The sequence below is a fragment of the Arachis ipaensis genome, chromosome B4 (assembly GCF_059453495.1).
Source record: "Arachis ipaensis isolate K30076 ecotype BB chromosome B4, ASM5945349v1, whole genome shotgun sequence".
Taxonomy (NCBI): domain Eukaryota; kingdom Viridiplantae; phylum Streptophyta; class Magnoliopsida; order Fabales; family Fabaceae; genus Arachis; species Arachis ipaensis.
The window spans coordinates 23,653,570-23,797,748 of record NC_142439.1 but is presented as its reverse complement, the minus strand read 5'-3'; the positions used below and the strand labels follow the sequence as shown (position 1 = coordinate 23,797,748).

General features: G+C 37.0%; 2 protein-coding genes, 1 long non-coding RNA gene, 4 other non-coding genes and 2 pseudogenes across 7 annotated transcripts; 2 read left to right on the top strand and 7 right to left on the bottom strand.

Annotated features, from left to right (window-relative positions):
- Positions 1-13,218: 13,218 nt before the first annotated feature.
- Positions 13,219-13,326, bottom strand: LOC148566927 (small nucleolar RNA R71). The gene has a single exon (XR_015882566.1). It is a non-coding gene; the product is annotated as a small nucleolar RNA R71 (small nucleolar RNA).
- Positions 13,327-42,654: 29,328 nt separating this feature from the next.
- Positions 42,655-114,685, bottom strand: LOC148566923 (uncharacterized; annotated as a pseudogene).
- LOC148566926 (small nucleolar RNA R71) lies at positions 51,881-51,988 on the top strand. Its single transcript, XR_015882174.1, has one exon. It is a non-coding gene; the product is annotated as a small nucleolar RNA R71 (small nucleolar RNA).
- Positions 56,429-56,536, bottom strand: LOC148566925 (small nucleolar RNA R71). Its single transcript, XR_015882123.1, has one exon. It is a non-coding gene; the product is annotated as a small nucleolar RNA R71 (small nucleolar RNA).
- LOC148566924 (small nucleolar RNA R71) lies at positions 67,345-67,452 on the bottom strand. Its single transcript, XR_015882860.1, has one exon. It is a non-coding gene; the product is annotated as a small nucleolar RNA R71 (small nucleolar RNA).
- LOC110270599 (uncharacterized) lies at positions 110,086-111,481 on the bottom strand (annotated as a pseudogene).
- A 1,530-nt stretch (positions 114,686-116,215) lies between the features above and the next one.
- On the top strand, positions 116,216-117,297 carry LOC107639219 (26S proteasome non-ATPase regulatory subunit 11 homolog). Its single transcript, XM_016342694.3, has 2 exons — positions 116,216-116,626; positions 116,820-117,297. The coding sequence occupies exons 1-2, from the start codon at positions 116,541-116,543 to the stop codon at positions 117,277-117,279; spliced, it is 546 nt and encodes a 181-aa protein (XP_016198180.1). The 5' UTR covers positions 116,216-116,540; the 3' UTR covers positions 117,280-117,297.
- Positions 117,298-118,128: 831 nt separating this feature from the next.
- On the bottom strand, positions 118,129-120,400 carry LOC107639220 (uncharacterized). Its single transcript, XR_001620013.3, has 2 exons — positions 120,129-120,400; positions 118,129-118,761 (listed from the first exon to the last, which is right to left on the bottom strand). It is a non-coding gene; the product is annotated as an uncharacterized LOC107639220 (long non-coding RNA).
- Positions 120,401-126,784: 6,384 nt separating this feature from the next.
- Positions 126,785-137,450, bottom strand: LOC107636345 (uncharacterized). The gene is made up of 9 exons (XM_088484486.1): positions 137,255-137,450; positions 136,997-137,121; positions 134,262-134,360; positions 133,105-133,206; positions 132,070-132,163; positions 129,440-129,952; positions 128,646-128,798; positions 127,865-128,289; positions 126,785-127,417 (listed from the first exon to the last, which is right to left on the bottom strand). The coding sequence occupies exons 1-9, from the start codon at positions 137,448-137,450 to the stop codon at positions 126,785-126,787; spliced, it is 2,340 nt and encodes a 779-aa protein (XP_088340612.1).
- Between the last annotated feature and the right edge of the window lie 6,729 nt (positions 137,451-144,179).

Genomic DNA, 144,179 nt, shown 5'->3' with positions numbered 1-144,179 from the left:
TACTTTCATTCATTACATTTTAATTTTGTGCATATTTTTATTTTCTTTTCTAAATTTATTATTTTTCCATTGGTGTTAAATTTTCTTCTTCAACTGTTACATCTTTTCTTGAATTATTCTGGTGCTTCATGACTTGTTTTACTCTGACTGGGTATTATTCTTCATAAGTCAATGCTACTCCTTCATGATACTTATATTATCTTGCATTGACATGAACTTACACTATCTTGCATTACCCACACTCTCTCCCCTATTGCTGCAACTTTTGCACCACTGGTATGCCATGTGCTTCTATTAGTTTCTCACTTGCATGTTGTAGCTACCATGTAATTGAGACCCTCATTATTTGGCATTAACCCACCCAGACTTTATTTATTTTCTTATCTTTATTTCTAGGTTACTTTTTCTTCTTTTTCCTCTTCTTTCAGGCTGGCCACCAAGAAAGGGAAAGAGAAACTTCTATATGGGGCAACAGACAAGTCCATCTGCACAATCTCTAGAGAAAAGCATCAGTTGTAGCAGCCCGTCCACCTGCACATCTTAGCATGCACCGAGGACGGTGCAATCTTTAAGTGTGGGGAGGTCGATACCGACTTCCGTGTCTTAGTTATTTTCTTCTTAACACCAATGTTTTATTTTCTTTGTTAATTCATTGTTGCATTTACATGTTTGATTGCATGTTTGTTTGATTTTGTGCATATTTTACCACTTGGATAAAGTATATTTTCTTTTTCAAGAAACTTTTTATAATATTTCACTAATTTGAATTAAAATTTTTATTAAACTTGTTTGAAGAAATATTATACTGGAACATGGTTTAGAGCTCGAACACACAAAACCAGTGAGATTTTGAGCCTATTTGGATTGGTTGCATTTTATCAACCAATAGTTTATTTTTGGTGTGTGTTGTTCTCTCTAAAATTGTGATCTTTGTCTTGTTTAATTCTATATTTCCATGATTTGATGTATGCATGCACTTATATGATTAAGGCCTTTTGTTTCACTGAGCTTACATACCCATATGGCCTTAACCCTTCATTATCCCTTGTAAACCAATTTGAGCCTATTTTACCCCATTTGTTCTTTACTTTAGCACATCATTAACTCTAAGCGGAAAACAATAATGTCCTTAATTTGAATCCTTGGTTAGCTTAGACTAGTGAGAGTGCTTATGATTTAAGTGTTAGGGAAATTGGGTTTGAAAATATTTGGTTTGAGAATTGAGTATGTTAGAATTTTCTGAAAATGTGAAAGAAATGTTTAGGACATATTCATGCATTCAGTAAATTAATCATATGCATTGAGAAAAAATAAAAGAAAAAAAAGGCATAAATATAAACGAAAAAAAAGAGAAGAAAAAGAAAAAAAATAAAAGAGAAAAAGAAAAGAAAAAGAACAAATAATAAAAGGGGACAAAATGCCCCAAAGTAAATGGTGATAGCAATGCATATGTACTGTACTCAAATTCAAATGCATGAATATGTGGAAAACATGGTTAATGGATAGTTAGATGTGGTATTATGATTACATGGATTGTCTAAAGTTAGGTGGAAAGTTTAAGTTAATTAAGGATTCAGATTTTAGTCCACTTGGCCAAATACAATCCTACCTTGACCCTAACCCCATTACAACCCTTAAAAGACATCTTGATATGTGTATTTGTTCATTAAATTTTGGTTGATTGTTAGATGAAGAGCAAGCCTTAGAAAGCATGGTTAGTAGAGAATTGAGAGAATCAAACCTTAAACACTTGAGCGATTAGAGTGCATACACTTCCGGTGAGGGTTCGATGCTTGATTCTTTGTTCCCAGCTTTCATGAGCTATTTTCTTCTGAAAGTTTACTTGTACTTTTTTTATGATTTGAATTAGTGAAATCCAGTTCATATTTATTCTTAAAAGATTTGTTTACTTTTAACCAAGTAGGTAGAAACATTTTGCATATAGTTGCATTCATATAGATAGGTTGCATTTCATGCATTCTACCATTCCTCTTCACTCCTTTATAGCTTCTCTTGAGCTTAGCATGAGGACATGCTAATGTTTAAGTGTGGGGAGGTTAATAAACCACTATTTTATGGTTTATCTTGTGCCCAATTGAGTGGTTTTTATCAATTCTTTGCACACTTACTCATACAATTTGCATGGTTTTACTTTTTCCTTCCGGATTTTGTGCTATGATTGAAAACATGTTTCTTTGGTCTTAATTTAGCTAATCTTAATCCTCTCTTATTACCATTCGATACCGTGATATGTGTCTTAAGTGTTTTCAGAGATTATAGGACAGGAATAGCTTGGAGGATGGAAAGGAAGCATGCAAAAGTGGAAGGAATACAAGAAATTGAAGGAACTCCAAAGCTGTCAGCCTGACCCTCTCGCACTAAAATGATCATAACTTGAGCTACAGAGATCCAAATGATGCGGTTCTAGTTGCGTTGGAAAGCTAACGTCCGAGGCTTCACAACGATATATAATTTTTCATAGCTATCCCAAAGCCAGACAATGCGAATGCGTGGATCACGCGGACGCGTGACCTGGCAAAAACATAATCCACGCTAACGCGTGGACGACGCTTCCGCGTCACTTTGCAGCGACCTGTACGTAACAGAAATCGCTGAGGGAGATTTTTGGGCTATTTTTGACCCAGTTTTTGGTCCAGAAAACACAGATTAGAGGCTATAAAGTGGGAGAATGCATCCATTCATAAAAAAATCATCATACAACATTCACATTCACAATTATTAGGATTTAGATATAGTTTTAGAGAGAGAGAGGCTCTCTCCTCTCTCTTAGGATTTAGGATTTAGGATTTAGATTTTTAGAATTAGGATTCCTTTCAGTTTATGGTTATTTCTTCAATCACAGGTTCAATGTTCCTTTATATTACTTTCTAGTTTTATTTATTCTATTACTTTAATTGTTATTTATCTTTTCAATTTGGCTTATGAACCTTTCCATGTTAGGACTTGAATTTATGTTTAAATTCAATTTGAGGAATTTCAAATTAATGATTGTTTTACTCTATTTATGACGCTTTCAATTTAATTTAGATTTATTTTTCCCTTTTGGCTTTGGTTAACTGATGGGTAACACTTGAGTTATCAAACTCAACTATTGATTGAAATTGGAGTTGCTGATTGATTTGGATCGCTCTAAAGCTAGTCTCTCCACAGGAGTTGGCTAGGACTTGAGGATCAATTTAATTAGTCCGCTTGACTTTCTTTTATTTAGTAAGAGTTAACTAAGTGGGAGCAACAACAATTCTCATCACACCTGATAAGGATAACTAGGATAGAATTTCCGGTTCTTATACCTTGCCAAGAGATTCTTTATAATCATTAATTTAATTTTCTTGCCATTTAAATTATTTGTTCCCTATTTAAAAAACCCAAAAACATACCTTTTTCCATAACCAATAATAAATCACACCTCCTTGCAATTCCTTGAGAAGACGACCCGAGGTTTAAATACTTCGGTTATAAATTTTATTGGGTTTTGTTACTTGTGACAACCAAACTTTTGTAAGAAAGGAATTCTTGTCGGTCTAGAAGCTATACTTACAACGGGAATTTATTTGTGAAAATTCTAGATCGCGCGAGAGTTTCGTTCTTCAGTGATCGGCAAACTTTTGGGATAAGAACCTTCGGTAAGGAAAGGGGACTCCCATCAATTTTATATAATAATATCTCTTTGTTGAAATAACTCCCTTCTTGTGTATATTTAAATAACCTTGATTATAAATTGAATTAAGGGAATGATCCTTCGGTAAGGGAAGGTGATCGATCGAGATGATCCTTCGATAAGGGAAGGTGATCGCCAAAACGTTTGGGATAAGAACCTTCGGTAAGGGATGGGGACTCCCATCTTTTATACTGGTTTGAGGTCAATACCTTCCATAAAAGATACAAGAAAAAGTAATGAAAAGTACAAATTAAAGTTTGATTATGATTGTTCTTCTTTTTTCTTTCTGTTTGATTTATGATTCTGTTTATTATTCTCATTTTATTTAAAGATCCTTCTTTCAAAGGTCCCTTATGTTTGACTTATGATTATGTTTATTTTTTTTATTGAGTAAAGTATCGTTTTTGTCTCCAACATTTGGGATAAGTCCCAAAGTTGTCCCTAACATTTTAGTCGTCCTATTTAAGTCCCTAACATTTCAAAATTGACTCCATGTTGTCCTGCTGTTAGGGATTTGTTAATGGAATTGACGGCGGGACAAAATTGTGACGATTTTTAAATGATAGGGACCTAAATAGAACGAAAACGTTGGGAACAAAAATGATACATAAAAATACATTTTAATTTTATCCTTCACTAATATTAATCTTTTACAGTACATAGTTATTCAATTATTTTTTAATCACACCTAAGTAAATTACACTTAATCACATTACTTTGATTCTAAATAATTTTTTTTATAATTTTACTTTTAAAGATTTTTACTCATCATGAAATATTTGTAGAATGACTAGAATCACATTACTTTATTGTATATGTATCATTTTTTCTCCATAAATTTATGTACTAGTCATTCTACAAACATTTTATGATGAGTAAAATTATTAAAAAAATAAATTTATTTAGAGTAAAAGTAATGTGATTAAGTATAATTTACTTAGATGTAATTAAAATATAATTGAATAACTATGTACCGTAAAAGATTGATATTATTGAAGGATAAAATTAAAATTTGTTTCTATGTATTATTTTTTCCCCCAACGTTTTCGTTCTATTTAAGTCCCTAACGTTTCAAAATCATCTCAATTTTGTCCCGCCGTCAATTCTGTCAACAGATCTCTAACGACTGGACAACATTGAGTCAATTTTGAAACGTTAGAGACTTAAATAGGATGATTTAAACGTTAGAGACAACTTTGAGATTTACCCTAAACGTTGGGGACAAAAATGATACTTTACTCTTTTTTATTTCATTCAAAGACCCTTCTTTTATCCAAAGATCCTTTCTGTTTGATTTTTCTATGATTATATTTATCATCATTATTTTATTCAAAGATCCATTCTGTTTGATTTATCTATGACAATGTTACTATTCTTCTCTTGTTGTGTTTGGAAAACTGAAATGATGAGCAAATATTATTAAAATATAAATTAGGAAATTATTAAAATATTATTAATTGTTTAAATTGCTTCCAATAGTTTGTTTGATGTTTTTGTTAAAATGCAGGAAAGAAATTAGTTTTCTATTGGACCATTCAATACAAGCCCAATTTGATCATTCAACCTTGTGTAAAAATTAATTAATTCAAGTGGTTGAAATCCAAAATTGAGCCAAGTGATGAAAGCCCAGTTTAGGCCAATAAGAATTACTTCAAGTGGCTAAAAGGCAATGAAACTAAAAATTGGCCCAAGGACTTCACGCATGCTTCGGTCATATGGAATCCAAATCTCAACTCAATTGACTACATTCCTCAAGTAACCAAAAGCCTAACACGTGACTTCATGTCTTGGTAACTGAAAGTAAAAATTCAATTTGATTTAATTGCATTCAAAGCCTTACACGTTACTTTTGGTCTTGGGAAATGGAAGTAAGATTTCAATTGAGTTTAATGTGCTTTGAATGCTTCCTTTGAAAGCTTTGTCTGTTCTCTCTCCTCTCTCTTTGCATTCGGTCATATCATTTGTCAAAGAAGAACATAAAAGCAAGAAGAAGTTATCAGAAGCCTATAAAGAAAAAGGCTATCAAGTAGAAGGGCTACTGAAGATCTCTCTTCAGAGGTGAAAATCTAAAGAAAACAAAAGCAAGATTTTTGCCATTGAAGGCATGATTTGAAAAAGGGTCTCAAGATTTTATTTGTCAAAAATAGATGCAATCTTCCTCTGTCAGAGAGGAAGATCTCAGTTACAAAAGTTCAATTCCATTTTTTTTCATCAAAGAAAAAAGATAGCCTCTGAGTCTCAAATAGATAGAAGCAAAAATTGAATGCTTGAAGCTGCCCAAGGCCAGAAGCTCAACAATGGTCAGAATCAATTCTTGGGGGCCAAAGTCAAGATCAATGGCTAAGATTAAAGAAAATGGATGAAAGAGGTTGAGAGAGGTACATGCATGTAGTTTTGGTTTTCCCTCTCTCTTCCTTTTGTTCAAACTGTGACTTAGTCTATGTTGGAGAAAAAGTTGCTGGGTTGGTTGAACCAGTTTCAACCTTGGAAGCTTCTCCTTTTATAATAAGGGAGAACGGCCAAGGATTGAGGCAAGGAGTGAGAGCACGCGTTTGGGTTTACATAGCTCTTTGAGCTGTTTATTCTTCTCCTTCATGGCTTTCATTGAATATTTCTTTTTCTCAGTTTAGTCTGTCTGTGTTTCATTGGTAAAAGGCAAAATGTGAGGTCTTGTAAGAAAAATTCAATGAGTGGAAAAAGGCAGAGAGTTAAAGAAAAAGCCATAGTTATCATAAAAATTCTTTGTATGTATTTCTGTTTTGTTGTCATGATCCTGAGGGAATTTCCTTGCAAGTTGGGTTAGCACTTTGCGGTTGAAAGCTAGATTGAGGTCTAGTCAAGTTCATGTTGGGTTAGAATCTGGACTTGTTCCCTTGCAAGTTGGATGAGCACTTTGCTGTTGAAAGCTAGGGTGAATCCTAGTCAAGTTCAGGTTGGGTTAGAATCTGGACTTGTCCCAGATAGGATTAGGTAGATCCTAGGAAGAATTGGTGTTTGTAATCTTGAAAAAGAGATAGTGAAATTCCATCATTGTTGTGATGGAGACTAGATGTAGGCCACATTGTACCTAGTAGCTAAACCAGGATAAATCTGGTGTCAATTCTTCTTCTCTACTTCTTTCTCTGTTTCTGTTAATCAGGAGACAAAAACTAAAGTGTCTCTCATCTCGGCATGAGACAAAACAAATTGTCTCTCAACATAGCACGAGACAAAAGCAGAAAAATCTCCTAAAGTTCCTTTAAAAAATCAGAAATTAATATTCAACAAAAAGGGGCTAAGATTCAACCCCCCTTCTCTTAGCCACTGAATCCCATTAATTGGTATCAGAGCTTGGTCTCAAAGAGATCAAGCTTCACAGCTTGGAGAAAAGATCCTAATGGTGAACTTCATGGGTTCCAACAAAGTGGCTTATATTCTGATAGAAGGACAGTTCAACAACAGACCTACATTCTACAACCAAAAAAAAAAGGGAGGAACTACAACTACGAGAAAGAAAGAATGAAGATCTTTATCCAGTCAATTGATTACAACCTGTGGAAGATAATCATAAATGGTTCTCAAGTCCCTACAAAGGCTGGCGCTGGTGGTTTTGTCTCTTCCAAAGCCGAAGTAGAATGGAATGAAGATGACAAAAAAAAGGGAAACTAAATGCCAAGTGTGTCAACATGCTGAACTGTGCAATCAGCTTTGAGGAATACTGGAAGGTTTCAAGATACAAAACAGCAAAGAAAATCTGGGATAATCTTCAAACTACACATGAGGGCACCACACAAGTAAAAGAAACTAAAAGTGACATGCTGAGCAAAAGAGTATAAGATGTTCTCTATGAAGGAAGGAGAATCAATTGATGACATGTTCGAGAGATTCTTTATCATCATTAATAGCTTGGATGCTATAGGGATTACTCATTTTGAACAGATGCTAGTGAGAAAAATCTTGAGAAGCTTGACAAGAGAGTGAAAAGTGAAATAACCTGTAATGAGTTAAGAGAAAAGTTATTAGCATATGAAATCACTCACAAAAGAAAATATGATACGAAAAAAAAGGGAGTGGCTCTTAAATCTTGCACTGAATCATTGGATGATTTATCCAGTGACTGTTTACCAGATGACAAGTTTGTATTTTTTGCTAGAAAACTTAGAAGGATTATGAGACTCAAAGAAAAAAGCAAAGGTGGCAACTCAAAGGAACCAAAAAGGAAGGGACTTATGGCTTCTTAGGAGGATCTCAAGATTAACTCAGATGAGGAAGAAAACTCCAAAGATGAAGATCAACAAGAAGAGGTAAATTACTATGACTTATCTCTTGATGATTTGCATGTTATTATTGATGATCTCACTCACCTTTCTGAAAAATTGCTGAATAAATACAATATATACAAATCTGAGCTTGAAGTTTTAAAAACTGAAAATATTTTTGGAAGAAAAGGTGAAGCTGACCAAATGTGCTCTTGATCTCATGGAAGAATTTTTTTAAATCTGAAATTAAAATGTTCAATGGAAAGCACATTATTAATATCTCTCAAGAACTTGTTGCTGAAAATAAAATATTAAATGAAATGATCAAAAGTTTAAACCACGATTTAGAAAAATTTGAACATAGCTCAAGCATCTTAGACAAATTACTTGCTAATCAAAGAACTTTATTTGAAAAATAAGGTTTAAGGTATGTAATAAAAAATGATGCATTTTTTTTTTTTGAAAAATCACTTGCAAATTCACAGCATCATCTTCAAAAAAGAAATCATCATTTGATAAATCTGGTATTGAATATTCATCTAACATTGATGCTGATTTTGGAAAGCCATATTTTTTATAAAAATGCATCTTATTCAAAATCTGAACCAGCTTCAAATAACTCTGGTTTGGGTTACATCTCTAACAATGAGGTCGTCTTTAGAAAACTCTTCTTTCACAAAAGAGCCTCACGTTCTAGAAACCCATGTGTGTCAAGAAATTCTGGTTTAAGATTTCTAACAAAAGGAGGTACTAATGCTAGAGATGGTCTTTCAAAAGAAATACACCCTTTTCAAATACCAGAAAATTCAAATCTTTTTATCACCATCAGCATCATGTCTTAATCGTTTTCAGCAACATGCTCACACAAATCTGTGTTTTAATTGCAACAAATTTGGTCACTCTTCTTCTTAATGCTTTATTGATAAAAGAAGAGTAGGAAACAAAACATACAAGGTTGTTTGTGATTTTAATGCACTTGGAAAACTGATGAGCGGATAATTTATACGCTTTTTGACATTGTTTTTAGTATGTTTTTAGTAGGATTCAGCTACTTTTAGGGATGTTTTCATTAGTTTTTATGTTAAATTCATATTTCTGGACTTTACTATGAGATTGTGTGTTTTTCTGTGATTTCAGGTATTTTCTGGCTGAAATTGAGGGACTTGAGCAGAAATCAGATTCAGAGGTTGAAGAAGGACTGCTGATGCTGTTGGATTCTGACCTCCCTACACTCAAAGTGGATTTTCTGGAGCTACAGAACTCGAAATAGCGCGCTTCCAATTGCGTTGGAAAGTAGACATCCAGGGCTTTCCAGAAATATATAATTGTTTATACTTTGGCCAAGAATAGACGACGTAAACTGGCGTTCAACGCCAGCCTTCTGCCCAAATCTGGCGTCCAGCGCCAGAAAAGGATCCAAAACCAGAGTTGAACGCCAGAAATGGCACAGAAACTGGCGTTCAACTCCACAAATGGCCTCTGCACGTGCAACACTCAGGCTCAGCCCAAACACACACCAAGTGGGCCCAGGAAGTGGATTTATGCATCAATTACTTACTCATGTAAACCCTAGTAGCTAGTTTATTATAAATAGGACCTCTTACTATTGTATTAGGTATCTTTGGTCTCAGTTTTATTCCATTGTTCATCTTAGGAGACTATTGATCTCGTTTAGGGGGCTGGCCATCTCGGCCATGCCTGGACCTTTCACTTATGTATTTTCAACGGTAGAGTTTCTACACTCCATAGATTAAGGTGTGGAGCTCTGCTGTTCCTCAAAGATTAATGCAAAGTACTACTGTTTTCTATTCAATTCTTCTTATTTCGCTTCTAAGATATCCATTCGCACCCAAGAACGTGATGAAGGTGATGATTATGTGTGACGCTCATCATCCTTCTACCTTATGAACGCGTGCCTGACAAACACTTCTGTTCTACATGAATTAAGCTAGAATGAATATCTCTTAGATCTCCTAACCAGAATCTTCGTGGTGTAAGCTAGAATGATGGTGGCATTCAAGAGAATCCGGAAAGTCTAAACCTTGTCTGTGGTATTCCGAGTAGGATTCAATGATTGAATGACTGTGACGAGCTCCGAACTCGCGATTGCAGGGCGTTAGTGACAGACGCAAAAGGATAGTAAATCCTATTCCAGCATGATCGAGAACCGACAGATGAATAGCCGTGCCGTGACAGGGTGCGTGAGCATATTATTCACTGAGAGGATAAGATGAAGCCATTGGCAAGGGTGATGCCTCCAGACGATTAGCCGTGCCGTGACAGCGCATTGGATCATTTTCCCGTGAGATGACCGAAAGTAGCCATTGACAGTGGTGATGTATCACATAAAGCCAGCCATGGAAAGGAGCAAGACTGATTGGATGAAGATAGCAGGAAAGCAGAGGTTCAGAGGAACGAAAAGCATCTCCATTCGCTTATCTGAAATTCCTACCTATGATTTACATAAGTACCTCTATCCCTATTCTATCATATAATATTCGAAAACACCATTATCACTTTATATCTGCCTGACTGAGATTTACAAGGTGACCATAGCTTGCTTCATACCAACAATCTCCGTGGGATTCGACCCTTACTCACGTAAGGTATTACTTGGACGACCCAGTGCACTTGCTGGTTAGTTGTATCGAAGTTGTGACAATTATGAATTAAGATCAGAGCACCAAGCTTTGGAGCCATTACCAGGATTTGTTCGAGCCTGGAGATCACAATTTCGTGCACCAAGTTTTTGGCGCCGTTGCCGGGGATTGTTCTAATAGCAATTACGTGCAACTACAGCGCCAAGTTCTTTTTGATCCGGCAACAGCACCAAGTTTTTGGCGCCGTTGCCGGGGATTGTTTGAGTTTGGACAACTGACGGTTCATCTTGTTGCTCAGATTGGGTAACTTTCTTTTCGTTTTCTTTTCAAAAATCTTTCAAAAATATTTTCAAAAATTTCTCTTTTGTTTTCGAAAAAAAAATAAAAATGTTTTCAAAAATTTATTCAAAATTTTTAAGAATGAATTCTAGTGTTTCATGAAGCATGTGAAGCCTGGCTGGCTGTAAAGCCATGTCTAAATTCATTTGGACTGAGGCTTGTAATTTGTTATCAAGAGCAAATTAGTTGTTGCTCATCCACCTGCTGCTGATCCATGATCACCTGCTGAAGCTTGGCTGGCCATTGGCCATGTCTAGTGTTTTGGACCGGAGCTTTCATTGAAAGCTTGGCTGGCTAGTGAGCCATGTCTAATTCCTGGACTGAAGCTTTAGACTAACATGGCAAGATTCCTGGAATTCATATTAAAAATTTTGGAATCCTTAATTTTCCTTTTTTTTTATATAATTTTCGAAAAAAAAAATCCAAAAAAAAAAATTTAGAAAATCATAAAAATCAAAAATATTTTTGTGTTCTTGTTTGAGTCTTGAGTCATGTTATAAGTTTGGTGTCACTTGCATATGCATCTTGCATTTTTCGAAAATATCATACATTCATAGTGTTCTTCATGATCTTCAAGTTGTTCTTGGTAAGTCTTCTTGTTTGATCTTGATGATTTTTTGTTTTGTGTCTTTTCATGTTTATCATATGCATTCTTGAATTCTTAGTGCGTAAGCATTAAAGAATTCTAAGTTTGGTGTCTTGCATGTTTTCTTTGCATTAAAAAATTTTTCAAAATTATGTCTATGATGTTCATCTTGACATTCATAGTGTTCTTGGTGTTCATCTTGACATTCATAGCATTCTTGCACGCATTCATTGTTTTGATCTAAAAATTTCATGCATTGCATCTTTTTAGTGTTTTTCTCTTGCATCATAAAAATTCAAAAATCAAAAAAATATCTTTCCCTTTTTCTCTCATCAAATTCGAAAATTTGAGTTGACTTTTTCAAAAATTTTTAAAATCAAGTTGTTTCTTATGAGTCAAATCAAATTTTCAATTTGAAAATCTTATCTTTTTCAAAATCTTTTTCAAAAATCAAATCTTTTTCAAAATTATTAGTTATTTTCGAAAATTTCAAAAATATTTTTCAAAAATCTTTTTCTTATTTTTATACCAAATTTTCGAAAATAACATAATCAATTAATGTTTTGATTCAAAAATTTCAAGTTTGTTACTTACTTGTTAAGAAAGATTCAAACTTTAAGTTCTAGAATCATATCTTGTGATTTCTTATGAATCAAGTCATTAATTGTGATTTTAAAAATAAAATCTTTTTCAAAAACTTATTTCAATCATATCTTTTCAAAAATATCTTCTTATCTTATCTTTTTCAAAAATATCTTTTCAAAATATCTTTTCTAACTTCCTAACTTCTTATCTTTTCAAAATTTGTTTCAACTAACTAACTAACTTTTTGTTTGTTTCTTAACTTTTTCAAAACTACCTAACTAACTCTCTCTCTCTAATTTTCGAAAATATCTTCCCTCTTTTTCAAAAAATTTCTTTTTAATTAACTAATTATTTTTATTTTTTATTTTTTATTTCAAAAATTTTCGAAAAAAAATACTAACAATTTTCAAAAAAACCAATTTTCAAAAATCACTAACTCCTTTTCAAAAATAATTTTCGAAAATTCCCTCCTTCTCTCTAATCCTATTCTATTTATTCATTCATTAACTAATATCTCTTCCTCACATCATCACCAATTTCGAACCCCCTCTTCTATCTGTGTTCGAATTTCTTCTTCTTTTCTTCTACTAACAATAAGGATCCTCTTTACTGTGACATAGAGGATTCCTCTTCTTTTCTTTTTCTCTCCTCTTTCTTATGAGCAGCGACAGAGAAAAAGGCATTCTTGTTGAAGCTGATCCAGAACCTGAAAGGACTCTGAAGAGAAAATTAAGAGAAGCTAAATTACAACAACCCAGAGACAACTTGATTGAAAATTTCGAACAAGTAAAGGAGATGGCAGCCGAACCCAACAACAATGCAAGGAAGATGCTTGGTGACTTTACTGCACCAAATTCCAATTTACATGGAAGAAGCATCTCCATTCCTGCCATTGGAGCAAATAACTTTGAGCTGAAACCTCAGTTAGTTTCTCTGATGCAGCAGAACTGCAAGTTTCATGGACTTCCATCCGAAGATCCTTTTCAGTTCTTAACTGAATTCTTGCAGATATGTGATACTGTTAAGACTAATGGAGTAGATCCTGAAGTCTACAGGCTCATGCTTTTCCCTTTTGCTGTAAGAGACAGAGCTAGATTATGGTTGGATTCTCAACCCAAAGACAGCCTGAACTCTTGGGATAAGCTGGTCACGGCTTTCTTAGCCAAGTACTTTCCTCCTCAAAAGCTGTGCAAGCTTAGAGCTGATGTTCAAACCTTCAGACAGAAAGAAGGTGAATCTCTCTATGAAGCTTGGGAAAGATACAAACAGTTGACCAAAAAGTGTCCTTCTGACATGCTTTCAGAATGGACCATCCTGGATATATTCTATGATGGTCTGTCTGAGTTATCTAAGATGTCATTGGATACTTCTGCAGGTGGATCCATTCACCTAAAGAAAACGCCTGCAGAAGCTCAAGAACTCATTGACATGGTTGCTAATAACCAGTTCATGTACACTTCTGAAAGGAATCCTGTGAGTAATGGGACGCCTATGAAGAAGGGAGTTCTTGAAGTTGATACTCTGAATGCCATATTGGCTCAGAATAAAATATTGACTCAGCAAGTCAATATGATCTCTCAGAGTCTGCATGGAATGCAAGCTGCATCCAACAGTACTCAAGAGGCATCTTCTGAAGAAGAAGCTTATGATCCTGAGAATCCTGCAATAGCAGAGGTAAATTACTTAGGTGAACCTTATGGAAACACCTATAACTCAACATGGAGAAATCATCCAAATTTCTCATGGAAGGATCAAAAGCCCCAACAAGGCTTTAATAATGGTGGAAGAAACAGGTTTAGCAATAGCAAGCCTTTTCCATCATCAACTCAGCAACAGACAGAGAACTCTGAACAAAATGCTTCTAATTTAGCAAATCTAGTCTCTGATCTATCTAAGGCCACTGTAAGTTTCATGAATGAAACAAGGTCTTCCATTAGAAATCTGGAAGCACAAGTGGGCCAGCTGAGTAAAAGGATCACTGAAATCCCTCCTAGTACTCTCCCAAGCAATACAGAAGAGAACCCAAAAGGAGAGTGCAAGGCCATTGACATAAGCGCCATGGCTGAACCTGTGAGGAGAGGAGAGGACGTGAATCCCAAGGAGGAAGACCTCCTGGGACGTCCAGTGATCAATAAGGAGCTTCCCTCTGAGGAACCAAAGGAATCTGAGACTCATCTAGAGACCATAGAGATTCCATTAAACCTCCTTATGCCCTTCATGAGCTCTGATGAGTATTCCTCTTCTGAAGAGAATGAGGATGTTACTGAAGAGCAAACTGCCAAGTTTCTTGGTGCAATCATGAAGCTGAATGCCAAATTATTTGGCATTGATACTTGGGAAGTTGAACCTCCCTTGTTCATCAATGAACTAAGTGATCTGGATCAACTGACATTGCCTCAGAAGAGACAGGATCCTGGAAAGTTCATAATACCCTGCACCATAGGCACCATGATCTTTAAGGCTCTGTGTGACCTTGGTTCAGGAATAAACCTCATGCCCCTCTCTGTAATAGAAAAACTGGGAATCTATGGGGTGCAAGCTGCTAAAATCTCACTAGAGATGGCAGACAGCTCAAGAAAACAGGCTTATGGACAAGTAGAAGATGTATTAGTAAAGGTTGAGGGCCTTTACATACCTACTGATTTCATAGTCCTGGATACTGGAAAGGAAGAGGATGAATCCATCATCCTAGGAAGACCTTTCCTGGCCACAGCAAGAGCTGTGATTGATGTTGACAGAGGTGAAATAGTCCTTCAATGGAATAAGGACTCCCTTGTGTTTAAAACTCAAGGATCTCCCTCTGCAACCATGAAGAGGAAGCATGAAAAGCTTATCTCAAAGCAGAGTCAACCAGAGCCCCCACAGTCAAACTCTAAGTTTGGTGTTGGGAGGCCACAACCAAACTCTAAGTTTGGTGTTGAACTCCCATATCCAAACTTTAAGTTTGGTGTTGGAGAGTCTCAACAAAGCTCTGCACATCTGTGAGGCTCCATGAGAGCCCACTGTCAAGCTATTGACATTAAAGAAGCGCTTGTTGGGAGGAAACCCAATGTTTATTTATCTAACTCTATTATTTTTGTTTTTCATATTTTCTTAGGTTAATGATCATGTGGAGTCACAAAATAAATATAAAAATTGAAAACGGAATCAAAAATAGCAGAAGAAAAATCACACCCTGGAGGAGCATCTGTCTGGCGTTCAGCGCCAGAACAAAGCATGGTTCTGGCGCTGAACGCCCAAAATGGGCAGCTTCTGGGCGCTGAACGCCAGAACAGGCATGGTTCTGGTGTTCAACGCCAGAAATGGCACACAGATGGGCGTTGAACGCCCAAAATGGCCACCAACCTGGCGCTGAACGCCCAGAGTTGGGTACAAAGGCATTTTTACATGCCTAATGGGTGCAGGGATGTAAATCCTTGAACACCTCAGGATTTGTGGACCCCACAGGATCCACTCAGGATCTATGGACCCCACAGGATCCCCACCTACCTCCACTCACTTCTTCTCACCACTCTCTTTCACACAACCCCATAAACACTCTTCCCTAAAAACCCCTCACCAATCACCTCAATCTCTCTTCCCCACTAAACCTTCACCACTCACATCCACCCACTCTTCCCAATAAACCTACCTTATAAACTCCACCTACCTTCAAAATTCAAAACCAATTTCCCACCCAAACCCACCCTTATGGCCGAACCAATACCCCACCTCCCTACCCTATATAAAGCCCTCCATTCTTCTTCAAATTCACACAACACACCCCTCTACACTCCTCTTGGCCGAAACCACATTTCCCTCTCCCTCTCCATATTTCTTCTTCTTCTTCTTCTATTCTTTTGTTTATTGCTCGAGGGCGAGCAATATTCTAAGTTTGGTGTGGTAAAAGCATAACTTTTTTGTTTTTCCATTACCATTGATGGCACCTAAGACCGGAGAATCCTCTAGAAGAGGGAAAGGGAAGATAAAAGCTTCCACATCCGAGTCATGGGAGATGGAAAGGTTCATCTTCAAAGCCCATCAAGACCACTTCTATGATGTTGTGGCCAAGAAAAAGGTGATCCCTGAGGTCCCTTTCAAACTCAAAAGAAATGAGTATCCGGAGATCCGACATGAAATTCAAAGAAGAGGTTGGGAAGTTCTAACAAATCCCATCCAACAAGTCGGCATCCTAATGGTTCAAGAGTTCTATGCCAATGCATGGATTACCAAGAACCATGATCAAAGTAAGAACCCGGATCCAAAGAACTATGTTACAATGGTTCGGGGGAAATACTTAGATTTTAGTCCGGAGAATGTGAGGTTGGCGTTCAACTTGCCATACATGGAAGAGAACGCACGCCCCTACACAAGGAGAGTCAACTTTGATCAAAGGTTGGACCAAGTCCTTATGGACATATGTGTAGAAGGAGCTCAATGGAAGATTGACTCCAAAGGCAAGCCGGTTCAACTAAGAAGATTGGACCTCAAGCCTATAGCTAGAGGATGGTTGGAGTTTATTCAATGCTCAATCATTCCCACTAGCAACCGGTCTGAAGTTACTATAGACCGGGCCATCATGATCCATAGCATCATGATTGGAGAAGAGGTGGAAGTTCATGAGATTATACCTCAAGAACTCTACAAGGTGGCTGACAAGTCCTCCACTATGGCAAGGTTAGCCTTCCCTCACCTCATTTCCCATCTATGTTACTCAGCCGGAGCTTTCATAGAAGGAGACATTCCTATTAAGGAAGAGAAGCCCATCACTAAGAAAAAGATGGAGCAAGCAAGAGAGCCCATTCATGGAGCTCAAGAGGCGCAGGAAGCTCACCACCATGAGATCCCGGAGATGCCTCAAATGCACTTTCCTCCACAAAACTATTGGGAGCAAATCAATACCTCCCTAGAAGAATTGAGTTCCAATATGGGACAACTAAGGGTGGAACATCAAGAGCACTCCATCATCCTTCATGAAATCAGAGAAGATCTAAAAGCAATGAAGGAGGAGCAGCAAAGGCAAGGAAGAGACATAGAAGAGCTCAAGGACATTATTGGTTCCTCAAGAAGGAAACGCCACCATCACTAAGGTGGATTCATTCCTTGTTCTTGCTTTCTCTGTTTTTTCGTTTTCTATGTTATGTGCTTATCTATGTTTGTGTTTTCATTACATGATCATTAGTAGTTAGTAACTTTGTCTTAAAGATATGAATGTCCTATGAATCCATCACCTCTCTTAAAAGAAAAATGTTTTAATTCAAAAGAACAAGGAGTACATGAGTTTCGAATTTATCCTTGAACTTAGCTTAATTATATTGATGTGGTGACAATGCTTCTTGTTTTCTGAATGTATGCTTGAACAGTGCATATGTCTTTTGAAGTTGTTGTTTAAGAATGTTAAATATGTTGGCTCTTGAAAGAATGATGACTAGGAGACATGTTATTTGATAATCTGAAAAATCATAAAAATGATTCTTGAAGCAAGAAAAAGCAGCAAAGAACAAAGCTTGCAGAAAAAAAAAAGAAGAAAAAAAAAGGGTGAAAAAAAAAATAAAAAGAAAAAGAAAAAGCAAGCAGAAAAAGTCAATAACCCTTAAAACCAAAAGGCAAGGGCAAATAAAAAGGATCCCAAGGCTTTGAGCATCAGTGGATAAGAGGGCCTAAAGGAATAAAATCCTGGTCTAAGCGGCTAAACCAAGCTGTCCCTAACCATGTGCTTGTGGCGTGTAGGTGTCAAGTGAACACTTGAGACTGAGCGGTTAAAGTCAATGTCCAAAGCAAAAGAAGAGTGTGCTTAAGAACCCTGGACACCTCTAATTGGGGACTTTAGCAAAGCTGAGTCACAATCTGAAAAGGTTCACCCAATTATGTGTTTGTGGCATTTATGTATCCGGTGGTAATACTGGAAAACAAAGTGCTTAGGCCCACGGCCAAGACTCATAAAGAAGCTGTGTTCAAGAATCATCATACTGAACTAGGAGAGTCAATAACACTATTCAAACTCTGAGTTCCTATAGATGCCAATCATTCTGAACCTCAATGGATAAAGTGAGATGCCAAAACTATTCAAGAGGCAAAAAGCTATAAGTCTCGCTCATATGATTGAAGCTATGTTTCATTGATAGTTTGGAATTTATAGTATATTCTCTTCTTTTTATCCTATTTGATTTTCAGTTGCTTGGGGACAAGCAACAATTTAAGATTGGTGTTGTGATGAGCGGATAATTTATACGCTTTTTGACATTGTTTTTAGTAGGATTCAGCTACTTTTAGGGATGTTTTCATTAGTTTTTATGTTAAATTCACATTTCTGGACTTTACTATGAGATTGTGTGTTTTTCTGTGATTTCAGGTATTTTCTGGCTGAAATTGAGGGACTTGAGCAGAAATCAGATTCAGAGGTTGAAGAAGGACTGCTGATGCTGTTGGATTCTGACCTCCCTGCACTCAAAGTGGATTTTCTGGAGCTACATAACTCGAAATGGCGCGCTTCCAATTGCATTGGAAATTAGACATCCAGGGCTTTCCAGCAATATATAATAGTCCATACTTTGGCCAAGAATAGACGACGTAAACTGGCGTTCAACGCCAGCCTTCTGCCCAAATCTAGCGTCCAGCGCCAGAAAAGGATCCAAAACCAGAGTTGAACGCCATAAATGGCACAGAAACTGGCGTTCAACTCCACAAATAGCCTCTGCACGTGCAACACTCAGGCTCAGCCTAAACACACACCAAGTGGGCCCAGGAAGTGGATTTATGCATCAATTACTTACTCATGTAAACCCTAGTTGCTAGTTTATTATAAATAGGACCTCTTACTATTGTATTAGGTATCTTTGGTCTCAGTTTTATTCCATTGTTCATCTTAGGAGACTATTGATCTCGTTTAGGGGGCTGGCCATCTCGGCCATGCCTGGACCTTTCACTTATGTATTTTCAACGGTAGAGTTTCTACACTCCATAGATTAAGGTGTGGAGCTCTGCTGTTCCTCAAAGATTAATGCAAAGTACTACTGTTTTCTATTCAATTCTTCTTATTTTGCTTCTAAGATATCCATTCGCACCCAAGAACGTGATGAAGGTGATGATTATGTGTGACGCTCATCATCCTTCTACCTTATGAACGCGTGCCTGACAAACACTTCTGTTCTACATGAATTAAGCTAGAATGAATATCTCTTAGATCTCCTAACCAGAATCTTCGTGGTGTAAGCTAGAATGATGGCGGCATTCAAGAGAATCCGGAAAGTCTAAACCTTGTCTGTGGTATTCCGAGTAGGATTCAATGATTGAATGACTGTGACGAGCTCCGAACTCGCGATTGCAGGGCATTAGTGACAGACGCAAAAGGATAGTAAATCCTATTCCAGCATGATCGAGAACTGACAGATGAATAGCCATGCCGTGACAGGGTGCGTGAGCATATTATTCACTGAGAGGATAAGATGAAGCCATTGGCAAGGGTGATGCCTCCAGACGATTAGCCGTGCCGTGACAGGGCATTGGATCATTTTCCCGTGAGATGACCGAAAGTAGCCATTGACAGTGGTGATGTATCACATAAAGCCAGCCATGGAAAGGAGCAAGACTGATTGGATGAAGATAGCAGGAAAGCAGAGGTTCAGAGGAACGAAAAGCATCTCCATTCGCTTATCTGAAATTCCTACCTATGATTTACATAAGTACCTCTATCCCTATTCTATCATATAATATTCGAAAACACCATTATCACTTTATATCTGCCTGACTGAGATTTACAAGGTGACCATAGCTTGCTTCATACCAACAATCTCCGTGGGATTCGACCCTTACTCACGTAAGGTATTACTTGGACGACCCAGTGCACTTGCTGGTTAGTTGTATCGAAGTTGTGACAATTATGAATTAAGATCAGAGCACCAAGCTTTGGAGCCATTACCAGGATTTGTTCGAGCCTGGAGATCACAATTTCGTGCACCAAAAACCAAGAAGGACTAACTTCAAAGGATCCAAATTAGTTTGGATACCTAAAAGATTTGTGCATTGTTGCTTAGCATCCAAGAAGAAAGACATGTGATACTTGAATAAGGGATGCTCTAGACACATGACCGAAAAGTCCACATTCTTCATCAAACTTGATAAATTCGATGGAAGCTTTGTGACTTTCGGTGACAATGGTAAATGAAAAATTGTGGTCGTAGGTAACTGTTCATACCCTGGGTCAAGCTGTTCGACCCGGGATGATTAGCGAAAAAGCGACCGACCTCCTCAGGTCAGATCATCCGACCTCTTCTTAAAAAGCTTGGCCAAATTGCCAGGAAAGCCCAATAAAGGGCCCAAATAAGAGGAACACGATCCAAATCCAAAGACAGTCCAAGCCTACAGGGATAAGGGCGGTTCCCTTGAAGATAAGCTGACCTCAAGTCAAAAAGATAAGATAAGATAAGATAACTAACTTATCTTATCTAAAAAGGTCACTCTACAACTACTATAAATACACTGGAGCACCCAGGTATAACTCATACTCTGATTCTACTAAAAACCTATTTAATACCCATGCTAACTTAAGCATCGGAGTCTCTTGCAGGTACCCCCCACCCTCCGGTGACCTAGGATCAGCAGTGCAGCCAGTCCAACAAGTCAGACACGACAGCTCCAGCCGTCACTCACCAGCCGGACACGTCATCTCCGACCAGTGCAGAAGATCTCGTCCGAGATCGACCTACAATTTCAGGTAACCCTCGGAACATTGGCGCCGTTGCCGGGGACCTGGAAGTCATCCCATAACCATGGCGGACGACCATGACAACGACCATGATTCAGATCTAGAGGATAGAACACCGCACAAAAACGCAGACACTACGCCGAAAGATACCCTGGAATCTAACGGAGACAAAAACTCATCAAATCCAAGAGTAATATAAGCGCTTCAAGATCGTTTAAAGCAACTTGAAAAAGAAAGCCAGCATCAACGAGAAGTTGGCAAGGATCTACAAAGAGAGGTAAGGCGACGTTGAGAATTAGAAGATAAACTCCTACAACTCGAAGCCGATCTCAAAGCAAAGGCTACCCGGACCACCCCTGAGGACAAATCATGCAAAGATCAAGATCCATTCACTAGGAAAATCATGAAAACTAAAATTCCTAAGGACTTCAAACTCCCGGATATGACTTTGTATGATGGCACTACAGATCCCAACCATCACCTCAGCAACTTCAGAAGCAGAATGTACCTCACCGACGCCTCAGATGTTGTTCACTGCAAAGCTTTTCCAACGACTTTCACGAAGACAGCAATCAGATGGTTCGACAATTTACCTCCTAAGTCCATCTCAAGCTTTGATGACCTAGCCAAAAAATTCCTGGCCAGATTCTCCATCCAAAAAGACAAGGATAAGTACGCCCCCAGTCTACTAGGAATCAAGCAAGGAGATCGGGAAAGTCTTCGCAACAACATGGAAAGATTCAATAAAATATGCCTAGATATACAAAGCTTGCCAACAGAGGCCGCCATCATGGGCCTCATCCATGGCCTACGAGAGGGACCTTTTAGCCAATCTATATCAAAGAAATACCCCACATCTCTAGATGAAGTGCAAGAGCGAGCGGAGAAATACATCAACATGGAAGAAAACTCTCAGTTAGGAGAAACCTTAAAATCTGGATTCCCTTACTGAGACAAAGATAAAGAGTCCAAAAAGAAGGAAGATCGACAAGGGGAAAAAATTAAAAAATATCACAATTACACCCCCCTCCGGGTGTCCCTTGTGGATGTGTACAAAGAAGTCTGCCACACAGAAAAAATTCCCCTAGCTCGACCACTCAAAGGCAAAAGAGGAGGAGGAAACCGAAATGAGTATTGTCAATACCATCGTGTCCGTGGACATTCTACCAAAGAATGCTTCGATCTAAAAAATATCATAGAAAAGTTAGTGAGAGAAGGAAAACTAGATCAGTATTTGGCCACCCGAGACGATGAGCAAAGAAAAAGGAGAAGGGACGAGGAGGTCGGATGAACTGAGCGATCACCTCGTACGCCAGAAAGACATGTTCATATGATACACAGAGGATTTGCAGGAGGAGGAATCTCCAAATCATCCCGCAAAAGATATCTTAAAGAAGTATATCATGTCGAAGGAAAGGAGGAAGCGCCTGACACCCCTGCCATTACGTTCACCAAAGAAGACGCATCCGGTATCATCCCAGGACACGACGATCCCATGGTCATCACCATCATACTGGCAAACGCCAATCTCCACTGCACACTAATAGACCAAGGGAGCTCCGCCGACATCTTATTCAAAACTGCCTTCGACAAACTCGACTTAGAAGAAAAAGAGCTTAGAGCATACCCGAACAGCCTGTTCGGACTGGGAGATACCCCAGTACAACCACTGGGATATGTGTCACTGCATACAACCTTCGGAAAAGGGAACCAATCCAGAACACTCAAGATAGACTACATTGTGGTCGACGTGAGTCAGCCTACAATGCCTTAATAGGTCGGACAACACTAAATCAACTCGACGCAATAGTCTCGACTCCGCATCTATGCATAAAATTCTCAACTACAGAAGGGATAGCTACAATAAAAGCAGATCAAAAGATGGCACACCTCTGTTATAACGAAAGTCTAAACCTCAGAGGTAGAGGAGAAGAGTTCCATACAATTGAGCTTGGTGGAGCTCAGAGGCGAGAAGAACTCCGTCCACAGCCTGAAGGAGAAGTAGAGAAAATTTGGATCGGAGACACCTCGGACAAAACAACTAATATTGGTATGATCCTAAAAGGAGACACAAAAGAATTACTAGTACAGTTCTTACGAGATAATGTCGATCTCTTTGCATGGAAAGCTGCAGACATGCCCGGCATAGACCCCAAACTAATGTACCACAAGTTGGCGGTCTATCCAGGATCTCGGCCGGTACAGCAGAGACGAAGAAAACTTTGGTCAGAACGATCCCAAGCTGTGGAAGAACAGGTACAAACACTACTGGAGGCAGGATTCATAAGAGAAGTCAAGTACCCACTATGGCTAGCTAACGTCGTCTTGGTGAAAAAATCAAATGGAAAGTGGCGAATGTGCACCGACTACACTGATCTCAACAAAGCCTACCCAAAAGATCCTTATCCACTCCCAAGTATCGACGCTCTGGTGGATGCCTCATCCGGATATAGATACCTCTCGTTTATGGATGCATATTCCGGATACAATCAAATCCCCATGTATCCACCAGACCTCCTTTTTAACACCAAAAGCAAATTACTACTACATAGTGATGCCTTTTGGTCTCAAGAATGCGGGAGCTACTTATCAAAGGCTAATGATAAAGTCTTTTCAGATCATATCGAAAAAATCATGGAAGTCTACGTGGACGACATGTTAATAAAGACACAAAGTGAAGAGACATTATTGTCCGACCTGGCCCAAGTGTTTGACACTATAAGGAAGCATGACATGCGACTCAATCCTGCAAAATACACCTTTGCAGTAGAAGCAGGCAAATTCTTAGGTTTTATGCTCACACAAAGAGGAATTGAGGCAAATCCGGATAAATGCCAGGCCATACTCAACATGAAGAGCCCAACTTGTGTTAAAGAGGTGCAACAACTCAACGGGAGATTGGCAGCCTTATCCAGATTCTTAGCAGCATCAGCGATAAGATCTCTTCCCTTTTATGCTACTTTAAGGAAAGGAAAGAAGTTCGAATGGACAATGGAGTGCGAGCAAGCCTTCCAGGATTTCAAAAGTTTCTTGGGATGACCACCTGTCCTAACTCGACCATGAGAGGAAGAGCCACTCGTATTATACCTCGCGGTAGGAAGTCGGGCAGTAGCCTCAGCACTGGTTTGAGAGGGCGACGAAGGGCAACAACCTGTATACTTCATTAGTAAAGCGCTACAGGGATTTGAGCTGAACTACCAAAAAATAGAAAAGTTTGCCTACGCTCTCATACCATTAAGGTTCGGACCAACCAACCCATAAAAGGGATATTGCAGAAAACATATCTAGCAGGCAGAATTTTACAATGGGCGGTCGAGTTATCCGAGTTCGACCTCCAATATGAAGCTCGGACAGCCATCAAATCACAGTACTTAGCCGACTTCATTGCAGAATTCATAGACACCCTGGAAACCCCCACAGAATGGAATCTCTACGTGGACGGTTCCTCGAATAAGACTGGAAGCGGTGCGGGTGTGATAATAGAAAGCAACCAAGGAACCCAAGTGGAGCTTTCCCTCAAATTTGGGTTCCCGACCTCAAATAACCAGGCGGAATATGAAGCATTATAGCTGGTTTGAAGCTGGCTAAGGAGGTGGGAGCTCAAAAACTTAACATCTTCAGCGATTCATAAGTAGTCACCTCACAAATAACAGGAGCTACCAAGCCAAAGACCCCACCATGAGAAAATATTTGGATAAGACCAGGGAACAACTCGGACAACTCGGGGAATATAAGATCCACCACATACCCCACGAACAAAATGCCTGAGCTGACGCACTCTCAAAGCTAGCCAGCACCAAACCAGGGGGCAACAATAGAAACCTCATCCAGGAAATGCTACAGAACTCATCAGTCTCGGAAGAGGAAAAAGTCCTGGCCATAACAGGTCAGGATCAAGGATGGATGACCCCCATAATTAATCACCTCAAAACAGAAACACTCCCCACAGATGAAAAGGAGGCAAAGAGATTAAAACGGGAAGCACAGTACTACACTATCATAAACAACACCCTATACAAAAGATGGATTTCAATACCATTATTAAAATGTGTGCCGACCTCCAACACAAGGGAAATTTTGGAGGAAATACACAGTGCATTTGTGGCAATCATCTCGGAGCACAAGCTCTCACAAAAAAAGTACTTCGGAAGGGGTTTTATTGGCCAACTCTACAAAAGGAAGCTACAGAGTTTGTAAAGACATGTCCACCATGCCAGAAGCATGCCAACTTTCACATCGCCCCGCCGGAAGAACTCATCAGCGTAACCTCACCTTGGCCATTTGCAAAATGGGGACTCGATCTTGTCGGACTCTTTCCCCAGGGATCGAGACATGTTAAATTCCTCATAGTAGGGGTAGACTATTTCATAAAGTGGATCCAGGCAGAACCCCTAGCCAACGCCACTGCTCAAAGAAGCCGGAAATTCCTATATAGAAACATTGTCACAAGGTTCGAGGTTCCATACTCCATCACCACAGACAATGGCACCCAATTCACAGATGCAGGCTTCAGAAAATTAGTAGCCGACATAAACATAAAGCACCAGTTCACCTCCGTCGAACATCCCCAAGCCAATGGACAAGCCGAAGCTGCCAACAAAGTCATATTGGCTGGGCTAAAACAGAGATTACAAGACACAAAGGGAGCTTGGGCCGAAGAACTTCCACAAGTCCTATGGGCATATCGAACAATGCCACATTCCACTACAAAGGAGTCACCCTTCCGATTAGCATATGGAACGGAGGCAATGATCCTGGTAGAGCTCGAGGAAGGGTCACTTAGAGTAGTCCATTATAATGAAGAAGCCAACTTCCAACTTCGAAGGGAAGAGCTCGACCTACTTCCGGAAATCCAAGAAAGAGCTCGGATCAGGGAAGAAGCACTAAAACATCGAATGGCTTCCAGATATAATCAAAAGGTAGTGCCAAGAGGTTTCGCTGAGAATGATCTCATCCTAATCCGTAATGATATTGGAACAACTCAACCCGGAGAAGGAAAGCTGGCAGCAAACTGGAAAAGACCCTACCGAGTCATAGAAGTACTTGGGAAGGGCTACTACAGACTATCCGAACTCGACGGGTGAGAGCTTCCCAGATCATGGCACGCCTGCAACCTAAGAAGGTACTATAGCTAGAGAAGATAAAGGATCTCATCATAGGATGCACTCTTTTTCCTGAAAAGGTTTTTTAATGAGGCACCAAGTTGGGATCCAAAAATTATCCGACTCAAAAGGATAAAAACTCTATATGTACATATTTTTATTTTTATTTTAAATAAAATGTATTAGACGTTCTACAAGTGTTCAAGACGCATTAATCTAAAACATTCATCGTCCGATTATAAAGCGACAGATTGGCGGAAAGTGAAACAAATTCACTGCACAATCACGATAAAGACCAACAGAGATGAAAACCAAATTCATCTAAAAGGTCGACTAAACGAGGATATAATCCACCTTCTACAAATCGACAAAGATGAAAACAGAATAATGCAAGAAGTTATCGAAAGTGATCCGGAGAAAGGACCTGAGGTCCTAATGAATTGCTAAATAATAACTTAAAAGACTGGCTGACGTTAACAAGTCGGACCAAGTCAAATCAAGTTACAATTAAACCCTGGAAAGAGGTCTGGCCAATGCTATAAAAGAGGATTACTTTAACTTAGAAGGGCTCGACATGACAAAGTCGGCCCAAAACATAAAGTTATAAAAGTAATCCCTGAAAGAGACCTGAACAAGGTCCAAAAAAGAGGATTACAAAAATAACTTAGAAGGGCCCGAGATGATGAAGTCGGCCCAAAACATAAAGTTATAGAAGTAATCCCTGAAAGAGACCTGAATAAGGTCCAAAAAAGAGGATTACAAAAATAACTTAGAAGGGCCCGACATGATGAAGTCGGCCCAAAACATAAAGTTATAGAAGTAATCCCTGAAAGAGACCTGAACAAGGTCCAAAAAAGAGGATTACAAAAATAACTTAGAAGGGCCCGACATGATGAAGTCGGCCCAAAAACATAAAGTTATAAAAGTAATCCCTGAAAGAGACTTGAACAAAAGTCCAAGAAAGAGGATTACGAAATAACTTAATACAACATATCGAATTCGGACCCGACATGTCGAAATCGACCCACATAAAAGTGCGAATGCTACAAAAGGTAATATTTGGTAGAGACGTCACAAAAGGCCCAAACAAGAAAGGATTTTGGCCTCAAAGGAGTTAAAGCCACAAGCACAAAGGAGGTCGAACAGCAAGGCTCCAACATTCTTAAAACCCAGAAAGATACCAAGTCAAGTGCAAATAAGCATGATATAAAAATACAAAAGTGTTAACAAGCTTCAGAGGCCACCAAAGTCTACCCCAAAGGCTTGGAAACTACCTTTGTTTTTCAAAATAAAAGTTGCTAAACTAGCAACTAAAAAGTGTCAACAGTCAGCAAAATAAATTTACAAAATAAAGAGTTTAAAAGCCCACAAGTCGGGCTGTCTACACAATAAAGAGAAAAAAAAGCTAAACATCAGAAGCCTTCTCAGTAGCATCAGTACGGGGTAAGGGAGGGCGAGTCTGAATAGGCACAACATCCACGGTCCCATCATCTCAATTCAGGATTTGACAGTCTGGATCGGATGTGGGATGATCGACCTCAACTGGAGGAACTGTAGGAGTTGACACTTTGGCAGCAGGCGCAAGAGGAGGCTCCACATCATCATCATCCTGGTCGTCAGGGACAATCTTGCCATCCCTCACAACATTGTCCAGGATGAAGAGAGCAAGGTCGACTTCAAGAGCAAGAACCCGAACCTGCTCCTTCAGGTTCTCATAAGCAGTATTTACGCTGCCTACAAGGTGACCCTGGAATTCGGAATAGTCAACCCGGGCCGACGCTAACTCCTCCCTAAGATGCATAACTTCCCGATAAGTGGTGACGTAGCTGTCTTTATGCCTCAATGTCGTATCCTCGGCTAATTTCAAAGAAGCCGCCAAAGCAAGCGAGCTAGCTTTCTCATTCTTCAGCTCCTTCTCTAGTTTGGGTACTTTCACCTCAAGTTCCTCCTTCAAGCTCTTTATCCGATCAAACTCTTGTTTTGCCTCCTCCATGAAGGCTTTGGTGGCATGGAGAGGAAGATTTTGAGCAGTTTGATACAAGGCAGCTCCCATATGTGCCATTTTTACACTACTCCGAGTTATAAAGTCCAAATAGCGAAGGAGTGATACATCATCCATAGGGAGGGCACCGTAGGGACCGATTTGCTGATCTACGAACTTGACCGCATCGAAATCAGGGGCATCAAGGTTGAAAGGCTCAATTGTCTTCTGCTTCTTGTTGGGAGGAGCACCAGAAGTGGCAACAGAGGCTTGGGGAGGATCAACCAAACGAACCCGGGGAGTCGGGATTACCTTCCTCGTCCCAGGTGAGCTCGGCACGGCCGGCTTCGACTGAGCTTGGGATGATCCCTCCCCGGCCGCCCTGGCCGAGACGTTTTGGGCTGCGGTAGCTTTTCTCGCCCATTTGAAGGCCTTCATGGATTCATTATTCTTAATCATCTCTGCAAGCAAACACAACAGAAAGGAATCCAGTCACAAATTGGAAAAGAATTTGCATAGGAACAAAACAAATAGAGGAAAATAAAAAATATAAACTACACAGCTCAGTTTGGAGGAGAGAGGGATTGGTTAAAAATTTCTTTGTGTCGAGATGGGGAGGCTGACCCCAGTGCTCTTCCAAGACAGTCACAAAAGCTTGCTCAGCCTCATCCAACATTTCCCATGTATATCTAGATACTCTCACATCTTTTTTCCATTCTAAAGGAAAGGCGGGCTTGTCATTTTCATCTAGAAAAAAGGGCCGAGCTTCTTCAACAGCTCGGACCTTAAAAAAGTAATTTTTAAAATCACGAAAGGATTCATCAAACATGGAGAAGACCTTCTTTACTACCCCAGGTTTCGTCAAAACAAAGAGATAGAAGAAAAGAGATTGCGAAGCAGGAATACCGAATCCATCACACAACAATTGAAAGATTTTTATGAAACCCCAGGAATTGGGGTGAAGTTAGGAAGGAGCAACATTACAGGACCATAACAGGTTGGTTTCAAAATCAGTAAAAGGAAGGGTGATACTCATTTGACCAAAAAAGAAAGGGCGATCTCCAACAACCTGAGTAGAGAAACAAACTCTCTCTTCAGAAGTGGGAGGTACGAGTTTGTAATTCTTTTCCTCACCAACACTACTACAAACCCTATGAAACTGCCTAAGCTGCCGACAAAACTCAGAATCAACCAGAGAAACACACAAAAGAACCATTGAATCAACCCAATCAGCCATTCCCTCAGGGACTTGGGAGGACGTCTCAACAATGTTCTTGTGAGAAGACATGAGGTCAACTAGTCCTACAGCAAGAAGAAAAGAAAACAGATTACTAACCCAAAAAACATCTCGGATAAAAAACAGAACAGCTCGGACAGGCATGACACAGAGCAATGCAAGCAACAAAAGAAAACCTCAGGACACACACTAAAGATCCAGGGGCTTTCCTTGGGGGCAAGTTAGGGAGCAAGGACTCAAGGAAACCTACAAGTTACATCTCTACACGACCTAACAGGAAGACAACACTCCGAGAGGAAAACCATGAAGAAAAGCCATCAAAATAATTACCTCCCAAAATTCACAGTTTCGGACGAAACTACCAAAAAACAAAAGCGTCAAGAGGAAGTCAGGAGGGAGTCATCAAAAACACCTTTTCCAAAACACCCCAAACAAAGATGATTTACGAAGAAAATCAAAAAGGAACCAACTTTCTATGAAGGTTCATCAGCAAAGTCATCAAACATAACGAAAGTCATCAGAAGGAGCAATCTTTTGGGCGAAGCAAGTAGGTTCATAAAAGCCAGGAAAAACATACAGCATAGCGACGAGCAAGCACAATGAAGCATAAAGATTCAAGCTTTCAAACATGCATTTAAAGCAAAAGCAAAACTTCACAGGAACTAAAAGCAAAGAAGGAAAAAGTGGCAAGAGAAAGAAAAATCAAACCTGGAAGAACAGGAGAAAACCCTGAAGAGAAGTTGAGAGCAGAAGCGATAGGAAGAAAAGCCACCCCTCGAACAGAAAGCCTCACGGAAGTAAGAAACAGAAGGCAAAATCCAGAGTCACCCACAAAAGAAGCAACAACCCAAAAATATCACAGGGAGAAATTATAAACTCCAGGCAAAAAACAGAAAGAGAGAAAGAACAGGGAGGTTACGAAGAAGAGAAACCGTTTCCTGAGTATGAATTTCAAAAAATAAAGAAGTTAAGGGAAATGGGGCAATTAAAAACCAATTAATGAAGGTATTAAAAGCCCCGCATATTCCCAAAGCCAGGAGCGCTAATACAAAAGCACGCGCTTTTTAAAGAAGCAAAGGAAACGTTCCGTATTCAAAGGAAGAAAACCTCTACGAAATCGACAAAATGCTTGAGTTTGACTTTCAAGCAGAGAAGGATCGAAGTGCTAAAAACTAAGACTCGACCTCCGAAAAGAAAGACCGAGCTCAAGCAGGGGCACTGTTCATACCCTGGGTCAAGCTTTCCGACCCGGGATGATTAGCGGAAAAGCGACCGACCTCCTCAGGTCAGATCATCCGACCTCTTCTTAAAGAGCTCGGCCAAATTGCCAGGAAAGCCCAATAAAGGGCCTAAATAAGAGGAACACGACCCAAATCTAAAGACAGTCCAAGCCTACAGGGATAAGGGCGGTTCCCTTGAAGATAAGATGACCTCAACTCAAAAAGATAAGATAAGATAAGATAACTAACTTATCTTATCTAAAAAGGTCACTCTACAACTACTATAAATACACTGGAGCACCCAGGTATAACTCATACTCTAATTCTACTAAAAACATGTTTAATACCCATGCTAACTTAAGCATCGGAGTCTCTTGCAGGTACCCCCACCCTCCGGTGACCTAGGATCAGCAGTGCAGCCAGTCCAACAAGTCAGACACGACAGCTCCAGCCGTCACTCACCAGCCGGACACGTCATCTCTGACCGGTGCAGAAGATCTCGTCCGAGATCAACCTACAGTTTCAGGTAACCCTCGGAACAATAACATTCGTAAGAATTTCTCAACTTTCATTGATGTTGTATTTTGAGTTTATCAGTTGAAACACAATCTTCTAGGCATTAGCCAATTGTGTGATTTATATTGTTTGGCTATTTTTAAGAAATTGGAATGCTTGATTGTGTATGAAAAATATGGTGAAATTTTGTTTTTAAAAGATGCAATAATGTGTATAGACTAATCTTAGAGGAACTAAAAGAACAAAGTGTAGCTTGTTTTACTTCTATGGGATTTAAGAAATGGTTATGGCATAAGAAATTAGAACATGCAAGCATGCTTCGAGTTTCTAAGCTTGTGAAAAAGAATTTGGTTAGAGGTCTTCCTAAAATAAAATTTGACAAAGACATCACTTCTAATGATTGTCAATTGGGTAAAAAAGCTAAAAATTCTTTAAAACCCAAGGATGACATCTCAACCAAAAAAACAGGAAAATTCTACATATTGATCTTTTTGGTCCTATAAGGACTCAAAGTCTTGGTGATAAGCACTATAACTTAGTAGTGTTTGATGACTATACTAAGTTTGGATGGATTCTTTTCTTAACTCATAAGAATGATGTCTTTCTTGATTTTTCAACTCTATGCAAAAAGATCCAAAATGAATTTTTTTGAAATTTATTTCCTTAAGAAGTGATCATGGAAATGGGTTTGGAAATCAACACTTTGATGAATTTGGTATTTCATATAATTTTTCATGTCCTAGAATACCTCAATAAAATAGAGTTGTTGAAAGGAGAAATAGAGGCCTTCAAGAAAAGACTAGGGCTATGTTGTGGTGAAAATGAAATTCTAAATTTCTTTTAGACTGAAACTATATTTTAAACCAAATCATCATTAGAAAAGTTTTAAAGAAAACACCATATGAGCTTTGAAAAGGAGTACCACCCAATCTTAAGTACTTTGATACTTTTGGATGCAAATATTTTGTGTTAAACAATAAAGATAATCTTAGAAAATTTGATACAAAATCTTATGAAGGTGTCTTTATTGGATATTCAACCACTAGTAAAGCTTATAGAGTTTACATCAAGGAACACAGAATAATTGAGGAGTCCATACATATCATTTTTTTTGGTGATTCTAACTCCATCTCAAGTGTTGTTGAGAAAATTGATGCAGGAACTAAGATTGCACAAATTCAGATAGAATTCAAGGAAAAGACAAATCTGACCCACAATGAAATATGTTGTTCATAATTCTACAGACCAGAATCTAGGAGACTATTCTGTTTTGTCTCCTCCTGACACAGAGATTTCTGAAAATCTCAATGGAACTGATCATGTTCATACTCAACCTGAGATCACCTCACGAAAATCAAGAGTGGAAGTTCTTAAAGAACCAACCACATGAATTCATCATTGAAGATCCCTCTTGGATAAAGGGAATGGAGGAAGAGCTGATCCAATTTGAGAAAAATGAGCTGGGTATTGTGATGCAGATTTTGCAAAAATCGTGTGAATAGAAACAATATTTCAGGGAGTTGTTACTTTCTTGGACAATCCTTGAATGTGTGGTCAAGTCATAAGCAAGCTGTTGTTGCTATGTTAACGGCTGAGGCCGAATATATCTTAACTTCTTCTTGTTCTCAATTGACTTGGTTCAAAGCACAACTTGCACATTACAAATCGCAAGTCAATAGTATCCCTATGTTTTGTGACAACTTGAGTGCAATAAATCTTTTAAAAAAATCCTATTTTACACTCAAGAATTAAGCACATTGAAGTAAGATTTCATTCCATAAAAGAACATGTGCAAAAGGGAACAATTGACATTCAATTTGTGAAATTGAGAATTACTCTAGGGACTATTGTTGAGTTTTTTTTTTTAATTAAATATGCTTAAAGATTTTTCTGGTTGTTTTTGTCGCTCAGGTTACAGGGAGACAAAACTGGGCAAATAATGACTCCCTCTAGGTTCCATGAAGTTTAGACTATGTGTTGATAATTTTAAATGAATTTGGATATGAACTAAAACCATGGTGGTCAAATGTGTTTTCCTTAAAACCAATACTAAGCCTAAGAGAAAGTTGTTTTGTTTTATGAAGTGGGTCTCATTGCTTGTTTTGATCATATATACCAAAAAGTGGAGTATTTGCATTCATCATTTTTCAAGTCAAATAAGTTTCAAATTCTTTTCAATTTTTATTTGACTTGTCATTTTAAAACTGCCTGTATTGTTTTTAAAATTCAAAATTCTTTGAATCTCATTTTATTAAATTGGTTTGTGTTTTCAAAGGATTTTTGAATATTTAAAACAGTTATTATGATAAATTCTCATCTTCATTACAACTCCCATTTTTTCTTACATATAGAATGTTTTTAACTTGCATTTTTGAGTATTTTGGTGTTGATCTGAGTAATGAAACCCAAGACAGAATTTAATATCTTAAATGTAGTGGTGCTGTAAAGAAATCTAAGAAAAAGGGCACAAAGGCAGCCAAGGATACGGTTTTGAAAGAAGAAAAAGATTGTTCATACCCTGGGTCGAGCTGTCCGACCTGGGTTGTTCAACGACAAGTCGACTGACCTCTTCAGGTTAGAATTATCCAACCTCTTCTCAAAGAGCTCAGCCAAATCACCAGGAAAACCCAAATAAGGGCCCAAACAGAGAAACACAACCCAAATCCAAAGGCAGCCCAAGCCTAGAGAGATAAGGGCGGTTCTCTTAAAGATAAGATGACTTCCCTCAAAGATAATATAAGATAACTATCTTATCTCCAGAAAGATCACTCTACAAACATTATAAATACATTGGAGCACCCAGGTATAACTTATACTCTGATTCTACTAAAAACCTGCTTAATATTCTTGCTAACTTAAGCATCAGAGTCCCTAGCAGGTACCACCACCCTCCGGTAACGAAGGATTAGCATCACCACAAGTCCAACAAATCGGACGCGATAGCTCCGGCCACCACTTACAAGTCGGACACGTCAGTGCCGATCAGCACAAAAGATCTCGTCCGAGATCGACCTACAGTTTCAGGTAACCCTCGAAACATTGGCGCCGTTGTCGGAGAATTTGGAAGTCATCCCATCATCATGGTGGATAACTTTGACAACAACCACAATTCTGATTTAGAAAACAGAACGCCATATAAGAATGCAGAGGTCACAATAGACGATACTTCTCAACCTAACAAAGACAAGAATTCACCAAACACGGGAGCCATGGAGGCACTTCAGGATCACCTGAAACAACTCGAAAAAGAGGTCGAGTATCAACGGGAAGCCGAAAGAGACCTACGAAGGGAAGCTAGGTGACGCCGTGAGTTAGAAGACAAGCTCCTAAAGCTCGAAGCCGATCTCAAGGCCAAAACTACTCGATCCAGCCACGAAGATAGCTCCCGTAAGGACCAAGACCCATTCACGAAAGAGATCATGAAGACCAAAATTTCAAAGGACTTCAAACCTCCCGACATGACTCTATACGATGGCATAGCAGATCCCAGCCATCATCTCAATAATTTCAGAAGTAGAATGTACCTCACTGACACCTCAGATGCAGTCCGCTGCAAAGCCTTCCCGACTACCTTAACAAAGACAGCAATTAGATGGTTCAACAACCTGCCCTCTAGGTCCATCTCAAGCTTTGACGATTTGGCCAAGAAGTTTCTAGCCAGATTCTCCATCCAGAAAGACAAAACTAAGCACACCCCAAGCCTATTAGGGATCAAGCAAGGAGATCGGGAAAGTCTCCGCAGCTACATGGAAAGATTCAACAAAGCATGTCTGGACATACAAAATCTGCCAACAGAAGCAGCCATAATGGGTCTCATCAGTGGCTTACGAGAGGGACTTTTTAGTCACTCAATATCGAAAAAACATCCCACATCCCTGAATGAAGTGTAAGAATGAGCAGAGAAATACATCAACATGGAGGAAAACTCTCGATTAGGAGAGACCTCAAAGTCCGAATTCTCCTACTCCTCCCGGGACAAGGACAAAGAGTCCAAGAAAAAAGAAGATTAGCATGGAGAAAAGATCAAGAAATACCACGATTACACCCATCTTCGGGTGTCTCTTGTAGATGTCTATTGAGAAGTATGCCATACTGAAAAGATACCCCCAGCTCACCCACTCAAAAGCAAGAAAGGAGGAGAAAATTGGACTGAATAGTGAATACTATGAATACCAACGAACGCTTCGACTTGAAAAATGTCATAGAAAAACTGGTGAGAGAGGGGAAACTAGATCGGTACTTAGCCAGCAGAGTAGATAAACCAAGAAAAAGAAGAAGGTACGAAGATGTCGGACGAACTGAACGACCACCTCGTACACCGGAAAGACATGTCCACATGATACACCGGAAAGACCAGAGAAGCTCGGCTGACATCTTGTTCAAAACCGCCTTCGACAAACTCGGCCTGTAGGAAAAAAAACTCAAAGCCTCGAGGAAAAAGAACTCAGAGCATATCCGAACAGCCTATTCGGGCTGGGAGACACTCCCATCCAACCACTTGGATACATCTCACTACACACAACCTTTGGAAAAGGAAACCGGTCAAGGACACTCAACATAGACTACATCGTGGTCAACGTGAGTTCAGCCTACAATGCCCTAATAGGACGGACAATGTTAAATCATCTCGCAAAAGACATCTTAAAGAAGTATATCATGTTGAGGGAGGAGAAGAAGCACCCGACATCCCCACTATCACTTTTACTAAAGAGGACGCAGCTGGCATCATCTCGGGACATGACGATCCCATGGTCATCACTATCATATTGGCCAACACCAATCTCTACCGCACACTGGTAGACCAGAGAAGCTCGGCTGACATCTTGTTCAAAACCGCCTTCGATAAACTCGGCCTGGAGGAAAAAAACTCAGAGCCTGGAGGAAAAAGAACTCAGAGCATATCCGAACAGCCTATTCGGGCTGGGAGACACTCCCATCCAACCATTTGGATACATCTCACTACACACAACCTTTGGAAAAGGAAACTGGTCAAGGACACTCAACATAGACTACATCGTGAGTTCAGCCTACAATGCCCTAATAGGACGGACAACGTTAAATCAGCTCGGCGCAGTAGTCTCGACTCTACATCTGTGCATGAAGTTCCCAACCACAGAAGGAATAGCTACGATAAAAGCAGACCAGAAGACGGCGCGCCGCTGTTACAATGAAAGTCTAAACCTTAGAGGCAGAGGAGAAGAATTCCACACCATCGAACTCGGGGGAGTTCAAGGGCGGGAAGAACTTCGACCATAACTCGAAGGCAAAATAGAAAAAGTCCAGATCGGAGATGTCCCAGATAAAAAAACCAATATCGGCACAATCCTAAAAGGAGATGTAAAGGAGTCACTCATACAGTTCTTATGAGATAATGTCGACCTCTTCGCATGGAAGGCCGCAGACATGCCAGGCATAGACCATAAGTTAATGTGCCACAAATTGGCAGTTTACCCAGGATCTCGGCCAATACAACAGAGATGCAGAAAGCTCGGACCAGAATGATCCTAAGCTGTGGAAGAGCAACTACAAGCTCTACTGGAGGCAGGATTCATAAGAGAAGTTAAGTACCCACTATGGCTAGCTAACATCGTCTTGGTGAAAAAATCAAACGGGAAGTGGCGGATGTGCACCGACTACACTAATCTCAACAAAGCCTGCCCAAAAGATCCTTATCCACTCCCAAGTATCGACGCTCTGGTGGATGCCTCCTCTGGATACAAATACCTCTCGTTTATGGACGCCTATTCGGGATACAATCAAATCCCGATGTACCCACCTGACCAAGAAAAAACCTCATTTTTAACCCCGAAAGCAAACTACTGCTATATCGTCATGCCATTCGGACTCAAAAACGCAGGAGCCACTTATCAAAGATTAATGAATAAGGTCTTCGCAGACTACATCGGGAAAGTCATGGAAGTCTACGTAGACGACATGTTAATAAAAATATAAAGTGAAGAGTCGTTACTGTCCGACCTCACCCAAGTATTCGACACTACAAGAAGACATGGTATGCGACTTAACCCGGCAAAATGCACCTTCGCAGTAGAAGCTGGCAAATTTTTGGGTTTTATGCTCACATAAAGAAGAATTGAGGCAAATCCGGATAAATGCTAGGCCATACTCAACATGAAGAGTCTGACCAACGTTAAAGAGGTACAGCAACTCAATAGAAGATTGGCAGCCTTGTCCAGATTTTTAGCTGGATCGGCAATAAGATCTCTCCCCTTCTACGCCACCCTAAGAAAGGAAAAGAGGTTTCAATGGACAACAGAGTGCGAGCAGGCCTTTCAGGATTTCAAAAGGTTCCTGGGACAACCACCTATTCTAACTCGGCCACGGGAAGGAGAACCACTTGTATTGTACCTCGCAGTAGGAAATCGGGCAATAGCCTCAACACTGGTCCGAGATGACGACAGTGGACAACAACCCATATACTTCATCAGCAAAGCATTACAAGGGTCCGAACTGAACTATCAAAAAATAGAAAAAATCACCTATGCTCTCATACTAACATCTCGACGACTTCGCCCATATTTCCAAGCCCACATCATCAGGATTCGGACCAACCAGCCCATAAAAGGCATTCTGCAGAAAACAGATTTTGCAGGAAGAATTTTGAAATGGGCAATTGAGTTGTCCGAATTTGACCTTCAATATGAAGCTCGGACAGCCATCAAATCACAGTATTTGGCCGACTTTATTGCAGAGTTTACGGGCACCCCGAAAATCCCTATAGAGTGGAATCTCTACCTAGACGGCTCCTCAAACAAAACTGGAAGTGGCGCAGGCGTGATAATAGAAAGCAACCAGGGAGCCCAAATAGAACTTTCCCTTAAATTCGGGTTCCTTGCCTCAAACAACCAAGCCGAGTATGAGGCATTACTAGCTGGTTTGAAGCTGGCTAAGGAGGTTGGAGCTCAAAAGCTTATCATCTTCAATGACTCACAAGTAGTCACCTCAAAAATAGCAGGGAGTTACCAAGCCAAGGACCCCACCATGAAGAAGTACTTAGACAAAACCAGGAAACAACTCGGACAACTTGGGGAATATGAGGTCCGCCACATGCCCTGGGAACAGAATGCTCGAGCTGATGCACTCTCAAAACTAGCCAGCACGAAACCAGGGGGCAACAATAGAAGCCTCATCCAAGAGATGCTGCAGAACCCGTCAATCTCAGAAGAAGAAAAGGTCCTAGCCATAACAGGTCTGGATCAAGGATGGATGACTCCCATAATTAATTATCTCAAAAACAGAAACACTCCCTACAGAGAAGAAAGAGGCAGAGAGGTTAAAATGGGGGGCACAATATTACCCCATCATAAATAATACCCTATACAAAAGAGGGATTTCAACACCATTGTTAAAGTGTGTGCCGACTTCCAACACAAAAGAAGTCTTAGAAGAAGTACACAGTGGCATCTGTGGCAACCATCTCGGAGCACAAGCTCTCACCAAAAAGGTACTCTGGGCCGGATTCTATCGGCCAACTTTACAAAAAGAAGCAATGGAATTCGTAAAGACATGTCCACCATGTCAGAAGCATGCTAATTTTCATATCGCCCCCACCAGAGGAGCTCATTAGCATAACCTCACCCTGGCCATTTGCAAAATGGGGACTCGACCTCATGGATTGAGGCAGAACCCCTAGCCAACGCTACTGCTCAAAGAAGTCGAAAATTCTTATATAGAAATATTATCACAAGGTTTGGGGTCCCATACTCCATCACCACAGATAATGGCACTCAATTCACAGACGCAGGCTTCAGAAAATTGATGGCCGACTTGAAAATAAAGCACCAATTCACATCCGTTGAACATCCCAGGCCAATGGACAGGCAGAAACTGCCAATAAAGTTATATTAGCCGGGCTAAAACAGAGATTATAGGATGCAAATGGATCCTGGGCTGAAGAGCTCCCACAAGTCCTATGGGCATATCAGACAACTCCACACTCCACCACAAAGGAATCACCTTTCTGATTAGCTTACGGAATTGAGGCAATGATCCCAGTGAAGATCGAAGAAGAATCACCCATAGTAATCCACTACAATGAAGAAGCCAATTCCCTACTTCAAAAGGAGGAACTCGACCTACTTCCAGAAATTCGAGAAAGAGCTCGCATCAAGGAAGAGGCGTTAAAATGTCGGATGGCCTCAAGATACAACCGAAAAGTAGTACAGCGAGGTTTTGCCGAGAATGATCTCATCTTAATCCAAAATGATATCGGAACAAGTCGACCTGGAGAAGGAAAGCTGGCAACAAATTGGAAAAGACCCTACCGAGTCATAAAAGTGCTCGAAAAGGGATACTACAGGCTGACCGAACTCAAAGGACGAGAGCTTCCAAGGTCATGGCATGCCTGCAATTTAAGAAGGTATTACAGTTAGGAGGTAATAAAAGATCTTAGGATGAGGTACACTCTTTTTCCTAAAAAAGGTTTTTTAACGAGGCACCGAGCCAAGATCCACGAACTGCCTAACTTAGAGGGATAAAATGCGCACATGTATATATTTGCATTTTCTTTGAATAAAGTTTTTAGATTTTCTACAAATCCTCTTATCAAGACGCATTAATCTGAAACGCAAAAAATTCATCACCCGATTATAAAGCTACAAATCGGCAGAAAGTGAAAATCAAATTCACTGCTCGATCACGATAAAGACCAACAAAGATGAAAACCAAATTCATCAAAAGGTCGACCAAACGAGATCAAAGCCAATTTCTAGAAAATCGGCAAAGATGAAAAGGCGACAAAAACAGAATAATGCAAGAAGTTATCGAAAGTGATCCATAGAAAGGACCTGACGAGGTCTTAATAAAAATGGGTTGCTAAAAATAACTTAAAGACAGGCCGACATAAAGAAGTCGGACCAGTCGACCACAATAACCAAAGTTATAAAAAGTAAATCCCTAGAAAGAGGACTGGCAAGCCCTAAAAAAGAGGATTACTAGAAATAACTTAGAAGGGGTCGACATGATGAAGTCGGCCCAAACCAAAAGTTATGAAAAAGTAATCCATAAAAGAGACATGACCAAGGTCCAAGAAAAATGGATTACCAGAAATAACTTAGAAGGGATCGACATGATGAAGTCGGCCCAAACCAAAAGTTATGAAAAAATAATCCATAAAAGAGACCTGACCAAGGTCCAAGAAAAATGGATTACTAGAAATAACTTATAAGGGACCGACATGATGAAGTCGGCCCAAACCAAAGGTTATGAAAAAGTAATCCATAAAAGAGACCTGACCAAGGTCCAAGAAAATGGATTACTAGAAATAATTTAGAAGGAACCGACATGATGAAGTCGGCCCAAACCAAAAGTTATAATCCATAGGAAGAGACCTGCCAAGGTCCAAGAAGAAGGTATTACTAGAAATAGCTTCAAAACATGACCAAGTTTAAGAATTCAGACAACAGAAGGTAGGCGCTATAAGGGACCCAAGTGGACCCAGAAAGCCATGACCTCAAGAAAATCAAATTACAGGCACCGTATCAGAGAATGCAAAGAAGACTAGTTGCACAAAGCTAGCCTCAACTAAAATAAAAAATAAAACGCAAAAGGCAATCAAAAAAGATTGGACAACAAGGTTCCAACACTCCCAAGATTCCAGAAGGTGTCAAAAAGGTGCAAACAAGCATATCACAAAAGAAACAAGGTTGTTATAATAACAAAACTCAAGAGGCCACCTGAAGTCGACCCCAAGATCCTGAGAAACTACTTTGTTTTTTCCAAAAAATAAAGTTGCTAACAGAAAGCAACCAAAGTATCCAGAAGTCAAGACTACAAATTACAAAAAAGAGTTCAAAGCCCACAGGTCGGGCTATACACAAATGCATCAGAAATAATTAGAGAGAATCCAAAGACTTCCCAGTAGCAGCATCCCGAGGTGAAGGAGGACGAGTCTGAAGAGGTACCGCATCTACCGTCCCATCATCCGGTTCAGGATCCGAACATTGGGATCAGACTCAGGCTGACCGACCTCAACTGCCAAAGTTGAAGAATGCGGGGCAATGGAGACTTTGGCGGAAGGTACGGGAGGAGGGTCGACATCATCATCATCAGGGTCATCAGGGACAATCTTACCATCTTTTACAACGTTATCCAAGTGAAGAACGAAACTCTCGCGCGATCTAGAATTTTCACGAATAAATTCCCGTTGTAAGTATAGCTTCTAGACCGACAAGAATTCCTTTCTTACAAAAGTTTTGGTTGTCACAAGTAACAAAACCCAATAAAATTTATAACCGAAGTATTTAAACCTCGGGTCGTCTTCTCAAGGAATTGCAGGGAAGTATGATTTATTATTGGCTATGGAAAATTGTATATTTTTGGGTTTTTTGAAATAGAGAACAAGTAATTTAAATGGCAAGAAAAATAAATTAATAATTAAGAAAACTGTTGGCAAGGTATAAGAACTAGAAATCCTATCCTAATTATCCTTATCAGATGTGATGAGAATTGGATTCTGCTCCCACTTAGTTAACCCTCACTAAATAAAGGACAGTCAAGCGGACTAATTAATTTGACCATCAAGTCCTAGTCAAATCCTTACGGAAAGACTAGAGTTATTGGAATTCAAATCAATCAGCAATTTACAAATCTCAATCAAATGCTGAGTCTGATAACTCAAGTGTTACCAATTATTTAACCAAAACCAAAAGGAGAAAATAAATCTTAAATTAAATTGAAAGCAATCATAAATAGAGTAAAACAATCATTAATCTAAAATACCTCAAATTATATTAAATAGAATATTCAAATCTAACATGAAAAAGTTCATACGCCAATTTCGAAAGATAAATAACAATTAAAATAATAGAATAAATAAAACTAGAAAGTAATTTAAAAGAACATTGAACCTGTGATGAAGAAATAACCATAAAATAAGAGGAATCCTAATTCCTAAATCCTAAGAGAGAGGAGAGAGTCTCTCTCTCTAGAAAACTACATCTAAAAACCTAAAATTATTTATTATGAAAGTATATGAATGAATGGATGCATTCCCCCACTTTATAGCCTCTAATCTGTATTTTTTGGGCCGAAAACTGGGTCAAAAACAGTCCAGAAATCGCCCTCAGCGATTTCTGGTACGTACAGGTCGCGGCAAAGTGACGCGGAAGCGTTGTCCACGCGTTAGCGTGGATTGCGTTTTTGCCAGGTCACGCGTCCGCGTGATCCACGCGTTCGCATCGCCTGGCTTCGGGAAAGCTATGTCAAATTATATATTGTTGTGAAGCCTCAGACATTAGCTTTCCAACGCAATTAGAACCACATCATTTGGACCTCTGTAGCTCAAGTTATGATCGATTTAGTATCAGAAGGTCAGGCTGGACAGCTTTAGCAGTTCCTTGAGTTTCTTGTATTCCTTCCACTTTTGCATGCTTCATTTCCATCCTCTAAGCCATTCCTGTCCTGTAATCTCTGAAAACACTTAACACACATATCACAGCATCGAATGGTAATAAGAGAGGATTAAACATAGCTAAATTAAGACCAAAGAAGCATGTTTTCAATCATAGCACAAAATCAGGAAGGAAAACGTAAACTCATGCAAATCATATGAATAAGTGAAGAAAAGATTGATAAAATCCACTCCATTGAGCACAAGATAAACTGTAAAATAGTGGTTTATCACCAAGCTAAAAAGAGTAAGGTCAAGCTCGGGCGCAATAACTCAAACTTGATCCTTCAAATTCTCATAAGCAGCATTTACACTTCCTATAAGATGACCCTGAAGCTCGGCGTAGTCAGCTCGGGCAGACTTCAAATCCTCCCTAAGACCCATCATCTCCCTATAAGTCATGACATAGCTTTCCTTATGCTTCAACGCCATATCTTCAGACAACTTGGCAGAAGCCGCCAAGGCAATAGCCCGAGTCTTCTCACCCTCCAACTGGGACATATTCCAACCTGGCCTCCTCCATAAAAGCCTTCGTTGCGTGAACTGGGACATCCTGGGAAGTCCGAAGCAACGCTTCCCCCATGTGTGCCATTTTTATACCACTCCGAGTAATGAAGTCCAAATGACGAAGGATAGACACGTCATCAGTAGGAACAACACCATATGGAGCAATTTGTTGATCAACAAAACCAACAGCGTCAAAGTCAGGAGCATCCAGGTTAAAAGGTTCCACGGTCCTTGGCCTTTTCGGGAGAGGGCCGGCAGAAGGAGAAGAGGTAGCAGTAGAAGTATGAGGGGGATCAACCAAGTGAACTTGAGGAATAGGAATCATCTTCCTTGGCCTAGTAGTATTCAAGACAGGCTTCTTGGGAAGAATCTGGGAAGATCCTTCTCCAGCAACTTTGGCTGAGATGTGCTGAGCTGCTGTAGCCTTTCTTGCCTTCTTAAAGGCATTCATGGATTCATTATTTTTCACCATCTCTGAAAAAACACAGCAAAACAAGTTACAAATCCGAAAAAAGCAAACACAAAAAAGAAAGTACAAACAGTGCCAAAGAAGTTGGTCACTACCCAGCTCAGCTCGGATAAGAGAGGGGTCCCCCAAAAATCTCTTTGTATCAAGATGGGGAGGTTCCCCCCAAATATCTTCTAACACAGTTACAAAGGCCTGCTCAACCTCATCAAGCATCTCCCACGAGTATCGAGACACCACAACATTTCTTTGCCAACACAAGGGGAAGGCAAGTTCACCATTTGACTCAAGAAAAAACGGTCGAGCTCCCTCAACAGCTCGGACCTTAAAAAATAATTCTTAAAATCCCTAAAGGACTCATCATACATAGCAAAAACTTTATGTCCTTGGGCAGATCGAAAGGAAATCCAAGAAGCTTTCTTTTTTGAAGAAATCCCGGGCTTAGTCAAAACAAAAAGATACAAAAAGAGAGTCTGAGAAGGTTTAACATCCAGCTCTTGGCAAAGCAATTGAAAGATCTTGATAAAACCCCAGGAGTTCGGATGAAGCTGGGATGGAGCTACGTTACACGACCACAACAAGTCGGTCTAAAAGGAGGAAAAAGGAAGGGTGATGTTCATTTGGCTGAAAAAGTAATCGTAAGCATAAAAGAAGGGGCGTTCCTCCTGGGTCAGAGCCAGAAAGTAAACCCTTTCATCAGAATCAGGTGCTACCAATTTATAGTTGTTCTCCTGATCTCTACTACTACAGATTCGATGATGTTTTCTAAGCTCTTCACAGAATTCAGAATTAACTACAGAAACACACATCAGGACGAGGGAGTGATAAACCACTATTTTATGGTTTATATTGTGTTTAATTGTGTGGTTTTATCATGATCCTTACCCACTTATTCATTAAATTAGCATGCATTTAGATTTCCTTCCTGAATTTATTACATGTTTGAAAACTGCTTCCTAGAGACTTTAATTATTTATTTTTAATTCTCCTTTATTCCATTCGATGCCGTGATCTATGTGTTAAGTGTTTCAGACTTTATAGGGCATGAATGAGTTGGAGATTGGAAAGGAAGCTAGCAAAAATGGAAGGAACACAAGAATTTGAGGAGATAACCAGCGAGAAGTGGCGCGGTCGCATGGCTCACGCGACCGCGCGAAGGAGAGCAAATTGCAGCGACGCGGTAGCGTGGACGACGCGAACGCGTGGAGAGGAAAAAGTGCAAGCGACGCGTCCGCATGGATGATGCGATCGCGTGACATGTGCGATCTGCATAATCTGCAGAATTCGTTGGGGGCGATTTTGCACCCCATTTCGGCCCAGTTTTTGGCCCGGAACAGCAGACTAGAGTCAGAGAACATGCAGAAACAAAACAGATTCATTCAGTAGTTTTTAGATCTAGTTTCACTCTCTTAGGTTTTTCTCTCTAGTTTTTAGGATTTCAATTTTCAATTGGCCTTAGCATTGGAACATTGAGAAGAGTTATTTCCTCATCAAGACTTCATCATTCTAGTTTGTTCTCTTAACTTGGTTTTATTCTTCCATGTTCTTTGTTATGTTCAATTTTGTCATTCAGATACTTTTATGATTAATTAATGCAAGGATTATTTCTTTTTAATTCAATTTCAATTCCAATAATCATGTCTTCTTTTAATTCCCTTTCATGTGCTATGGATTCTTTATTTACAATGCGTGAGTAGTTTCCTTACTTGATGGGGAGTTGATTAAAAGGAACTCTTGAGTTGGAAGGATTGAAGGAAAGAATTTGTAGTTGGGTTAAATGTTGGATTGCTATCCTGTCACCAACGCCAATCCCTTTGAACTAAGTGGGTTGCAACTTGTGAACAGATCTGGCATTCCAACTTGTTTGACTTTCCCTTACCTAGTAAAGGATAACCAAACAGAGTAACCGTTAATTATAAATCAATCTTAAAAATCACTCCATCAATGATAGAGATTCTAACCAATCAATTCCCAATCAAGGCTTTTATTTATATTATTTAAAATTCCTCAATTTAAATTCCAATTTACTTAGCTCAACTTCTTGGAACATCTGATTAATAAAATAGCACACTTTTCTGCAACTCGTTGGGAGACGACTGGTACGCGGAATCGTGATTACACTTTAATTATGTAAAATTCATTGCTCTTTCTTTCCCTGGAAATGGCTCCAAAAACGTGGTGCCAGTACCATGGTTCACAACTCCGTGTAACTAACCAGCAAGTGCACTGGGTCGTCCAAGTAATACCTTACGTGAGTAAGGGTCGAATCCCACGGAGATTGTTGGTATGAAGCAAGCTATGGTCACCTTGCAAATCTCAGTTAGGCAGATATAAATTGATAATGGTGTTTTCGAATAATAATTAATAGAATAGGGATAGAAATACTTATGTAATTCATTGGTGAGAATTTCAGATAAGCGAATGGAGATGCTTTCGTTCCTCTGAACCTCTGCTTTCCTGCTATCTTCATCCAGTCAGTCTTACTCCTTTTCATGGCTGGCTTTATGTGATACATCACCATTGTCAACGGCTACTTTCGGTCATCTCTCGGGAAAATGATCCAATGCCCTGTCACGGCACGGCTAATCGTCTGGAGGCATCACCCTTGTCAATGGCTTCATCTTATCCTCTTAGTGAAAATGGTCAACGCACCCTGTCACGGCACGACTATTCATCTGTCGGTTCTCGATCATGCTGGAATAGGATTTACTATCCTTTTGCATCTGTCACTAACGCCCTGCAATCGCGAGTTTGGAGCTCGTCACAGTCATTCATTCATTGAATCCTACTCGGAATACCACAGACAAGGTTTAGACTTTCCGGATTCTCTTGAATGCCGCCATCATTCTAGCTTACGCCACGAAGATTCTGATTAGGAGATCTAAGAGATATTCATTCTAGCTTATTGCATGTAGAACAGAAGTGTTTGTCAGGCACGTGTTCATAGGGGAGAATGGTGATGAGCGTCACACATAATCATTACCTTCATCACGTTCTTGGGTGCGAATGGATATCTTAGAAGTGAAATAAGATGAATTGAATAGAAAACAGTAGTACTTTGCATTAATCTTTGAGGAACAGCAGAGCTCCACACCTTAATCTATGGAGTGTAGAAACTTTACCGTATGAAAATACATAAGTGAAGGTCCAGGCATGGCCGAGATGGCCAGCCCCCTAAAACGTGATCACAGGATCAGAATACAATCCAGGATCCAGGATGTCAAAAAGACTAGTAAAAGGTCCTATTTATAATAAACTAGCTACTAGGGTTTACATGAGTAAGTAATTGATGCATAAATCCACTTCCGGGGCCCACTTGGTGTGTGTTTGAGCTTGAGTGTTGCACGTGTAGAGGTCTTTCTTGGAGTTGAATGCCAGCTTTTGTGCCAGTTTGGGCGTTCAACTCTGGTTTTGGCTCCTTTTCTGGCGCTGGATGCCAGAGTTGGGTAGAAAGCTGGCGTTGAACGCCAGTTTACATCGTCTATTCTTGGCCAAAATATGGACTATTATACATTGCTGGAAAGCCCTGGATGTCTACTTTCTAACGCAATTCGAAGCGCGCTATTTTGAGTTCTGTAGCTGCAGAAAATCCATTTTGAGTGCAGGGAGGTCAGAATCCAACAGCATCAGCAGTCCTTCTTCAACCTCTGAATCTGATTTCTGCTCAAGTCCCTCAATTTCAGCCAGAAAATACCTGAAATCACAAAAAAATACACAAACTCATAGTAAAGTCCAGAAATGTGGATTTAACATAAAAACTAATGAAAACATCCCCAAAAGTAACTAGATCCTACTAAAAATATACTAAAAACAATGTCAAAAAGCGTATAAATTATCCGCTCATCACAACACCAAACTTAAATTGTTGCTTGTCCCCAAGCAACTGAAAATCAAATAGGATAAAAAGAAGAGAATATACTATAAATTCCAAACTATCAATGAAACATAGCTCCAATCAAATGAGCGGGACTTATAGCTTTTTGCCTCTTGAATAGTTTTGGCATCTCACTTTATCCATTGAGGTTCAGAATGATTGGCATCTATAGGAACTCAGAGTTCAGATAGTGTTATTGATTCTCCTAGTTCAGTATGATGATTCTTGAACACGGCTTCTTCATGAGTCTTGGCCGTGGCCCTAAGCACTTTGTTTTCCAGTATTACCACCGGATACATAAATGCCACAGACACATAATTGGGTGAACCTTTTCAGATTGTGACTCAGCTTTGCTAAAGTCCCCAATTAGAGGTGTCCAGGGTTCTTAAGCACACTCTTTTTTTTTTTGCTTTGGACCTTGACTTTAACCGCTCAGTCTCAAGTTTTCACTTGACACCTACACGCCACAAGCACATGGTTAGGGACAGCTTGGTTTAGCCGCTTAGACCAAGATTTTATTCCTTTAGGCCCTCCTATCCACTGATGCTCAAAGTCTGGGATCCTTTTTATTGCCCTTGCCTTTTGTTTTTAAGGGTTATTGGCTTTTTTCTCTTGCCTCTTGGTTTTAAGAGCTTTTGGCTTTTTTTGCTTGCTTTTTCTTTTTTTTTCTATTTTTTTTTGCCTATTTTTTTCTTTTTTTTCTGCAAGCTTTGTTCTTTGCTGCTTTTTCTTGCTTCAAGAATCATTTTTATGATTTTTCAGATTATCAAATAACATGTCTCCTAGTCATCATTCTTTCAAGAGCCAACATATTTAACATTCTTAAACAACAACTTCAAAAGACATATGCACTGTTCAAGCATTCATTCAGAAAACAAGAAGCATTGTCACCACATCAATATAATTAAGCAAAGTTCAAGGATAAATTTGAAACTCATGTACTTCTTGTTCTTTTGAATTAAAACATTTTTCATTTAAGAGAGGTGATGGATTCATAGGACATTCATAACTTGAAGACAAAGTTACTAACTACTAATGGTCATGTAATGAAGACACAAACATAGATAAGCACATAACATAGAAAACGAAAAACAGAGAAAGCAAGAACAAGGAATGAATCCACCTTAGTGATGGTGGCGTTTCCTTCTTGAGGAACCAATGATGTCCTTGAGCTCTTCTATGTCTCTTCCTTGTCTTTGTTGCTCCTCCCTCATTGCTTTTTGATCTTCTCTTATTTCATGAAGCATGATGGAGTGCTCTTGATGTTCCACCCTTAGTTGTCCCATATTGGAACTCAATTCTCCTAGGGAGGTGTTGATTTGCTCCCAATAATTTTGTGGAGGAAAGTGCATTTGAGGCATCTCCGGGATCTCATGGAAATGAGCTTCTTGCGCCTCTTGAGCTCCATGATTGGGCTCTCTTGCTTGCTCCATCTTTTTCTTAGTGATGGGCTTGTCCTCTTTAATGAGGATATCTCCCTCTATGTCAATCCCAGCCGAATTGCATAGGTGGCAAATGAGGTGAGGAAAGGCTAACCTTGCCATAGTGGAGGACTTGTCAGCCACCTTGTAGAGTTCTTGAGGTATAATCTCATGAACTTCCACCTCTTCTCCAATCATGATGCTATGGATCATGATGGCCCGGTCTATAGTAACTTCAGACCGGTTGCTAGTGGGAATGATTGAGCATTGAATGAACTCCAACCATCCTCTAGCTACAGGCTTGAGGTCCAATCTTCTTAGTTGAACCGACTTGCCTTTGGAGTCAACCTTCCATTGAGCTCCTTCTACACATATGTCCATAAGGACTTGGTCCAACCTTTGATCAAAGTTGACTCTCCTTGTGTAGGGGCGTGCGTTCTCTTCCATGTTTGGCAAGTTGAACGCCAACCTCACATTTTCCGGACTAAAATCTAAGTATTTCCCCCGAACCATTGTAACATAGTTCTTTGGATCCGGGTTCTTACTTTGATCATGGTTCTTGATGATCCATGCATTGGCATAGAACTCTTGAACCATTAGGATGCCGACTTGTTGGATGGGATTTGTTAGAACTTCCCAACCTCTTCTTTGAATTTCATGTCGGATCTCCGGATACTCATTTCTTTTGAGTTTGAAAGGGACCTCAGGGATCACCTTCTTCTTGGCCACAACATCATAGAAGTGGTCTTGATGGGCTTTGGAGATGAACCTTTCCATCTCCCATGACTCGGATGTGGAAGCTTTTGTCTTCCCTTTCCCCTTTCTAGAGGATTCTCCGGTCTTAGGTGCCATCAATGGTAATGGAAAAACAAAAAGCTTATGCTTTTACCACACCAAACTTAGAGTGTTGCTCGCCCTCGAGCAATAAAAGAAAGAATATATGAAGAAGAAGAAGAAATGGAGGAGAGGGAGAGTGGGAGGTGTTTTCGGCCAAGAAGGGTGTAGAGGGGTGTGTTGTGTGAATTTGATGAAGAATGGAAGGCTTTATATAGGGAAGGGAGGGGGGAAGGTTTCGGCCATAGGGGTGGGTTTGGGTGGGAAATTGGTTTTGAATTTTGAAGGTAGGTGGAGTTTATGAGGTAGGTTTATGGGGAAGAGTGGATGGATGTGAGTAGTGACGAGGTGATGGGGAAGAGAGTTTGAGGTGATTGGTGAAGAGTTTTTTGGGGAAGAGTGTTTATGGGATTGTGTGAAAGAAAGTGGTGAAAAGAAGTGAGTGGAGGTAGTGGGGATCCTGTGGGGTCCACAGATCCTGAGGTGTTCAAGGATTTACATCCCTGCACCCATTAGGCATGTAAAAATGCCTTTGCACACAACTCTGGGCGTTCAGCGCCAGGTTGGTGGCCATTTTGGGCGTTCAACGCCCATTTGTGTGCCATTTCTGGCATTGAACGCCAGAACCATGCCTGTTCTGGCGTTCAGCGCCCAGAAGCTGCCCATTTTGGGCGTTCAGCGCCAGAACCATGCTCTGTTCTGGCGCTGAATGCCAGACAGATGCTCCTTCAGGGTGTGATTTTTCTTCTGCTGTTTTTGATTCCGTTTTCAATTTTTATATTTATTTTGTGACTCCACATGATCATGAACCTAATAAAACATGAAAAACAAAAACAAAATTAGATAAATAAACATTGGGTTGCCTCCCAACAAGCACTTCTTTAATGTCAATAGCTTGACAGTGGGCTCTCATGGAGCCTCACAGATGTTCAGAGCATTGTTGAAACTCTCCAACACCAAACTTAGAGTTTGGATATGGAAGTTCAACACCAAACTTAGAGTTTGGTTGTGGCCTCCCAACACCAAACTTAGAGTTTGACTGTGGGGGCTTGGGTTGACTCTGCTTTGAGAGAAGCTTTTTTCGCTTCCTCTCCATGGTTGCAGAGGGAGATCCTTGAGTTTTAAACACAAGGGAGTCCTCATTCCATTGAAGGACTATTTCACCTCTGTCAACATCAATCACAGCTCTTGTTGTGACCAGGAAAGGTCTTCCTAGGATGATGGATTCATCCTCTTCCTTTCCAGTATCCAGGACTATGAAATCAGCAGGGATGTAAAGGCCTTCAACCTTTACTAGCACGTCCTCTACTTGTCCATAAGCCTATTTTCTTGAACTGTCTGCCATCTCTAATGAGATTTTGGCAGCTTGCACCCCATAGATTCCCAGTTTCTCTATTACAGAGAGGGGCATGAGGTTTATTCCTGAACCAAGGTCACATAGAGCCTTAAAGATCATGGTGCCTATGGTACAGGGTATTATGAACTTTCCAGGATCCTGTCTCTTCTGAGGCAATGTCAGTTGATCCAGATCACTTAGTTCATTGATGAACAAGGGAGGTTCAACTTCCCAAGTATCAATGCCAAATAATTTGGCATTTAGCTTCATGATTGCACGAAGAAACTTGGCAGTTTTCTCTTCAATAACATCCTCATTCTCTTTAGAAGAGGAATACGCATCAGAGCTCATGAAGGGCATAAGGAGGCTTAATGGAATCTCTATGGTCTCTAGATGAGCCTCAGAGTCCTTTGGTTCCTCAGAGGGAAGCTCCTTATTGATCAATGGACGTCCCAGGAGGTTTTCCTCTTTGGGAATCACGTCCTCTCCTCTCCTCATAGGTTCGGCCATGATGCTTATGTCAATGGCCTTGCACTCTCCCTTTAGATTCTCTTCTGTATTGCTTGGGAGAGTACTAGGAGGGATTTCAGTGATCCTTTTACTCAGCTGGCCCACTTGTGCTTCCAGATTTCTAATGGAAGACCTTGTTTCATTCATGAAACTTACAGTGGCCTTAGATAGATCAGAGACTAAGTTTGCTAAATTAGAAGTATTTTGTTCAGAGTTCTTTGTCTGTTGCTGAGTGGATGATGGAAAAGGTTTATTATTGTTAAACCTGTTTCTTCCACCATTATTAAAGCCTTGTTGAGGCTTTTGATCCTTCCATAAGAAATTTGGATGATTTCTCCATGATGAGTTATAGGTGTTTCCATAAGGTTCACCTAAGTAATTTACCTCTGCTATTGCAGGGTTTTCAGGATCATAAGCTTCTTCTGCATAAGAAGCCTCTTGAGTACTGTTGGATGCAGCTTGCATTCCATGCAGACTCTGAGAGATCATATTGACTTGCTGAGTCAATATTTTATTCTGAGCCAATATGGCATTCAGAGTATCAACTTCAAGAACTCCCTTCTTTATAGGCGTCCCATTGCTCACAGGATTCCTTTCAGAAGTGTACATGAACTGGTTATTAGCAACCATGTCAATGAGTTCTTGAGCTTCTGCAGGCATTTTCTTTAGGTGAATGGATCCACCTGCAGAAGTGTCCAGTGACATCTTTGATAGCTCAGATAAACCATCATAGAATATATCCAGGATGGTCCATTCTGAAAGCATGTCAGAAGGACACTTTTTGGTCAACTGTTTGTATCTTTCCCAAGCTTCATAGAGGGATTCACCTTCTTTCTATCTAAAGGTTTGAACATCAGCTCTAAGCTTGCTCAGCTTTTGAGGAGGAAAGTACTTGGCTAAGAAAGCCGTGACCAGCTTATCCCAAGAGTTCAGGCTGTCTTTGGGTTGAGAATCCAACCATAATCTAGCTCTGTCTCTTACAGCAAAGGGGAAAAGCATGAGCCTGTAGACTTCAGGATCTACTCCATTAGTCTTAACAGTATCACATATTTGCAAGAATTCAGTTAAGAACTGAAAAGGATCATCAGATGGAAGTCCATGAAACTTACAGTTCTGCTGCATCAGAGAAACTAATTGAGGTTTCAGATCAAAGTTGTTTGCTCCAATGGCAGGAATGGAGATGCTTCTTCCATGTAAATTGGAATTAGGTGCAGTAAAGTCACCAAGCATCTTCCTTACATTATTATTATTTTCGGCTGCCATCTCCTCTTCCTGTTCAAAAATTTCTGAAAGGTTATCTCTGGATTGTTGTATTTTAGCTTCTCTTAGTTTCCTTTTCAGAGTCCTTTCAGGTTCTGGATCTGCTTCCACAAGAATATTCTTATCCTTGCTCCTGCTCATATGACAAAGAAGAGGGCACAGAAAAATAATAATAATAATAATAATAATAGAGATCCTTTATACCACAGTATAGGGATCCCTTTGTGAGTGGAAGAAAAGAGGGGGAGATAAAGAATGTAATGTAATGGAAGAAACACAACTGTGAGGAGGGTTGAGATGTGAGATGTTAGTAAATGAATAAATAAATAGAATAAGATGGGAGAGGGAGAATTTTCGAAAAATATTTTTGAAAAAGAGTTAGTGATTTTCGAAAATGGTTTTTGAAAAATGTTAGTATTTTTCAAAAATTTTTAAAATCAAAAATAAAAATAAGAATAATTAGTTAATTAAAAAGAAATTTTTGAAAAAGAGGGAAGATATTTTCGAAAATTAGAGAGAGAGAGTTAGTTAGGTAGTTTTGAAAAAGTTGAGAAACAAACAAAAAGTTAGTTAGTTAGTTGAAACAAATTTTGGAAAGATAAGAAGTTAGGAAGTTAGAAAAGATATTTTGAAATTAGATTTTTGAAAAAGATAAGATGAGAAGATATTTTTGAAAAGATATGATAGAGATTAGTTTTTGAAAAAAAGATTTGATTTTTAAAATCACAATTAATGGCTTGATTCATAAGAAATCACAAGATATGATTCTAGAACTTAAAGTTTGAATCTTTCTTAACAAGCAAGTAACAAACTTGAAATTTTTGAATCAAAACATTAATTGTTATTGTTATTTTCGAAAATTTAATATAAAAATAAGAAAAAAGATTTTTGAAAAATATTTTTGGAATTTTCGAAAATAACTAAGAATTTTGAAAAAGATTTTGTCATTCAGATACTTTTATGATTAATTAATGCAAGGATTATTTCTTTTTAATTCAATTTCAATTCCAATAATCATGTCTTCTTTTAATTCCCTTTCATGTGCTATGGATTCTTTATTTACAATGCGTGAGTAGTTTCCTTACTTGATGGGGAGTTGATTAAAAGGAACTCTTGAGTTGGAAGGATTGAAGGAAAGAATTTGTAGTTGGGTTAAATGTTGGATTGCTATCCTGTCACCAACGCCAATCCCTTTGAACTAAGTGGGTTGCAACTTGTGAACAGATCTGGCATTCCAACTTGTTTGACTTTCCCTTACCTAGTAAAGGATAACCAAACAGAGTAACCGTTAATTATAAATCAATCTTAAAAATCACTCCATCAATGATAGAGATTCTAACCAATCAATTCCCAGTCAAGGCTTTTATTTATATTATTTAAAATTCCTCAATTTAAATTCCAATTTACTTAGCTCAACTTCTTGGAACATCTGATTAATAAAACAGCACACTTTTCTGCAACTCGTTGGGAGACGACTGGTACGCGGAATCGTGATTACACTTTAATTATGTAAAATTCATTGCTCTTTCTTTCCCTGGAAATGGCTCCAAAAACGTGGTGCCAGTACCATGGTTCACAACTCCGTGTAACTAACCAGCAAGTGCACTGGGTCGTCCAAGTAATACCTTACGTGAGTAAGGGTCGAATCCCACGGAGATTGTTGGTATGAAGCAAGCTATGGTCACCTTGCAAATCTCAGTTAGGCAGATATAAATTGATAATGGTGTTTTCGAATAATAATTAATAGAATAGGGATAGAAATACTTATGTAATTCATTGGTGAGAATTTCAGATAAGCGAATGGAGATGCTTTCGTTCCTCTGAACCTCTGCTTTCCTGCTATCTTTATCCAGTCAGTCTTACTCCTTTCCATGGCTGGCTTTATGTGATACATCACCATTGTCAACGGCTACTTTCAGTCATCTCTCGGGAAAATGATCCAATGCCCTGTCACGGCATGGCTAATCGTCTGGAGGCATCACCCTTGTCAATGGCTTCATCTTATCCTCTCAGTGAAAATGGTCAACGCACCCTGTCACGGCACGGCTATTCATCTGTCGGTTCTCGATCATGCTGGAATAGGATTTACTATCCTTTTGCGTCTGTCACTAACGCCCTGCAATCGCGAGTTTGGAGCTCGTCACAGTCATTCATTCATTGAATCCTACTCGGAATACCACAGACAAGGTTTAGACTTTCCGGATTCTCTTGAATGCCACCATCATTCTAGCTTACGCCACGAAGATTCTGATTAGGAGATCTAAGAGATATTCATTCTAGCTTATTGCATGTAGAACAGAAGTGTTTGTCAGGCACGTGTTCATAGGGGAGAATGGTGATGAGCGTCACACATAATCATTACCTTCATCACGTTCTTGGGTGCGAATGGATATCTTAGAAGTGAAATAAGATTAATTGAATAGAAAACAGTAGTACTTTGCATTAATCTTTGAGGAACAGCAAAGCTCCACACCTTAATCTATGGAGTGTAGAAACTCTACCGTATGAAAATACATAAGTGAAGGTCCAGGCATGGCCGAGATGGCCAGCCCCCTAAAACGTGATCACAGGATCAGAATACAATCCAGGATCCAGGATGTCAAAAAGACTAGTAAAAGGTCCTATTTATAATAAACTAGCTACTAGGGTTTACATGAGTAAGTAATTGATGCATAAATCCACTTCCGGGGCCCACTTGGTGTGTGTTTGGGCTGAGCTTGAGTGTTGCACGTGTAGAGGTCTTTCTTGGAGTTGAACGCCAGCTTTTGTGCCAGTTTGGGAGTTCAACTCTGGTTTTGGCTCCTTTTCTGGCGCTGGACGCCAGAGTTGGGTAGAAAGCTGGCGTTGAACGCCAGTTTACGTCGTCTATTCTTGGCCAAAGTATGGACTATTATATATTTCTGAAAAGCCCTGGATGTCTACTTTCCAACTCAATTGGAAGCGCGCCATTTTAAGTTCTGTAGCTCTAGAAAATCCATTTTGAGTGCAGGGAGGTCAGAATCCAACAGCATCAGCAGTCCTTCTTCAACCTCTGAATCTGATTTCTGCTCAAGTCCCTCAATTTCAGCCAGAAAATACCTAAAATCATAGAAAAACACACAAACTTATAGTAAAGTCCAGAAATGTGAATTTAACATAAAAACTAATGAAAACATCCCCAAAAGTAACTAGATCCTACTAAAAACATACTAAAAACAATGTCAAAAAGCGTATAAATTATCCGCTCATCAATGACCTGGGACTTAAAACTCCCAGTAATTTTAATTTAAACTCTCTGTGACATATTTCTAAATTGATAGGCAGATTTTTGGTGAGTTAAGAACTATACTTGCAAAGTAACCATTTTAATAAATTTTTAATTCACCAGCTTCTGCTTCCCATCAATTTTTGGTGCCGTTGCCGGGGAGTTGCAAGAGAGTGCTAATTTTATTAATTAGAATTTATTTATTTGCATTTTATTTAATTTTGCTACTATGAGCTGCATGTTTCTTCCGTCAAATGACACGTTCACTTCCTGATCCGCGCTTGCTAATATTCGATCCTGAAATTGAAAGAACAATTTCACGAATAAGGCGAGAATAGCGTAGGTTAGCCCGCTCTGAGGGCGGATCTGAAAGTGAATCTGAGGAAGAAACCAGCCCCCGTTCTACTGATTCGGTTGTTTTACGTGCAGAAAACATGGCAGCTAGAAGAGTTACCATTCAGGAGGAAGGAGCTCCTGATTTTACAATGCAACCGTTTCAAGTGCATCATCCAGCGATAGCTACAGATTTTGAAATAAAGACCGCACTGTTAAATTTGATGCCCAAGTTTCATGGCCTACCTGCTCAAGAGCCTATCAAGCACTTGAGAGATTTCCAGGCAGCCTGTTCTACTGTCAGGCGTGATGGCACTGATGAAACTTCAATTCTGCTGAAAGCTTTTCCGTTCTCCCTTGAGGGAAAAGCAAGAGAGTGGTACTACACTCAACCTATAGCAAATGTATCCAACTGGGATACACTCAGAAAGGAGTTTCTAGAGAAATTCTTTCCATCTAAAGTTACTGATAAACTGAGGAAGGATATCTCTACAATTGTTCAGGATGACAATGAGACTCTCTTTGAATACTGGGAGCGCTTCAATAATCTTCTGGAAGTATGCCCCCACCACATGATTGACAAGATCGTGCTACTCAGCTATATCACACAAGGTATGAGGCCCCAAGATAAGACCACATTGGAAAGTGCCAGCAATGGGTCTATGAAGAAGTGCAAGACCACTGATGAAGCTTGGCAATTGATCAGTGATTTAGCTGAATCTACTCGGAACCACAGACAGAAGCAAGGCCGTTCAAAAGCCATTGCAGAAGTATCTTCTGGCAGAGAGACTGCTGCTCTAACTCAAAGCATCTGTGAGATGACCAACCTGCTGAAGCAAATGCAGTTGAATCAACAAGCTCAGCAAACTCAACCGCAGTAAAACCAACAACTAGTCCCACAAAGAATTTGCGGAATTTGTGCTGATTATAGCCATTACACTGATGAATGCCCGCAGCTCCAACAAGAAGACAACATGGTGGCATCCACTCACAACTTTTATGACCGCCCCAACCAAGGGTACAATCAAAGTGGAAATAATAACCATGGATGGCAGGATAATTCAAACCAGAATTGGAGGGACAACAATAACAGGGGGGAAGAGATAATCAGGAAAATTAGAGGTGGAATAATAACAACAACAGGCAGCAAAATCAACCTTACCGAGCACCTCACCTGAGGCAAAACCAAGGACCACCGAACAATCAGCAGCAAACCTCTCAATTTACTCATTCTTCGGTATCTTCTAATGAAGATTTATTACAAGCTTTTGAGAAAAGACAACTGGCCATGAAAAGTACCATCGTGAACACTATTAACACCAGTCTGAATGGTCTCACCTCTACTCTGCAAGCTTTTATGACACAGCTTGGTTCAACGCAAAATTCCAGCAACCAACCTTCAAGCACCACTGGAATCCCCTCTCAACCGTTACCCAATCCAAAGGGAGGCATTAATGCCATCACCCTAAGGTCCGAAACCACACTGCAGGAGAGGAATCAGGAGAAACCAAGCTCACCAGAATATGCCTCAGCTGAAGGGGTGGTAGAAATCGAAGATGTTGAAGAGGAAGAGGATATACAGGACATAGCTGAAGAAGAGATAGCTCAACCACAGGAAGAAGCACAAAAAGGCGCAGGCACCACAGAAAACACTACTCCCATTCCATTTCCACAACTTGCAAGGAAGCCCAGGAAGCAGCTGAAACCTGATCCTAAAATGGTAGAAATATTCAAAAAGGTTGAGGTAACTGTTCCCCTTTTTGATGTTATTCAGCAGGTACCTAAATATGCAAAGTTTCTAAAAGACTTATGTATCCATAAAGACAAAATTAATGAATTAGAAACTATTCCTTTAGGTAGTTCTATATCTGCTTTAATGGGAGGATTATCTGAAAAATGTAGTGATCCAGGTCCTTGCATAGTTAGTTGTACTATTGGTGGTGTAGTAATTTATGATTGCATGTGTGATTTAGGAGCATGTGTCAGTATAATGCCTTTGTCCATATATGATGTTTTGAGGCTCCCTCCCTTAAAAAGGTCGGCAGCTCGTTTTGTGTTAGCAGATAAAAGCATTATTACAGTGGCTGGAGTTGCTGAAGATGTTTTGGTGAACATTAAAGGGCTCACATTTCCCACCGATTTTTATATCTTGGAGATGCCCCATAATGACTCAGATAAGCCATCATCAATCCTACTTGGAAGACCATTCCTGAAGACATCAAAATTCAAATTGGATGCTTTTTCAGGAACATACTCTTTGAAATAGATGGCCGCATAGTAATCTTCAATCTGAATGGAGTCATTGACAACCCCCAGAAGATCGTTCTATCTTCCAGTGTGATGTCATAGACGAAAGTGTAGCTGAAGTTCAAAAGGAAGAGTTTGAAGAGAGGCACGCTGGACAAGGTCCAAGTGTGGGGACCCTCTTAACTGACAATGAGGGCACTTCGCCATTTTCACAAGCCCCAGATAATCCAGAGCCTGCCCATGATCAAAAGTTAGAATTGAAACCTCTCCCTCCACATCTCAAATATGCTTATCTTGAGGATGAGCAGAAGCTTCCGGTTATTATTGCAAGGGAACTGACTCCTCAACAAGAAGAGCAGTTACTTGATGTACTGAGGAAGCATAAGAAGGCAATTGGGTGGAGTTTGGCAGACATAGTGGGAATTAACCCTCAAGTATGCGAGCACAGAATATTTTTAGAAGAGGGAGCAAGACCTGTCCATCAACCACAAAGAAGATTGAATCCCACCATCTTGGAAGTTGTCAAAAAGGAAGTGACCAGACTATTGGAAGCAGGTATCATATATCCCATTTCAGACAGTGAATGGGTAAGCCCAGTACAAGTGGTGCCCAAGAAGTCCGGAGTCACTACCGTGAAGAATGAGCATGGAGAGCTCATAGCAACTAGAGTTCAGAATGCTTGGAGAGTCTGCATTGATTACAGGCGTCTCAACCAAGCTACCCGTAAGGATCACTACCCACTTCCATTCATTGATCAAATGCTGGATCGCCTGTCAGGTAAATCACATTATTGCTTTTTAGATGGTTACACAGGTTATTTCCAGATTCATATAGCTCCTGAGGATCAGGAAAAGACTACTTTCACATGTCCTTTTGGGACTTATGCTTATAAGAAAATGCCCTTTGGCTTGTGCAATGCACCAGCCACCTTCCAAAGGTGCATGATGAGTCTTTTCTCTGATCTTATTGAGGACTGTATGAAAGTTTTTATGGACGATTTTAGCGTTTATGGTGATTCTTTTAACCTTTGCTTAGATGGATTATCTAGAGTATTAGATAGATGTGTTAATACAAACCTTGTATTGAATTTCGAAAAATGCCACTTTATGGTAAAGCAAGGGATTGTATTAGGACATGTGGTATCTAATAATGGCATTTCTGTAGACCCAGCAAAGGTGAATGTTATTTCTAGTTTACCTTACCCCTCTTCTGTGATGGAAGTCTGTTCGTTCCTTGGCCATGCAAGTTTCTACAGGAGATTTATTAAGGACTTTAGTAAGGTAGCACTTCCCTTATCCAGATTACTGCAGAAGGACATTGAGTTCGAGTTCAGTGAGGATTGCAAACAAGCGTTTGATAAGCTGAAAACCGCTCTAACTCAGGCCCCAATTGTGAGAGGACCAGACTGGAGCTAGCCGTTTGAAATCATGTGCGATGCTTCCAACCATGCAGTAGGAGCAGCGCTGGCTCAGCGTGAAGGTAAGGATCCTTTTGTTATTGCCTATGCGTCTAAGACTTTAGACACTGCCCAGTCCAATTATACTACTACTGAGAAAGAGCTACTTGCTATTGTTTTTGCTCTGGATAAATTCTGAGCTTATTTACTTGGTACTAGAGTAGTAGTGTATTCGGACCATGCAGCTCTAAAGTATCTATTAGCTAAAAAGGAATCCAAACCAAGACTTATACGTTGGATATTGCTGTTACAAGAATTTGATTTAGAAATAAAGGATAGGAGTGGTAATCAAAATTTAGTAGCAGACCACTTGAGTCGCCTTGAACATATTAAGGATGATTCTACTCCTATAGATGATAATTTTCCTTTTGACAACCTGCAATCAGTATCTGAGGTAGTCCCTTGGTATGCACCTGTTGCTAATTATTTAGTTAGCCGCACATTTCCTCCACATTTTTCTAAACATCAAAGAGACAAGCTGAAAAGTGAGTCTAAATATTATATATGGGACGACCCATATTTATGGAGATGTGGCGCTGACCAGATAATTAGACGTTGTGTGCCTCAATCAGAATTCCAGTCCATTTTAGAGGCCTGTCACTCATCTGAGAGTGGAGGACATTTTGGCCCTCAACGAACAGCTAGAAAGATCTTAGACTGCGGATTCTGGTGGCCTACTCTTTTTAGAGATGCTGCTGAGTTTTGTAAATCTTGTCACCCATGCCAGAAATTTGGTAACATATCCAAGAGGGATGAGATGCCTCAACAATATATGCTTTTCTGTGAAATTTTTTATGTTTGGGGCATTGACTTCATGGGTCCATTTCTAAATTCTAGTGGATATTTTTATATATTGTTAGCTGTGGATTATGTTTCCAAATGGGTGGAAGCAATTCCTACCCACACTGATGATGCTAACACTGTTGTTTCCTTTATGAGAAACCATATTATATGTCGCTTTGGGTCACCACGAGCAATCGTGAGCGATCAAGGCACCCATTTTTGTAACAAGAGACTAACAGGATTGATGAAGAAGCATGGGATAATCCATAAAGTTGCAATAGCTTACCATCCCCAAACTAATGGGCAAGCTGAGGTGTCGAACAGAAAAATTAAGCGTATCTTGCAAAAGATAGTAAAGCCTCATAGAAAAGACTGGAGCACCAGGCTACAAGATGCACTGTGGGCATACAGAACAGCATACAAGACACCTATTGGGATGAGTCCCTTCCGCTTGGTTTATGGAAAAGCTTGTCATCTCCCAGTTGAAATAGAACACAGAGCCTTCTGGGCAGTTAAGGAGTGCAACATGGGAATTGAGAATGCTGGAGCTGAAAGAAAGTTGCAACTGCAGGAACTGGAGAACCTTCGCCTGGAAGCTTATGAGAACTCCAGAATATACAAGGAAAAGATGAAAGCTGTGCATGATCAAAACATCAAGAAGAGAGAGTTCCAACTTGGAGATTTTGTTCTCCTTTACAAATCTCGACTGAGGCTCATGCCCGGTAAGTTGAGATTAAAATGGGAAGGTCCATACAGAATAGAGAAGGCTGAACCATATGGAGCTTATCACCTAAGCCATCCTTCAAGCTCTGAACTTATTAAGGTTAATGGACAACGCCTGAAGCTATACCATGGTGAGAAGGTGCAGAAAAATAAGGAGCTTGAGATCTTCCGCTAGGAAGGCCCCTACATCGCAGCAGATTGAGCTATTGGAGCGTCCAACTTACGGATGTAAAAGCAAAGTGCTTGGTGGGAGACAACCCACCGCGGTATGATCGTTCTTTTCTTCACTTTTAGTTTTTCTTCTTTAATAACTCTTCTCTTTATTAGTGCTTTCGTGCTCTTTCAATTACATGTCTTTATCTTTCCTTAAAAAAAAAAAATTTCGCTGTGCGACGCGATCGCACCAGCGACGCGTCCGCGTGGCAGGGGGAGTAAAGAAAAATAAAAATGAACAGAAAGTTACGCAGGAGCAGCGCTGGAGTCGTGCCAATGGCACAAATTACCCCACGCGACCGCGTGCCCCACGCGCCCGCGTGCCCTGAGTTTTCGACGTAAAAGGGTGCACAGTCGCATTCTGTGCGAGAGTGATGCTGGATTGGTGCTGGAAGCACAATCCTTGTCATGCGACCGCGTCGCTGACGCGGCCGCGTCACCCATTTTATAACGCACACTCATGCGATCGCGTGACCCACGCGATCGCGTCACCCAATTTTGGCTATTAAAATAAATTGAACAGAGAGTTGTGCTGGAGCGAGGCTGCACTCGCGCCAGCAGCGCAACATAGGTCACGCGACTGCGTGACCGACGCGATTGCGTCACCTTACCTGGAGCGCAACCACGCGAACGCGTGCCTTCCGCGGCCGCGTCGCATGCGTCGCACAGCTCAACCTCAGTTGCCAAATTATCTTATCTTTCTTTCCTCCAAATCCTAATTTCTCTTTTCCCTCCTTCTTTCTTCTTTCTCCCTTCTCCTTTCTATCTCACCTTTCTCTCTCTCTCTCTCCTCCATTAACAAGGTTTTACCTTCTTCTTCCTTCTTCTCTTTTCTATCATTCTTATTACATTATGTATATATATTATTATTTTCTTTTTCTTTTCTTTTTCTTTTCAAATTTTTATTTTTCTTCTTCTTTCTTTCTTTTCTTTACATGGTGTTAGAAACCTTTTGAGTCATCATCCCTCATTATATGCTTGTGGATTATTGCATATTATTTGACAATTATTTTTCTCCCATTTAAGGAATTGCTTGCATGTTCATCTTCATATTTTCTATACCCTATTCACCATGCATGCTATGTGTTTGTGAAAAAGCCCATGTGGCATTATGCACTTCTTTATGTTACTATACTATTCAATGCTTGCTTTTCACAACCTTCCCTTATTATTTTATTAATTGAATTCAATTGTCAATACAAACGTGATGGTTTGTTATAAAGTAATGCTTAGTCTATGCTACTCATGCCCTTTGCCAGCATGCCAATAAACACCTTGCATTCACTTGTCTTTTTATGCACTAGCTATTTCCCATTGATGGCTTTTCATATGTACTCGAGAGCATGTGTTAATGTCATCTACATTTTACTGTGCATCATTCACCCTCTTTTCCGTTTCCTTCCTTGCTGTATCTCTCTTTAAATTTAATTCTCTTTCTCTTCCCTTCTTTCAGGATGGCCACCAAGAAAAGAAAGGAAAAAGCAACTTCCAGACCACCAGCAAGAAGAGGAACTAAAAGAGCATTAGTGGCAGAGCCTTCTTCAACCGAAGTCAAGCCCTCAACAAAACGAGTCAAGAGGATAATAAAGGTTGACGAAAAGGAGAAAGCCTTTCCAACAAAGGACGTTGCGCGATTTTCCAATCGCTATTGTGAGCAGATGTTCCCTATCCTAGCAGAAAGGAACTACAACAATGAATACCTTCTTATCCTCCCGTCCAATATTGCTACCTTTGTTGAGCCGCAAATTGAACGAAGACAATGGGGTTTCCTATGAAAATAGCCAAGGCAGGTCAATCTTTCTTGGGTAGTTGAGTTCTACTCCAACTTCTACATGCTGTGATGAGCGGATAATTTATACGCTTTTTGACATTGTTTTTAGTATGTTTTTAGTAGGATCTAGTTACTTTTAGGGATGTTTTCATTAGTTTTTATGTTAAATTCACATTTCTGGACTTTACTATGAGTTTGTGTGTTTTTCTGTGATTTCAGGTATTTTCTGGCTGAAATTGAGGGACTTGAGCAAAAATCAGATTCAGAGGTTGAAGAAGGACTGCTGATGCTGTTGGATTCTGACCTCCCTGCACTCAAAGTGAATTTTCTGGAGCTACAGAACTTGAAATGGCGCGCTTCCAATTGCGTTGGAAAGTAGACATCCAGGGCTTTCCAGCAATATATAATAGTCCATACTTTGGCTAAGAATAGACGATGCAAACTGGCGTTCAACGCCAGCTCTCTGCCCAATTCTAGCGTCCAGCGCCAGAAAAGGATCCAAAACCAGAGTTGAACGCCCAAACTGGCACAAATACTGGCGTTCAACTCCAAGAAGGACCTCTACACGTGCAGCACTCAAGCTCAGCCCAAGCACACACCAAGTGGGCCCCAGAAGTGGATTTAAGCATCAATTACTTATTTCTGTAAACCCTAGTGACTAGTTTATTATAAATAGGACCTTTTACTATTGTATTAGACATCTTTGGATTATCTTTTGATCCTTTGATCATCTTTGGACGCCTGGTTCTTAGATCAGGGGGGCTGGCCATTCGGCCATGCTTGGACCTTTCACTTATGTATTTTTAACGGTAGAGTTTCTACACTCCATAGATTAAGGTGTAGAGCTCTGCTGTTCCTCAAAGATTAATGCAAAGTACTACTGCTTTCTATTCAATTCATCTTATTTCGCTTCTAAGATATTCATTCGATCTTCAACCTGAATGTGATGAACGTGACAATCATCATCACTCCCTATGAACGCGTGCCTGACAACCACTTCCGTTCTACCTTCGACTGAATGAGTATCTCTTAGATCTCTTAATCAGAATCTTCGTGGTGTAAGCTAGAATGATGGCGGCATTCAAGAGAATCCGGAAAGTCTAAACCTTGTCTGTGGTATTCCGAGTAGGATTCAATGATTGAATGATTGTGACGAGCTTCAAACTCGCGATTGCCGAGCGTAGTGACAGACGCAAAAGGATAGTAAATCCTATTCCAGCATGATCAAGAACCGACAGATGAATAGCCGTGCCGTGACAGGGTGCGTTGACCATTTTCACTGAGAGGATAGGATGTAAACCATTGACAAGGGTGATGCCTCCAGACGATTAGTCGTGCCGTGACAGGGCATTTGGATCATTTTCCCGAGAGAAGACCGAAAGTAGCCATTGACAATGGTGATGCATTACATAAAGCCAGCCATGGAAAGGAGTAAGACTGATTGGATGAAAATAGCAGGAAAGCAGAGGTTCAGAGGAAAGAAAGCATCTCTATTCGCTTATCTGAAATTCTCACCAGTGATTTACATAAGTATTTTTATCCCTATTTTATTAATTACTTTCAAAAACTCCATTATTATTTTATATCTGCCTGACTGAGATTTACAAGGTGACCATAGCTTGCTTCATACCAACAATCTCCGTGGGATTCGACCCTTACTCACGTAAGGTATTACTTGGACGACCCAGTGCACTTGCTGGTTAGTTGTGCGAAGTTGTGAACCATGGTATTGGCATCATGTTTTTGGCGCCATTACCAGGGAAAGAAAGAGCGATGAATTTTACATAATTAAAGTGTAATCACAATTTCTGCGCACCAAGTTTTTGGCGCCGTTGCCGGGGATTGTTCGAGTTTGGACAACTGACGGTTCATCTTGTTGCTCAGATTAGGTAATTTTCTTTTTGTTTTGTTTTCAAAAATTTTTCAAAAATCTTTCAAAAATTTCTCCTTTGTTTTCGAAAAAAAAAATTTTGTGTTTTCAAAAATGTAATTTTCTTCAGAATTTTTAAAGAATGAATTCTAGTGTTTCATGAAGTATGGCTGGCTGTAAAGCCATGTCTAATACGACTGTAGGGCATGTTAGACATGTCATGTCTGAGTTACATACTAAAGCTTGGCTGGCTATTAAGCCATGCCTGACCCTTTGATTGGAGCTTTAGAGCATAAGATTCCTGGAATTCATATTAAAAATTTTGAATCCTTATTTTTCTCTTTTCTAAATAATTTTCGAAAAATATAAAATAAAAATCCAAAAAATTAGAAAATCAAAAATATTTTTTGTGTTTCTTGTTTGAGTCATGTGTCATGTTATAAGTTTGGTGTCAATTGCATGTGCATCTTGCATTTTTCGAAAAAAAATCATGCATTCATAGTGTTCTTCATGATCTTCAAGTTGTTCTCGGTAAGTCTTCTTGTTTGATCTTTGCATTTGCATGTTTTGTGTCTTTTCTTGTTTTTCATATGCATTCTTGAATTCTTAGTGTCTAAGCATTAAAGAATTCTAAGTTTGGTGTCTTGCATGTTTTCTTTGCATTAAAAATTTTTCAAAATTGTGTTCCTGATGTTCATCATGATCTTCATAGTGTTCTTGGTGTTCATCTTGACATTCATAGCATTCTTGCATGCATTCATTGTTTTGATCCATAACTTTCATGCATTGCATCATTTTTCTTGTTTTTCTCTCTCATCATAAAAAATTCAAAAATCAAAAAAATATCTTTCCCTTTTTCTCTCTCATCAAATTCGAAAATTAGATTTGACTTTTTCAAAAATTTTTAAAATCTAGTTGTTTTCATGAGTCAAATCAAATTATCAATTTGAGAATCTTATCTTTTTCAAAATCTTTTTCAAAAATCAAATCTTTCTCATTTTTTTAGTTATTTTCGAAAATTCTAAAAAATATTTTTCAAAAATATTTTTCTTAATTTTACATCATATTTTTGAAAATAACAATAACAATTAATGTTTTGATTCAAAAATTTCAATTTTGTTACTTGCTTGTTAAGAAAGATTCAAACTTTAAGTTCTAGAATCATATCTTGTGATTTCTTGTGAATCAAGTCATTAATTGTGATTTTAAAAATTCAAATCTTTTTCAAAAACTAATTTCTATCATATCTTTTCAAAAATATCTTCTTATCTTATCTTTTTTTCAAAAATTTGATTTCAAAATATCTTCTCTAACTTCCCAACTCCTTATATTTTCCAAATTGATTTTTGTTTCAACTAACTAACTAACTTTTTGTTTGTTTCTTACCTTTTTCAAAACCACCTAACTAACTCTCTCTCTCTCTCTCTCTCTCTCTCTCTCTATTTTCGAAAATATCTTCCCCCTTTTTCAAAAATTTCTTTTTAATTAACTAATTATTTTATTTTTATTTTGAATTTTCGAAAAAAAACTACTAACCTTTTTCAAAAACTATTTTCAAAAATCACTAACTCTTTTTCAAAAATTATCTTCGAAATTTCCCCTCTCTCATCTTATTCTATTTATTTATTCATCTACCAACATCTCTCCCTCACCCACCAAAAATCCGAACCCTCTCTCTCTCTTTCTGAGTTCAGATTTTTCTCTTCTTCTCTTCTTCTACTAACAATAAGGAACCTCTTTACTGTGACATAGAGGATTCCTCTTCTTTTCTTTTTCTCTCCTCTTTCTTATGAGCAGGGACAGAGAAAAAGGCATTCTTGTTGAAGCTGATCCAGAACCTGAAAGGACTCTGAAGAGGAAATTAAGAGAAGCTAAATTACAACAATCCAGAGACAACTTGATTGAAAATTTCGAACAAGTAAAGGAGATGGCAGCCGAACCCAACAACAATGCAAGGAGAATGCTTGGTGACTTTACTGCACCAAATTCCAATTTACATGGAAGAAGCATCTCCATTCCTGCCATTGGAGCAAACAACTTTGAGCTGAAACCTCAATTAGTTTCTCTGATGCAGCAGAACTGCAAGTTTCATGGACTTCCATCTGAAGATCCTTTTCAGTTCTTAACTGAATTCTTGCAGATATGTGATACTGCTAAGACTAATAGAGTAGATTCTGAAGTCTACAGGCTCATACTTTTCCCTTTTGCTGTAAGAGACAGAGCTAGAGTATGGTTGGACTCTCAACCTAAGGATAGCCTGAACTCTTGGGATAAGCTGGTCAAGGCTTTCCTAGCCAAGTTCTTTCCTCCTCAAAAGCTAAGCAAGCTTAGAGTGGATGTTCAAACCTTCAGACAGAAAGAAGGTGAATCCCTCTATGAAGCTTGGGAGAGATACAAAGGACTGACCAAAAAGTGTCCTTCTGACATGCTTTCAGAATGGACCATCCTGGATATATTCTATGATGGTCTGTCTGAGTTATCTAAGATGTCATTGGATACCTCTGCAGGTGGATCCATTCACCTGAAGAAAACGCCTGCAGAAGCTCAATAACTCATTGACATGGTTGCAAATAACCAGTTCATGTACACTTCTGAAAGGAATCCTGTGAATAATGGGACGCCTATGAAGAAGGGAGTTCTTGAGATTGATACTCTGAATGCCATATTGGCTCAGAACAAAATATTGACTCAGTAAGTCAATATGATTTCTCAGAGTCTAAATGGAATGCAAGCTGCATCCAACAGTACTCAAGAGGCATCTTCTGAAGAAGAAGCTTATGATCCTGAGAACCCTGCAATAGTAGAGGTGAATTACTTAGGTGAACCTTATGGAAACACCTATAACTCATCATGGAGAAATCATCCAAATTTCTCATGGAAGGATCAAAAGCCTCAACAAGGCTTTAATAATGGTGGAAGAAACAGGTTTAGCAATAGCAAGCCTTTTCCATCATCCACTCAGCAACAGACAGAGAATTCTGAGCAGAACCCATCTAGCTTAGCAAACTTAGTCTCTGATCTATCTAAGGCCACTGTGAGTTTCATGAATGAAAAAAGGTCTTCTATTAGAAACTTGGAAGCACAAGTGGGCCAGCTGAGTAAAAGGATCACTGAAATCCCTCCTAGCACTCTCCCAAGCAATACAGAAGAAAATCCAAAAGGAGAGTGCAAGGCCATTGACATAACCAAAATGGTCGAACTCAATGAGGGAGAGGAGGACGTGAATCCCAAGGAGGAAGACCTCCTGGGACGTCCAGTGATCAATAAGGAGCTTCCCTCTGAGGAACCAAAGGACTCTGAGGCTCATCTAGAGACCATAGAGATCCCATTAAACCTCCTTATGCCATTCATGAGCTCTGATGAGTATTCTTCTTCTGAAGAGAATGAGGATGTTACTGAAGAGCAAACTGCCAAGTTTCTTGGTGCAATCATGAAGCTAAATGCCAAATTATTTGGCATTGATACTTGGGAAGTTGAACCTCCCTTGTTCATCAATGAACTAAGTGATCTGGATCAACTGACATTGCCTCAGAAGAGACAGGATCCTGGAAAGTTCATAATACCTTGTACCATAGGCACCATGATCTTTAAGGCTCTGTGTGACCTTGGTTCAGGGATAAACCTCATGCCCCTCTCTGTAATAGAGAAACTGGGAATCTATGGGGTGCAAGCTGCTAAAATCTTATTAGAGATGGCAGACAATTCAAGAAAACAGGCTTATGGACAAGTAGAGGACGTGTTAGTAAAGGTTGAAGGCCTTTACATCCCTGCTGATTTCATAGTCTTGGATACTGGAAAGGAAGAGGATGAATCCATCATCCTAGGAAGACCTTTCCTGGCCACAGCAAGAGCTGTGATTGATGTGGACAGAGGAGAATTGATCCTTCAATTAAATGAGGACAACCTTGTGTTTACAACTCAAGGATCTCTCTCTGCATCCATGGAGAGGAAGCAAAAAAAGCTTCTCTCAAAGCAAAGTCAAACAGAGCCCCCACAGTTAAACTCTAAGTTTGGTGTTGAACTCCCATATCCAAACTCTAAGTTTGGTGTTGGGGAGTCTCAACAATGCTCTAAACATCTGTGAGGCTCCAAGAGAGCCCACTGTCAAGCTATTGACATTAAAGAAGCGCTTGTTGGGAGGCAACCTAATTTTTATTTATCTAACTATATTTTTCTTAGTTATATGTCTTTATAGGTTCATGATCATGTGGAGTCAAAAAATAAACAAAAAAAATTAAAAACGGAATCAAAAATAGCAGAAGAAAAATCACACCCTGGAGGAGCATCTGCCTGGCGTTCAACGCCAGAACAGAGCATGGTTCTGGCGCTGAACGCCCAAAATGGGCAGCATCTGGGCGCTGAACGCCCAGAAATGGCAACAAATAGGCGTTGAACGCCCAAAATGGGCACCAACCTGGCGCTGAACGCCCAGAGTTGTGTGCAAAGGCATTTTACATGCCTAATTTGGTGCAAGGGTGTAAATCCTTGAACACCTCAGGATCTGTGGACCCCATAGGATCCCCACCTGCCTCCACTCACTTCTTCTCACCCCTCTTTCACACAATCCCATAAACACTCTTCCCCAAAACTCTTCACCAATCACCTCAATCTCTCTTCCCCATCACCTCTTCTCCACTCACATCCATCCACTCTTCCTCATAAACCTACCTCATAAACCCCACCTACCTTCAAAATTCAAAACCAATTTCCCACCCAAACCCACCCATATGGCCGAAACCTTTCCCCCCTCCCTTCCCTATATAAAGCCCTCCATTCTTCTTCAAATTCACACAACACAACCCCCCTATACCCTTCTTGGCCGAAATACAACACCTTCCCCCTTTCCTCCATATCTTCTTCTTCTCCTTCTATTCTTTCTTTTATTGCTCGAGGACGAGCAATATTCTAAGTTTGGTGTGGTAAAAGCATAAGCTTTTTTGTTTTTCCATTACCATTGATGGCACCTAAGACCGGAGAATCCTCTAGAAAGGGGAAAGGGAAGACAAAAGCTTCCACCTTCGAGTCATGGGAGATGGAAAGATTCATCTCTAAAGCCCATCAAGACCACTTCTATGATGTTGTGGCCAAGAAGAAGGTGATCCCCGAGGTCCCTTTCAAACTCAAAAGAAATGAGTATCCGGAGATCCGACATGAAATTCAAAGAAGAGGTTGGGAAGTTCTAACAAATCCCATCCAACAAGTCGGCATCCTAATGGTTCAAGAGTTCTATGCCAATGCATGGATCACCAAGAACCATGATCAAAGTAAGAACCCGGATCCAAAGAACTATGTTACAATGGTTCGGGGGAAATACTTAGATTTTAGTCCGAAAAATGTGAGGTTAGCGTTTAACTTGCCTATGATGCAAGGAGATGAGCGCCCCTACACTAGAAGGGTCAACTTTAATCAAAGGTTGGACCAAGTCCTTATGGACATATGTGTGGAAGGAGCTCAATGGAAGATTGACTCCAAAGGCAAGCCGGTTCAACTAAGAAGATTGGACCTCAAGCCTGTGGCTAGAGGATGGTTGGAATTCATCCAATGCTCCATCATCCCCACTAGCAACCGATCTGAAGTTACTGTGGATCGGGCCATCATGATTCATAGCATCATGATTGGAGAGGAAATAGAAGTTCATGAAGTCATCTCTAATGAACTCTACGAAATAGCCGAAAAGTCATCCCCCATGGCAAGGCTAGCTTTTCCTCATCTTATTTGCCATCTATGTTACTCAGCTGGAGCTTTCATAGAAGGAGACATTCCTATTAAGGAAGAGAAGCCCATCACTAAGAAAAAGATGGAGCAAGCAAGAGAGCCCATTCATGGAGCTCAAGAGGCGCAAGAAGCTCATCACCATGAGATCCCCGAGATGCCTCAAATGCAATTTCCTCCACAAAACTATTGGGAGCAAATCAACACCTCCCTAGGAGAATTAAGTGCCAACATGGGACAATTAAGGGTGGAACATCAAGAGTACTCCATCATGCTTCATGAAATAAGAGAAGATCAAAAAGCAATGAGGGAGGAGCAACAAAGACAAGGAAGAGACATAGAAGAGCTCAAGGACATCATTGGTTCCTCAAGAAGGAAACACCACCATCACTAAGGTGGATTCATTCCTTGTTCTTATTTCTTCTATTTTTCGTTTTCTATGTTAAGTGCTTATCTATGTTTGTGTCTTCATTGCATGATCATTAGTAGTTAGTAACTTTGTCTTAAAGTTATGAATGTCCTATGAATCCATCACCTCTCTTAAATGAAAAATTTTTTAATTCAAAAGAACAAGAAGTACATGAGTTTCGAATTTATCCTTGAACTTAGTTTAATTATATTGATGTGGTGACAATGCTTCTTGTTTTCTGAATGTATGCTTGAACAGTGCATATGTCTTTTGAAGTTGTTGTTTAAGAATGTTAAATATGTTGGCTCTTGAAAGAATGATGACTAGGAGACATGTTATTTGATAATCTGAAAAATCATAAAAATGATTCTTGAAGCAAGAAAAAGCAACAAAGAACAAAGCTTGCAGAAAAAAAAAGGCGAAAAAAAAAAGAGAAAAAGCAAGCAGAAAAAGCCAAAAGCTCTTAAAACCAAGAGGCAAGAGCAAAAAGCCAATAACCCTTAAAACCAAAAGGCAAGGGCAATTAAAAAGGATCCCAAGGCTTTGAGCATCAGTGGATAGGAGGGCCTAAAAGAATAAAATCCTGGTCTAAGCGGCTAAACCAAGCTGTCCCTAACCATGTGCTTGTGGCGTGTAGGTGTCAAGTGAAAACTTGAGACTGAGCGGTTAAAGTCAAGGTCCAAAGCAAAAAAAAAGAGTGTGCTTAAGAACCCTGGACACCTCTAATTGGGGACTTTAGCAAAGCTGAGTCACAATCTGAAAAGGTTCACCCAATTATGTGTCTGTGGCATTTATGTATCCGGTGGTAATACTAGAAAACAAAGTGCTTAGGGCCACGGCCAAGACTCACAAAATAGCTGTGTTCAAGAATCATCATACTGAACTAGGAGAATCAATAATACTATCTGAACTCTGAGTTCCTATAGATGCCAATTATTCTGAACTTCAATGGATAAAGTGAGATGCCAAAACTATTCAAGAGGAAAAAAGCTACAAGTCCCGCTCATCTGATTGAAGCTATGTTTCATTGATAGCTTGGAATTTATAGTATATTCTCTTCTTTTTATCCTATTTGATTTTCAGTTGCTTGGGGACAAGCAACAATTTAAGTTTGGTGTTGTGATGAGCGGATAATTTATACGCTTTTTGACATTGTTTTTAGTATGTTTTTAGTAGGATCTAGTTACTTTTAGGGATGTTTTCATTAGTTTTTATGTTAAATTCACATTTTTGGACTTTACTATGAGTTTGTGTGTTTTTCTGTGATTTCAGGTATTTTCTGGCTGAAATTGAGGGACTTGAGCAAAAATCAGATTCAGAGGTTGAAGAAGGACTGCTGATGCTGTTGGATTCTGACCTCCCTGTACTCAAAGTGGATTTTCTGGAGCTACAAAACTCGAAATGGCGCGCTTCCAATTGCGTTGGAAAGTAGACATCCAGAGCTTTCCAGCAATATATAATAGTCCATACTTTGGCCAAGAATAGATGATGCAAACAGGCATTCAACGCCAGCTCTCTGCCCAATTCTGGCGTCCAGCGCCAGAAAAGGATCCAAAACCAGAGTTGAACGCCCAAACTGGCACAAATACTGGCGTTCAACTCCAAGAAGGATCTCTACACGTGCAGCACTCAAGCTCAGCCCAAGCACACACCAAGTGGGCCCCGGAAGTGGATTTAAGCATCAATTACTTATTTCTGTAAACCCTAGTGACTAGTTTATTATAAATAGGACCTTTTACTATTGTATTAGACATCTTTGGATTATCTTTTGATCCTTTGATCATCTTTGGATGCCTGGTTCTTAGATCAAGGGGGCTGGCCATTCGGCCATGCCTGGACCTTTCACTTATGTATTTTTAACGGTAGAGTTTCTACACTCCATAGATTAAGGTGTGGAGCTCTACTGTTCCTCAAAGATTAATGCAAAGTACTACTATTTTCTATTCAATTCATCTTATTTTGCTTCTAAGATATTCATTCGCTCTTCAATCTGAATGTGATGAACGTGACAATCATCATCACTCCCTATGAACGCGTGCCTGACAACCACTTCCGTTCTACCTTCGACTGAATGAGTATCTCTTAGATCTCTTAATCAGAATCTTTGTGGTGTAAGCTAGAATGATGGCGGCATTCAAGAGAATCCGGAAAGTCTAAACCTTGTCTATGGTATTCCGAGTAGGATTCAATGATTGAATGATTGTGACGAGCTTCAAACTCGCGATTGCCGGGCGTAGTGACAGACGCAAAAGGATAGTAAATCCTATTCCAGCATGATCAAGAACCGACAGATGAATAGCCGTGCTGTGACAGAGTGCGTTGACCATTTTCACTGAGAGGATAGGATGTAAACCATTGACAAGGGTGATGCCTCCAGATGATTAGCCGTGCCGTGACAGGACATTTGGATCATTTTCCCGAGAGAAGACCGAAAGTAGCCATTGAAAATGGTGATGCATTACATAAAGCCAGCCATGGAAAGGAGTAAGACTGATTGGATGAAAATAGCAGGAAAGCAGAGGTTCAGAGGAACGAAAGCATCTCTATTCGCTTATCTGAAATTCTCACCAGTGATTTACATAAGTATTTCTATCCCTATTTTATTAATTACTTTCGAAAACTCCATTATTATTTTATATCCGCCTGACTGAGATTTACAAGGTGACCATAGCTTGCTTCATACCAACAATCTCCGTGGGATTCGACCCTTACTCACGTAAGGTATTACTTGGACGACCCAGTGCACTTGCTGGTTAGTTGTGCAAAGTTGTGAACCATGGTATTGGCATCATGTTTTTGGCGCCATTACCAGGGAAAGAAAGAGCGATGAATTTTACATAATTAAAGTGTAATCACAATTTCTACGCACCACCAACCCTGCAGTCTGTTTATGTCCGGCAGAAGCAAGTCCCCATCACAGAAGAGGCCATTCTGAAAGCTCTGAGTCTTCCCCATATTCCAGCAGGAATTGACGCTTTTCAAGAAGCCGCCCTTCAGCGCCAGAGATACCAATTCGACTGGGACTCCGTTCTCGGAGTCATCGCATTACCTGGCAGCCGTTGGATTTATGGATACCACCGTACCCGCCCTAAGGGAATCTTGGCTTCAGCACTTACCTTGGAGGCTCGCGTATGGGCACAGATCATGTCCCATTACGTCTTTCTGAGCACTCATGAGTCCTCTTTCACTGCAGACATGGCTGTTCTACTATGGTGCATCCTTACAGACCAACCTCTGAATCTATCAAGACATATCCGGAATGCTATGGAACACGTACAAATTACGGGCAACTTACCTTTCCCCGCCTTGGTCTCAGATCTTGTCTCAGCAGCCGGAATCTCCTATAGAGCTGGGGACACCAAAGCCATGCTTCCACGGAATGATCAATATGTCCCTAACGGGAAATACCTCAGACTCTCTGCAGCCACTACAAGCCTTCCTACTGCTCCAGTTGAAGATAATCCTTCTTCAACACCACAAGCATCTACAACTGAGAAATTGCTCTAGCAGATAATCGAACGGTTGGATCGGCAAGACAGAAAGCAAAGATGAGAGAGCGCCGTAACGAGCGCTGATTCAAACACCTCAAGGAGCTACTCAAGGGACGCTTCAGAGACTCAGACACCCCGGACTCCACTTCCTTTACTAGCACAGTGATCCATGACGGTCCCGATGATGGAGATACTGCTACCAGCCCACCCCTGTTTCTGACAAATGGCACCGAGAACGGTGCAAAGCCTTAAGTGTGGGGAGGTCGGTCAGTACCTGACTTCCGGAGGTAAATTCTCTTCTCTGGCACCAATAATTAGGATATTTTAGTTAGATTTTTCTTTCCTTTATAGAATAGAATAAATTGTATAGGTTAGGATAGTTGCATGCATGTTCTACTTGATTGAAAAGACAATAAGTTTCTTTTAAAATCTATCTTTGGAACAAAATTTCACTAATTTTTCAAAAATTCTTATGATAAATTTGCTTGAGTTGTATTTGGAACATGATATTTGAGTTAAAGAACACACAACCTGTGGAAGATTTGAGCCTTTATGAATGGTTACATTATTTAACCATAATTATTTCATTCTTGTGTGTTTACTTCTCTATGATTGTAATCTATATTTTGTTTTATCTTATATGTCCAATAGTTATTATATTTGCATGCTTGCACATGATTGAGGCCATTATTTGTTTAAACTCACTCATCTAAATTAAGCCTACCCTTTTCAATTACCTTTATTAACCACTTTGAGCCTTTAATTCCCATTTGTTCGATATTTTACCACATTACTAACCTTAAGCCGAAAAATAATTGTATATCCCAAATTGAATCTTTGGTTAGCTTAAGATAGAATTGTGTGTGCTAGTTAAGTATGGGAAATTGTGGGAACAAAAGTTGTTAAGGGGATGTGTCATGAAAATTTAAAGGGAATTTGGATACCTATTCATGTGAAACTATAAGAATAAAAAATCTATGTGCGTTGATAAGCTTTATTTATTTCATTTCAATTAAAAAAAATGATAAACAAATAAATAAGGGGACAAAATTACCCCAATGTTAATTTCAGAATTCAAAGATCAGTGCACATATGATAAAACCAAAATATAAGTTGATACATGAGTATGGATTGAAAAAGAGAACTCTGGGTAGCTAGGTATGAACTTTAAAGATTACATTAAGTGTATACAAGTTATGTTAGAGCTTATGTTAATTAAAGATTCAATTTATAAAGCTCACTTAGCCATATGTATACCCTTACCTGCACCTTGGTCCCATTACAACCCTGAAAAGACCTCATGATGTTTGCATTGGTATATTAACTGTTGTTGATTGGTTAGGAGAAAAACAAAAGTTAGAAAACATGACTAGAGAAGAATAGAGTGATTACCCTATACACTAGAGATTAGAGCGTACATACATTATCAGTGAGGGTTCAATGCTTGAATTTTCATGTTTCCTGCTTTCATAAGCTATCTTCTTGCACCTTTATCGGTTTTATTGTATAGTGATAGAATTAGTGGAATTTGATTTGTAACTGTTTTGAAGAGCTTATTTACTTTTGATCAAGTGGACAAGAATCATATAGTTGCATTTATTTATATGTATATAGGTTTGCATTGCATTTCATGAATTTCTACATGTTCATACTTATTTTCTTATCTCCTTCAATTAAGCATGAGGACATGCTAATGTTTAAGTGTGGGGAGGTTGATAAACCACTATTTTATGGTTTATATTGTGTTTAATTGTGTGGTTTTATCATGATCCTTACCCACTTATTCATTAAATTAGCATGCATTTAGATTTCCTTCCTAAATTTATTACATGTTTGAAAACTGCTTTCTAGAGACTTTAATTATTTATTTTTAATTCTCCTTTATTCCATTCGATGCCGTGATCTGTGTGTTAAGTGTTTCAGACTTTATAGGGCATGAATGAGTTGGAGATTGGAAAGGAAGCTAGCAAAAATGGAAGGAACACAAGAATTTGAGGAGATAACCAGCGAGAAGTGACGCGGTCGCATGGCTCACGCGACCGCGCGAAGGAGAGCAAATCGCAGCGACACGGCTGCATGGCTCACGCGGTCGCGTGGATTGGAAAGCGCAAGCGACGCGGTAGCGTGGACGACGCGAACGCGTGGAGAGGAAAAAGCGCAAGCGACGCGTCCGCATGGATGACGCGATCGCGTGACATGTGCGATCTGCATAATCTGTAGAATTCGTTGGGGGCGATTTTGGACCCCATTTTGGCCCAGTTTTCGGCCCGGAACAGCAGACTAGAGTCAGAGAACATGCAGAAACAAAACAGATTCATTCAGTAGTTTTTAGATCTAATTTCACTCTCTTAGGTTTTTCTCTCTAGTTTTTAGGATTTCAATTTTCAATTGGCCTTAGCATTGGAACATTGAGAAGAGTTATTTCCTCATCAAGACTTCATCATTCTAGTTTGTTCTCTTAACTTGGTTTTATTCTTCCATGTTCTTTGTTATGTTCAATTTTGTCATTCAGATACTTTTATGATTAATTAATGCAAGGATTATTTCTTTTTAATTCAATTTCAATTCCAATAATCATGTCTTCTTTTAATTCCCTTTCATGTGCTATGGATTCTTTATTTACAATGCGTGAGTAGTTTCCTTACTTGATGGGGAGTTGATTAAAAGGAACTCTTGAGTTGGAAGGATTGAAGGAAAGAATTTGTAGTTGGGTTAAATGTTGGATTGCTATCCTGTCACCAACGCCAATCCCTTTGAACTAAGTGGGTTGCAACTTGTGAACAGATCTGGCATTCCAACTTGTTTGACTTTCCCTTACCTAGTAAAGGATAACCAAACAGAGTAACCGTTAATTATAAATCAATCTTAAAAATCACTCCATCAATGATAGAGATTCTAACCAATCAATTCCCAGTCAAGGCTTTTATTTATATTATTTAAAATTCCTCAATTTAAATTCCAATTTACTTAGCTCAACTTCTTGGAACATCTGATTAATAAAACAGCACACTTTTCTGCAACTCGTTGGGAGACGACCTGGGACTTAAAACTCCCAGTAATTTTAATTTAAACTCTCTATGACATATTTCTAAATTGATAGGCAGATTTTCGGTGAGTTAAGAACTATACTTGTAACATAACCATTTTAATAAATTTTTAATTCACCATCTTCTGCTTCCCATCAATTTTTGGCGCCGTTGCCGGGGAGTTGCAATAGAGTGCTAATTTTATTAATTAGAATTTATTTATTTGCATTTTATTTAATTTTGCTACTATGAGCTGCATGTTTCTTCCGTCGAATGACACGTTCACTTCCTGATCCGCGCTTGCTAATATTCAATCCTGAAATTGAAAGAACAATTTCACGAATAAGGCGAGAACAGCGTAGAAAGATAAGGGCGGTTCCCTTAAAGATAAGATGACTTCACTCAAAGATAAGATAAGATAACTATCTTATCTCCAGAAAGATCACTCTAAAAACATTATAAATATATTGGAGCACCCAGGTATAACTTATACTCTGATTCTACTAAAAACCTGCTTAATACCTTTGCTAACTTAAGCATCGGAGTCCCTTGCAGGTACCACCATCCTCCGGTAACAAAGGATCAGCATCACCACCAGTCCAACAAATCGGACGCGATAGCTCCGGCCACCACTTACAAGTCGAACACGTCAGCGCCGATCAGCACAGAAGATCTCATCCGAGATCGACCTACAGTTTCAGGTAACCCTCGGAACAGAGATCCTCTTACAATCGAAGATGAGGGATCTGATGTCTAGCCCAATTTCATGCATCTATTTTCTTATAATCTATTTTTTTTATGATACATTTTACAACTTCTGTTGACACTAACACTCATACCTGTTTTGCACTTCTGGATTGCATATTGAACTATTTTTGTATGCAGTTTTACTATTCTTAATAACAACAAGGGGAGTAAGCATTGTATGAAAATAAATTGAAATAGTTTCAGTGAAACAGTTGAACTTATGATGCTTGAGACTGGCTACAATTTTTTTTACACTATTATTTCATGCAGCTCTGATCATGCATATTGCTCTGATTGTGAATATTGCTTTTATTTGGTTTTGGTAACTGAGCTTTTGATTAAGGCTGCTCACAATATTGCTGCTGAAAAAAACTGTTTCTAAAGCATTGGCTTATTATTAGTATTTGTTCTATCTCTGGATTTTAGTTGTTGAAATCTATTAGGTTACTGTAAATTAATCTTTACACTTTTACCTACTCTACATTTTTTTTTTGCATATATGGTGAACTATTTTTCCATGCAGGTGTCCCTCCTTAATGATAAAAGAGGGAGAAAGAAAAATGAATTGAGAGGTTGTTGTTTGTCTTTATTTTTTATCTATGATGATGATGTTTGAAGCTGCTGTTTAGTATTTGAATTTGTGTTTAAAAATCTGCAGTTTGATCCAATTGTGAATATTGTTTATAGCTTAGCATCTGCTTAAATAAATAGCTTTTAATTAATATTTAGTTTAGCTTTGATTCATGCATGTTTCAAGGCTGGCCGATGATTTTTGTAAATTGATAAGAGCCTTGCAAACTTTGACATATGATGTGTCCCTCCTTGATGACAAAAGAGGGAGAAAAATGAAAAAGGGAGAAAAGGTGCTAAATTGAAACTGTTTTATTCCATTGATTAGTGCTCTGTTTCATGCTCTAATTTAATCTATTTTTAGCACTCTGTTTTAATCCATTGATTGTTTCATGCTCTATCCTTTAGGAATCCTTTGGAGCTTGTATACAGTTCTTTGCTTTCTTGAATATCTTGTTGAATCAGGCACACATTAAGGGGAAGCACATTGAACAAAAGAAAGGGGGAGAAATTTGCAAATCTTCAAAGGGAAGTTTTCTACCCTAATTTTTTCGATTCAGTTTTAATAATGTTTTCCATCAAGGGGGAGATTGTTGAGTTTGGAAAACTGAAATGATGAGCAAATATTATTAAAATATAAATTAAAAAATTATTAAAATATTATTAATTGTTTAAATTTCTTCCAATAGTTTGTTTGATGTTTTTTTTTAAATGCAGGAAAGAAATTAGTTTCCTATTGGAACATTCAGCCTTGTGTAAAAATTAATTAATTCAAGTGGCTGAAATCCAAAATTGAGCCAAGTGATGAAAGCCCAGTTTAGCCCAATAAGAATTACTTCAAGTGGCTAAAAGGCAATGAAACTAAAAATTGGCCCAAGGACTTCATGCATGCTTCGGTCACATGGAATCCAAATCTCAACTCAATTTACTACATTCCTCAAGTAACCAAAAGCCTAACACGTGACTTCGTGTCTTGGTAACTGAAAGTAAAAATTCAATTTGATTTAATTGCATTGAAAGCCTTATACGTTACTTTTGGTCTTGGAAAATGGAAGTAAGATTTCAATTGAGTTTAATGTGCTTTGAATGCTTCCTTTGAAAGCTTTGTCTCTTCTCTCTCCTCTCTCTTTGCATTCGGTCATATCATTTGTCAGAGAAGAAGATAGAAGCAAGAAGAAGTTATTAGAAGCCTATGAAGAAAAAGGCTATAAAGTAGAAGGGCTACGGAAGATCTCTCTTCAAAGGTGAAGATCTGAAAAAACAAAAGCAAGATTTTTGCCATTGAAGGCATAATTTGAAGAAGGGACTCAAGATTTTATTTGTCAAAAATAGAAGTAATCCGCCTCTGTCAGAGAGAAAGATCTCAGTTGCAAAAGTTCACTTCCATTTTTGTTTATCAAAGAAAAAAGATAGCCTCTGAGTCTCAAATAGATAGAAGCAAAAATGGAATGCTTGAAGCTGTCCAAGGCCAGAAGGTCATCAATGGTCAGAATCAATTCTTGGGGCCAAAGTCAAGATCAATGGTCAAGATTGAAGAAAATGGATGAAAGAGGTTGAGAGAAGTACATGCATGTAGTTTCGGTTTTCCCTCTCTCTTCTTTTTGTTCAAATCGTGACTTAGTCTGTGTTGGAGAAGAAGTTACTAGGTTGGTTGAACCGGTTTCAACCTTGGAAGCTTCCCCTTCTATAATAAGGGAGAACGGCCAAGGATTGAGGCAAAGAGTGAAAGCACATGTTTGGGTTTCCGTAGCTCTTTGAGCTATTTATTCTTCTCCTTCATGGCTTTCATTAGATATTTCTTTTTCTCAGTTTAGTCTGTTTGTGTTTCATTGGTAAAAGGCAAAATGTGAGGTTTTGTAAGAAAAAACCAATGAGTGAAAAAAGGGAGAGAGTTAAAGAAAAAGCCATAGTTATGACGAAATTCTTTGTATGTATTTCTGTTTTATTGTCATGATCCTGAGGAGATCCCCTTGCAAGTTGGGTTAGCACTTTGCGGTTAAAAGCTAGATTGAGGTCTAGTCAAGTTCAGGTTAGGTTAGAATCTGGACTTGTTCCCTTGCAAGTTGGGTGAGCACTTTGCTGTTGAAAGCTAGGGTGAATCCTAGTCAAGTTCAGGTTGGGTTGGGTTAGAATCTGAACTTGTCTCAGATAGAATTGGGTAGATCCTAGGGAGAATTGGTGTTTGTAATCTTGAAAAAGAGATAGTGAAATTCCATAATTATTGTGATGGAGACTGGATGTAGGCCACATTGCACCTATTGGCTGAACCAGGATATATCTGGTGTCAATTCTTCTTCTCTACTCCTTTCTCTATTTCTATTAATCAAGAGAAGAAAACAAAAATATCTCTCAACTTGGCACGAGAAAAAACAAAAGTGTCTCTCAACACAGCATGAGACAAAAGCAGAAAAATCTCCTGAAGTTCCTTTGAAAATCAGAAATTAATATTCAGTTAAAAGGGGCTAAGATTCAACCCCCCTTCTCTTAGCCACTGATTACCATCATCTCTTATTTATTTTACCTTGCTTTATGACCTACAAGAAAATTAAATCAAGATTATTGATGATTTTGCATTCTATATGTTTTAACGCTATAGGCATTTAGTATGTGTCACATATGTTATAACATAAGTAAATGAGAAGCATCTAAAAGTCACACCACTCTGACTAACAAAGACTTTTGGAAATAATAATTGAATAATATTGCATCATCACTATTTTTATTTTAAAACTGGGAGTGGTTGGGATGAATACGATGATACCATTTAGATAAACTACTGAGAAACTTTTGTTTCTCACCCCTCACTTCGTACCATCTTCAGAAACGACGCAGTATAAAGCAATACATTGTTTGATTGAAGTGAAAAGACGAGTGCACTATTAGGAGTGAGATATCAAGAACGTAGATACAAAACGTTAAGAACTTACCCAAATTCATATTAAGGAGGAAGAATAGGCGATTGTTTTAGTCATAGATATAAAAATTAAGAGAATTAAGATTTTTTGCGTGTCTAATTTTATCTTTATTAAGTGATTACAATTGTGGCTTGATGAGTCCATATTTTTCGGTATATTTTGGTTTTATTTGAGTGGATTTCATCACTTAAACCCACATTTATTCATCCAAATAGCATGCTTTTGTGTTCTTTCCCTAAATTGAGCCTAATTGTGAAAACATGCTATTTTGTGCTTAAATTAATGATTTTTATCCCACTTTTATGCCATTCGATGCCACGACATGTTTGTTGAGTGATTTCAGGTCCTAGAGGCAATTTTGGCAAGGCAAAAGTGGTAGGAAGCATGTACAAAGGGAGAAAACATGGAGAAAACAAAGGAGAAGCACATATTGGAGTGTGCGTGCGCACAACCCCTCGTGCGTACGCACAAGAGGAAATCAGCATGTGTGCGTACGCACACGTCCCAGCACGTGACTCACTTAATGGAAATCGCTGGGGGCGATTTCTAAGCCTCCAGAGCCCAATTTTTGGACTTTCTGAAGCTGATTCTTCCTATATCAAGCAAAGCCTCACTCCATGTGAAAGGGGGGAGCAATTAGGGTTAGATTTTAGTCATGTAGTTCATTTTCTAGAGAGAGAGAAGCTCCTCCTTCTCTCTAGAACCTAGGATTTTTAGTTTAATTTCCTTGTAATTTCTGGTTTTAATTCTTGTTTTCATCTAGTTTCTTCTACATTTCTTTGTTCTATTGTCTTAATTTTCTTATGTTATCTTGTTAATTTCTCATTTTTGTCACTTTTATGTTTAAGCACACTCTTGTCATTTTAATTTATATTTAATGAAATTTATGCTTTCATGCCATTTATTGCTTTATTGAGTTGCTATCTTTACTTTCCTTGCTTGGTAGTTGTAGCATTTATTATTTCTTGTCATTTTACCATGCTTTATTTACATGCCCACCGAGTGTTTGACAAAATGCTTGGTTGGATTTTTGCTTAGTTTTTCACACTCTTGGTTTGGAAATTGGATAATTGGGTGAACTTGAGTGGTGGATGTCCATTCCACATTGTGTGAGGGTTGTTAATTAATTTGGTTTACCTTGACTCTAAGTGACCCCATAGTGTTGACTTAGGACTTAGGGATTGAGATTAATTATGCCTAGTTGACTTATCTCCGATGTAGGATTGACTAATTGGGATTAATCCATACACAATTACCATGTTTGTGGTCCACAACTAGGATAGGAATCCTTAATTACCCACTTCTTGCCAAGAGTTCTTTTTAGCATTTAATTTCCCTTTCTTGCTTTAATTGCTTTGACTTTTAATTTCTTGCATGCTAAGTTTCCTTCTTGCACTTTAAATTCTTGCCATTTATAGTACTTGCTCTTTCTTGCATTCCCAACGCCCAATTCCCTCATATCCAATAATAGACTATTTCATTGCAACTCCTAGGGAAGACGACCCAGGAGTCAAATACTCTCAGTTATAATTTGTTTTGTGCTGTGACTAACTTTAGGATTTAAATTTGATGTTGAGAGTTAGTTGTTGATTTGGCTATGCTTACAACGAAATGATCTTATTTTGAGAGAAATTCTAAATCAACACCAATTCTCAACTCATCAAATTTTTGGTGCCGTTGCCGAGGAGTTGCAATGGTGTATTATTTTTGGCTATTGTAGATATGTTAATATATAAATAGCTTATTTTGGTTGATTGCTTGTTTTTGCTAGTTTTAGGAGTTCATCTTATTTGTTCTTATTATCTTTGGTTTTTATTTTCTTTTTATCCTATGAATTCTCACCCATTGCATTGTTAGTTTTGTTGCTATTGTACTATAGGAATTAGGAATTCCAATTGCTTGTTACCTACATGGAATGAAAGGAATTGACAACAAAATGTGGGTGCAAAAGCTTTGGAGTCTCAAAAGCCTTGGAAAATACAAGCTTGGGTGGGAACTCAAAGAGGTTTGATGAGAGCTCTCCATAAGTCCAACTTAAAGACAATAAACCAAAGTCATAGGTGGGAGACATCCCACCATGGTAACATTGTTTCAATCCTCTCTTTGTTTTTAATTTAGCTTAATTGCATTTTTTGCTTATTTTGGTTTGCTTAAGATTAGTTTAATTTTGAGTTTAGTAGGTAAATTTGTATGTGATCATGAAATTTTGAATGTTTGAATGTTTGAAGGGCATCTGTGTATGCGCACACACTTGTGCGGGCGCACACAACTCTGATTTTATGAGTCCTATTTGTGCGCACCAACCTGTGCGCACGCACACTAAAGGTTATGCCCTCTGCTTGCAGCGCCAGCACGACTTGTGCGTGGGAGCTCCCCTGTTTTTTCTTGATCTGTGCGTATGCACACACCCCTTTTCCCGCGCTTTCTATGTGGCCACACAGGCTTGTGCGTCCGTACGCCAACTTGCATCCCCTCTATTGGGAGCGTTGGCATAGCCTGTGCGCGTGAATCCCTTCTCTTTTCGCGTTCTGTGCGTGCGCCCGGACCTATGTGCATACGCACACATGACCATTTCCTTAAAAAAAAAGTGTTCCATGCGTGCGCACAGCTTAGTACGTACGCACACTCTTAATCCCCTCTCTGTTCAGAGCGCTCGCACACACTTGTGCGTCCGCTCACCCTCCATTTCTTTACCTCCCGTGCATGCGCACACCCTTGTGTGTGCACACACTTCTTAATTCCTCTTCTTCTTGGAGCGTTCGCACACTTTGTGCGGACGCACACCTCCCCTGTTTCACCTAGTGTGCGTACGTACACATACCTGTACGTACGCACGCCCCTGTTTTCCTACCACTATACTTCTCTACTCCTCTTCTCTCTACTTCTCTTCTTCTTCCTTCCACCCATATCTTCTCTTGCTTTTGCCCTCTTCTCCACTTTCTTTACCTTGTTTTGTTTGCATTTTATTTCTCTTTTAGTAATTATGTTCATCTTTGCATTAGTTATTTTTAATTAAATAAGATACAAGTGTTTGGTTGATGCTTGATTGGGTTGCTTCTTGCTTGAAATTTTACACCAATGCACTTATACTTTGTCTTAATTTACTAGTACCTAGTAGGTTTGAATACTCATGTTTTGATTGTACAACTAGGACAAATTATATAAGTACATTTAATTAAGTGATTTGGGTTGAAATTACTTGTTCATCATGATTTTCATATCAAATTTATCACATGTCCGATACTTGTTCCTTGGTAATGCTTTGCATTTGTTTGAGTGACTTAACTTGATTTTTATCACGCTTATCACTTTTTGTAACAAGTACTTTTCCTGTGACTATTGCAGTGTGATGAATAAGTAGTTTTTCGTTCATTAATGGATTGGTTGTTGTTTATTATGCTATTTTATACCAATTTTGCACTTTCACATGCACAATTTCAATAACCAATATCAAATACTCAATTCACTTTTGTGTTACCTAGGGTTGCTTGTGCCTTAAGTTTTGATTATGCTTCACTTGCAACCTAGAATACTAAATTGAGGAACGCATGCTATTTCTTTTGAATAGGTGGTTGTTGTTTTTACCCCACCAATGTTTGTGTTCTAAATTGTGCGCGCATTTAGAATACACACATTGCCTTTTATGATACCACACACATCTTACTTTTCCTCAATTGTTGTTTATTTGTTTACAAAGCAACCGGAGCCCCCGGAGCCCAGCAGCTGAAGGTGGAGCCTCATAGTCCTTCATCCCCTGGATCATGTGCATGCACGGAGGACCGTGCACAATTTAACTGTGGGGGAGAATCGCCAACTTCGAGGGGGTAAAATCCTTCTCTTAGACACTTTGCAATATCCTTTTTGTTCTTTTTCTTCAATTTTTTTTTTTTTGCAATTTTGTTCTTATTTGCACTTTGTTTGGTTTGGTTTGTTTGTATATATTTCTTTAATGCTTATAGTATTATGGTAGTAAATACTTGCATGTGCATGTTAGATTGAATAAGTTTAGTAAAACAACAAGATATTTTCATGAAATCCCTTTTAGGGCATGCCATTGATTGAATTGAAAAATTATTTTTCAACTTGCTTGAAAAATCCTTTATCATAAAACATAGAAAAAGAGCTAGAACAATATACCTTGTGAGATTTGAGCCTTAATTGATGGTTGCATATTCTCAATCAACCATAGAAGTTGTTCTTGTGTGATAAACTCCTTTTATGATTGTAATCTTTGATATTTTTGATTCTATATGTCCATTATTTTGTGTATGAATGCATGTATATGATTGAGGCCATTGTTTCAAAAAGATCACTTACCTAAATAGCCTACTTTTTTTCTTCTATTGTTAGCCAACTTTGAGCATATGCTAAACACATATTTGTTCTTAATTTTAGCACATTACAAGCCTTAAAGCGAAAAACAATAAAATGTCCCTTGTTTGGATCTTTGATTAGCTTAGACTAGTGAGTGTATTTTTAATTCAAGTGTGAGAAGTTTGGGAACATTGGTTGGGATAAAATGGTGCTTTTATATTTTTGTCAAAATATTGGGAATTGGGTACATATTCATGTATGAATTATGTTAAACTATATGCATTGGTGCTCTTGTATATAGTTTAGTTTGAAAAAAAATAAAAAATAAATAAATAAATAAATAAATAATAAAATATAGAAAAGGAAAAAGAAAGAAAAAGAAAAGAACCAATAAAAGGGGACAAAATGTCCCAAAGTGAAGTTCAATAAGAATCAATGCATATGTGTGGTGATCAAAAACAGAATACATGAGTGTGTGAAAAAGTGAAGAATGGGTAGTTAGATTAGTTTTGAATTGTATAGGTTATCATAGGTTAGGTGGGAAGTTTAGGTTAATCAAAGATTCAAATTCTAGTCCACTTGACCATATGCACCCTTCCTTGACCCTAACCCCATTACAATCCATGGATGAGTCCTCTTGATATTTGTATGTATGCACTGAATAATTGTTGATTGTTAGATGACTTGCAAGTCTTTGAGAAACATGATTAAAAGAGAATTGAGTGATTAAGCCCTAAACACTGAACGAATTGAGTAACACATCCGAGGAGGTTCGATCGCTCAATTCTATGTTCATGTGCCTTATATTGTATCTTCTTGCAAGTTGCTTGTTGGTTAGTTTTAAAAATCTCAATTCAATTCTTTGGACTTTGATCATAGTGTATTGACTTTTTGCCTTGGCCCTAAGGCTTGTTTTGGATTAATTGGAATCTCTTGTTTGTTTTGTGCCAAACTAAATAAGAACCATAGTGTACATATATATAGATAGCATTTAGCATAGCTTCTTGCATGTAGTTAGTTGCATTGAATAAATTGCTTATCCTTTGATCATTCTCCGGTGATTGTGGTTAGCATGAGGACATGCTATTATTTAAGTGTGGGAAAATTGATGAGTCCATATTTTCCGGTATATTTTGGTTTGATTTGAGTAGATTTCATCACTTAAACCCACATTTATTCATCCAAATAGCATGCTTTTGTGTTCTCTCCCTAAATTGAGCCTAGATGTGAAAACATGCTATTTTGTGCTTAAATTAGTGACTTTTATCCCACTTTTATGCCATTCGATGCCATGACATATTTGTTGAGTGATTTCAGATCCTAGAGGCAAATTTGGCAAGGTAAAAGTGGAAGGAAGCATGTACAAAGGGAGAAAACATGGAGAAAACAAAGGAGAAGCACACATTGGAGTGTGCGTGCGCACAACCCCTCGTGCGTACGCACAAGAACCACACAGCTATGTGTGCGTACGCACATCCTATGCATACGCACACGTCCTAGCACGTGACTCACTTAATAGAAATCGCTGTGGGCGATTTTTGGGCCTCCAGAGCCCAGTTTTTGGACTTTCTGAAGTTGATTCTTCCTATATCAAGCAAAGCCTCACTCCATGTGAAAGGGGGGAGCAATTAGGGTTAGATTTTAGTCATGTAGTTCATTTTCTAGAGAGAGAGAAGCTCCTCCTTCTCTCTAGAACCTAGGGTTTTTAGTTTAATTTCCTTGTAATTTCTAGTTTTAATTCTTGTTTTCATCTAGTTTCTTCTACATTTCTTTGTTCTATTGTCTTAATTTTCTTAAGTTATCTTGTTAATTTCTCATTTTTGTCACTTTTATGTTTAAGAACACTCTTGTTATTTTAATTTACATTTAATGAAATTTATATTTTCATGCCTTTTATTGTTTTATTGAGTTGTTATCTTTACTTTCCTTCCTTGGTAGTTGTAGCATTTATTATTTCTTGTCATTTTACCATGTTTTATTTACAGCCCACCAAGTGTTTGACAAAATGCTTGGTTGGGTTTTTGCTTAGTTTTTCACACTCTTGGTTGAGAAATTGGATAATTGGGTAAACTTGAGTGGTGGATGTCCATTCCACATTGTGTGAGGGTTGTTAATTAATTTGGTTTCCCTTGACTCTAAGTGACCATATAGTGTTGACTTAGGACTTAGAAATTGAGATTAATTATGCCTAGTTGACTTATCCTTGATGTAGAGTTGACTAATTGGGATTAATCCACACACAATTACCATGTTTGTGGTCCACAACTAAGATAGGAATCCTTAATTACCCACTTCTTACCAAGAGTTCTTTTTTGCATTTAATTTCCCTTTCTTGCTTTAATTGCTTTGACTTTTAATTTCTTGCATGCTAAGTTACCTTCTTTCACTTTAAATTCTTGCCATTTATAGTACTTGCTCTTTTTTGCATTCCCAACCCTCAATTCTCTCCTAGCCAATAACAGAGCATTTCATAGCAACTCCTAGGGAAGACAACCCGGGAGTCAAATACTCTCGGTTATAATTTATTTTGTGTTGTGACTATCTTTAGGATTTAAATTTGATGTTGAGAGTTAGTTGTTGATTTGGCTATGCTTACAACGAAGTGATCTTATTTTGAGAGAAATTCCAAATCGACACCAATTCTCAACTCATCATGGCTATAATATTTCTCTTTTATGATTATTTGATATGAGTAAAGTTTGTCATTAATTGTGCTTTTATAGTTTAGCACGCCTGTTTTTCATGATAGTATCTCTAGATCCATTATATTTTGCAACTAGTAACAATTCTAATAAAAAATTAGTATTTTACTATTTATATATATATATATATATATTATTTTATATAAAGATTTTATATTTTTTTAAAATTTTCACAAATGTTTGAATATCAACGACCAATATAATCCAAATAAGGCTTAGGCCTAGTTTTAAAATACTAGGGTGTTACATTCTGCCTTGCTCCTTTAGTTGATTCTAGACTCTTGATCCTCTTCCTAGCTAAAGTTAGTTAGCTTCGTGGTTCCTAATTCTTCTATCTTATGCTTAATCTTCAGGTTGTATTTCGTTCCCATGCTCAAGATTTTCTCCCAAATTTTCAAGTTGTTATTCACTTGGTTGCTCGCCTCTGACTCAACATTCTACTTATCAGATGTCAATTCTACATAGTATGCTTCTTCCTATTAAGTTATGCCTATTTCTCTTTTTGATTTTTCTCTTTTGTCCACTGATACGTGAGCATCTTTCCTATCTTTTTCTAGTAATTTAGATGTGAATTTGATGAATTATTATGACATTTTGGTATTTTAGGCTATCATGAATGCTACTTTGAGTTGTACTTCTATTTTGTTGATTTCAGGTAAAATTTAGGCGAGTTTGACAGAGTTCGTGCAGAAGAAAAAGGAGAAAATTATTGCTGTCAAGCTAGCGCTAAACGCCACTACCTGGCGTTTAGCGCCACAAGCCTCGTACTTCATGCAAGCATTCTGTGAAGCTGTCGCTAAACACCACGACCCAGCGTCTAGTGCCAGGTGCCTCGTAACTTGTGCAATGGTGCTGTGAAGGTGGTGCTAAATGCCTCGTAACTTGTGAAGATGTCCTGAAGAGTTGGAGTTGCATTCTGTTCGGTGGCGCTAAACGCCACTGCTCAGCGTTTGGCACCTGGCCCGTGTCTCAAAATTCCATGGAAGACTTCTTTGGGTTTTAATTTAATTTTTAAATTTAGAAAATCTAATTTTTAGGGTTTTTAGAATTTTATTTTGCAATAATTAGAATTAGATATAAAAAGAAAAAAGATTCAGCCCTTCGGATTCTCTTCTTCCTCTTCTTCTTCCATATTTCGCAATTTACACTTTTTAGAATTCAAGATTTTTCTATGAGCCATGAACAACTAAACCTCCATTATTAAGGTTAGGAGCTCTGTTTATTTTAATGGATTAATACCATTGTCATTCTACTCTTAATCAATACACTGATTTAAGTTCAAGGATTGATTTCGTTCTTCATCCTAGGAATTAGAGTATATTGGAAGATAAATCTTTTTCTATTTGAATTCTTGTTGAATCATGGAAAAGTTATATCACTAGAATTACAACTTGAAATCAATTCCTCACAACTCTCTAATTATCTGAATTTAACGTGATATGTGATATATAATCGCCTCATTTTTCAGTACTTAGGGTTTGTGTGGCTCATAAACTAGAATTAAACTTAATCTTCTAATTTAAATTAACTGACCAAGGAATTGGCGGTTGTTTGAGTTAGATGAGATTAAATTACTAAGGAATTAGGGTTTAATCACTTAAAGTTTGCTATGAATTGAATCTTTGCATGATTAAAGTAGTTGATAAGAATTATTAATCCGGAAATTTAAACATGTCCAAAGCCTTAACTATTTTCTCATACTATTTTCTCCAACCATTCACCATTTGCTTTCTTGCATTCTCTGATTTACTGTTTTATGCTATATGAACTTGAAACCACTCTTTTTAGTTTGTCTAACTAGCCTAATCACTCAACTATTCCTCGTGGGATCGACACTCTCTTACCTGAGTTATTACTTGGTACGACCCGGTACACTTGCCTGTTAGTTTGTGGTATTCAAAATCTGCACCATCCACTTCCCTATTTCTTCTCTCATAACCCATCTCAGACTATCTTTATTATTGTCCTCTAAGTTTAGAACCTTGTCATTCTTCATTTTTCCTTTCTCATCTTGTCTCCACGACCTTGTTTGGTAATTCTGGAAAAGCTTAGTTTGGTTTTTGTTACCTTGTGGGGTCTTGTGCATTTTTTGATCACTGAGAAGAAGGGCTAGTAATGCTTCCAGTCCACTTGAGAGATTTTTATGTAGTGATGATTTAGTAGCCTCCTTATGCTTTTTTGTTTCTTGAAGGCCTTGTTCCTTTGGAGTGAGTGGGAATGGACCTTGCCTACTTGGCTGGCCCAGCATAGTTCCATTCCTCTGAAGGCATATTATCCTCATTATCCATCAGCTTCTTCTTTTGTGTCTCTTTTCTTCTTGTAACCCCTTTTCCTTTTATTTCCTGTAGGTTTCATGTAGATGTTTTCTGGAGATTAAGGAGGCTCAAGACCCAATCTTCTAAGCACCTTTCTTGTGGCAGTGGAATAGCTACTCTCACATCATCCTTCTTTTTGCCGCCATTTTCTTCTATCTCTTGAAACCTTATTTTTTTCTTATGTAACCTCTATCTCTAAGAGATTTATTACCCGCTAGTTTTCGGCATTTTCCTCCGAATTGTATATGTTCCCATCTTCAATTCCTCGTGCTTGTTGTTCATGCACATCATTGTTTTCACTGAGATTTCGCTCCTAACAATCTTCTTCCCTTCCTACATTTAGAGGTTTTGATCTTTCTGTTTCTAGCCTGGTACCATATCTTGGCTTTGAAGGGTCCCAACACGCCATGGCTATAAGTTTGTCACAATTCTTATTGTAATACCCTACCTTGCAGAGCTTTATGCTTAAGTCGTAAATCAAAGGTGGTGAAGTATTACAACCTCTAAAAATAAAATATATACAAAGTATTTGAAGAAATATTTGTTTATAGGAGCCTGTAAAGAAAGAATAATCAAAAGAAGCCTGTATCACTCGCAAAGCGTTGAGAGTAAAAGCGCATAACTGAGAAAATAAAAGAGATAAGGAAAAATATATATAATTTGAAATATAAATACATAAGTAGTACTAGTTTTGACCTACAAAGAAAAGGCCAACTAGACAAATATATACAAACCCAAAAGTATGATAAACAGTAAACATAAATCCTGGTTCTCTAAACTCGACCTCTAAGAGGGATATCCAAGTAAATATACAAAAGTGGAGAAAATATATATAATCTAAGTACATAATATAAATCCCAAAAGTATTCTTCGCTTTCCAAAAGTAGATCCTGCACGCTAAGCAAGGTGTGTCACGTCCTGTATCTATAAAGTAAAAATTTTCAAAATGGGTGAAAACATCATCCTTTACAGGGTTCTCAGCAGGGCAAAAGTTCCAAATAGAAATGATATGAAGACTACACGAACCCACTAGACAATCCTAAACTCCATCAGACAAGATCCAAGCCTAAGGTTCTCTCTTTTCCGAACCGGGTAGAAAGGCTAATCTCAGCTATACCAAATCCCTAATCTAATGTGTTTTAAGTAAGTCATTATCAAGCCCAAAACTCATCTTAATAGTATCTGTTTTATTTTCAAATTTATAGTCTCAGCATATACAGTGATTTCGAGTTCTCAACTCTTTCTAGTACAACTCCTCAATTCTCTCATTAACTCAATAGTTCATATTCAGCAAATTTAATAACCTAACCATCTGCTCAGTAGTGGTAACAATCTCCAAACAAAACAGCCCTCAACATCAACCGACACCAGCATAAAGGACCTCTCAGATATTCAAACACAAGCAAGACAAACAAGTAATACACAAGTAAATGCAAGTAAATAATTAGCATATAGTCATTTATATGTACAAGTAGATAAGCCACGATAAAAAGCAAACCTAAATAAATCAATCAAATGCATATGATGCATGTCTGTCCTACTGGGTATGAGCTCACCTGTCGGTTACTTTGCCAGAACCCAACACATCCGGTAGCTAACCTGGACATAAAACACCATCACAGAGCAAGTGGGACTAAGCCACAACCCTTGCATACTACCCAGGCAGGTGTTTACAAACTCAACCCAGAGCAAGTGAGACAAACCACAACCCTTATGTACTACTCAGGCATCTGAAATAGTAACCCAGAGCAAGTGGGGTGTACCACAACCCTTGCGTACTACCCAGGTGTCTCAATCATTAACTCGGAACAAGTGGGACAAACCACAACCCTTGTGTACTGCTCAGGTGTTTCAAATACTAATCTGGAGCAAGTGGGATGAACCACAACCCTTGCGTACTACCCAGGTGTCTCAATCATTAATCCGGAGCAAGTAAGACGAATCACAACCCTTGCGTACTACCCAGGTATTCCAAATACTAACCCGGAGCAAGTAGGACGAACCACAACCCTTTCATACTACCCAGGTGTCTAATATCAACATGGTTCTTTTATTAATCCATCAAATTCATTACTCCACAAGTGAGATTAAACCACTGTCCTCACTTAACCCAGAACAAGTGGGACAAGGCCTAACCCTTGCATACTACCCAGGCAATCAGTTATCAGTTATTAACCTTAATTCATTAGAAATTAACCAACTCCATTGACATGTGAGCGGGATAACACCCCCATTCTCACCGTGGGCGGGATAAAACCACCATGCCCGCATCTACCCAAAAAGCTCAAACCTTAACTCAGAGCAAGTACAATCATGCCACTGCATCTACCCGAGCAGGCACATCTCAACCTCATAACCATCCTCATCATATTTTAATCATAATCATTCTCTCAATCTCATAACCATCCTCATTATACCTTAATCATAAACCATCATCATCATATCTCAATCTCACCCTTTTTAATTCACCCCGTACACTCTCACTCGTCCCAAATCCTAAACATTAGCTAGGAGATCTTAAACAATAGTTACGGAGGTTTAGAAAGCTAGAAGAAAGCTTGAAAACTCAAAAATTACATTTTCAGCAAAACAAGGTCTCGCGTACGCGAGGGTTTAAAAAGTGGCAGGAGCGCGTATGTGATCTTCTTCCGCGTACGCAAGGATATGGGACAGAGAAGTTTGCTAGCGTCGCATGACATCTCCGCGTACATGAGCATACAGGTTTTTCCAAAAAACTTCTATGCTGCAGAAATTTAGTTTTTGAATCCAATCTTCAAATGCGCATAACATTTTCGTAAAAAATCATTTTCCGTCTGAACGTCATAAACTACACGGACCCACTTTTTATTTAAAACCAGTTTCACTAAAATTGAGGGTCCGGAAACCAAGTTTTGGCCCGTTGAAGTTGGTTAAAAATATGTTTTTACCAAAATTCCTCTAGTTCTCAAAAACTCTCATTCCAACCAAACCAACCATACCAAAATTCAATACCAAGCATTTATACACATTACGAAATTCCCTTCTATTACCTCTCAACCCTTCAACATCTAACAGTTGACTTTCTAATTTATCAATCCGTTCATCGATTCCTACTCATACAATCACCAATTTCAGTAATTATCAATTCAAACATCAATCACACTAACTTCACACATTCCAATCCATCACACTTACCCGGACTTACCTATCATGGCCTTTGGCCTAAAATTCACCAACTCATCAATTTATTATCATAATTCAATAAATACCATTCATATTATAATATCACAACCAATCTCAATTATATATGCTCATTCCAAGCTCAATAACATTGAATTCATAATTCTGAACAATTAGTAACAATTATCATTCACCCAACTAATCACAAATACATACAATTTTATTCAAATCTATCCTAGGAGAAATTAACCTAGACATTTACATAACTTTACACAATTTCTACCCGAAACTCAAACACATACCTTAATGACGGCAGTTTCCTAACATTTGAGTTTCCTCCCCGGATGGATCCAAACCTCAATCGATTCTCCAAACCTTCACCTAATATTTCTCAATCGACCCAAGTGTCCAAATTATGCGCCAAATCAACCAAGCTACTCCAAGCTCTCAACAATTAAGCTATACACAACAATTTCACAATTTCTCAACCTAGGGTTTCATAGAATTGAAAAATCCAAAGAGGTAAAAGTTTTCTAACCTTAATCCACTCGAAATTGGGGTGGAACCCACTTGGAATCCATGTTAAAGTACCCCAAAAGAACCAAAATCACAATATCTTAACACATCCACAACGAAAACGCGAATTGGAAGAAAGAAACAAAATTGGGCTAAGAATTTCAAGTTACTCACTATAATACTTAGAGAGAATTGAAGATGATGAAAAAAATAACGCGTGGCTGCAAACAACTCGTCAATCGAAACTCCGGATCAAAAGTTATGATCAATTGAAATTGAAAGTGAATAGTAAAACCTTTGGTTCTTCTTCTCTTCATTCTCAACCAGTGTCTCTCTCTTTTGTGAGGATGGAGTGCTGAAATGTTAAGTGAAAAGGATTTTATAAGTGTGGACTTGGGCTTACTTGGGCCCGATTCACTCGTTTTAGTCCGTTAATCTAATTTTGGACTAAAACTTTTAAAATTAGTATTTTAATTTGTATTCTAATTATTTTTACTCCCCAAATTATAATTTTTAGTCTCTTAATCTTAGTTATATTTTCGTGCTAAATTTTATTTCTCCTTTAAATTTCTACCAGCTAATCTCCATATTATAATTTATTAATTTCTTATCCTATTTATTTATATTTAATTTATTAATTATTTACCATTTTTTCTGAGTTTTACACTTCTTCTCGTGTCCGATCACTCCGCACTTGAAGTAGTAGCAGTCTTAAAGTCTCTCATATTGGAAACTCACTCAGATTTTTGGAATTATTTTCTCTTTTAAGTTGGAAACCGATTTAAAGGGCTTGAGTTATATTAATAGCTACTCTAAATCTTACATAGTTCCTTTTTAGGTTATCGTCCTTCGTTGGGTTCTTTACTTATCCCACAATTTCGATAAGATTTCCAATGGTCTTAGCTATTTCTGCGTTTAATCTCTCAATTGGCATTCCATGGACCTGTTTTAAAAGCTTATATCCTCGATGATGCTAATGGGGAACCCTTGCCCACAAAACTTTGTTAGTGCAGTTTTTTTTTCTTTGGGCTTTGGCCCTTTCATTAACAAATGAAAATGCTTTCACTCTCCTCCACGTACGAGAGTATTAAGTTAGAACTAAAACGGATGAAATTTGTCAACTTAGTTCATTTACCATTTTAAATGGCTTAGTTTTTACTGCTAAAATTAAGTCTTTTAAATTTCTGGTTAAACATACTGAGTCCAACTAAACTAAAAAATGGCAGGTTAAAGGAGCCAGCTTGTAGACTAAATGGGCGATCCATTTATTTTTTTTTGACATTTTTCAAAAAACTTAGACTTTTCGGCTAATATTTTCTCAGATTTGATTCAAATTAAATTTGACCCATCAACAAAAAAAAATATTTTCTGTTTAAAATTTTTTACCAAAAAGTGACATTTTTTGTAAAAATATTTTTCAAAAAATAAAATAAAACGGTAAATGGGTAATCTGTTTATTCTGTCGAGTTAATCATAAATAGTCCTTGCTGAAAAATTATAACCCGTAAATAAAACTGACTTAAATGAGTTTGCTCGTTTAACCCATAGATTTAGGCGAATTGGAGTTAAACGGACTAAACTGACCCATTTGACAATTCCGTATCTAGTATTCACCAATAATAAAATTTATTTTTATATTAAATAATACTGTATGACTAATAAAATTTATATTTTTTTTGTTAATATTTGGTTAACTCTACACTTTAAATTTTAATAAGGGTTAAATATATTTTTTGTTCCTACTATTTTCAAATTTTTTTAAAAATATCTCTAATATTTAATTTGTTTCAATTTTATCCTTAACGTTTGAAATAAATTTTAATTCTATTTTGTTCTTAATCCGTTACAGTCAACTGTTAGTCAACATTTTATTTTTCAATTTTATCCCTAAACCTACCTTCTCCTTCTTCCTCCCCCAACCCACCCCTTACTGACTCAGTCTCTCCCAAAACTAAAACCAAATCCAAATCCAGAAACAATAGCAGCATGACCACCATCATTATCTCCTCATCTTTCAGTCGCTGTCGCCATTGTCCCCTCCACACACCATCGCCACTACCTTTGCCATTGCTTCCTCCTCCTCATGCCTCTACCTTTGCCTCCTTCTCCTCCCCCCAATTTTGCTTCTCCATTCGCTTCTCGTCTTCCAGTTTAGCGTTGCCACTGTCGCCTCTCCTGTACTTTTGCGCTACCACCTCCACCACCTTTTTTGTGCCCCTATCTCCACCTCCATTTTTGTGCCTTTTTTGAATCTCTGTCTTTTGGCATCTCCTCCACCTCTGTGTGACTGGTTCTCCTCTATGTCACCTTCCAGATCTGCCTCGCAGAGCCACCTCCACCTCTACGTGGTCAGTTCTCCCTCCCTCCTCTCTCTTTCTCTCGTGTTCTATTTCTGTCTCAACCTCTTGGCGGTTACTCTCTCTGTCGTCGCCGTCTCCTTCTCCTTCCTTTTTCTCTTCTCTTCTCTCTTTTTTCTCTGTTTTATCTTTCTCTCATTCAAATCCCCTTCTTTACAAGCACAGAGGCTATTGAATTCTCTTGTTAAAAAATTCTTTCTTCTAAAATAATCTTTTTTCTATGTTAACTCTAATTTTAAAATATGTTTATGAGTAATTGTTGTTGTTCTTAGTATTATTGTTGGTGGTGGTGGTGGTGGTAGATTACATGTGAGAAGGAACTGGCTATGTGATGGTGGCAAGAGTGGAAGGTTCAGATGAGGTCAGAGTGGGCTTGTAAAGTGTGCTGGTAATGGATGGAGGCTGTGAAGTGTAAGGGATAGTGGGATGATGGTGATGATAGATAATGATGGTAGTGAAAGGGTGACACCTAATGTGAGTAGTTGTGATAGTAACAATGGAAAGAGAAAAATAAAGAAGATGATAATAATAATGATGATAATAAATATTAGGGATAAAACTAAAAAAAATGACTGATCATTGACCATCAAAAAATTAACAACAAAAACAAAATTGAAACTTATTAAAATTTTAAGGACAAAATTAAAATAAATTAAATATTAAAAATATTTTTAAAATTTTTTAAAGATATTATAAATAAAAAAGTATATTTATCTTTTTAATAATACAAAAATAAAATATTAGTCTAAAGTGTTAAGTAATATTAACAAAAATATTTTTTCTTTTACATTTCCACTGATTCTTTAGTACATAAAGAATACTTTTGTCTGGCTTAAAAATATTCTTACAATAAAAAGTTGAATACATTATGTTGCACCATAATGAAAATTGCAAAATTATGAATAGAAGTATTGGCAAAAAGGCAAATGCAGAAACGAAAATTGGGACTCGATTTGAGTCATAGTAGTAAGTAATAAAGAAGGCAATTGCATCATGCTTTTTATTGAGCAGAACAACGCCACCAATCCAAATATGAGCTTCAAGGGCAGTGACTTGTAGAAATCAGACTCAGCATAACGCGAAACAAGAATGGACAAGAATATTAATATTGCAGCTGCCGATGAGATAAACGCAACTGCATCTGAGATCGCAAACACCAAGAATGGTGGCTTTTTCAAGTAGTTTGGTTTCCCTGATTTATCATCGAGACCGCCTGGTATGGTTATTGAAGCAGCAAACACGCCTGTTGCAATGACGGTTGAAATGAGCATACAATTTTGAGCTGTGCTTTTCATCCAAGATTCCGCATCGTTTCTCAACTCAGCGTGCTCTCTTCTGAACAATCACTAGCAGTTCTTTCTTCAGAGTTTTTCAGCTTCACAAACGGTGGTGACATTATTTTCTGGACCTCCTATTACATGAAGTAGTGTGTGTTTGGATTACAGTTTATAGATTGGAGTTTTATAAATTGGAGTTTGCATAAAATTGATTTTGCAAACTTGATTTTGATAAAAATTAGTTTGTATTAAAGTGATTTATGTTTGATAATTTTTGTATCAAGATCGATTATAGTAAAATAAATGTTGTTTGACTTATACCATTTAAAATCATTTTTAGATAAAAAATTACTAAAATGGACATCAACTTAAATAATTTTTTATTCTATCATTTTAATTTAGATATTTAAATAGATCTTATTAGTTAATTTTATAATAAAATTAATATTTACTTACTAAAATAAAAATAATATATAAAAATAGACAAAATATATTTTTAAATAAAACTAAAAAATATAAATTTTAGATATATATATATGTAAAAGAATATTTAATCAAATATGTTACATTTATTAAGTATTAACATAAGAATGTTACTTTAATATTTTTTACATCGTACTCTTATTTTAATATTTTCAATAATCTTATTGTTAATCGATTATATATGTTAAATTTTAATTACCGAAAAATATCTTTAAAAAAAGACGTTTTATACGTCTTTATCTGAGTGGCCCCTTTGAAAGTTCTTGATGATTTTTTATATAGTATATTTTCAGTATTTTTAATATTTTTTTAGTATGCTATAATTTTTAACTATTATTATTATTATTTACAGTTAAATTTTTGTTTAATTTACTTTACCTAATAGAATCAATAAATCATATTATAAAAAGATAATAACAAATATAATACACAAAAATCACAATTATAAAAGTGTATAATATCAAACAAATAATTAAAAAAAATAAAAATAATAAATAATGAAAAAAATAGAACTCATATAAATAGAAATAACAAAAATTCTATAAATCATACAATAATATACATAAAGGATAAAGTTAGTAAAAGATAAATAAATTGTTAGTATTTATAGTTAAGAGCCCATTAAGAAAATACAGAATCTAAAACTAGTTGCTTCTTGTAAATGTGATATCAAAAATTGAAGTTTTCAAAAAATCTAAACGTGCTTCCCTTCCAACGAGTTTCCAAACACACATGTAGTAATTATCCCTAATTAATGCCATTGCCTAATGAGGCCACAAAATGTGTATCCAAATGTTAATAACTAAAAAAAATACGAACAAATAAATTTTTAAAAAATTTAAAAACGTAATAAAAATAAGGGCAATTTACGCATCTAAATTGTTTGATCCCCAATATTACGCAAATACATTGTTTCAGTTTTTAATACGCAAATGCATTGTTTCTATATTTTATGTAAACCGCTACTGGCAGTAGCGGTTTACGTGTGAGTGTGTGTGTGTAAACCGCTACTGGCAGTAGCGGTTTACGTGTAAGTGAGTGTGTGTAAACCGCTGCTGGCAGCAGCGGTTTACGTGAGTGTGTGCGTGTGTGTAAACCGCTACTGGCAGTAGCGGTTTACGTGTGTGTGTGCGTGTGTGTAAACCGCTACTGCCAGTAGCGGTTTACGTGTGATGGTTTGCCTATATAAACCGTGGTTGCAGCCGCGGATTATGTGTTTAGAAGGTTTGAGGAGTTTTCTAGAGAGAGAAAATTGTAGAGAGAAGTCAGAGCAAGTTGTGAGCGGGCCCGAGGTTCCTCAGCGGCGACTTCTGGCGAGTTATCATGGCAGGCAGGAACCTGTACCGACTGAACGGCGTTGCGCATATTGCCGGTTCTATTGGTGACGAGGTTAGTTAATATTTATTTTTTTTTCTAGTCTTTGCATATCTTAGTTAGAAAAACGGTAGGTTAGGTAGAAGAATTAGAATTTATAGATTAGTCGTTGTATCCTGAATTTAGGGTTCGCATGCTAGGATGTTAGTTCACTAATCTTGGTTTAGTGTTTTTAGTTTTTCTTGGTTAGTTATAGATATGCCTAGTTACCTGAAATTTAATTCCATTCAATGAATGTTATGCCCGCTAATTAATGTTGGTTTAGTTTAGGGAACGGGATAGTTGACATTAGTGAATTATTATAGTTTGTTTAGGATATTTGTATGATATGAAGTTTTAAATTTTAAATCTTTACAATATTTTAAAATTTCTGGATGTTAATAAGTAAATTATTTGTGTTGTTATTTTCCCTATCGTGAGTAGGAAATTTTTTTTAAATATTATATACGAGAATTTGCTGATGGTTTAAGGTATTCGTATTCGGTTAGATATGGAAATCTGTTTAAGGATAGGAGAATTTAATTGCACTCTGTTTTCGTTTGTTGTTCTGTGCAGCCCAATAGGTGTATATACAGTGTGAGGCGGCAACAGAATATGCCCATGCATGAAAGGATCATCCCGTATTTAGAGCGGGCTGGATTGTACCATTTGGCTAGGCTAAATAGCCAATGGTTCTGGTTGGATGAGCCACTCGTTAGTGCGTTCGTTGAGAGGTGGCGTCCTGAGACGCATACGTTCCACATGCCTTTCGGAGAATGCACAGTGACATTGCAGGATGTGGCATTTCAGCTAGGGCTTCCTGTGGATGGGGAGGCTGTGAGTGGTTGCCTTGGTGAGTTTGAGACATACATGGAGGGTGGCCGACCAGCTTGGGAGTGGTTTGAGGACCTATTCGGTGAGCGGCCCCCACCGAATAAGGTCAAGCAGATGACAGTACACTTTACATGGTTCCACGAGAGGTTTAGGGTGCTACCACCAGATGCGAGCGAGGAGACTGTCCGCATATACGCACGGGCCTACATCATGATGCTGTTATCGACTCAGTTATTTGGGGACAAGAGTGCGAACTGGGTTCATATACGATGGTTGCCATTTGCGGCAAACCTTGATGGCATGGGGAGGTATAGCTGGGGTTCGGCCGCTTTGGCGTGGCTGTACCGATGTATGTGTCGAGTAGCAAACAGAAATGTGACTAATCTTGCGGGCCCGCTCCAGTTACTTCAGAGTTGGATATTCTGGCGGTTTCCGTCTCTTAGGCCGGCCGGGTTTGAGGTTTTCTCTTTCCTGCTGGCATCAAGGTATGGGTTATGCTTTTTTAAGTTTAACAAATTTATTGGGCATATTTTAAATTTTGTGTCTCAAATGACTTAAATTTAGGTGGTCTGCCTACTTACCTCCGAATGATGGAAAGGAGCAGAGAGTCATTAGGTATCGGCTTGCATTGGATCGACTGACCGCTCGTGATGTAAGTTTTATAGCAGCAAGAGTTTTAATTTTTGTTTGATCTCTATTCGTGACTAGATATATACTTGTTATCGTAGTCCTTGATGAGTTCTTAAATTTCAGATTGTGTGGGAGCCCTACTCCGCGCTTGATGTACTTGCCGTGGTCCATCCAGAGATACTTACAGACGAGCACAGTCGCATGTGGCGAGCCGTGACTGCCTTGATATACTTTGCGGTCATCGAGTGGCATCAGGTTGACAGGGTTGTTCCACAGCTGGGTGGAGTACAACATATCCCCGAGGATGCTTTGAACGTAGACTGGCTGCATGCTAAGGACGGTAGGGGTGGCGATAGGTGGTTTCCCCACTACTATCAGAAATGGCATGAGCATTGGGAGAACCGACTTGATGCCGTCATTTCCATTGAGCGAGTGGCAGATCCTGGCCCATCTGCAGATTACCTAGATTGGTGGTACGGAGAGGCTCAGCGGTTCCTTAGCCCTGGGGCTGCATTTGCCGATCCTAGAGGCACCCAGATACCTCCGGAGGCATATCAGAGAGGATCCTCCCAGGTTCCACGCAGATCACAGCTACCTGATATGCCGGACAACCGTCGTGTTGAGAGACACCGTCGTGTTGGGACTAGGGACACCGGTCGAGAGTGGAGGTGGTTACATGATGCGATGCAGGAGGATGACGCAGGCGGAGATGCTAGAGCTGAGGTCGATCACCGTGTTCGTCGGGCTAATGCCAGACGTGGGAGAACTCCGGATGATACACAGCACGCAGGCGGAGTTAGTGGGACCGCAGCGACTGAGGCTGGAGGGGATACATTCACTAGCAGAGCTTATTCTCAGATGCCGGAGTTCACACCGACCATGACTATGGATTTAGATGATCAGCTGGTCAGTCCACGGTTTTATGCAGACTTTGCTGAGTTGATTGGGAATGATGCTGGCACGTCGAATGTGCAGTTTGGTGGCCAGTCTTACCAGCAGCAGATGCCGGATGTGCAGATGGAGACCGGAGCTTACCAGCCACATATGACGGAGATGCATTCCCAGCCACATGATTATCAGGGTCAGTATGGGGTAGATCTGAACGTGCCTGCAGGTAGTCCGTTGGATACTTGGTTCACTATGGGGGGCACCCCCCAGTCCGCGTTCGGGTTAGACCCTCCACGTGATGATGTTGGACAGGAGGCAGCCCGACCGACTCGAGTCAGACGTCCAGCTCGATGTGGGACAGGATCTCATCTCCTTGGTGACTTTCATGATGTTGCGAGGGATGATCGCGATGGTTAGCACCATGTGTTGTTGTTTTTTATTTCTCGCTATGTAGTTTATTTTCTGATTTAGGACTTTTATGTTTTTTATATTTGGATGACTGTTATTTTGGGTACTTGTTACTTTATGTTTTATGCCCGTTGGACCTTATTTTTAGTCTTGTTGGAAGGACTTTTATATTGTTCAGTTTTTACCTTATGATTATGTTGAGACAGTCTATTCTTTATCGATCTATTAGCTAAGATGGAAATTAAGCACAATATCTCTAGAAAAGTGAAACACAACTACCGATATTATCATTAACAAGATAAAACAAAAAGACTAAAAACTCATAACTGATAAACGAAATACATAAAGATAAATCTACATCCCACTACTAGATCCTCGCTGAGGGCAAACCCGTCGGGTATGACCGGGCTGCCTGCACAGACCACACCTCTTAGGTCGGCTGGTGTCGGCTTCGTCCATGTTGTTGCGGATGCGGGTGGACCGTGGTCGTCCTTCTCTAGCCCTTCTCATGCCCGGATCGGGTATAACCGTCGGCCCGTCATATGGTGGCCAAAGCCCCTCTGGAATACATGGTGAAAAGGACATCTCATACACCTTAAAGACCTCAGACATGGTGTACACCTCATCAACATAAGTTGCCCAATCTAGGCGTGACTGCGCACAGCATGCGAGGGCATGGCAGCAGGGGTAGTGCAGCGCCTGGAAGTATCCACAATCGCAGGTGCGATCCCTCAGAGAAACCCGATAGCTACCCAAAGAGAATTTCCCGGTGGGAGTCGTCTCAGCCACAGTATAGTCAAGCTGATGCCTATCAAACACTGTCACCGTGAAGCACCTCGATTCCTTCAGATTACGCTCAATGGCCTTAACTACTGCCTGTGAAAACCGGTGCCCGGACCCTAACTGTGCCTCTGCCGTCTGCCCACGGACAACAAACAACTCGGCCAGCCGGAGATATGTCAACTTAACCAAAGACGTCACCGGGAGGTTTCTTGTGCCCTTCAAGACAGAGTTCACACACTCAGAGATGTTGGTGGTCATGTGACCGTATCTTCTCCCACCATCCTTATGCTGTGTCCACCTCTCATAAGGCATTCTATTTGCCCATTCGCACATAGCCGGGTTCTCCGTCCTCATTATATCAAACCAATAGTCAAATTCTGCTTCCGTCTTCGCATACGCGGCATTTACCAACCACCTCCGCGCATCCTGCCCCTTGAAAGTGAGGGCAAAATTTGCAGCAACATGCCGAATACAAAATGCCCGATAAGCATGCGAGGGTAGCCAACCACTATCGGGGCTCTCTAATGCAGCCTTGATGCCGTTGTGTCTGTCAGAGATCACGAGAATACCTTGCTGTGGAGTGACATGCCTTCTAAGGTTCGATAGAAAGTACGACCAAGAATCTGCGTTCTCTCCCTCCACGAGTGCAAACCCAACAGGCAAAATGTTTGAGTTACCATCCTGTGTGATCGCCAACAACAACGTCCCGCCATATTTGCCATACAGGTGTGTGCCGTCGATGCTTATCAGCGGCTTACAGTGGCGGAAAGCCTCAATACACGGAGGAAACGTCCAGAACATCCGATGAAAGAAAACTCTATCCTCGTCAACTTGGTCACCCACCCTAACTGGGGACGTCTTCAATAGAGCAATCGAACCTTCCATCGTGCATGTGACTCCAAGGATCCACCGAGGCAGATCTGCATATGACTCCTCCCAATCACCATATATTTGCGCTACTGCCTTCTGCTTCGTCAACCACACCTTCCGATAACTAGGCATGAATCCATAAGTCGCCTCCGTGGCCTCTTGCAACACCTTAATAGACACCGACGCATCAGCTCGAACCAATGGATAGATTCTCGCACAGATAACATGATAATCAAGCTGCTTGTGGTCGCTTGATATCGATGTGGCCATACACGTGTGCGGACCGTTGTACCTCCTAACCTCCCATGTGCCCTTCCTTTTTCGCATGACTATCCGAATCAACCACGTGCACCCGTTACCAAACTCCTTGCATCTCCCTTGGTATTTCAGGTTGTTGGACTCCATAACCTTGTACTCAACTCCACGCCGAATACTGTAATCCTTCACACTCAACACGGCTTCCTCTTTACTCTGGAAGGATTGGCCAATCTGAAATTCAGACATATTTGTCCCATCATGCATCCCCTGCCCCTCGAATGTTGCATCAACATTCTGCTGTTGGCCGATGGCTTCCAAGTTCAAAGAAGAGAGGTGGGGAGGGTACTCCTGTGTTGCAGAACCGGAACATCCATGGGCTGAACGTCCGCCTCTTGGAATATCATCATCACTGTCCCCACCAATATCGACAGGCTCCTCATCCAAATCATCGTCAAACAGTGCATTCTCAACCCGATCCGGTCCGGCATCGCATTCAAAATCAGGAACAACAGGACCAACATATGCATGAACAGCCCCAGCACGTTCGGGCTCCGGATTCGGAACTGCCACTGCTACCACAGGCATCGATGTTGAAGCACCACCGGCTGGGATCGACTGAGGATTAGGGGCCGATGCCCCTGAGCTATCCACACCATCTTCCAACTTTGCAAACAGCTCAGTTACCCTCACCTCCGGAAAACTACGCCTGCAGTGAAACAAGACATGCAAGTCTTCATCCGACCCGATCACGAAAGTCTCATATCTCACACCAGTTGAGACAACATCAATGGGAATCTTGTAAAATAATTTTTTTACCCACTTCGTCCCACACACACCGAGCTTCCGTAATATGCTTTGCTTAATCTCCGCCAACGTATTCGAAGATCGGATAAAAACACTAAGCGGTTCTCTATCTGTGAATTTTACACCATGTCTTTTGCTCTTTTGAATTTTTCCAGAGCAGTGAACCAGAGCCACAAAACTATCCTCTCCCTCCATTTGTGAATAACACTCTACTTCTTCACATTTGGTCCCTCTATGGTTTATATAGGCAGCCCCATTCAGACACACACACGTAAACCGCTACTGGCAGTAGCAGTTTACACACACGCACACACACACGTAAACCGCTACTGCCAGTAGCGGTTTACACACACGCACACACTCACGTAAACCGCTGCTGGCAGCAGCGGTTTACACACACTCACTTACACGTAAACCGCTACTGCCAGTAGCGGTTTACACACACACACACTCACACGTAAACCGCTACTGCCAGTAGCGGTTTACATAAAATATAGAAACAATGCATTTGCGTATTAAAAACTGAAACAATGTATTTGCGTAATATTGGGGATCAAACAATTTAGATGCGTAAATTGCCCTAAAAATAATTAGATATTACATATAATTTAAAAAATAAAAATTAAATTTGATATAATTTTTTATAAATATTATTAGAAAAATAAAAAATTTTTATTTTTAAAATTTAATAATTTTATACTAAATGATTTTTTTAAAAAAAATATTATAAATGACTTTTTTTAAAAAATAAAAAATTTGATAAACTAAATTCTGTTATAATTTGCTCCACCTTGTTATAATTTTTTGTGTGTCTTTTAAATAATTATTCACATGTTGGTATAAAAAATTTTATCAAATATATGTTGTTCATTAAATACAAACTTTTTTTATTTATAAAAAATAAAATAATTAGTCATTATCAATATTTTTAATGATGTGAGATGATATCTAATAGTATAAAATTACTCATTTTTTTTTATAATTAAATACTGGTCAAATTTTAATAAAAATGCTCTCTCTTAGACTTTTTCTTTTGGATAATACAAATTTTAAAATATCATTTCCGGAGTTTAGGCGTCACAAAATAAAATAGCAAAACATACTGTAAATGTTTTGACTTACTAATACCTTGAACCATACTAACTCAAGGCACATTTGGAATGCTGCTCCAGATACCAATTCAAGTTGACTTTCCGGTGCTCTTTTAGCAGCCAAATGCAACAGAGTATTTCCTTCTGTGTCCGTCATAGTTGCTATGATGTCCTTTTGAGAACCAATCTCTCGAATGAGATTGTAGATGCTTGCATGGCGATTCGTAACTGCTACGTGAATTATAGTTTGGTCTCTGCTATCCTTTTCCAATATCAAGCTTGGATACGCACTAATAAGCTCTTATAAGAATCCAAAGTTACCAACTTTTACAGCATCAAATAACAAATGAGGAGGGTTTCTTATGAATTCGAATATCTCATCTTTTGAAGAACTCTCGAAGATAAACGTCTGCCACAGAAATTTAACTAGCTGAAAAATCACTTGTCGCTTCATGCCTGTGATATAAAGTGATGTTGTTCAAAATAACAACTAAACAACACTGGAACCTATCTACATTGTCGTAATTAAATTTTCAATATTTATAAGGATTTACCAGGGTTGATAATGTGGTCTTGGTGTTCTAAACCTTGACAACAAGATTCCAAGGAGCTTCTAGCTAACAGATGCAAAGCTGTTTCTTCGTTCTCGTCCCTTGTAAAAGCTAGCATTTGGTTTTTTTTTCGCCATTTTTAAGGCTAAACCTGCAAAATTATTGATGAATTTTGAAAAGAAAAAGTGTAGGGGAGCTCTGTTAAATTTTGGCCAGCATGTAACCAGTAAAGAAAAGTGAGCTATTGGATGAAATCTCACACCAATCTCACACCATTAAAACCATTATTGATGGCTATTTGATGGCTACAAATCACAAAAGTTGCTGCCCTAATATTTTTCCTTTGAAAATTCAAATGCAATTTTACGACCACGGATTTTAAAAAAAAATCACATCAGCAAAGAACTAAAAAAAATGAAAATAAGGACTTTATAATTAAAAAATCTACTTACTTAGAAGTTCAGATTTTAAATTAATATAATTTCACTTCTCTTTTCGCCTTCTAATACGTAACTAAAAGCTTATATTTTTGTCTTCAGAAACTCATAAAACAAGTTTTAAAAGTAAATTATTAAAATTTGAGCACCAATAAACCTAACTTGATATGCATTATAAATTGGGTGAGTTTAACAAAATTAATCAACGAACTATCTATTTTGATTGGCGTGCAAATATTTCATTGTAAAAGTGATAATTTATTCTTTTAAATATATTAGATATACGTTAAAACTAGTCATTAAAATCAATTATTAGTATAAAATATATATTAAAATATAAAATATACATTAAAAATAAATTATATTATATATATTTATACATAAATATATAATAGCTACTTTTTTGTGTGTATTAATAAAGATATATCTATTTATGTTATCTCATCCAGTCAATTTAAATTTTTAAAAAAAATAATATCATGACATAATATCAGAGCATAAGATAAATAAAATAAGAAAAGAATATCTATATAAAAATCAAGCAAACAAAAAAAACCTCTTGTTTAAAAGAGCATATTAGAGATATAACTATTCATATTAATTACTTGTTTCAATTTGCTTAAACTTTGGAAGAAATAGTATTATAATTGTGTGTACATTATATTTTTGTTATTTTTGGATCTGGATCCTCTAAAGTTGTATTGTCACTTTAGAGAAAAAAGTACACCATTAATTACCATTAAATTAAGATAGTGGGACTCACACATAATAAATGTTACAAATTCAAAGGTGATTAAAGCATCACTTTACCACTTTACTAACATTGTCACTTTAGAGGATTTTTTCCTTATTTTTTTATTTTATTAATAAAAAAGACCTATGATGCAAGGACACGACACGGGACGCCCTGACACGCGAATTTTAAAATCTTATAAGACACGGGGACACGCATACATATAAAATATAAAGTATTTTTTATATAAATCGTAATGATATTATGATATTTTATTGATATTAAAATATAAATTAATTTTTTTAATTATTTTTAACGTCTTATTTTAATTATATCAAATATTTAAAATATTTTTTGCTTTAATAAATAATAATATATACTATATCTAAATTTATTTTCAAGAATATATGTTAAGAATAAGATTGGACATGCTGACACGAGATGATATTAGGTGTGTCCAAGAATTTTTTACTTTTTAAAATACTCACGGTTGGACACAGCTGACAGCCTGACACGCATGTCGGCGAGCGTCAGTAAATGTCGTGTCCTAAATGTGTCCGACATACAGACACAACAACTCAACGAAGTTCCATACTTCATAGAAAAAGACTATATGTACTCTAAAAATTAACTACACACTCTTCAATACTTGTCTTTTAAGATATATTTTAGGTGGATACTCTTACGAAGATTTTATAATTATCTTTATATAAAGATATTTTATTTTGACCATTGAATGATAGATTATAGGGCTTGATTTTCATATACTATAAAAATGTGACAAAACAAATATGTCACATTTTTTAAACAAAGATCAAAGAAGATGTTTTTGACATCTTTGGAATAGCTGCCTATATTTTATAGGGCAATTTACACATATAAAATGATTGAGGAAAACGTTTACGCAAATACAATATTGGCAATTTCCAAACGCAAATGCAACAAACGCAACTATATATAATCCGCTACACCCTGCAGCGGAATTTAATTGCACGTAATCCGCAACAGGGTCTCGCAGATTACGTTCAGGGCGAGGTTACTCATAAACCGCTACACCCTATAGCGGTTTATGACCAAGTGGCGTTTATGCATAATCCGCTACACCCTGTAGCGGATTATGTGTATAGTGGTGTTTTTATGTTAGGGTTTAAACCCATGATGTAAATAGCACGAATTGATACAAAATACAATCGTCATTCGCAGTAACTCGTACAAAAATAATACAAGTATAACTACTACATAACTAATACAGATATAACTGTCACAAGTCGTTAACCCTAACAGAAAATAAATAAGTCATAATTCATACATGGATAACTGCCGGAAATTAAGAGAGTCGGACGCTACTGCTGGTCACCGTCAACATCATGGTCGCCTCCGAATGGACCAAGTAGGTGCGAGACTGTGCCACATCGAGTCGGACGCCTAACCCTAGCCGCTCGTCGATCTCCCAGCCGAGCCTCCTGTGCCCCAACTCCAAATGCAGATGGTGGCGTCCCCCCATCCCGAACCAAGTGTCGTACGGGCTGCCTGCAGGCTCATTCAAGTCGACCGGGAGCTGGGTCTCAGGAACCTGGGTCTCAGCCATATCCGCTGGCTGTGGCCTATACTCCGTAGGGTCTGAAGGGCCGCCTGGAATCGGGCTCTGGTACTGATGAACGTCGTCACCCCGTATGATCTCAGCAAAATCCGCATAGAACTGGGGTCCACCCAACTGATCGTCCAAATCCATGGTGAAAGAAGTGGTAGCAAGATCGGCTAACAGCTGTGTGCTACACCCATGTAGTACCTGAGAGCTAGATACGTGGGTAAAAAGTGTACCACCCATACTAGCCTCTGCGGTGCCACCAGCATGAGCGTCTGTAGGGTGCTAACGGGACGATCCTGCCTCGTCATCGTGGTGGACGGGAGGTGCTCCTCCACCACGAGCAGCCCGTCGTCTAGCAGAAGATCGACGAAGGCGATGATCTGCCTGGCCTCCGTCATCACCACCAACGTGCTCCTCCTGCATCATGTCATCTAGCCAGCGCCAGTCCACCCCTGCAGTCCTTACTTTGAAGATACTCTATGTTGAGCACTGGCTCAGGCAAATGCTGTATGCCCCCTAGCTGTGAGAAGACCCTGTCTACCTGATGCCACTCAATAACTGCAAAGTAGATCAAGCTGGTGACAGCCCGCCATAACTGGCTGTGCTCCTCGATCAGTATCTCCGGATGGATGACTGCCAGTATGTCCAGCGAAGCGTAAGGCTCCCAAACAATCTGATAGTATACTCTCTGAATGGCATATGGAAAGTGTGGGTCTCAAGCCGCCACCTCTCAATAAATGCGCTGACCAGAGGTTCATCCAACCAGAACCAATGCGCGTTCAGCCTAGCCAGGTGGTACAACCCAGCCCTCTCTAAGTAAGGTATGATCCTATCCTGTAACGGCATATTCTGTTGCCTACGGACGCTATACACACATCGGGTTGGCTGCATTTTCAGAAATAAAGAACACCTTAAATAATTTCTAACAATAACATCAACAACCAAACTATAGCTTGTATCTCTAGTCTTAAGCTACTTGGGTTTTGAAATTACTAATTTACCTCTCTACCTTCACTATTAAATGTTAGATGTCAAAATTTATATTTCAAATTTTCATTTACAAACCAAAACCTAAACTAAGTCTCTATCTATCTAATTAATGAATTACTTCCTTAATATTGAATAAAATATACATTTATTAAAATAGTGTTCGGAAATACAGATACTTACCTCTGCATCGATGGTTCCGGCTACGTGAGCAACGCCGTCGAGCCGGTACAACCGCCGTTCATCCTCCATTCTTCCAAACCACTCAAATATTTTAAATTTTCTCTCCCTTCTCTCTACTTTCTCTCCCTAACTTTCTTTCCAAAATAACTCAAATGATTTCCGCTACAGCCTCACGCGGTATATATAGACACACCACTATACACATAATCCACTACAGGGTGTAGCGGATTATGCATAAACGCCACTTGGTCATAAACCGCTACAGGGTGTAGCGGTTTATGAGTAACCTCGCCCTGAACGTAATCCGCGAGACCCTGTAGCGGATTACGTGCAATTAAATTCCGGTGCAGGGTGTAGCGGATTATATATAGTTGTGTTTGTTGCATTTGCGTCTGGAAATCGCCAATGTTATATTTGCGTAAACGTTTTCTTCAATCGTTTTATTTACGTAAATTGTCCTATTTTATACCAACAGACTAATCTAGTGTTTTTTTTTTCATGCAAGTTTATTAATAGGCTATAGGCAGAGTCAGGTATATTTAGTTTCACAAAAGTATTAAAAATGTAATTTAATTTGAAACAATCCGTTAAAGTTTCAAGAATATTGATCTAAATGCATAGAAGATGATGCATACCATAGTTGCCAGTGTTGATACAAGTGAAGAACAATAGTTGCAAGTCATCTTCTCTTAAAACTCGTTTGGTGATGTTATAAAGAAACAGAGTCATGTCACATTTTCCTTGCAATGCAGCTAACTGAAGAGGGGCAGCTCCAAGCCCTCCTCTAAGCTCCGCCAACTCCGAATCCATGCACTGTAGACAACCCGCTTGCTATGGCTGCATATTTCAACCTATCATCTTTAGCTATGATGAGCTTGGCTTCTTCCTAGTTGTCTTCCGGTGCATGCTTGTAAAGGAGAACGCACAGGTTGAAGAAACCTTTCATTGCTTCCCCTTCACAAAGCCAAAATCAAAACAGACCAATTTCTTAGATACACAAAGGTTTACAATAATGTGCGAAACAAAATAGAAAACCAGCTCAAATTATTTTGTTAGAATAATTTTAAAAGTAATAAATTTACAATTATGTATATTACATGTATAAAATTATAGATGTCAAATTAAATAAGATAATTTTAGTTATTCTCTCCATAATAATAAAATTTAAGACTCATGCTTAGGCATGCTCACAAAATAAAATTATTAGTTGAATCTGTAAACTTTTTTTTGAAGGCATTAATTGAATATGTAATTAAATTAGTTTATCTTAATAAACAAACTTAATAGGATTTTTGAATTGTTTTGTATATGTGAGGGCCAAGGTTTTAAATTAGTGTATTTTGTGTTCTTTCTGATAGAAAAAGCATAGAAATACTAATTAAGGATTGGATATAATTTATTTTTTTATTTTTTTTGTAATTATATATTTTATTATTATATTTTTTTTCATAAAATTTTTGTATAAAAAAAATAATAAATTAAACTTTTATAATTTATTTATTTTTTATTTAGTTTATCATCAAATAAAATATAAGAATATTAATTTTTGTATTTTTATTATTTATATTTTATTTTTAGTGTCATATCTTATTCGGTCCCCATAATTAAACTTAATGATATTTTACTTAATGCAATCTGATATATTTGTAATAATGAGATATTAAATTCAATCCGTGTATATTAACAATCATTAAATTAACTATTTATATAGAATACATATTAAAATAATAATTTTATGACTAAATTAATGAATAAAATTACACGCAAAACTTGATTATGAAAATTTTTAATCACATTTCTATAGCAATCATATGCCATGTGTGCCAAACTTATATGGGACACTCTATTATATAGATTAAAGTGGTATAGAGAGAGAAAATAAATTTCTTTTATAGTTATTTTTTATTATTTTATTGTTATTCAAAGTGTGGGTCTTATCTTTTTTAATCTCTTTTTCATTTCATAAAAAAAAATTTATAAACTTACATCTTTACCATATAATTTACCAACTTATATTCTTAATACAAGTTTAAACAAAAATATTATATATATTTTTTAAAATAATATTAGGAAGATAATAACTTAAAATTACTTTATTTAATTTAATATTTATAATTTTGTATATATAACAATAACATATATAATTACATTCCTATTATATCTAAAATTATTATTATTATTATTATTATTATTATTATTATAGTAACAATTAATGAATATAAAATATTTTTTTAATTATTTTAGACTAATGTATATTATTTCCCAAATAGTTTTTCTTTTTATTTAGACAATTAACAGTCTACTACACATGAACATGCATGTAAGATTCAGTAAGATCTGACATATTTGCACGTGAAGAGTGTTAAATATAGCATTATTTTCAAGTTGGAGAGAGGGATAAGAGTAATGCGTTACTTGTATCCTGTAGAAAATCATCTATTGTAGAGTCGTGCTGATTATAATTGGGGGCCATGTTGTTTGGTTGGGGACGAGTCGCTGACTTCATTTCAACATTTGCTACTTTTCCCTGCCAAATAAAGCCAAGTAATATGCACTAGTAATAAACAAATTTCAAAATGCACACAATATATGAATTAATTAATAAAAAATTCAAGAACCAATCATTTTATTTTATATTAATTAATATTTTTAGTCAACAACTTAATATATTTAGTTTAATAATTTAATTATATATTTTTAGTCAATACTTTTAAATATTTTTGACTAATTATTAGTCAAAAATAATAAATTTTGTTAGTATTTTAGTATTATTAATTAATTATTTAATTAATTAAGTATTTTTTATATATTATTTAATGGATTTACTTCACTTATAGTGCAAAAATTAATACTATAAATAATTTTAAGAGAAATGAAAACAAATTCATGTAACAAGTTTTAATTGGAATATATCAACAATAACATAAAACAATGCTTGACCTGTGAATCTCATCCCACATTTCTTTGGCTGTTTCGAACTTTGAGATTCTCTTAAATGTCTCCGGATTCACAGCACGATATAACATATACTTTGCCCTTGAATCTAGTCCCATATTATTCATGTCTTCCTCGTCAAATTCATCTTCAGATTTTTCTATTTCTACACCACCTACTATCTTTTTTGGAATCTTTGGTCCATTCTTGATGATTAACCAAAGTTTGAAGTCCACTGATTGAAAAAATATCTATGTACTCTTTCCATTCAATGGTGTTTGTACCATCAAAGTGTGGCGGCTTTGTGGTAGATTGTCCTTGCATCATGCTTGTATTCATCAAATTTTCATCCATTTAATCTGTGTCTTTAATTTTTATGTACATTTTAAGAGAGAAACAAATTATACATCAAAAATCATAATTGTTTATCAATAAATAAATCAAGGTCTAGAACTTAATGTATACTACTCTATCTTATGAGAAATCTAAACTAGTTTTAAACTTTAAAATTAAATTTAAAACCCAATTTGTAAAGGGATCCACTCAGATAAAGATGCCTAAAACGTCTCTTTTTAAAGATATTTTTTAATAATTAAAATTTAACACATATAATCAATTAAACTGTGTTATTTTTATCAAAATTAGGCCAGATAAATTAATTTGACTGAAAAAATGGTGAATCAAATCTTGAACTGATTTAAATTAATATTATTTTTTATAGAAAATAACTATAATACTCCTATTATAAAAAATGACTAAAATACTCCTATTATATATATTAATTTTGAGAATCCTAAATTTTAGCCTTTTTCTTTCCTGTCGTCATAGGGTTAGGATTTAGAATTTTCAAAATAAATAAATAAATATATATATATATATATAATATGAGTATTTTAGTTTTTTTTATAATAGAAATATTATAGTTATTTTTTATAAAAAAATATTAATTTAGACTAATTTAAAATTTAATTTATTAATTTTTTAACTAATTTTAATAAAAATAATACAATTTAATTAATTATATGTGTTGAATTTTAATTATTAAAAAATATTTTTAAAAAAAAATATTTTTAATATCATTATATAAGTGGCTACTATTTGTAAATACAATACTTTATCTGTAAAAAGGCAAACACGCTAAAACCCTTCTATCCAAGGTGTACTTTATCCTTATATGGTAACATGTGGTTTATGTTTAACCCAATAAATAACTATAATTTAACTTAATTAAACTAGAGTTAAAATCTTAATCGAATAAGAGTCTTTTAATAATTATCATAAAAATATGGTAAACCTTGTTTTGGAATTTTTGAAAAAGTTTAAATTTCTGTGCTAACTTTACTAATCTAACTCAATTTGGAAGGGAATGGAATAAAAAGAGAAAAAAGACAAATGAACCGTAACAAAAACAAAGCATAAAGAATAACATAGAGAAGAATAATTAATGACCAGAAAGCATAAAAGGAAAAAGGAGTTATACAATGAATAATCATAGAGAAAGATTATAAAATGTAAAATAGAAGATGCTGCTGGATGAGAAATAAGGATGGAAGACAACATTGATCTAAGTATATCACTTGCTTCTTCTCTCTACTTGTAAATTTTTCATTGGTTTTGATTTAGGGACGACCATAGTGAATAAAAAAAATATGTTGCATCACTTATTCGGGTCAGTCTAAAATCAGCCCATCTCTTATGAGCTTATCTGATGCACCATTCAATTTGAAGCGTTAGATTAGATGACAAATAATCTAATGGTTTATATTTAAATTATTAATAATTTATTAAAAATTACACTTAAACACAATAACTATTTTGATATTTTACAATTGCCCACTATAAAATTTTAGAATCTCTGTCTTCTTCGCCAAACGATGAACTTCCATTTTTTTTTCTACCCCTTTTCCGTCTGCCTTCTTCCTCTTCGCGACGTTCCTCCGCTTCTTCCTCCAGCCACTATCCTCTGCCTTCTTCCACATCACGATGAATTTCCTTTTCTTCTTCTACCCCCTTTACGTCTGCCTTCTTCCTCTTCGCGATGTCCCTCTGCTTCTTCCTCTATCCACTGTCCTCTGCCTTCTTCCACAACGACTACATGACCTACTTCTTCAAGTCATGGCTCAAACTCTGTTGCTCGTGTGTTGTTTTTCTTCTCAAATTTCCCAAACCTTTTTAGGGTTTTAGTCAAAAGAGGATGACCTTTAATGGAGCCTCCAGTTGGGAACAAGTTCCGTATCAGTTGGAAAATCTGTGGCGCATTCTTTGGATAGATCTATCTCGGTGAGCTTTCTCTTTTTAGGGTTTTCAGTAGTTGCAATAATACTAATTGTGTATGTTATTATTGTTTCCTTTAGCTTTTGGAAATGGATCTTAGCTTGTAATTTGAGATAGTGACATTACTGATATTGGATTTTCAATCTCACCATTTTGGTGGTTTTTAATGTGGAAGACACTGTGTATGTGTGTTTTGCAGCTCTTGTCCAGTTGCTAAAATTCCAGGGACATTTTCTCTTCAAATTGCACTCTGCAAAGAAATGGTGCAATGGACTCGTGCTGAGAAGCGTACGTTTTTGAGGCAGAGAGTTGAGGCAAGGTTTGCAGCACTTCTGATGGAAAATAAGGAGTTTTCAGAAGCTTTGACTTTACTCTCCAGCTTGGTCAAAGATGTTAGAAGATTAGATGACAAGCTTCTACTTGGAGACATAAACTTGCTAGAAAGCAAGCTACACTTCTCATTAAGGAACCTTCCAAAGGCAAAAGCTGCACTCACAGCAGCAAGAACAGCTGCAAATGCTATTCATGTGCCGCCGGCACAGCAAGGTGCCATAGATCTGCAGAGTGGACTACTGCATGCTGAGGAGAAGGATTATAAAATTGCATATAGTTATTTCTTTGAAGCATTTGAATCCTTCAATAAAATGAATAAAATTTGAACTTTGTTGTAGTTTTAATGCTTTTCAATATTTTTGTTCTGTGCCAAGTTTTCAATGAGTTTAACGCTAGGAGTATGGAGAAACAAAATGTGTTCAGAGGCATTCACAAAAATCACTTGTTCCTTGGAATTGTTGGGATTACAGTTGTTCTTCAAATTGCAATGGTGGAATTCCTGAGGAAGTTTGCTGATACAGAGAGATTAACATAGATTCAATGGGGATATTGTGTTTTATTTGCAGCTTTTTCATGGCCACTTGCTTGGTTTGTAAAGTTCATTCCATAAAAGGAATAACTGAAAAGGAATAAAGACAGGGAGAGAGGGGGTGGGGCCGCTTGTGTTTAGAATTTCTATGAATTTTAAAAAATTTGTTTTGTGAATAGGTACTGTCCTGTGTCTTTAGCATATATAAGTGTTCATCAACCTCACTTGTCAATTCAATTCAATGCTATCCACACTTGCCACTACTCATTCATTATCAATCAATAATATACAAGTGATCACGTACATGTAAGAGTGTATACATGTATGTTATTTTTTGCTTGCATGCGTTGTAAGGATGGCTAAGTTTTAGGGGAATTAAAGGTAATATAGGCTGAGAAGTCTACTTCATAGGCCTGTAAGATATGGACAATCCAATTCATTAGTTTATGGCCACTTGGATTCATGCCTTAGACGTCCGAATTTGAATCTATTTAATTTAATTCAATAATAATATTGTGCTTCTTCGTTCTTGATTAGTGATGAGCTTTTTGCAATTTATGTTATTTGAAACTAGTTTTCAAAATATTTAGTTGCAGTTCAGGTTATTTGATATTAAAATAAGAAAGGTTACAACTGAGAACCAGTGTTGAGCAGAATTTGAAAAGTGGTCCTGTGCTAGATTAAAGCTGCATTAACTACTATTAGTACAACAATCAAAGAGGAGTTCTGGCACACCTTAACCCCAAATTGGAAACATGGTCCATACTTCTGATAACTTCTTTTTTTCCACTTCATTCTCCCTAATTCCTCAGCAAAATACACATTAAAAATAGAAAAGAAAAAGAAACTATGGTTGCTAGTAATTGCTTTGATTTGCTTCCCCCCAACAAAGATAGAACTTCATGAACTACTGTCATGTATATTATTTTAGCTAAGTATCTTTATTTCCAGTGGCTCATTCATTGATATCTTGGAATCCTTAACAATCCCTTTTTCATCTGTTATGTAAAACTCCAGTCCTCCATCTAAAGAAGAATCTTTCCCATTCATACTTGAACTTAAATGAGGTGATTCCGTCCCCTCCGTTTCTGCCATTCTTTCCAGTTTGTTATTCAAATTTAAATTTTCTAAGGACCCTTCAGTTGAAATTTGAAATGAATTTAGCAGCTTTAGATAGAGATCACGGAGATCAGATCCTTTTGTAACATTGCAATGCTTAGACACAATAGGAACTCCAAAAGCCTTCCAATTTGGAGTTGATTTCCCATGAGTTGGTTACCTGACAAGATTTGTTAAAATCCAAAGTTAACGATGATAAGGAGAAACACAAGTAAGCATTAGAGTATAAATGAGCATATGACCCATGGCATACAGATTTTATAAGTGAGCATATAAACCCAATTTTTGTTTATAGTCTGTCAATTGCAGAGGTAAATTAAAACCATCTAATTATGGGAGATGTCAAATAATGATGATAAACTTTAACAAGGTATTGAGATATTATATGATGACATTTCCTTAAACTAACCAATTTATAATCAAATAAGCAAAAATTAGATACACTTTATAATCAAATAAGCAAAACTAACCAATGACCATTGAATTTTCAAAAAGAATCAAAATACTAATTTCTAAATTTTCTTATGGTAGCTTAAACTCTATCAAAATCAATATATGATATACATCATAGTAATATCCTTTCAAGAATAATTCATGCACAACTAAAAACTATCAAAATTCCCAAATTACAAAGTCAATAAGAACTCCAAAGTCTGAAATAAACCTAAGATATAAAGTAACCATAACATGAACACACTGCTCAGTGCTCACACCACTAATTAGATTTCAAAAAGTGCAATTTTGATTCCTTTAGGTACATATGCAGTTTTCAGGTATAAAGAAATAAAGCTTTTCCAAAGGCTGTATATACAAAAGAGTGTCACATATCAATTGCATTTTCAAGTTCATGCCTATACTTTTGAGAATCACTTCACCTAGAAGTATGAGCTATTAGTCAAGGCCTTCAAATTAAAAATGTTTTTGATGTCTATACAAATTTCACGTTAAGTCCACATTGGCTTGAAATAATGAAAAAGATTGCTCGAAGAACTCAATATTACATATTTCTAAATTCAGAGTGTAACGTATAAACAAATTGATAGGTCCTATTTTTCTCCTATACGAAAGATTCTCAAAACTTGTTAAAACAAAGAGATGAACTCCACATAGTTAAACTCCAGAATCAAATAAGCAAAATTAATGAGACCATTTTATTTTAGTTGTCATCATTCATGAACCACTAATTTAAAAAATGCATTAATCTTATATCTACAAAATCTCTAAATAAGCAACGGAAGAAAATAACATTTTCTAATTCCCACATACTTTCCAGTTCATAATCTTAAATTATTCACTGTTCTAGGTTACAGATTCCATCGTAATCATAATTTAACAAAAGAAAAAGTGGAAAATCGTGGATCTGGAGAGAGGAAATGGAAGAAACGGAACGAGAGAGGAAGAACCGAAGAAGACTAATAGGTACTCACTGTGTTATTGGAAAATAATTTGGCATGCTTCATGAATATACACAATCATTCTTAATTTGTATTGGAACAAAAAAATGAAATCTATTAAGCAAATTCATACCTGAGACTGAGGTTACATTGGATCTCTGGAAGTGGAGGATGAAGGGGAAGACGAAGCACCACGGTACTGACGACGACTCGAAGAGAGAAGAGAAAAGAGAGAAGAGAGAAGAGGAGACGGGGAGAGCGAGCCTAGGAACGACGCCGGGAGATGAGATGAGACCGGCAGCGAGTGCTGGCTGGACGGCAACGGCGAGGGCAGAAACAAGAGAAGGGTAGAGTGGGGTGGTGATAGTTCTGGACGGAGTGGAGGGTGCGGTGAGTTTACACTTTACAGAAAAAGGAATTAGGGTTTCACTTTATGAATTTAAAAAATGTTTGGGGTAAATGTATAAAAATAGTTATTATTATTAACCCCCATATGAGGTATATTTATAAATTATGTTTTGTGCACATTAGAAAAGCTCAAAAGACTTGAGCTTATTATAGACAGACCCCACTTATTCTCCTGCAAGACACAGGAAAGAATGTAAAAGACCTCAGATAAGAGTTAAAAAAGATAAAATCAATGTAATTGCATTATTTATTTTTTTCATTGGTTTTCATTGCTTATTTTTTCATTGCAAGACACAGGAGAAGTTATTGTCAAATCAAATCTTTTTTTTTTCTCTCATCCCTTGATTCAAGGAGCCAACCTTTCAGTTTTAATTTTAAAAAAGAAACTTTCCCTGGTTAATAACTGCGCCTTAATGGATATTAACTACTCCACTTCTCTCTCCAATTAGCATTTAATGCTTCTCTAATCTCCCACATCTTTCCACTCACTTCGGTTCTCTCTTCATCTTCTCTCTCAACTTCTCCATTTTTAATATCATAAAAAAGAAAAATGCTCCAAGAAAAAGTGAACGAATCCTTCACTCCAAAAAATCCTCCACCCCTCAAACCCACACTCATATACACATTAATTCTACATCTTCATCATCACCCTCTAATCTTCTAAGCAAACGGACACCATGAGGAGAAAGGTGATAGCAACAAAGACTTCCTCAAGAAAAAAAAAAGGAACCCGTGGTTGAAGAGGAAGAGGAGTCCCACACCTCATCGCCTCCATCACCGCCGAAGAAGGCTACCCCTGGACGCAGTTCACAGAAGACCAAAAGCTTTGTGTTACACAACACGAGAAAATCAGCCAATATGGAATCATTGGAATTCAAAAATAAATTCAACAAATCTCATTTACACTTTGATCCAGCAAGATTCAATTCGTGTGCCTCTTATGAGTTCCAGAAGAAAGTATTGGAGAAACACCACTTATGTGCCTCATACCTAGTGAATCTGGACTCACTGACAGCTAAATGAATCAACTTTTCTCCTCTGTTTGAGAATCTGAAATGGACTCCTCTGCTCCATATTCTTAAACATGTTTACCCTGGATTGGTACGAGAATTTTATGCTAATATGAGACTGATCGATGGTACCATTCATTCCTACGTAAAGAGGGTATACATGACTCTGAACTCGGAGTCAATCAGCGCTGCCCTAGGCGTACATGTATCCAAGAGGGTATACATGTATCCAAGAGCGTACATGACTGAAAAATGGGACTCTCAGGTTGGGGTCACATACAAGCTAGCCCTACAACAAATCTGTGAGAACTTGTCTGGCTTGGATGGCACCATCTCCACCCACAAGGCCCTCAATCCCACAAACTCATTGCTGCACAGAATCATCACTCATATTCTAACTCCTCAAAGTGGTTCACACAATAGAGTAACTGTTTCTGAATCTCTTGTACTTTTTTCTATTGTTACTTCCTCTCCCATTTCTTTTGGATACCTTATGATAAAGCATATGTGGGAATCTGTTAAAAGTACTAAAAAGGTAAACTTACCCTATGGCATGTTTCTCACCAGCATTTTTGAATATTTTAAAATTGATCTAACAAATGAAGCTGTAGAGAATAAGGTTTCACTCATTAAGGGAGGAGGAGTTATGAAAGGCACCAAAGGAAAAAAATCAATACCCTCTGACAGTGAGTTTGAGAGTCGGCCACCTAAGTCTTCCAAGACAGCAGAATCGATCAAAAAAATTCTTACTGAGTTCTCCAACATGTCCAAACTAATGGTACAATCATACAAGGCAGCCCGCAAGCAAGCTTTTGAAAACGAACGGGCTTGGATAAAATGCAAAGACAGGGTGGGTCTAATGCTGCAGAGTTTTGAAGAAGAGATGGGGGCTGCCAGTGATGAAGATGCATATGGCTCTGAGTACAATTTATCTGATGATTGATCACTGTGTTTATTGGTGATTTCTGGCTTGTTTTGGCTTATTTTGATACTATTGTAGGCTGTTATGGATACTTTAGACTTGTGATACTTTAGATCTGTAATACTCTGTTATTTTGCTACTGTGATATTTTGGATATTTTGCATACCCATGTTCTTTCTTTGCAGGTCCCCTTTGATGACAAAAGGGGGAGGAAAAGCTGAAAAATTGAAAGGTTAAGGTTACTTTGCTTGAAAAGTAGCTAGAACAAAAAAAAAAAAAAAAACAGGGGCTGAAATCAAGTTGATTCATGATTACCCATGTACATGTGATGTTCTGATTGTGTTGTTCTATTTTAGGTTTATTTTTTGATACTAATTTTGCAGGTTATTGTTATCATGATTTTTTTTTGTTGTGATAAATTTGTTTAAGCTCTGATATTTTAGTTTAATAATCTGCAAATTTTATTCAGTTTGGATGATGACCTGAAACAGTTTCATAGAGTGTAAATTATTGTTTGGCAAACCCTTTTTGGCAAGAAAATGCTTTTTACAAGAAATTATCTTGAACCAAAGTATGTTGAGTTTTGAATATATGTTGAAAAGTACTCTAAGATACTCAAGCATGCTTTATTTTTTTTGATTGTTTAGTTTAAGCAGAAAATCAATTTTATGATAAAAAATAAGTTTTGTTTATCACTCCAATTCTGCTCATAAATCAAGCCATTCAACATTGCAGAATTTTATATGTTGAATAACATAGTTGCCTTAAGCTTGATTTCAAAAGTTACAGGTAAAGCTTCCCTTGGTAAAATAGCATACATTAAGAGGGAGCCATGTAACAATTAGAAAGGAAGGAATCCAAGTATTCAAGGGAGTACTCTAATTCTTTGATCTCTTCAATTTTTTAATAATATTTGTCATCAAGGGGGAGATTGATGAGTTTGGAAAACTCTATTTTAAATTAATGATGGTCAAACATTATTAAAACAATTAGTTGCAAAATTATTTAATTTGATTTTAATTCAAATGAGCTAATTGAAAAAATTTCGCTATGCAGGTTTTTGCAATTGGGCCGAAAAGAAAAGAAATAATACAGCAAGCCCATTAAAATATTTTTAGCATTAATACAGAATATTTTTTATCATTGTGGCTGAAAAAATGAATTGCTTATTAGGCCAGATTGAATTATTATTACTAGCCCATTTTAAAACTTTGCTATCAAGACCAAAACTTGGTCCGAAATCAATAATGAAAGAAAGCAAAGTTCATTGCTTCCAACGGATCCCATTCTTCAAGTTAGGATGAATTTCAAATGCAATTAACTTGAATTAACTTGCATTGGGAACCATGAGAGAGAAATTGATTTGATTGCTTTAATGACCCTACACGCTACTCAGCAAAAGGGAAGTGGGAAACTTAAATTCACTCTTATTCTCTCTCTTTGTTACATTGATTATTGTTCAAATTTATTGATTATTGTTCAGAAGCAAAAGGAAGAGGAAGGTAGAAGAAAGCTAAAAACCATTGTAATGATGGTAAGAAAAAGAAAACAAAAAGTATATTGTGGCTGAGATCTTCACCAAAGGAGGCAAGATTTGGTGAAGTAAGCTCAACCTCTCCATACCAAAAATGGATGAAGAAGATTTCGGTTAGAGGAAGAAGATCTCAGAGGGATGACTCGTCTCTACGTTTGTGTTCACTCATCACAGAAGGTAGCTAGGGTGGCTACGTGAAGGAGGAAGCAAAAGTGGAGCAGGAGGAGCTGTCATACATCAAGAAGCATCAAGGGCTAGTAGTCCTTCTTGGAGTGCAAGACAAGTTGGATGGCTTAGATTGATGAAGCTTGGTGTAAAGAGAAGACTCAAAGGTAATTACATGTTTGTTTTAACATTCGGTTATCTCTCCTCTCTCTCTGGCCGAACCGGTTTTGCATGAAGAAGAAGAAGTTTAGCTTGGTTCATTTGGTTTCAACCGTGGAGGCTTCCCCTTCTATATAAGGGAGAATAGTCAGGGCTTGAAGCAAGGAGTGAGAGTGCAAGGCACAAGGTTCTCATAGCTACCTAAGCTAACAGAAGTTCTTCTCCTTCAATGTTTTCTGTTTTATAATTTTTCTGTTTAATTTTGTCTGTCTTGAGTCTCATGGAAAAAGGCAAATAGTGAGGTTTGTAAGAAAAATTCATAGAGCGAAAAAAGGCAGAGAGTGCAAAATTAAAAGAAAAAGCCATGGATGTCCCTAAAGGTCCTTTGTACATCTGTGTTGTGTTTCATAATTCTGTGGGAATTCCCTTGCAAGTTGGGTTAGCACTTAGCAGTTGAAAGCTTGGCAGTAACCAAGTCAAGTTCAGGATTGGGTTTTAGATTCTGGACTTGTCCCAGATAGGAAGGGTAGTTCCTAAGGAGAATTGGTGTTTGTAATCAAAGATGATTATAGTAAAATTCTATCATTGTTGTGATGGAGACTGGATGTAGGCTGCACTGCACTTAGCAGCTGAACCAGGATATATCTTGGTGTAATTTTTCTCTCTCTTCTACTCCATTTCTGCTTCTGCTGCCTAGGAGACAAAATCGAAAAATATCTCGTGGCTGGTCACGAGACAAAACGAAAAAGTCTCTTGGCTGGGCACGAGACAAAAACAAGAAATATCTCCTCAAGGGTTCTAAAGGACAGCAAGGGTTACTAAGTGAAAAAGGGGCTAAGATTCAACTCCCCCTTCTGTTAGCCACTGATAAACCATCACACGGTACTAGAGTTCCTTTGACCTACGACTATCATAGTAATTAACATTGTATTTATTATACCTTGATTCCGGACACCTAATACCCTAAGGTGCTAGTTGAATGGATTTTGTATATAATTTAAATACTTGTAAAATTAATGATTAGTCAATAAAGAATTTGTCAACTCTTGGTAAAGAGTTTGACCTCTATGATTATAATGACTGAGATGAATAAAATATTGGCCAAGGAGATTGAATGAATGAAGAAATGAGTTTCTTAGGTCACTCACAGTTCATTATAATAATGGTAACAAGTTAGAGTTTAACAATTAGAACATACTCTAAGGATTAACCAAGAGCTGAAAAAATAAAAAGAATTATACTTTGTTCTTCTTGGATTCTTAGTAAAAATATATTATTTCATACTATCAGATCGTTAAAGAGTGTTGCTAGACACTAACTGTGATTAGTAAATTTAGTATGACTAATTTACTATCTGTTTAGTGTTGAACTTATGCATCCCACACTAACGAGTGTTCTAAATCTTTGTTGTAGAATTATTTTTTATTATTTTGATTCGATCAATAAATAATTATATTAATTCAAATAGAATATTATTATATTTTTGCTAGCACTAAGTATATAATAATAATATGATAATTGAGAATATAAAATGAGAATTAAAAATAATTAGTTATTCTATTTCTAAATTTGAATTCTAAGTTTGGATGAAATTTTAACCCTTTTTGTTTCAAAGCGAATTGTGATATGATATGATTCATAAGATTTTAATTGTAACAAGATAAGATAAGTTTTAGATTTGAAATAAGATATGATGTAAATTTGAAATTATATATATATATATGACAAGAGGAGAGGAAATTAACTAAGACCGACACAAGTTTTATTCCTTTATCTCTATATATGCAAATATATGTGAGCATAATTTTTGAAAAAAAATTTATAATGTATAAAGAATTATAAATTTTTTTTCTCAATTTAGATCATATATACATTGGTTAGAGAATTCACAGTAAATATTGATTTTAGTGTGAATACACAAAATGTTTTTATGTCATTAAAGAATAAAATTATTTTACTAACGTAATCAAGTATTTAAATTTGATCTATTTTATTAGAATAAAATTTAAATATAATCATTTTCTTTTTTCTTCTGCCGCTTGTTATAAAACACATAGTAATCGAACATACGAGTGGCCTCTGAATCCAAATACCAATTCCCGGTAAAAGATTTTTGCTGGTGTGGCCTGAATGGTTACTACATTAGCATTTGATCTTCCTTATGATTGTGATGCACTACAAATTTTACTAAATATACTACAAATTTCACCTTATATTTGTTCTACACGCAAGGCATACTTTTGGCTTGAAAGTATTCCTAATCCGCAGCAGCCAACAAGGGATGAAATTCATGATCGTTGATCCTTGGAATGACCATACAAGGTTTTGAATTGTTTTCACATTTTAACAAATATTTTTACATAAAGATATTTTTATAAGTGACCTTGAACAATACTAACTCAAAGGCACATTTGCAACAATTTTCAAGCGAAACATAACAAAGTATTATTCAATCATGGAGTCATATAACCAAGCTAAATCAATTATTTCAACTACAATTTTGTTGATCAACATGCCGCACAAGGCACAACGTTTTTTTTTTCAACATGAAATACAAATTTGACTAAGTATCCAGTCACATTACATTTTCTCTAGTTCTCTAGTGCGTAAAGCATCTTTTTGCTTGGCTTAAAAAGTTCCCTACACCAAACGGTTGAATGCATTATATCTGACCACAGTGAAAACTGGAGAATCAAGAATAGAATTGCTGGCAGAGAGGCAAATATAGAAACGAAAATGGGAACAAGATATGAGGCATATTGATGATAAGTAATGAAGAAGGCACTTGCAAATGCTACCATCATGCTTGTTATTGAGCAGAACAAAGCCACCAATCCACATATGAGTTTCAGGGGCAATGATTTGTAGAAGTCACTCTCAGCATAACGCGAAAGAAGAATGGACAAGAATATTAATATTGAAGTTGCTGATGAGATAAATGCAGTTGCATCTGAGATTGTAAACACCGAGAACCATGATGTTTTGCCCAATTTGTTTGGCTTCCCCCCTTTATGATCAACACCACCTGGCACGGTTATTGCAGCAGCAAACGCCCCTGTTGCAACGACGGTTGCAATGAGCATACAATTCTCAGCTGTACTTTTCATCCAAGATTCTGCATCTTTTCGCAACTCCTTATGTTCCTCTGAAAATAATTCACTAGCAGTTTTACCAGCGGAGTTTTTATAGTTTATGAGCGATGGTGGCATTATCTTCTTCACTTCCTGATGTTGCATGAAATAGACATTAAGATCACCAATTTTTGTTAAATACTCTGATTATGTATGATGCAAAGCAAGGAAATTTATTATCATATTCATCATTGGAATGATTATAGTTTTAAATTGCGGATGCAATCACAGATGCGGTTACTACTTACTGCAAATGCAAATAAACCGTAACCTGATGCGACCATTATTTGTGATTTTACATATCACACAAATTGTAGGGCGATTTTGTTGGCTTAATTACTATAACATCACCCAATACAATCAGCAATTTAAAACAAGATTTATGTTAAGAAATCAATACTATAGCAGTCAATTTCAGTCAACAGTATAAAAAGTGTTGGCTGCAATGCTGGTTGTGTAGTGTTGCCTCCTAAGACCTTCTTTAGAAACAATAATGATAGCAATACTGGACATGCAGATCTTTAATTTATTTATTCGTACCTTGAACCATACTAACTCAAGGCACATTTGGAATGCTGCTCCAGATACTAATTCAAGTTGTCTTTGCGGTGGTGCTCTTTTTGCAGCCAAATGCAACAAAGTATTACCTTCTGTGTCCATCATAGTCACTATGGTATCCTTCAGAGACCCTATCTCATGTATGAGATTGAAGATGCTTGCATGGCGATGCATCACAGCTTTGTGAATTATGGTTTGGTCTGTACTATTATCCTTTGTCCGTATCAAGTCTGGATAAGCACTAAGAATCTCTGATAAGAACCCAAAATTACCAACTTCTACTGCAGCAAATAACAGTTGAAAAGGGTTGCTTAGCGTTTCAAATATCTCTCGCATTGAGGACTTCTCTGCAAGAATTGTGCTCCAAAGCTTCTTAACCAGTTGAAAAACCACCTGCTGCTTCATTCCTGTGTAATACAAAGTTTTATTACTTGAAATGAAAAGAATCTGCAAAAGAACTCTAGAATATATGGTGGAAACTCAATGCCACCTGAATGTCTTCACCAGAATATATATGTATAATATTACAAGTTAGCTTAAGGGAAGTGAGGGTTCAAAACTTATACAATTAAAAGCATCTAGCTAACCTTACTTTTAGTTGTTGTATGTCGAACATTGATTTCCCCATCACATTTAAAAATGAATAAAGATTTAGTGTGTAAAATTAAAAAAAAAAATGTTGCTATTTGTAAAAATTGCTATTTAAATCTTATTTTTAGGCAATGTAAATCTCTGAAATAAACAAATAAATTTTGCACTTTACCAGGATTAATCTTGATTATGGAGCTTTGATGTTGTGGACTTTGGCAACAAGAATCCAAATGGCTTTTAGCCAAGAGATGCAAAACTGTCTCACCATTCTCATCCTTAGCAAAAGCTAAATATGAGCGATCTTCCAACATTTTTAAGGCTAAACCTGCAAAATATTAATATATGTTAGAAATTCAAATTTTTTCGACAAAATGAAAATAATTTTGATTAATTCACAGTATAAAATATTTTATACGGCTATTTAATTAAATTTATAAAGTCACATGCATATACATTTTAAAGTTTTATTTGATTGAAAAGAAAGAAATAAAAAGAAACAAAAAGTAGTTGAATCTACTTTTATTTTTTCTGAATATGTTTGGATGAAAAATATATTAAAGAAGAAAGAAATAATATATAATGTTATGAAAGAATAATTTTACTTGTATATACTAAAAATATTCATCCTTAATATTATGCATTGATAAATGACTAATATTTATAAAAAAAGTATAAGAAAACCAATTTTAGTGTTTATAACATAGGGTTAAAAGTTTATAACTTAAGGTTTAAAATTTAAAATAAATAGAATAATTTTTTAAAAATTAACTAATATTCATTAAAAAAAATTGATTTCTAATATTATTCTATTTAAAATTATAAAATTTATCTGATACTCATGTTCTTTATTAAGTCGATTATTGCAAATTCTTTGGTATTGTTTCCCTTTAATTCCTGTCGATCAATATTTGTCTTTAATCTTTCCAACCATATCCATCTCCGTTATTGATAGTACGAAATACATACCGTAGAGACCAGTGTTGATACAAGTGAGGAACAATTGTTTCAACTTATCAGCATCTAATTTGGTAGGTTCATATAGATACGAAGCCACGTCACATCTTCCTCGCAATACCGCAAATTGAACAGGAGGGATTCCACCTGCACCCCTAATCTCTACAACTGTTTGATTCTTATCTTTCATCAAGTCAAGAACTTGCTTGTTCCCAGCTGCAGCAGCAAGGCAAAATGCAGTGTTTCCATTGTTATCTGTCAATAACAAGTCTTCTTCACTCAATTCCCCCATCAATTGTTTCACAAAGTGAACATGCTTTGCACCTGCTGCTACATGTAACACTGTAGTCCGTCCTTTTGCAATGGCTGCATTCTTCAACCAAGGATCTTGAACTATGATGGCCTTGGCCTCTTTCCAATTGCCTTGTAGTGCATGCTTGTAAAGGGGCACACATTTGTTGAGATAATCGTCCATTATTGCTTCTCCTGAAACGTAACCAATCATATCATGCATTGAAGGTGGATCTTGATGTGTAAAGATCTATTATTCTTAAGAAAGAAATAAAAGAAATAAAATACATGCAAGATGAGTATGATGGGAGAAAGAAATAAAAGAAAGAGACAGAAATGGCTTTAAATTCAACGAATCAATCGATTGAATATATAATTCTTGAGTGTAACTCAAAAGAAAGAAAGGTAGCAGAGAAGGGGTATAGTTCGTAGTACGTTACAGTGTGATGCACTACTTACTTCACAGCGAGAAGAAGAGATCGAAGTTCGTAATTGTTGCTTCAATTTATTTGTTATATTCTTTGCTTGTGTAGCTGCGGCTTTAGGTTGAGATGATTGGAATAATAATCTTTCAAAATCAGCAGCTGAAACGCACCACACTTAGTTCTTCCTCAATCTATGATATAGTTATAGCTGAGTTATATATCTTATGTATGTATGTATGTATTGTTTAGTGCTGCTGCGATATATAGTCAATATATACTCATATGCCGCCTTCAATTTGTATTGCAGTGTACTCAGTTCGTAAAAAAAAAAAAAAAAGTGGTCCATGTCCATGTAAAAGGTAAACCACCAACAATATACTCAAATTATCTTTAACACGAATAAAAATATCATTAAATTTTGTTATCGAATAAAAATATTTTAAAATTATTTAAAAATATGATAAAATAATAAAAAATAATATTATTTTTTTATAAGCACCAAATAATTTTTGTGTTTGATAAATCGTTTCTGTATTTTATCTAAAATTTTATAACAATATTTAGATAATTATTTATAAAATGTATAAAAAAATCGAATAAAAATTTGATCTCTAATTTTTTTATTTTTTGAAAGTATTATTAATTGTTGATAAAAAAATCATAATATATATGTATATATTTTTTGAAAAATCATCAAATTTTAAGAATAAAAATATTTAATTTTTCTGATCATGCTTGTAAAAAATTATATCAAAATTCAATTTCTAAAATATTTTTTTCACTGCAAGAATATGGCTAATTAACTACCACAAAAAGAATCGTAAAATCATCGCTAATCTGACGCAAAATATAATTTGTGACGGATTAGCTACCGCCTAGCAATTAATGCTTTTCTTGCTAATTACAAGTTGCAGATTAGTGAGACAAATATAACAGTCGCTATTTCATCGGAAAGTTTTTTAGCTACCGAATAGATAGTCACAAATCCATCACTAAAGTAAAAGCTAATTCCATAGAAGAAATAGACTAAACGGTCGTAGTTGCTAATTAGCGACAAACTCTACTGCATGTAGCAGACTCATCGCTAAATGCAAGCTAACTTTGTATACAAAATAGAATGCTTAGTTGACGCAAATTAGCGAGGAATTTTTCTGAACCTAACTCATCACAAGTTATCCGCTAATATGATCACAAATCTGTCACATTTTGTAGCAAATCTATAGCTAATCTTTGAAAATCCTTAATCAAATTTGTAGAAATTTTGTCGCTAAACCAAAGCTATTCTAAATGAGAAAGTAGAGTTATGAAGTAGTCACTAACTTGTTAGAAAATAATATGTAGTCAATTAGTTGCAATACTATCGCAAAATGTCATCACAATTTCCTTTTAAACTAGTAACAAATCGATAGATATCTCATAAATGTTTTAATCGCAATAGAGTCTTTAATTTGTCACCATCATCAACAATGAGTATGTCGCTAATTTTTTCAGAATATTAGTCAGAACACAAATTTTGTCGCTATACTAAAATAAACCTCATTTTTATTTTAGTCATTGAACTAAAAAATTATAACACGCATATAAATAAAATTAATTCATCAAAATTATATATATTTAAAAAAATTCAAGCCATGTTTAAAGAAATTAGGTATTAAAGCTTAACCTAATAATAACTAAGCCTTTAGGTTTAATCAAATGCTATTCTATCTATTCAATAGCTCTAAAAAATATGACTTAATTAGTAAACTAATAAAAAAAAAAAGCTCAGTTACAATATCATGTAAAAGTAAGTATCCATTCAATTCTTTAGAGATGTTTCAATCTAGTTGTACAAATGTGATCCTTTTTCAAGTATATTCATTATACATTACACATCTTAATTCCTGATTGCACATTGAAAATTTTAAAAAAATAAAAAATACAAACAACACCTAAGACTTGGCATATCAATTGCACAAAGAACATGTCCACCAGTTTCACATTCAGTTTTACCAATGTTGTCACTTATATTATGATCAAACTACAAAAATATCAAAGAAAAATAACATCAGTAAATAACATCTTAGAGAAAGACTAATTAAAAAAAGGCTCTAAATGCATCTTAAACCAATTACCTAACACCAACAATGTTACAAAATTCATCATCCGTAGCATATAGTTGTGGAAGTCATATGTCAGGGAAAGCTCATGATTCTATAGAACAGAAAAAAAGTATATACATATAGCAATAAGAAAATGCAGAAATATTAGGGTGCGTCTGGTTTGCATTTTTATTTTTTGTTTTTATTTTCAGTGTTTTCTCTATTTTCTGCATTTTGTGAAGAAAAAATGAAAACAGTGAAAACAATATAATTCTGTTTTCTATTTTCACTTTCTATTTTTAATTTTTTCTTCACAAAATTCAGAAAATAAAAAATGAAAATGCAAACCAAACACACCCTTAGCTTCTTCATATGTTTTCAAGAACAAAAGAATAAATAACTAAATACAAAATAATCAAACAATGATATGATGGAAACTAGACGCCACGGCAACCCATTACACTTACAATATAACATATACAAATGAACAAGTTCAAACTCATTAAATTGTCATTTGTGATTAACAAACAGGATGCTAGGAGTAGATTCCAATGCTTACCGCGTCATCTAAGGACTTAATAGCACTGTTGACCTCTTCAGGGCTGCTGTAAATCACAAATCCAAATTACCTTGGCCTCCAAAACTTTTTCTTGTTCACGAAACAAGTTCTCAAATGCTAAGTGGTCAACACCTCATGCAAGATTACCAACATGAACACAGTTTTCGTTAAATCACCCCTAGAAGAAGATTTAAAACGGAACCCTCATTCTTAGCACTATCAAATTTTAACATAAATAACTTTATAGAATAAAAGATGTAATAATTAAAAAAATATAAATAGTAAGATGTATTATCATCAAACAGAACACCACCAACTTACAAAGCCATCGAATTGTTGTTTAGCAACTTCAACTTCTTCAATCGAAGACATGGTCACGAAACCAAAGCTCTTACTTCTTTCACTCATCTTATCATAAATTATCTGCCAAAAGCAAACAACTTCATCTCATGCATCCAACCAAAGAAAACAAAAACTTTGTATGCAATTCAATTTGCTAACCATAGAATAACTAAATTTTCAATTCAGTTTACCTTACTTATCAATCCTTAGTATGAATAACTATAATACCCAAAGAAAATGATGCAGCAAACAATGCAATAGGGACAGACCTAGAGGGGGGCGAGTAGTGGTCCCGACCCCTCCCAAAATTTTAAGAAACTATACTTATATATGAGATGTGTTTAAAAAAAAAATATTATGTAATTTAATAGTTTTATATGTATTATTTTTCATTATCTGATGGATTTATGTCCTAATTGTTTAATTCACTAATAATTTTTACTTAATTAATTTAATATTATACCCTCAAGTCTTTGTACCTTTCAAATTAGTTTTTATATAATAATCTCTATATTTATTTTTAAAAAATTATTTATTTTTTTATATTAATATATTTAATATTTATATTATTATATTAATAATGACTTACGTAGTTATATTTTGGTAATCACATTATGTACTTTAGATATTATTTTCTTGTAAAAAATACTCATTTTTCTTCTAAATTTACGTTGTTAAAAGAAAATTTTTTATAAAGATATCTTATATCTTGTATTCTATTTAAGGGTACTGTGTCTTTCAAATAATTAATAATTTATAATTTATTTTCAAATTTTTAAAACTTTTGAAAGAATGAATTTTAATTAATAAGATATGTGATAATTTTTAACTAAACATGCTATAAATTATTGGTATTTTATAATTTTATAATGTACTATTGATATTGTTATATTTCTTTTATATAATTATCATATTAAAAATAAAATTGTGAAAAAAATTATAATTATATATATATATATATATTTTGATAAATCTTTTAAAAAACTAACTCGAATAACTATATGTTAATTATTTTTATGAAATAAAAAAATATCTAAAATTCGGCCCCTTCTTATTAAAATTTCTGGATCCGTCCGTGAGTGCAATATTATTTGTGCTTGAGGAAAGGGCTCAAAACATGGAAATTCTGAACCAACTGAATTTGACATTTTCTGAGAAACACCAACTACTACACCAGCATTTGGAAGAAATCCTAGAAGGTATACTTCACTATTAAACTCTAGCTCTGGATCCAACTAAAATATTGAGTCCCAAATTAACAAATTTAACTGATTCCAGAATAAAGGAATGGTTGAATTTTTTCAATGGCTAGAACTACAAGAAAAAGTAATATTTGTAACAAAAAAAATTGTTACAAAAAATTAAAATTTTGAAACAAAAGGATTTTGTAACAAAAAAAGGGGCCGTTGCAGTATGTCCCGTTACAAAAAGTTTTTGTAACAAAAAACGGAACTGTTACAATTCAAAGTGGTATTTTGTAACAAATTTTTCTGATACAAAAAACTAGAAATCGTTACAAAAGTGGTAACAAATTTTGATTTTCAAGATATTTTTTGTGACAATCTATTTTTTTCTATCATAAAATTTTGTTACAAAATGTAACTTGATTTTGTAACATTTTTTTTCTTTAGTTACAAAACACTTTATTTTGTAATAATTTTTTAATACAAATTACACACATAATTTATCAAATTATATTATTTTTTAATTAATTAATATATTAACTAATTTACTCAACAAGTCAACATTTATATAATATATAATAACATAGATAGTTCAAATATCTTTCATTAACTAATATTGTTTTATAAATCTTCAACATATAAACTTTAAAGTACAAACTAACAAGACACATTGAAGAACCCTAATCAACTAGATAGATACATAGGACAAGAAAAATAAGGAATTATAAATCTCCAAAATGTAAACTACAAATTACAAACTCCATCATGTTCATACAGCTCCTTTCTCATTTCTCATGGAGAAGTTCTAATAAGTGCCACACACCTGAAAAGACCACCAAACCAAAAACACTAGCTTAAGAAACAAGATTTGTTTTTCCTTTAAAAATGCATGGGAAAAAACAAAAAACTATACTCATATTATTCAACAATGAATACAAACTCTAAAATTCTTACCATGAATAACCTTTGGAGAGAAGTACAATAAAATAGGACATGTTGATACAATAATCATGACTCAGATCTAAACACGTATTTTAGTTTAAGAAATTTATTAAATATCATAAAAGTATAAAACAATGGAACAATAATCAAGATGTTTAGAAACATCTTTGCTTTTTGCCTTTATTTATTATCTTATAGAAGTTAGTGAAGCCAGGACTACCAGTAAAGCAATACATAGGAGTAGTATTCTAGCAGACTATCAAGTAGTTCAAGGAATAGCTGCAGGAGGAACAAAAAGAGGGTAACAGTGAAATACCTTCTATTATAAGATAATTGAATGTGATAATAAAAAGATAGTTAGTATAAAATTGTTGTTAATCTGATATTTACACAACACTGAATGATATTCAAATTAGTGATGATCATGTAACATTTTCTTTTGCCTCGGAAAGCTGAGAAGCCATTGCCACAAGTGGTATTCAGAAACAAAACATATAAATTTTATTCATAATGATATCAAAATCTAATACTTAAATACTCAAACCAAAAAACTAATTATTGAATAATTAATAGATCCTATGTCATAGATAATTAGAGAATTAAATAAAAGCTCATGAATAAGAACCATCTAATAAAAGTGTACATCAGTTGAATAATAGCTCTTAACAACATGATAACTTTCCCTTTGTGATAAAATCTCATGAATAAAAGCTCACCTTCCAAATCCATGCTTGACAATGTTCTGAAATGATAGCAAGTTAATCTCTTAGCAGTAAATTCAAGAGAAGGAAGCAACTAAGTGTGAAATCTCATATTCCTAAGGAGGTTTTCGGTAAAGATCCAAAATCTATGTTGAAAGCTTGGCTTAGTGGAAGGCCGTGTGAAATGAAAATTGAAGCCGTAGAGCAATGATATCCAGAAATTCAAATGAAAATGCAACAACAAAGCCAAAGTCCAGGTTCAAAATCAGCAACAATATCAACCTAGCCAAAGCATTCCAAATTTTAAATAATCACAAACAAACCAACAAATAATGAAAACAAAAACTATAGATATTCAAATGGAGCAACCAAATCTGGAGGCAACAATCCTCAACAATTTGATCAAGACAGTCACAATCTAATCACAATTAAGCCACAAAAGCACAAAGAATAACAGGACAGCAGCACATTTACCATGAATAATCAGAAATAGCAGTAAGATTGAATGAATTATTGTCTATTGCATTACTGAAAAGATTTTTGTCAATCCAATGACTCAGATTATGAACTGATCCTCCATTACTAACAGTTTTTATTTTATGCTGTCTGTTAGAATTCATCAACAGTTCATGGTGGTATGAACTCAATTATGGGTAACAACTCAAGAGTAACAACTCAATCGATGGTATGAACATGTAAATAATTATTATTATGAATGAATTTTGTTGGGAATCAATCTAGCATCAACTAAATTAAGAACAAATTAAAAACAAAAACAAGTAATAATTTGAAGTTCCAATAATGTAAAATTACTAATCAGAATAAGTAAAAAAAAAGTAACAAATCAGAAAAAAAAACTACACAGAACAATAATCAACAGCCCTAATATTCACAAGTTCTGATAATCAAAAACAATATTCCTAATAAGAAGTTCTAAAAAATTAAACCCTAGACTTCCATAGCATTCATAAATTAAAATAGTTAATTTCAAAATAAAATTTCCTACCTCAATTAGCCGAAACTCGGTAATTAAACGCAACAAACCTTTCGTTTGTTTTTAATTCCTAGTAGCAACAACTTTTCTCTTGGAGCAGCAGCAACAATGATCTCAGTAACGACAAGCTCCACCGATGACAGAGGCGCAGCCAGAAGCTTCAGCAGTGGCGGATCTGGTGGTGGTTTAGACAAAGACGACGCTAGTGACTGGTCACGGCGGCTGGACTGGTCGCGGCCCTCCCAGGTTCTCTCTCTCTCACCTGGGGATCTTGTCTCTGCCCATGGCTCTGCTTGACGGCGACGGACTCAGAGGCGGCGGCGGCGGCATCACGCAGCAGCAGCTTGTGATGATGACGATGGCGACGCTGGCTTCATAGCGAGAAGGACGGCGGCGACGGGCTTCACGGAAGAGACGGCGATGGCGACCGAAACCCGCGTAGACGATGACAGACGCGACGCAGCAGTGGTTCGCGAGGCCTAGTGCAGCGACGGCGAGCTTCATCCGTGGCGTTGTGCTTCTTCTCCTCTGGCTCCCTCCTCCGCGTTAGTTCTAGCAACGATGGCGGCGAGCAGCTCGGCCCACCAGCGCTGGCCATCCCCCTCTCCTCTCTTCTCTTCTCTAAATCCGTTTCTCCCTCTCTCCCTCAACATTTTCTTTCTTTCTTTCTTTCTGCTGATTTCTTTTTTTTCTTTTTTCTGCTGCTATGTGCTGGGTCTGTGTGTGATTTTGGAAGGAAGGGAAAGTTGAAAGGGGTGTGGCGGCTGAAGGGAATGGGGAAAATAGGGTTAGAGTCTTAGGAAGTATTTAGCAAATTAGGGTTTCATTTTGAGGACAATTGATAATATAATTAGGATATAAAATGGTATTAAAAATTTAGTTTAATCTAATAAAATTATCTTCAAAAAAAGTATTATTTGTTTATCAATATATAAATTTTTTTTAATAAATATTCTAATTCAAAAAAAAAAATAGACATAATATGATTAATTCTCTTTGTTTTCCAAAATATGAGTATTAAATTATAAAATATTAATTATTTAACTCGAATCATATAAAATTCTTATTCTTTTACAACTATTAAGTCTTATCGTTTAAATATAGAAAATTATTCAATATTATAAGATTAAGTAAAATTTTTAATTTAATTATCAAAACTTAATTTAATTATTTTTAATACAATAATTTCTAAAAATAAAGTCTTTAATAAATTAATAAATTAAAATTAACTTATAATAACATTTTCCGAAAATTCTGTGTCTTACAAGAAAAAGATAGGGCTAGGGATTGGATAACTTAAATATTTTTAATAAAAATAAGGATAGTATAATAACTGAAAATTAATTTTAATTTAATAATAGTTATATAAAGATATTATTTAATTATAAATTTTTAAATTATTTTTAAATAAATATTTTAATTTTAAGAATTAGAGTAATTAAATTAATTAATCTTAAAATATTATTTTATTATTATTTTAAATTATAAATAAAAAATACTCCGTTTAATATATAAATCTCTAAAAATTTATTTTGAATAAATATAATAAATTATAAATAATTTATTATTTAATTTTTAAAATAATTTTAAACTCAAACTATCGTTAATTTGACTGAAATATTTTTAGTAAAATAAATTTTTAAATATAAAATCTTAAATAAATATAATAAAGCATAAATAATTTATTATGTTAATTTTTAAAAATTCAAAGTCTTACATTTAGTATGTTGAAACAAAATCTTTTATTAGTTACAAAAAATCTTTGAATTTTGTGACAAATAAATAACTTGTTACAAAAATATTGTATTTTGTGACAAATTAATTTTTTGTTACAAAATATTTAGAGCTTTTGAAATAAATAGATATTTTGTTACAAAATATTTTGAATTTTTGCAACAATATAATCTTTTGTTACAAAACATTATAACATTTTGTAACAAAATAACAATTCGATACGAAAGCCAACATAATTTGTAACAAAAGAAATCAAGTTGTTACAAAATATTGAAATATTTTGTAAAAAATTTTCTTATTGTTACAAAAAACCTATAATTTGTAACAATTTTAAATTTGATACAAATTTTTTGTTACAAATGTTTCATTTTCTTGTAGTGATTGTTTATCTTGATAGTAAATATATCTAGCAAATACATTTAATTTGATGAGAGTACCTTTCAATAAACATAAGCAGAAAGAAATAGAATAGAACAACACAACTTCCTAACCAAGTGTATAGCAGCAATCAGAACAACAGTGAAGATAAAGTAAATTAAAATCAAGAAGAAAAACAATAGCAGGAGTAAGAGCAATCAGCCAGCCACATTATATTATCAGCTTCGATATCCATTGCTTTATTCTCCTCGATCATTTGTGGAGGAATACACTTTTCTTCCTCCTCCCATTACTCTCTACTAAACAAACAACAAGAAGGAGAAATCAAATGTTGTTCAACAATAATCAGTAACAAATTAAAAGTTCAGAACACATAACAATAATTAGAAATATTATAACAACAATAATTAGAAATATTATAACAACAATAATTTGAAAAATCAACAATAATTGCATCAATTAAAATAAGAACAAATAAGAAGAAAACAAAAGGAGAAACCTTATAATAACAATAATCAAAACATCAAATTCACCTTATAATAAAAAGTTCAGAACAAACAACCAAAAGAATAATCAGTTTAATGGTAATCAGAATTTAAAAAAATAATCAATTTACTAATAATCAGAACAATTATATGAAATTCAAAATAATAATTGAACCAATAAACAAAACTTTGTTTCCAAGCTCAACCCAAATAATCAGTAATTTAGAACATCAATCAGAAGTTCAGAATTAACCTTAATTAATTTCTTCTTTAAAATGAAAAAAGAAAACATCAGTTTACCTAAGTTTGAGAACAGGGGAAGGGGCGGTCGAGCAGAGGTGGTGGCTGGCTGAGCTTCACAGGGGATTCTAGTGGTGGCTGGGCTAACCTTTCACGTGATTGGTGGTGGCAGAGAAGAAGAAAGGGACAGCGCCAACGCATTAACCGTCGCACCTTGCAGCCACTGTTGGTGGCATCGTCATTAAGGGTCACCGACGAGCAGTGCAGTACGTAGAAGAAATACAGCACCAAGAAGCATCTTTAATGCAGAGAAGAAGATTCTACTCATCATTCGACATAGACAAGAAGATTTTGAGGAACTTTGATGCGATGAAGAAGACTCTAAAGCTGGAAGCACAAGGGAGTGAGTGAGAGAAGGCTGATATAATGACTGAGACTCTTGAGAGAAGGCAAGGGAGTGAGCTGAGAGAGGGCTAAAATCGTGAAATTGTGCCTTAATTTGAGTTTGAGACAGAGGGAGAGAGCGCGCCAGAGATGAGAAGAGATTGTGCATGTGGGGGCTGTGACTAGGGTTGGCATTACATACCCTACCCGCGGTATCCAATTCGACCAACCCGTTCGAGTAGGGTAGAGATCGGTTCGAGTATGCCTGCGGGTAGGGTAGGATACGTGTTTATGGTGTATCCTATTCTACTTTACCCGCACCCCATATATAACACATATTTTAAAAAATTAGATATATAGTGAAGGAGGTGAGAGTTGAACCCACAACCTCCCTCATATAATGACTTGTAATAAGTGAGCCATTACTAAACTAGTTAGTTAATTTAGTAATTTAGAGCATTAATTTTTTATTTTTTTATTTTATTAATATGTATAAAATTTGGAATGATTGAATTTTATATTTACTTTGAAAAAAATTAATATTTCTGTGAGTAGGATAGGGGTTTAGAACTTTAGGGTGCGAATAGGATTAGGGTTGAAAGTTTTTAACCCGCAGATAGAATAGGGTAGAGTTTTAATGGACCCTACCCTACCCTATCCTTTACCAGCCCTCGTTGCAACATCATAAAATTAGCAACTTTCACAGGGTCGGGCCGGGCCAGGTGACCCGAGGTCTGGCCCAAACCTAATTGAGTTGTTCTCCAGGGTTGGTGCTGTCCGATAGCGCCAATGGCTGAGCAGCGAGAGGACGATAGGGGACACTGAATCTCTGACTATAGGTGTGAGAGATTGATTTTTGGCACAGAAAGTATTGAGGAGACAATGTGAACGAGGGTTAGGTCATTTGGGTTGTTTTAAGCAACAATTTTTATTTGTCTTTCTCTTTCTACAATGGTGGCTACAATGACAAAAGAAAATTACTATAGAGATAATGGAATTTTCAATCTTTGATTTAAAATACTAAAAATGGCGTTTATACGCAATTTTTTATTTGAAATAATGGAGAGGGCGCTTATATGTGCGTTTTCAATTTTTGAAATTTGAGTTACTATCTTGTTCCTTTTTGTTTCCAAATTTTCATTTTGAATTTTTTGAAAAAGAATTCAAATTTTAAAAACTCTTTTATAATATAGATAAGATTTTTTAATAAACAAGAAAATATTTATATAAATGTCAATGATCCTATATTAAAATAAATAAACTAAAATGATTTGTTTACTCTTTTAATTTAAGAATATTTTTATATTTTATAATTTATGTTTCTATAACTAAAATCTCACAAATAAGCTCAATTTAAATATATACATTATTGGATATTTTGTATATAATAAAATTTATTTAAAAGATAGTTTATAGAACAATATATATCATATAAACAAATAGTAAGCAAGTATTCGACATTTGAATCTCATCTCGTGTATGCAACAATTCATTGACTAGTGAAAAACTGTTAAATAATAAGCAATTATTAGGTTTGCATTTTTACGAGTTTGATTTTAGAGTCAAATATCCATCTATTTAAATCAAGTAAACAAGCTAGTCCGACGGATTTGGTTTCAATGATCCCAATTAATTCAAGAGCTACCTCAGATTAATCTTTATTAAATGAATTCCAAAATGATTTTAATTAATAATAATACTTGTATGATCATATGCAAATAAATCCTCATATATAACAATTTAATTATCTTATCGATTATATATTTTTCTAGTATATTTTGTGATTAAAAATTATCAACATTATGCTCCCATTTCCAAAAAATATTTAATTTTTAAACTTGTCTTTAAATTATATTAATTTTAAACTTCAATTCAAAATAACAGCAAACTTTCCATTAAAAATTACAAAAAATTTGTGATTTAATTGAGGGGATAAAACTTTTTTTAAGGAAAAGCTTTTGATTTGAGTTGTTTGTGAATTTTTTTAGAATTGACATTTTGTTAGAATATTGTAAGTTATTAGTTATTAAAAACTAGCTAGCTAATTATTAGTCACAACTTTGGGACTTTAATTATTCTCTCGTTTAAAATAGCTTTAGATTAGTGACAAATTATATTAGAGTGTTTTGCAAATTTGCTTCATATTTTTCATAAATTTTCCATTGATATATATAGAGGTTAGTGATTAGTAGCAATATGAAATAAGGACGGAATAAGAACGACTAACGTGTTTCCTCACAAATTCATACCAACATGAAATAAGCGAGGAAAGTCTATCAGTTGTTAAGCGGTCGTCAATTCCTCACTAAATAAGCTTTTGATTAGTGACTCAATTGCGACCAGTTACTTCTAAAATTTTCTCGATTAGCTTTGGATTTGTTATAACTTTGCGACGGATTTCCAACGAGATTAGTGAGTAATTTGCTACAAGATAGGTAGGACATAGCTTTTGCTTTGTGACAAGATTGCAGTTGCCAAGTCGCTCGCCAAATTAAACTTGCAACAACTTAACGACAAATGTATTTCACCCACTAATCAGCAACTTGAAACCAGCGAACGAAGTGTGTTAGTTAAATGGTCACAAATTTCTCGCTATTTAGGTCCTAGGCGCTCAATATCCATATTTATATTTATATTTTAGCGACTAATTAACAAGGAACACTTCCCTAGCTGAATAATTTATCCGTTGCGACGAGTTAGCGACGACTATTTTCTGTCGCTACCCTAATTTTGAATTTTACAATATTATGCGACAAATTAGCGAGAAACGAGTTGCTCACTAAAAATAAAACCTTTTGTGACAAATTAGCTAGAAAATTTTTCATCACAAAATGCATTTAAATTCCTCACTAATTAGCCTTTTCGCACAAAATTTATTTATCAACAAACTAGTGTGCGAATTGTTTCTCGCTAATTGTATATCAAACACTTGCGATGGAATAGTAACAATAATATCCGTCGCTAATTTACTTTTATTCTATTGAACCCTAAGTGATTGATTTGCTAGAACATTGTCACTAGCTAATTAATTTGTGACAAATTAGCGAGGAAATTTTTTCCGCTCTTTTTTTAGCTACAAAAGTCAATTTGCGAGAAACAAACTTACTCATGAATCTCTCGCTGATTAGTCACTTTTCTCAAGTTTGGATATTTTGTGACCGCTCATTAATTTTGTTGCTAGTGTGTCACTAATTTCTCGCAAAAATTCGTTGCTAATTTCTCAAATTCTTGTAGTGTTTGAAAATACATATTTAACGTTGGATATTTTTGTCGCGTTTTTAAATAATTTGAGGATATTTTTATCGACAACAAAATTTGAAAGCATTTTTATCGGCGCAAAAATAATTTGAATGTATTTTTGTGGTTTACCCCATGTAATCAATATATAAATATAAAATCCGTAAAAAAGAAAACAATATTCGACTAAATCGATTGTAAGAATAATATTCGTCATCAATGTACTATCAGGTCAAGTCACGTGATTAAGCCTTGCTATGACTAAGGAAAACATGCACACCCCATCCACCAACTCAAAAGTAATATATGCTATGCCAGAAGCCAGGAATAGGAATGGAAAAAATACCCTTATTTACAGTATCTATAGAAATTATTCGTGACAAAAAGATAAATGAAAACCTATTAAATTTTCATAGAAACGGGAACATATCCCTACAAATAAATGGAGACGGAGTGAATATTGAGGTATCCGCTTCACATGAAGCCCCCAAAATTCCCGCGAATAGTGAATTTGTTGAAATATCCTTATATATATGTATATTATATATTATATAACACTAATTTTGTCTTAGCCTCCCCTAATATCCTAATTCCTACCCACCCCACCCCTGTGTCTCTCGTCACCTTTCTACCTCGTCGACACATACTCAATTGCCTGGTCACCCTCTCACCAAAGTGGGTTTTGCCATCCCTAGTCTTGTTTCAATGCATTACAAGAAAAACTCTGAGTACTCTCAGATTTACCTTCAGAATTAGCGTCGAATGGTAGCGTCGG

What these genes read in the sequence shown, in the direction of transcription:
- LOC107639219 (XM_016342694.3), top strand. Translation starts at nt 116,541, where the DNA reads ATGACCTTTAATGGAGCCTCCAGTTGGGAACAAGTTCCGTATCAGTTG. An exon ending in CTTTGGATAGATCTATCTCG is followed by an intron (nt 116,627 to 116,819) that starts GTGAGCTTTCTC and finishes TGTGTTTTGCAG; the next exon opens with CTCTTGTCCAGTTGCTAAAA.
- LOC107636345 (XM_088484486.1), bottom strand. Translation starts at nt 137,450, where the DNA reads ATGAAGCTCGCCGTCGCTGCACTAGGCCTCGCGAACCACTGCTGCGTC. An exon ending in GCCGCCGCCGCCGCCTCTGA is followed by an intron (nt 137,122 to 137,254) that starts GTCCGTCGCCGT and finishes AACCACCACCAG; the next exon opens with ATCCGCCACTGCTGAAGCTT. An exon ending in CTCAGAAAATGTCAAATTCA is followed by an intron (nt 133,207 to 134,261) that starts GTTGGTTCAGAA and finishes TGCTTTTGGCAG; the next exon opens with ATAATTTATGATAAGATGAG.